Raw genomic sequence first — 121896 nt, 5'->3', positions numbered from 1 at the left:
GGGTTATCATTATTATTATTCACAAACATCTTATGGGTACATAAGTGTTGTGAAGAAACCATTTCGGGTTTCTTCAGAAAATGCAATAATACACAATTTTCAATAATGTTAGCATTATACTTGCCATATTTAAAAAAAAATAAATAAATAAAAATTTAGAATAATAATAGTAGAATAATAATAAATGGGGTCTTTGTAATTGAGAAGAATATTGAATTGAGTTTAAAGAAGGATGCATGACAGAGCGCTTTCAGCTAGGTGAGTCCATTAAAAATAGTGTGGTCAGCAACCACTGTTGAAGATTTACAGAGCTATTAACTTTGGGGATTTATTTACCGCTACACCACCCATGTTAGATCACACTTAGAGTACTGTATCCAGGCAGCTAGCCCATGTTTCATAAAGTATAATAACTCGTTTGAGCGTGTTCAGCGTGCGGGAAAGAAATTAGTGAGGGGTCTCTCTAAACGCCGTTACGATGAGCGTTTACAACGCCTAAACCTTTTCCCCTTGTCGTATCGAAGGATGCGAGGTGACCTTATACTGACACTTAGTATCTTTAAATATGATTTGGGCATTGATATATCTTACACTTTTGCTCCACGCAGCACTAATAATCTCTGAGGTCATAGCAATAAGGTTCATAAACCACGATCTAATAAACTTAAAGTGGGGTCCCGTTTTTCTCATCAAGTAGTCAATGATTAGAACGCCTTACCCGAACAAGTGGTATCAGCCCCATCAGTGAATACTTTCAAGGAGGAGCTGGACCTTCACTGGAAAGCAATGTGTCAGTATTAATACAGGTTCAATAACCTACTATCCTTATTACTGAAGACTGAAGACTGTTGCCTTGGAGGCAAATTTGTTTCCGTTCAAGGTCAAGGATGGATGGACTTCCTAGGATGCCGGTTAATAGTTTGCCTATGAAAAAGTCTGAGTTCGTGCCTGATCTACAGCCATTGAAAAGGGTATATTAAAATTTCTCTGATTCATCAATATTTTAGTACATCGAAGTGCAATATCAACAATCATCTAGTCTCTTTGAAAAGGAATTTAATAGTTTTCTTAACTTACGAAAAGTATGATGAAGTTTTCACATATTGTTTTGTTCTAGTGTGCCTGCGAACCTTCTGTCGATTACACTGGACTTTCTCAATTGAAAAGATATTATGCTCAACTGCAGCTGCTCAAAGGCAGATTTCATTTTTCCGCCGCAATGTGTACAGATGTGACGTGGAAATGGTAATTAGTTATTTAAATGCTTATTTTGCACAGGCAAGATATTTTTTCTGATTGTCTCTTGGAGTCTTCGGATATTCGTTTAGAAGAAGCATCTATAATGTATAACATCGCCGCCCTTCATTCTATTTTGGGTGTCAAAGAGAGGAGAGCGGATGCAGATGTAAGTTTCTTTTTACTGCTTGACTTCCTGGTTTCTTATGGTGTATCCAGAGACCTTAAGATCTCCTGGTAGTTTTATGTACTGGTACGTCTGGTTTTCTGTGATATTTGTGGTTAAAGATCATAAGACTTCGGTGCGTATAGACGGATTTAAAGTTTTATTTTAACTGACCCCATCTTTGAAGATGTACACAGACTAAATAAAGAGAATTTAAGTGGAAAAGTAGGCCTGCCCTCCAAATCTTTTGCAAAGCTCTGATTAACGTCTAATTGTTGTCTGTGGAAGCAGAATTTCAAGACTTAACTACCCATAAGACGAGGAGACATACCTAGAATCATATGTAGCTAGCTGACGATTATACAGAGCCAAATCTGTGCAATATTGGGCCAAGCCACTAAAACAAGACAATCAGACTTAAAAACAGGTGGGTACACAGTACTTGACTCAACTTTTTTGCAGTCTCAAACAGACGTTAGTGAAAGTTAAGGATGGGTGACCAAAGGAAGAACAACAAAATATTGTGTATGAAATCCACTGTCGTGATTGTGATCCAGCTTGTGTGGGAGAAAAATCCAGGCGATCAAATGTAACTTTAAAGGAGCACAAACAGTATTTGAGAAATGTTCCAAAATCCTCGGTTGACTTAAGGAAACTTGAGAATAAATCTGCGATAGCGGTACATGCGTTAAAAACAGGACACAAGATTAATTTTGAAGGGACCAAAATATTTCAGAAAGGTTTTAACACTCATAAAGAAAGATTGACATCAGAATCGCTGTATATATGGGCGAACAAGAACAGCCTGAACCGAAAGGATGGTATTTAACTAGCGACTACCTGGAAAATATTTGTTGACAAGTAATTTGGACCCTTTCTTTATCCAACCTGTCTTGTTTCACATGCATCGTTATTTTGACTGGAATTGATGTGAGTTATTTCAGCAATACAATTATGTATTTGATGATTCGTAAATTTGATATGCACATCGATGATTTAGAAACAATTTTTCAACCTTGAACTTGCACTTTTATTTATTTGTTCCTTCATATAAAACATTAACACCGAATATCAATAATTAATGACTTGATCTTACAAATACACACCTACATACATACATACAATTCGTTTTCAGTTATTTATTTCTTCGTCGTAAACTTTTCATATGATTACCATGTAACTGACTCATGTTATCCTATTTTACGAAACTCAACATCCAAATATGATCGGATTAACACAGTATAGATTTGATTGTTAAAAACTATGTATTTCTTTGATGATTTTGATTATTACCCTAAAGAAGTCCAGACAAGTTAGCTGGACGAAACGTTGGAATTATTTAAATTCCAATCGCTGAGATTATTTCAAATAATCTCATGCAATAATGTAATCTCAAACAGCGTTTTGGTTCGCATGACAACCTCTGACCTCGCGTATTTGTTAACTTGAATGAGTTGCATTCATTTGTTTTCATTTTGAAACCATATGGCCGGAATTATTGTAATGTATTTTAATTTAGTATAAAGTTATCTCTAATACAACACTAGTTTTAAGGCCACTGATACCACGTTCGCTTAAAGTATGCCCAACGACCGACTGCCTCAACGTGCAATGTTCAGTGGTATAGGAGTGGGTTGGAAGAAAGCTAGGGGCGGCCAGATCAAAACATAGCACAACTCAATGAAGTCACTGACAAGTGGACTGAGTCATGTTGGTAGGTGTAGACTACCTGGTTGGGGACCACGAGATGATAGCAACCGATGGTTAGAGACCTTGAATGACATGGATCAAATTCGTTTGCAATGGTGCAGGTGCATCCACTCTTTGTGTTCTCCCAAATTCTAATCTTCTGAATTCTTCATGTCCCTTTTTTCCTCTTCCCAAATTTATTTCACTGGATTATACTCTTTAAATAACATCTCCAAACCCTAATATTTCTGATTACTGCTTATACTACGTTGTTACTGACTGACTCGCTTAAAGTGGTTCTTTGTCGCTGCTGAGATCGTGAAAATAAGGGCTTTCGAATTTGGTTTCACTTAAGTCGTTTTTAATGTGAAATATATTGTCATTGTGACAGGCATCACGTTGATGAATAACATTCAACTTACAAACTAATTACTACCTGTTCAGTGTTGATGCGGATTCAGATCCGTTTGTTGAGTTACTGTATTTCCGTGATTCTCGATTCTCCACAAGATCTTTCAAGTCTGTACAATTAATTCGATGGTATACAATAGTACGAGGTTTTTCATGATTATTCTTATAGAGTTGACATCCAAAACTTTACCTTTTATATCCTACTCCTTCTTGTAGACATCTTTATTCCCATGATAGGTAGTTGGAAAGTTGGATGATTGGACCAGTGCGTTTTAATAATGTCTTTTATGTTGGTTTAATTCAGTTGTTCACGTTAAAACAAATAAGATGTAACTCAGATATTTGTTAATACATTTGAGAATAGGCTTCAACCGTTAGTTGTAAAAGCATTTTTTATTTTACTCGAAAATCATAGTCTCACGTTTTGACCTATGGTAAGTTATCTTTGTCTTTGTGTTTCAGAGTATGAAAATTGCTTGCACTCATTTTCAGTGCGCCTCGTGGGCTCTAAATACATTAGTCGAGCGTCATCTACCTGTATCAGGTGCAACGGATTTGACCAGTGAGCTCATGCTACTCTTCGGGTCTTTGATGCTAGTGAGTTGTTCTTGGACATTGTTTTTGTGCTTTTAACCTCATTAAAGTTCAGCAGTGATGAAAAAGGGTTCACTTTGCTGTTTATAAAGCTCATAGTAATCAAGCGATAGCGGTTTTAGATATAGCTAAACTTCATTGCATGAATTTCTGGAGATCAGCAATTTTTCTTAGAACTACAAATCTCTTTACTATTGAGTGTTTCTGTCATCAAGCTATGAAGACTGAGAGGCTTTTTCATCAACTAACCACGAAGTTTCATATGTACGGTTAAGATTTCATATCAAATAAGTAACGCCACTTCCCTCATGACAAAGAAAATGTGGAACTGTACATTTAAATAAATAATTTCGTTTTCACTTACTAATGAAAATGAATTGATGATTACACTGGGCCAATAATTTAAACTGTTACTGAAATTAACTGAAACACCGCTGGTATATGGTTTAAATATTGTTGCACCATAAACATATGTTCAATAGTTAAAGGGAAATTTGATATTTATCGTTACAGTGTAGGGGGAAATAAGAATGAACATATTCCACCCACTAATCTATTTCGATCAACACTACTTCATAGTTCGCAAACACTATTGTTCCGCTCTTCTATACACTTTCCCTATATAGGATTAAGGCTGATGTATTTAGACATCTGCTTTTTTAACAACCAGATAGCACACCCAAAAGCTTCACCTTCAAACATCTAAAAAATAAAAGTGATTGTGAGGTACCTGAAAACTAGTTGCCTTCATAATCTAGTAATTACACTCGTGTACGGTTGCCACGCTAAATTATTAATTTATATTTCGACCAAAATTTAGCAATTTGAAACTGGTTTTCTGGACTGTTTAATCGAACTCATAATTCAGGCTCTCACTTGTCTTTCCGAACAACATAATTTTTTTTATCGTAACTGAGTCGAAATATAATTCTTATGAACATCACATACTTGATTTCTACAAACGTGGGTATGTGACTTCGTTATTCAAGTAATTTGTTTTTGAGTTGAATAAATATTTTATTAATGACTCCGTTTCAACATAATGATTTGCAGGCACAAGCTCAAGAATGTGTTGTAGAAAAGTCTATACTGGATAACAGGCCGGCTAATGTGACTGCTAAATTATCTCAGTACATTATGGAGGTTTACGAAAATATTGGTGCCCAGCTGTTAGGGTTCGATTCCAATGACAAATTGGTCCTCCCAAAATATTCCAAAGTATGTGTACTTTTCAAGTTATTACCATGCCTTCTTTTTTTAAAGTAAATCTATAATTGAGAATATATATATACTTAAACAGACTTGTCCCAACCGTTCTTGCTACCTTGACGGGGTGGTCGGGCTTGCCTATCGTGATGAACTAATCGAGCTATACTAGCTGCATCAATCAACCCTAAAAATACACACCTCGCCTTATCCCACGGATATCCGTCTCCAGCAGTAAGGTCTCAACAAGTACGGAGCTAACACGAAAATTACTCATAAAAGGGTCGTATGTGACTGACTTTAAACAGTTGTCCCTTGGGCACTGCGGTCACGCTCTCAGGTCACTAAGACCACCTCTAATCCAATTTCCTTTCCAAGTACCTCTAGAAGAACCCTTGCACGGTGTGGGTAACCGGGAAGTGATAACTACCCTCATACCTCTAACAGCATTCAAGACTGGCTAAACAGACTTGCTATGTGAAAATAGTATAGTTTGTTGATAGTTTACTCATCATCTTCAGTGCGAATTCAAAGTAGAAAAAAATAGAATCTTTTACAGGTATTCAAATAATTCCATCCTATCCAGTTGATCCTGTTCTTTCTGGAATAATCGAACTTACCTCGTCAGGTTTTGAAATATTGGATAGGTCTATTCCAAATAGTACTGTTTATTAACATAACAACATAAACAAATGAATTGGGAAGTCTCAACTCCCCGTGCACATCCAACAGTACTGGTACGTTTTTACGAGATCTGACTATTGTGTTTGTCTCTGTCCGACTCTAGGTATCTTCTTATTTACTTTTGCTGCTATTTCAGGTGACCTCTTTCGTTAATAATTCGGCTACTGAACACGAGCACATTGAAGGACACAAAGGTAGTTAAATTTTATTAAATGAATCCACCAGCTTCCCCGTCAATTTCTGTCCAATGATCGATGGGAGATTACCAATCAATTAATCATCCTTTTAGAAATTAGAAAGCCATTAGGCAACAAACTCAAACCACTTTATTTATCTTGCTTTGAACAGTTGGTTTGTGTCACTAATATTCACACAAGTATGACTGACAATTGAGCACATCAACGTAATTTCAGCTACTGACCTGTATTACCAGCTTTTCGGTACAGTTGGCTTGCACTAATCGATCATTAGGTGGTGACATATCTTCTTTGTTTTTACTGGAGGCCTGGTCACAACATGTAGACTTCGACTACTCCTGAGGAATAAACAAACTTAACATTGGTTACCAATAAGTAACTCATGACTAGATGTCCCGGTTCTTCAGGACGTCAGTTTCAACCCGGATAGCTCACTGTTAATATCTCACTGTAAAATTAGGTGGTGTGGGTTCGAATCCTACATGGGGCACTATTTCCAATAGCATAAGATGTAGGTCCTGACTTTCTTTATGATTACTTCCAAACTCCTAATGTATGATTATATATCACTGAACTCTATTTATTTGTTGTATAAGTCTTGTGATATCTAGTAACAATATCACATAAAGTTATTTTTGCATAATAAGTAAGACAAAAATCACACTTTATCACATGGTGTTCATAGTTTAGTTTGTGGAGTGTCTATGTTGGATTTGGATTCCTTTTTTGAATTGTCTGTATACTCAGACTTATCTTCTTTTTTCTCTACAGGAATGGCGTCGTCGGTGTCAAATAAAGACTAATTTTTATTCATCGTTAACGGCTTATTATGCCGGCATAAATGAAGAAGAAAATAAAGTTTATGGCAAAGCTATAGCTTGGTTTCAACTTGCTAATAATCATATGGAAGAATGTAAGACGAATGCGAAAAACTTCAAAGACTCAGATAATTTATCTATGATGGCTTCAGGTGGCACCTATCGTGCCAGTGCCATTTATGCTGGAGAAGTGATCTCTAATAAGTAAGTATGAATTCCATGCATTCAGAATATAATCTTACTATAAATAACTCATTAGTAAACTAAGTAGATGTAGGTAAAAAGAACGGGGAATTCTGCAAGGCAATATACCTTATTGCTAGGCTCTGAAGGTGTCCAAAACAACAATAAAAGCTTTGTAATTAAACAACCTAACTCTCAATACACATCATCAAAAGCATCCACCTGAATTGAACTTATTCTCCACCCCATAAAGTACCTTCTACACAAAAATTCATCCTGAATGTTTTATATCTTCAAAGAAACCTTCGAAATATATCCTGTTATATACTAAAATGTGTAATATTAATGTTTAATTTCTCATCCTTTTTTTGTGTGTGTATGTATGTTCTTCACTTTTCTTGGAATTCTTCTTATGATTTTTATGTCAGAAGTTCCGATTTTACTATTATTTTGGGTAGTCAGATAATTTATCTTCTACAGCACAGGAAATTTATACAAATCCTTATTTGGGGTGGTGTCATGGTGTTTAGAGAATTTTAATTTTTATTAATATATTTCACGTTCGAATCCTTCATCTAACTTGATTTATACAACCTAGTGTAGAAGTGGGCGGGAAGAAAACTGACCAAACCAAGACGCCAGTCCATAAAGTTATTCGTTGTTGCTCTGAGCCATATGAGACTATATTTGGGCTTCCTGGCTTACGTCATCTAGTTAGTCGTAATCTATGACCGTGATGTTGGTAACAGTAACAGTTTTCATTCAACCGCTTGTCCGGAATTGGTTAAGTCAACTTGTACTAAGTTGCATTGATTAACCTTTATTATGAACGACGTAATTCGGATGATAGTATTCATCACGGACTACTGAAATTAAGTGGAGAGACCAATATGTTTTCGTTACAATGATAGCCTTAACAAAACTTTGACACAAGAATACAGCAGCTCAGTTCTCTTCTAGCCTAGCTAGTACTAATGATAACCTTGTTAAGATGTATTTGATAGAGACCTAACGGAGATTAATTTACACTCAAGTTTGTTCATTTATATACCGATGAAAAAACCTGGTAGCATCGGACAGCTGTTTCGTCATATATTGGAACTCCTCAATAGTAATTCGTTTATCCGCTTATGTAATTTTTATTTTATTTTCAGGTTAACAAGTTCTACAAAAGACAACGATTTTATATATCATGAGTTGATTCCAAAAATTGAGTCCCTTGAACAGACTAAAGGTATGCGTCTTTGTTGATGCTTTCAGAGATTTAATTTGGCGATTGTCATCAGTTTTTATGTTTTCAGTATTCTATTTATTAAACTTTTATTTTTTACCGAGACTACATTTCAGTAGTATAGGCTGTACTGTAAACCGACATGTCTTGGTGATTCCAAGCTTGTAACTCCCAGTCGTTTAGTAGCGGCATATTCTAACCTCGATATCGGTCTAGTCCGATGTAGATCAACCATGTAGGATGTGATGCATTTACTGACCAGTGTCAGTGGAAGATGGTTGCTCAGTATCACGAATTGACTGAAGTTAAACATATAAACTACTATATACGGACTTAGTAATTTAGAAGTTAAGGGCTTACAGCGAAACTTGAAGGTCCTGGATTCGATTCCGGGTGGAACTGTAGTTCTGAACGTTTAGGCCACCTATTCTCCAACTTTGCAATTATTCCAACAAATCTCCCTGTTTTAGATTTGTTTGGACCGAGTAATTACGCATCCTAACTGTATATACTCATGGGATATTATGAAAGACCAACCTATTTTAATACTAATTATTAAAATTTCAAACCCTTCCCAAAAAGAGAGATGAATGTATTAGAATTCATACATTCGTTATCTGATAGATAAATATATGTTTGTAGCAACTGGACTTTAGCTGTTGAATATTAGTGAGAGTTGCTGGCTGTTAACGTATAGTTTTAACACTATCACAACGTTAATGTATTTCTGAAGGGAATTCATTGCGATAATTCGCAATCAATACTGGGAATTCCTAACTGTAACAGGATCTATAGCAATGAATAAAGCTATTATTATTGTTAACTATTGATGAGTCTCATACTAGGACGAAATAACTACCCTAGGTTTCCTAGTTTTCAGCAATAGTCTAGGATAAGTTCATGATATAAAGTACAATATGGAGCTATTCTAGTTTTTATAATTAATTAATTTCGTAATGTAACTCAATAAACAAGCACATATTCTTGTAATTGGCTTTGATTTACAGTTTGTTTTGGTGAATAATGATGGTAACCTGGTGTTCTGATAAAAGAATTTGAATTGGACTTTCGAACCACGCAACTCGTCGGTTGGAAGTTGAATGCTTTAAGACAAGTAAATTAAACAACTCTACAACTCAAGTCTTATTTATTAGGTGTAGTCAGTCAGTAAGCTACAACGTAGGACCAGGCGCATATATGCATCGGTCGAAGTTGCCACACCTCATTAGCACAACAAGATGAACACCGAATTCATAGGAGTAGTTACTTCAATGGGAATGACTTATAAAAGAAAGATTGTGTATAAGGATATAATACAGGAAGAAAGAATTATTTCGTAGAAAGAAAGGTATAAAGTAATTTTAATCTCACAGCTTAAGGGATGACAGAGAGTGTATACACCTACGCCATTGTGATCGATTCTGAACCATGTCACACAGTCTCCATTCATTGGTTACGATGGTAACGCGGACCCCAACCAAGTAGTCTGGATCTACGAGTATGACTCAGACCAGAAGTTAGTGACTTTATGGACTGTTGTCACTGTCTGTCAAACAGTAAGTATACTGCGTACGCTGTACTGGATGCCAAATATGACCTCTGAAAATATTTACACACTATCAGGTTGTAAGGTTGAGGTATCGAGGGTACATATATGTAGTATGGTTAAATTGTTGTCAGAAAATAATCATAAATATCATTCTAATCGTGTATCTCTAGACCATATTCAGTCTGTCTCAGATAGTGCTGTTTTCTTGAGAGGTAGAGATTAAAGACCCTCTTTCTGGTTTTTGGTTAACATTGGACTATAACTTACAGCATGCTTATTTTCTTTCCAACTGATTTTAGGAGTATGTATTGTCAAAGGCGTCCCATTCGACCACAATGATACCGAAGTCAGAGGTCCAGATATTTTCCATCGACTTATACCAATGAATGTGTTAGAGTCAGCTTCCATATATAGGTAAGTGTTTTGGAAAAAACAATGTTTGCATTTTCTATTCTTACCATTTGATCGAACTTTTGTAGTGAAGCTTTGTTTTGAGGATTAGATTACTCTCAGTTCCAAACCCTAGTCAACCAGTTTCAGTTCGAGAAACCGGTTAACATCTGTAACCCCTCTAAAAGTGTAGCTTAACGTCGACAACTGATTCCCTGAACTTGATAATGATGATAACCCTCAAGATGAGATGGGATTCTTACATTATCACGTTCATAGTTCCTTGCTAATAAATGAACTGTTTTGATAAATTAACTTGAGCACGCTTCTTCTCAGTTTCATTTTATGCTTCGTAGAATATTGATATAGTTATCTAGTGTGTATGGATTATTTGATCAACACTTGTTTGCTTTTTTTAGTTAAGGGTATGTTTATCATTTTTGTTCGTACAACAATGTACTATCCTTTATCCCTGTAGATGTTACACTATATCAACTTGATCATCATTATTGTGTAGATAGAGTGAAAATACAATAATTCTATGTAGAAAGCTTTATTGCGAAAAGTTAACTAATAATTTTTATAATTTATGTATATTTTATGGTTCCCAGGTTGACAACAATATCTATAGGCCATAATCTTATTTAGATGAATAATTCATCGTATTCAGATAAAGTCCATCTAATCCTACTGTATGATTTTTGAAGCTCACTTATTATTCTGTCGGGCTTCACACAGTATATCTTTTTTCTCTTACAAACTGGAATCAATTTAAAAATTATTCTTGCTCCATTGCCTTGTGGATCAGACCTTTAGGTCGAAGGCTCCGACTGTGCCCCCCCCGTAAGAAAACCACCTGCTTCGGTTTGGGCATCTGGACAGTATCACAGCCCTTATACAAATCGAATGATTTATGTGTCGCATATCTATTTGATGCCTCCTTGTACCAATGTTTATGTGTTTATAGAAATAAATGAAATAGTTGCTATTTATAAATCTTCAACTATATAGGTACCTAGAACTCCCTTTACCCGAGACCGAATCTTTGAACAGTTTTTGTATTATTAGTGCACTGATTCTTAGCATATTTTCCTTTGCATAATTGTACAGTGCTTGTTTATCTGCCATAATACTAGAATTCTCCTATAAGTTATAACTATTGTTATTATTATTATTATCAGTGAAATGAAGGCATCACTTTTGCGTACTTTAACTGGTGAAGTTGATATAAAAGAAGATGAGTTAGAGTAAGTGGAATGTTATTATTTATTTGTTTAAATATGTTATTTATTTAATTGTGTACTACTGTAATTACAACGGATTGATTAAAAAAAGATAGTTTAGTGAAAGTAATACCAAACCTTCCTTTCCCCCCTAGCTCAATATGTTCTTCTGCTACTTACTATACTTCATTAAACTAATGTAGTAGAACGTATACCTCAGAGTGTAAATAATCAAGCCTTTACTAGTTCGCTAAAATTAAAGTATACTGAGTTATATCAATTCTAGCTATTCCGTTGTGCATTTGGTTACTGAAAAAAGCGCCTCATATAGTAGTTTAATAAGATTTTTGTGGAAATATGGAGCAAAGCTCCTCATAAAACTTAAGGTTGTAACTTTGCATAAATTTGAAATGTGTGCTCTGTTTTGTTCAGAAAGAGTACTGAAAATAATATCACGAAACAATCTTTATTGGATTTGACTTTAAATCATATCAGATATTGTCTTAAACCATTCAGTCACACATGATCACTCGGAAACCATTTAGAATAGTCGAAATCTATCAACAGATATGTATTGAAATCAGCTATTCTTTACACTAACACACAGTTACTCAGTTACAACGTAGGACTAGGGCACATACATGCATCGGTCCAAGTTGACACACACTAACACACAGTACCAGTTATTAAATTAATTCCTAGAGTATTGACAAAACTGATACAACAAGAAAGCTGAGAATTTCTCACAAAATTGTATCTATTCAAGTTTTCACATTACGCAATTGCAAAAATTATGAATCAGGATAATTATGAAGGAGGGAGGTTCTTCTGGACGTACCTGAAAAGGAAATCGGATTAGAAGTGGTCTTAGTGACCTGGGAGCGTGACCGCAGTGCCCAAGGGACAACTGCTTGAGGTCGGTCACACGCGACCTTTTTATGGGTAATTTTTGTGTTAGCTCCGTACTTGTTGAGACCTTACCGCCGGAGACGGATATTCGTGGGATAAGGCGAGGTGTGTATTTTTAGGGTCGACCTTTTCTAACCCCACCCCTGGTTGTGGGAAGGCAGCATTGCTGTCATGCTGGTTGTCTAAAGGAAACACCTTACTGCTATCACACCTCTGTACAGTCAGCAGTACGACTTCGCCTTCGGACCTTGGGTTTGTTGCTTTTAGTCTTACCATTCTTCAACCGACCTTCCTGACGTGGTTGGACCTTGAGGAACAGTTGTTCCAGTCAGTATAGCTCGGTTGCTTCATCACGATAGGCAAGCCCGACCACCACGCCAAGGTAGCAACAACGGTCGGGATAATTATGAAAATATTATGACGATCAAGAAGAAAGCTATGAGTTGATCATTTTATCAAAATAGGTATCCATTAATAAAAATAAAATGTTCATGTTACAAAATATAACGCACTGTAAAAGTTGATCAATCTCTTTCTTCATAGTCATCATTGAATTGTGTTATCTATAAAGTTTTAGATTGAAACTGATTTCTACTTTCATAATGACTCTATTTATAAGATTTAATAGCATTCATTTCTTATTTCACATTAGCGATCACAAATCAGTACAATTAACTTTCATAAGAACTATGTAGATTAATATCTTGTTTCCTTTGAGAGTATATATGCCATAGGCAGCGCAGAACCTGAAACGTGCATCGATTCAAGATGCCATACCACATTAACACAATGAGATTAAATTATTCAAAAATAGATCCTACAGTAACATAAATAGTGAAAAGGATTAGGCATTATAGATTAAAAAAGACATAAAGAGACTTCGATAATCAGGTTCTAAGAGAAAACAAACAAAAATGAATACATTTAAACCATTTCAGACGATTCTTAACCATGTCACACAAAGTCATCAACCTCTGACCATGGTTATCGAACGGACTCCAATTGAGTAATTTGAGCCTGCCAATATGGCTCAGTTTGAATGTCAATAACTTTATGTCTTGATGTCATGTTTTGGTTTGACTGCCCATAGCTTTCTCACAGACAACATCGCTCGTCGAGGTAGGTGATAATTTTGCATTCGCAACACTTACGTAGTTAAAATATTTCTTTTCAGTTAGTGAGTAGAAAGTCAATGCCGAGTAGATGGTGGTGAGTCAGTTTAACAAAATAGTAATAATCTCCACAACCCTTATACTAGTAAAATAGTAATCACCTAGTTGTATAACGTTTTGAAAATTAAGATGAAAACTAAGGTGAATTTTCATAATCGGTTAATTATTACACATAGGGACATAGTTAAAATTAGATGTAGATATCAATGTTTTTTTTTCCATATGTGAACGGGCGTAGTGAAAATGAGATATAATTGATAAACAGGTTACGTAAGATTTAGAATTAGAAATTAAAATGCTAATGAAATCGAAGTTCAGAAAATGTTTTAAGAGAAGGGAAAGAAAGGTTTTGAAACATGTAATGGTGGTATCTAAGTAGAAGGTTAGGGTAGATTCAAAGGTTGTATAAACTTTTTCTGTATACAAAGGTTAGGTTTTCTGATGTGTATTCCTATGGCTTCTGTTATGCGTAAGCGTTGGATTCTGTAACCATAGGGTAAATTCGGTGAGATTTTATAAGTAACTTTAAACACTGAAATTTTATCTGTAGTGACCAGTATCGACTAAATGCATCAAGATAAAGCTTTTTATTACTTGCTTTTTGTCCTTTGGTCAAGCATGAAACGTGATTTTCAGAGAAATGATGATTCATTTATCTAGTTATGTGCCCAATATAACTAGCTCCGCAGGTGCGATTGGAATTGTAAATACATGTATAATCAGAAGAACTAGGTAATTCATCCTTATTTCGTGAGGTCGCTATTGTCCAACTGAAGAAAGTAGAACATAATCTTGCCACACTGAATGTACGTTCTATGGCTCTTTGTATATATACGTAATTGTTGAAGATTAGTTACGTCATCGCCATTATTTTCTAAGATCATATGCCTAACCTGAATATATATATACATATATAATTGTCATTTAAATAAAAATCATATTTTGTCCATGTCGTTATGGTTAAATATCAATAAAAGTGTTTGCTGGTACTTCCATTTTCGCCTCCGTGTGATATTTACTTGAAGTAGAAATGCAAAGCAGTAAGAAAAACAGAATACTCCTGTATTTTGACCAACATTTTTTTCTGTTATACTTTGTTTCTCAGTAAATTTTTATCTACGCTGTATTTGGATTCAACAAAAATGTTAGCACCAGATCCACCTTTCCCTCAATCACTTTACAATCTGTTCGCTCGTATGGATGCTGTAGATAGAGATCCTAGTGGTGAATTGTCGAAACAATTAAAAAGTTAGTTTTTCTAGAAAATCAACTTGTTAATTTTGTTTCATATATATAAGGACAGTTATCACTTCTCGGTTCCCTACATCATGGAAGGATACTCTTCCTTGAGGTCTATAGAAGAAAGTGATTTGGGTGACCTACGAGCATGACCGCAATGCTATGGCGATAACTGTTTTGAAACCTTTTCGCGTATTGTTTTTAATGTATTATCTTCGTAGTCCGGCAAAAGAAATCTCGGTCAATTTGATGTACGCTATTTTTAGTGCTAATGTTTTCTAACTCTCCTTTTTGGTTGTGAGAAGGCAGCATCACTATATATACTGATTATCTTTGAAAAACACCTTACTGCCATTACACCTTTGTACAGTTGGCTGTACGACTTCATTCTCAAACCCTGAGTTCACTACTTCTAGTTTTTCTGCCCCCTAACCAACCAGCCAGGTGTGATAGGACGTAAAACATAGAATGTTCCAGCCAATGCAGTTGCATTGGGTCATCACGATAGGCAAATTCGATCACTATGTCTAGGTTCCATCTATAGTCACACTCATATTTTAATATCTTTAAAAACCAATGGTTAACACATTTGACTTTTAACTACCTGTCTGAAGCTTCTAAATCGTCTTCTCCTACTTCAGTTTATATAGGTACTGATGGATTATCGTAAACTCATCCCATCAGGCTCTGAATACGATGATGAGCGAAAGCGAATCAGATCTAGGTTAAGCAAAAGTCTAAGGAACGACCGTGAGCAGTGGTGGGCAACGAAAGCAAAAGAGATGGAAAAGACGACGTCTGTAGGTAACACCAGACAGCTTTTCAGACTCAAAAGAAACTGGAACTAAGAAGTCAAGTGTAAGTGAGACTATTTCGGAAAAAGATGACGCTCTTATCTGCTCCCAGCCCAGACGTTTAGAATGGTGGGCGGAACACTTTAAGGAGCAGTTCAGTTGGTCTTCAGCTACTCTACAACTATCCACCATTCCCAAACAGTTTGAATGGAACATTGAAGTAGGTCCCCCGACTCTTGCTGAAGTTTAGAAGGCTATAGCTAATCTGAAACGAGGTAGGGCAGCTGGTCCAGATGGATTGGCTCCAGAGGTCTTTAAGCATGGTGGTCCAATTTCAGCGATTAGGTTGACTACTATTTTAGCTAAAATCTGGGGGTTGGACGTAATCCCATCTGGCTAGTCGCAATCACTTATTGTCCCGATATATAAGAAGGGGTCAAAATCATCCTGTGATAACCATAGAGGGATTAGTTTAAGTAATATAGTATCTAAAATACTGGCCTCGATAATTATCAGACGCTTAACTAAGACTCGTGAACTGCAAACACGAGAGACTCAAGCTGGCTTCAGGCCTGGTCGTGGCTGCATCGACCACATATTCACCATTCGTCAGGTTCTAGAACACAGGCATACTTATCGGCGTCCGACAATGGTGGTCTTTCTCGACTTAAAAGCAGCATTTGACTCGGTAGACCGCGAGATTCTGTGGCAGTGTCTGTCATTAAAAGGCGTACCTCAGAAGTACATAAACCTTATAAAGGCTCTTTACTCGAACACTACTAGTCGAGTCAGGGCTTATGGAGAACTGTCATCTACTTTTGCAACCTCAAGTGGTGTCCGTCAAGGCTGTCCACTTTCTCCATTTTTGTTTAACTTCATCATAGACTTATTGATAGAAATAACATTCTCGTCGACTGAATTCTCGGGTATTGATCTCCTACCAGGAGGTCCACTTATCGACTTAGAATACGCAGATGATATAGTCCTGTTTGGTGAAGATACTGATAAAATGCAGTCTTTTGGTATCACTGAGCAACAATGCCAGGTTGTTTGGAATGCTTTTCTCTCCCTCTAAATGCAAGTTGTTGCTTCAGGACTGGTCTGCGTCAACACCTGAACTAAGGATAGGGAGTGAAGTAGTCGAACGCGTTGACAACTTCACTTATCTTGGAAGTCTGGTCAGCCCTATTGGGCTGGTATCAGACGAAATCTCAGCACAGATTCGAAGAGCTCGTTTGGCTTTTGCCAACTTACGTCACCTATGGCGAAGGCGAGATATCCGTCTATCAATTAAGGGACGAGTATACTACGCGGCAGTTCGTTCTGTCCTACTTTACGCCTGCGAAACGTGGCAGTTAAGAGTAGAAGATACTCGTAAGCTACTAATATTTGACCACAGATGTCTTAGAAATATTGCTGGAATCACCGGGTAAGTAATAGTCAAGTTAGACTCATGGTATTAGGGAATGATGGTAAATCAGTTGATGAGGTTGTGAATGTTCATCGACTGAGATGGTTGGATCACGTGTTGCGTATGCCTGAATACCGATTACTGCGACGCGCAATGCTGTCTAGTGTTGAGGATGGTTGGAAGAAAGTTAGAGGCGGCCAAACCAAAATGTGGCATCAGTGCTTGAAGTCACTAACTTCTGAGTACCTATCTGGACTCTGACCATGCTTTGGTCTGCGCCAATCTTACCTTACTTTTCAGTGGACAACGAAGTGACCGCCACTAACGGATTGATGTTAGCAAGCTGGTTGCAACTTCTGTTGCAAGTAAGTATCGAACCGAGCTAGCCTCTAGGCTAGCTACCACTCCACCGAAAAGTATAGATGAGCATTGGTTGCAATTGCATGACGCCATGAAAATGGCGGGTTCAGTCAGTTGTGGGTTCGCGAAACGTTCCGCTTATAAGCACTGGGTTTCTTCAGGTTCCTTACAACTCATTGAAGCCCGTCGGTCTACTCCGGGTGACCGTGAGTTTGACCACAAACGAAGGATGTTACGTAATGAAATCGGGCAAAGCTTACGTAAGGACCGAGAAGCCTGGTGGTCGAAGCGTGCTAATGAGCTGAAAGCAGCAGCTGCATCTGGTAATTACCGGAAGCTCTTCCAACTCATCCGAGCCACAGGCAGCAAGAAGTCTGGTGTGAGCGAAACAATCTGCGAGGATGACGGGATGCCAATCACTAACATCCATCGACGTCTTGGACGATGGGCAGAATTTTTCGAAGGGCAGTTCAACTAGCCTGCTGCTCCGGCAACATCGGTCAGACTGTCCTGCCCTCCATGGCCGGTGATGACTGATCCACCAAATGAGGCGGAAGTCCGCAAGGAACTCCAACTCTTGAAGCGTTACAAATCACCTGGCCCAGATGACTTACCTCCGGCTCTTTTTAAAGATGGTGGTGACTTTCTGACTAAGGAATTGACGACGTTGTTTACAAAGGTTTGGGAACTAGAGAGTGTACCAACGTCATGGAATGAGTCGATAGTTGTCCCTATCTTTAAAAAGGGTTCATGTCGTTCCTGTAACAACTATCGGGGGATAAGTCTACTTCCGATTGCGTCCAAGCTATTGGCTTCCGTCATACTTCGTAGGTTGTTCAAAACCCGAGAAAGATTGACTCACGAGGAGCAGGCTGGGTTTCGTTCTGGTCGAGGATGTATTGATCATATCTTCACCCTCCGCCAAATGTTAGAACACCGCCATACTTATCAAAGGCCAGCAGTCGTAGTGTTTCTTGACATCAGGGCTGCCTTCGATTCGTTGGATAGGACTGTTCTCTGGGATTGTCTATTGAAGAAGGGTGTGCCTGAGAAGTTTATTAACATCCTAAAAGCCCTATATACAAACACCTCAGGCAGAGTGAGGGCATACAACCACCTCTCTTCACTGTTCCATTCAAGCAGTGGGGTTAGGCAGGGTTGCCCAATCTCACCATTCCTCTTCAACTTTGCTATTGATGACATTCTGGAAACAGCTCTGATGGATGTAAGTAATGGTGGTGTGGATCTGTTGCCTGGAGAAAGACTTCTCGACCTTGAGTATGCGGATGATATTGTCTTACTGTGCGACAATGCCCAAGGCATGCAATCCGTACTTAATCAGTTGGCAATCAGTGTCCGTAGGTATGGTATGTGCTTTGCACCTTCGAAGTGCAAAGTACTTCTACATGACTGGCAGGACCGTAATCCTGTACTCACCCTGGATGGTGAGCAGATAGACGTAGTCGAGAAGTTCGTGTATCTGGGTAGCTGCATAAGTGCTGGTGGGGGTGTGAGTGATGAGATTAATGCACGTATAGTGAAAGCCAGAGCGGCTTATGCCAATCTGGGCCACCTTTGGCGCCTTCGTGATGTTAGTCTGGCTGTAAAAGGTCGGATCTACAACGCGTCGGTGAGAGCAGTTTTGCTCTATGCTTGTGAAACCTGGTCTCTCCGAGTTGAGGACGTTAGACGACTCTCTGTGTTCGATCATCGCTGACATTCAGTGGCAACACCATGTCAGTAATGCAGAGGTTCGGCATCGTGTGTTCGGGCACAGAGACGATAATGCAGTTGGTGTCACCATCTTGAAACACCACTTCGGTGGCTTGGACATGTTCTCCAAATGTTGTCCCAGAGAATTCCATGCCGTGCATTGTTTGCCGACTCTGGGACTGGTTGGAAAAAGTGGAGAGGTGGTCAGTGCATGACATGGTGTCGTGGCATGAAAGAAAGCTGCAAAGGACTGGCTTCTGTTGGTCCTTCACGACTCCCTGGTTGGGGTCTGAGAGATAGTGCTACACAGTGGCTAGAGACGTTATCAGATATGGCTCAGAATAGAAGCCAGTGGCGATCCTGCTGTAACCTTCTTTTACTTTCTTCATTAAAAGTGGTTGTGTCTCCCTTACCTGAAAGATTTCTTCTGATTGTACCTTTCCGTTCCCTCATTATTACTATGATTATTACTACACTACCTTACACCAACCTCTTCGTTATTGTTCTTTTTTTTCACGCTCCTTATCTTTTTTTCTTCTTTCTCTTCGAATTCTCATTGTTTTGTGTGGCGCATATATATTGGCGCTCTCTTGTACCAATATGTATGTGTTCAAATAAATAAATAATAAATAGTCTGAGCCACGTTGGTAGATGCAGATTACTTGGTTGGAGTCCGCGTGACTATCGTAACCAATGCTTGGAGATTGTGGGTGACATGGCTCAGAATCGATCACAATGGCGTAGATGTATACACTCTCTGTCTTTCCTTAAAATCAGAGATTAAAATCACTTCATATCTTTCTTTCTACCAACTAATTCTTTCTTCCTGTACTATATCCGTATAAGCAATATTTATATATTACCACCATTGAATTAACTGCATCTATGAATTTGGTGTTCATCTTGTTAATGAGGTATGACAACTTAGACCTATGCATATATGTGCCTGGTCCTTCGTTGTAACTGACTGACTCAGTTTATATAGTCGTGTGAAAGTGGTATCGCTAGTCCTCACACAAATTAGTATAGCTCAAAACAAAATGTTATATAAATGCGTACTTAGTAAATGATGTAAAATGTCCATTGTATTAAGTACTAGTTCAAGTAAGTTTCACACATTTATCTAGTGTTATTACTTCTCTGTGACTTACATCTTACAAATGATACCTTTCAAATTTACTGTCTTAGTCATTAATAAAATCACTCAACTTACATTATCTTTTCAGACCTAACTAATACTCTAATTCAGCCAATAAGTTTGCTTAGCTATATATATGGGAGTTGTAATAATCTTATGAGCTTGTTGAAGAAATACACGAACTAACTCTTCAAAGTCAACAATGGTTGTTCGTGAGTTTCTAGCTCCGAATTCATTCACCGTGTTAGGTCATCTTTCTTACGAATGTCTTCTACATCTAAAATTCACATTTTACAACCATAAAATAAAACAGAACGAACTACTCCAAAGTAGCTTCTACCTCGTTCGGTTCGGTGTTCCACATTACACGCACAATTGTAAAATATAAAAAAAATATTGAGTTTAAGATTCCCTTTTTTCACTGATTCCATCTGGATTTTTAGAAAATAATCGGTTTTTTAGACAAACTACATCCTGGTTATACTGACTTCCATACTATTGGTTCGGATTTGTAAAAAAAGGTTTTTATTTGTCTGCAGTTGTCATCCTCTTGCTTAATGTAACTAGAGCATATAGCGTCATTTCATTTTATTTGTGTGTGGGCTGTGATACTGCCCGGGTGCTCAAACCGAACCAGATGGTTTTCTTAGGGGGCAACATCTGGAGACTTCGACCTAAAGATCTGACCCACGAGGTAGTGGAGCATCGTGAGGAGATGCAGTCCCATGGTAGCCGGTGACCAACGATTGGTTCATACGCCATTTGTTCCGTCAGGATACTGGAGCCCATGTGCACCATTGGTTTGTGATCCGGTTAAAGTGCTGGACATTCGCTTTTCGTCCTCTCATTTTCGTAAACAACAGTAGTGGCACGAGAAGACAGTGAGTAGGACCTCCCTGTCAGAGACTATATACGCGTGGCCATGTGAGAGCATTTCGAGAGGGAGAGAGGGTCCAGGGCACTTGGGGGCCATGATTGAAAACCTGGAAGCATTGGATGTCCGTTTCATTCTAATATAAGACTGGTGATCAATGCGCATCCGCAACCCTGCACACGGGACACGAATCGTTAACTGAATGAGGGTTTTCCAACTCCCCTAGGTGGACTCACCGTGTCCACCAGCCCGGTTAAAGCGCCGGACATTCGCTTTTCATCCTCTCAATTCCTTAGACAACACCCGTGGTGCGAGAAGGCAGTGAGTAGGACTTCCCTGGCAGAGGCTGTATACGCGTGACCGTGTAAAAGCATTTTGAGAGGGAGGGCGGGCCCTCACCACTCTCGGCCGTACCAGGGCATTTGGGGACAGAACATATAACAAAGTATAAGAATATTTTATCTGTCGACATTTGAATGCATAAATGTGAATATTATCAATTTTATGATTATATTGAATTCATATATTTGGATATTTTTTGTACAGGCTTGGTAAACCTGAGTGTTGATGGCGATAGTGAATTTGAAAATCTATCTCTTAAAATGAAAGATGTGGAAGAATTTTTCAATATACTAGTCGTAAGTTTTTTTACCTTCTGTTAGATAAATATAAAATGGTGATATAATGTACTCTTATTCTAGTTTAGTCACTGTGAATTTATCTATCTCGAAAGATGATGTCTGGTATGGGAGTAGGCTAAGAGGAAATTACGGGCGGTCAAAGCAGAACTTGGCATCAAGACATAAAGTTATTGACATTCAAACTGAGCCATATTGGCAGGCTCAAATTACTCAATTGGAGTCCGTTCGATAACCATGGTCAGAGGTTGATGACTTTGTGTGACATGGTTAAGAATCGTCTGAAATGGTTTAAATGTATTCATTTTTGTTTGTTTTCCCTTAGAACCTGATTATCGAAGTCTCTTTATGTCTTTTTTAATCTATAATGCGTAATCCATTTTACTAATTGTGCTACTCTATGATCTATTTTTGAATAATTTAATCTCATTGTACTGATGTGGTGTGATAGTATGTTCAAAGAGCTAAGGTTGACTAAATTAAGATCTGACACCAGTAACTGAAGTTTGTTAGTAGATACATATTATCTAGCTAAGTTTCATACGATTATTGGTTCCAATTGTTGGAATTGTATGACATCGTTGTGTTTGTCACAATGTCAAAGTTGTTTTCAATCATTGTTTCTTATCAGATCCTGAATTTCAATAGTATTTTGGTATTTTCGATTCAGTGAATTAATTCATCTTTCTCGAATCATATTATTTATATTTAACTTTTTCTACTAACTTGGACAGTGTTGCTACTACTGCTTCAGTTTGGCCACCCGGGCATTATCCTAGACGTCACACAAATCGAATGATTTATATGTCGCATATCTGTTTGGTGCCTTCTTGTTCCAATGTTTATGTGTTTAAATAATAGTAGTATTAATAATTATTTATTTGTTTATTTTAACACATAGATATGTGTACAAGAAGGCACTCAATACATATGCGCCACACAAATCTCATTCGATATGTGTGAGGGCTGTGATACTGTCCGGGTGCCCAAACCGAATCAGGTGGTCTTCTTAGAGGGCTACACCCCTAGCCTTTGACCTAAAGGTCTAACCCATAAGGCAGTGGAGCATCACAAAGAGATGCAGTCCCATGGTAGCCGGTGACCAACGATTGGTTCATACGCCATTTGTTCCATCACGATCCTGAAGCCCATGTGCACCATCGGTTTGGAATCCGGTTAAAGCGCTGGAAATTCGCTTTTCGTCCTCTCAATTCCGTAGACAACACCCGTGGTGCGAGAAGGCAGTGAGTAGGACTTCCCTGGCAGAGACTATATACGCGTGGCCATGTGAGAGCATTTGGAGAGGAAGAGCGGACTCCCCTTACTCTCAGCCGTACCAGGGCATAATAATAATTATAATGCTACTGCCGCTCACTATTCTGACAATTCTCTGTATAATTTCATCTCATTGTGCTGATACAATGCGGTGTAGATTATCAGGTTCTCTCTCTCTCTCTCTGTGTGTGTGTGTGTGTGTGTGTGATTTATGACTTATCAACTAATCAAATTGAATTTAAGGACTGTTGTCCTTTGTTTTCTTTGTTTAGTTTTGTTATTACTGTCAGCAACTATTTTGGTTATCTCTTTATTATTATTTCGTCAGACAACTAAAGGAAGTGAGAAACCAAAAAATTTCAGTGTAATTGTTAAGAATTTTAAAGAACGCTTTAAAAATCTATCGGATGCTAATCAACAAGCGAAACAATCTAATAATCAATTAAAAGAACTAATTACCAATCAATTAAAGTCATTTGATGATACATTAAAAATATCATTAGAAGAATTTATAAAGAAGTTACCATCTGTAAATGATCTGATTACTGGTAAGTAATAATATTTGGTAATAATAGTTTATCATTATGGATAATTTGTTCTGATTATTTCGATGTAATTCTTCCACTATGATCTTATCTTGTCTATTATTGTTTTTGGAGCATATTTACAAATTAGTTTGTTATTATTATTATTATTATTATTATTATTATTATTATTATTATTAGTAGTAGTAGTAGTAGTAGTAGTAGTAGTGGTAGTAGTAGTAGTAGTAATAGTAGTTTTCAAATGTTGTTGCAATAAATGGTATTTTTCCTAGCTTCTTAAAGTAAAGTGGATATAGTAGAGTTCGAACATGCAATCAATTTTAGTCCTTATACGTCAACAGTGGAAAAATTCAACGAATTAAACTTTCATACGTTCCATAAATTCATTGGTTATCTGGATTCGGTACGTAAATCGATAATGTATCGAGCTTTTAAAGTGAAAAGTATTGAAGTAGAGTCTCAGTGTAAACATGAATACTGGGTCGTAGTTATATCCATCAGAAGAGTCAAAAAATAGGACGAAATGCGCGTACTAAATTCCATTGTTAATCACTATTAAATTTTGTTCAAAATATACAATCATTAGTGTTGAAAGTTGATTGTTCTAACCCCTAAATCAAATAGTGCTGATCTAATGTGTGATTAAAGCACTCATATTTCAACAAGTTGGTCACACATGTAAACTTCATTCAGTCTATTTTAGTTTAACAATTCAACTAGTATCATTGTCCATCATACAAATAATCTCTCAAAGCTGAATACTTAAACGTGTACCTGATATTCGAGTTATATTGATCTAGTTAAACAATACATTCACTGTTTATAATGGGAAATACTTCATTCTGATATCAAATTTTTATAGTTAGATAAAGTTATGCAAGTAGCTTCACCTATTTTGTTGAATAATTTCTTATAATTAATAGCGTTTGTAAAAGAATTAATCCTTGATTGACAGATCGTTCCGACTAAATGATTGATCTATCTAATATAGTTGAAACAAGTATCAGTAATAATAATAATAGTAGTAGCGTAAATAACTTTCAAAATTATTTGAGTAGTGAACAATTAATTCATTTCCAAAGATTCACCGGTAATTTCAACATGATTTAGAATTCAGCCACACAATCATAACTAACTAACTACAAGTGTTACGTATGCCTGAACACCGATTACCACGACGTACAATGCTATCCGGTATTGGAGATGGTTGGAAGAAAGTTAGGGGCGGCCAAACCAAAATGTGGCATCAGTGCTTGAAGTCACTAACTTCTAGTCTGAGCCATGTTGGTAGATACTGCAAGACTACTTGGTTGGAGTCCGCGTGACTATCGTAACCAATGGTTGGAGACTCTTGGTGACATGGCTCAGAATCGACCACAATGGCGTAGGTGTATACACTCCCTGTCTTCCCTTAAACTAAGAGATTAAAATCACTTCATATCTTTCTTTCTACGAACCAATTCTTTCTTCTTGTACTATATCTCTATATGCAATCTTTCTCTTATATATTACCACCTTTGACCTAACCACTGCTATAAATCCGGTGTTCATCTTGTTGTGCTGATGCGGTATGACAACCTGGACCGATGCACATATGTGCCTGGTCCTGCGTTGTAGCTGACTGACTGACTGACTGAATTATGAACAAAAAATAATCTATCTATGTATTAATAAAAATACCATCTAAATAATGCTATTGATATTGATAGGATTTCCTAACTTCATTGTACTATTTCCAGAAGTTAAGTAAGTCTTATGTTGATATTCTTTATAGAATTAGTCTCAGAAATCCATCATCATCATCATTATAATAATAATAAAGTTTCTATTCGATCGGTAAGTTGAATATAAAATGGTGACTGCAGAAAAATAAATTTACTGATTGCTCTGTGCAAAAGGCGCACCGAATACATAATGCGCCTTACGAATCATTCGATTTATGTGAGGTCTGGGATACTGTCCGGGTGCTTAAACCGAACCAGGTGGTTTTCTTAGGGGGCCATACCTAGAGCCTTCGACCTAAAGGTCTGATCCACAAGGCAGTGGAGCAACGTCAGGAGATGAAGTCCCATGTTAGCTGGTGACCAATAATTGATTCATACGCCATTTTTTTTCTTCAAGATCCTGAAGCCCATGTACACTATTGATTTGGAATAAGGGTTTTCCAACTCTCACAGGTGGACTCTTCGTGTCCACCAATGCGATGAAAGCGCCGGACATTTGCTTTTCGTCCTCTCAATTTGGTAAACAACACCTTCGCCACGAGAAGACAATGAGTAGGACTTCCTTGTCAGTAATTGTATGCACATGGCCATGTGAGAGCATTTTGACAGGGAGAGTTGACTCTCCTCACTGTTGGCCGTATTAAGACATTTGGGGGCATTGTTGTATTAGAATAACGGCGGTAATTTATCATAAATATTTGACTTGCCAGTTTAAACTAATAAATTTATTTCCGTTTTATTTCATCAATAATCGTGATTGACAAAACATGTCGATCAATAAGCTATTAAATCAGGACTTAATTGTTTCAGCAAATTTTTGATGCGATTTATTCTCTGTGGGTTTCAAACAAATGGTTTGAATTATTTTTTCTAGTTAGCGTTCTTTAGCAAGGTCTTCTACGGGATGGGGTCGCCAACCCCATACTTAATCCTCCTTTATCCGGGCTTAGGATCGGCAGTAGCCTCAGAGGGGCTCCAGGTAGAGATACAAGTGTTTATTAACAGTTGTCTACGCAAAATACTTCAGATCCGTTGACCAGACACTAATATCAACAACCTACTGTTGGAGAGAATAAACCAGATTCCAGCGGAGGAAGAAGTCAGGAAGAAGCGCTGCAAGTGGATAGGACACACATTGAGGAAAGCACTCAGCTATGTCACAAGGAAAGCCCTCACATGGAATCCTGAAGGCCAAAGAAGGAGGAGAGGAAGACCAAAGAACACATTACTTCGAGAAATGAAAACAGAAATGAGAAGAATGAACAAAAATTGAATAGAACTAGAAAAGAAGGCCCAGGACGGAGTGGGTTGGAAAATGCTGATCAGCGGCCTGTGGTCCATTTGGGAGCAACAGGTCTAAGTAAAAAAGTAAAAGGGTTTTAAATAAGATTTAATAAACTGATTTTCTTATATAGAGCAAGAACAAAGATTGGTGCAGAATAATATGAATTCATTTTATTTCGTTAGGTTCTCATCAGCTGCTTACAACCTAAATTATTTGAAATTCAACATTATTACAGATATTGACATATTTATATATAAGAGTGTGATTAAGGATCAATACATGTGTATGATGATGTAACAAGCAAAGATTCAGATAGAGTTAATGAGCTCATAAAATGTTTGATTCGAATAAATAAATAAAGTTAGAGAGGGAAAGTTCTGGAACATTGAAATAGTGATTAGAACTCATGAAAATAGATTAATGGTAATAAAGAAAATATGAATTGAAATCAATCAGTTATGTATGATGTAATTTATATTTCAGAAAGAGTTGCAATAATGACGTAATAAATAAATAAATAGGAGCAAATTAATAGAAAGAGTGGGGGTTATTGTTACCAGGGTAAAGAAAGATTTATTACTGTCTCTTTTTGTATACATAGGTCTGGTTTTAAACGCTTGATTGCTAACGCTTCAGCGAATTTCAAAAGGTTCGAGTTTGATTGTTTGTTAATCACCTTGAAGGACTTCAGTATATCAGCTTTATGTCCTGTATCAAGGAGATGTCTGGCTCATTAACTCTATCTGAATCTTCGCTACATCATCATACACATGTATTGATCCTTAATCACACTCTTATATATAAATATGTCAATATCTGTAATAATGTTGAATTTCAAATAATTTAGGTTGTAAGCAGCTGATGAGAACCTAACGAAATAAAATGAATTCATATTATTCTGCACCAATCTTTGTTCTTGCTCTATTTAAGATAATAAAGGGAACTATGTGTATGAGATTTTCTTATAGTTAGAGAATTTTGTCAACAATGATATATGAATAAAATACCACACTATTCACTTTTACAGATTCAACACTTAATAATATCTCTAAAGAATCTCAAAGATTATTTGATAAAGTCAATGAAATGCGTCAACAACGTATTGAATTAATTAATAAATTAAGAACTAATCTACATATAGATGATGTCGATAGTGATCTACTTATTATTTCCGATCAAGATAAACAAGATTTAAATAGTTGGTTTGAAAATCGTTTAAAAACAAAACATGATCATCTTGTTAATATTATTAAACAGAATTTAAAAGCACAAGAGAATATTCAATCAGCTTTAATTGATTTAAATGCTGAATTTGCACCAAAATGGACTGAATTATCAGAAATTCGAACAAAGTAAGCTTGATTAATGTAATTGCCTGTGTTAAATATTTGATCTTATGAAATTCCTTTTCTAAACATCTTCATTTCTCATCTGTATTGTTAGCTTGATGTATCAGTCAGTCTTGAGTGCTGTTAGAGGTATGAGGGCGGTTATCACTTCCTGGTTGCCCATACCGTGGAAGGGTTCTTCTAGAGGTACTTGAAAAGGAAATTGGATTAGGGGTGGTCTTAGTGACCTGTGAGCGTGACCGCAGTGCCCAAGGGACAACTGCTTGAGGTCGGTCACACACGACGTTTTTATGAGTAATTTTCATGTTAGCTCCGTACTTGTTTAGACCTTACAGTCGGAGACGGATATCCGTGGGATAAGGCGAGGCGTGCATTTTTAGGGTCGACGTTTTGTAACCCCACCCCTCCTTGTGGGTATGGCAGCATCATTGTTATGCTGGTTGTCTGAAGGAAACACCATACTGCCGTCATACCTCTGTACAGTCAGCAGTATGACTTCGCCTTCTTACCTTGAGTTTGTTACTTTTAGTCTAACCATTCTTCAACCGACCTGTCTAGTATGGTTGGATCTTGAGGAACGATTGATGCAGCTAGTATAGCTCGATTAGTTCATCATGATAGACAAGCCCGACCACCACGTTAAAGTAGCAACAACGGTCGGGAGCTTGATGTATACTGTAAGTTGTAAATTTTTGCCTGGTCATAGCATTGAATTATTTTATTTAAAAATCTTAAGCAAAGTCGAATACAAGTTGAATGAAAAAGTTTTTTTTTCAATTAGTTTTTTTCATCAATATTCTACACTTACGTATAAGTTTTGCAATTAATTGTCAAATTAATGACAAATGATTGATAATAAGTCATTTTAATAATATTTTCTGGTCAGTTAGTAACGATGCCCCCAAATTCCCTGGTACAGTCGAGAGTGTGGGGTGAGTTGGCTGTCCCTCTCAAAATACTCTCAAGTGGCCACGTGCATACAACCACTGACAGGGAAGTCCTACTCACTGCCTCCTCGAGGTGGGGTTGTTGTTTAACAAAATTGAGAGGACGAAAAGCGAATATCCGGCGCTTTAACCGGGTTGGTGGACATGGAGAGTCCACCTAGGGGAGTTGGAAAACCCTTATTCTAAACCAATGGTGCACATGGGCTCCAGGGTCCTGAAGGAACAAGTGGCGCATGAACCAATTATTGGTCACCAGCTACTATGGGACTGCTCCACTGCCTTGTGGATCAGACCTTTAGGTCAAAGGTTTCGGGTGTGGCCCCCTAAGAAAACCACCTGGTTCGATTTGGGCACTTGGACAGTATCCCAGCCCTCACATAAATCAAGTGATTTGTGTGGCATATATGTATTCGGTGCCTCCTTGTACCATTTTTATGTGTTTAAATAATAATAATAACAAAACGTTTGGAAACTTGTAATCGAAACAAAGATGAAATTTCATAATCGTTTAATTACCACAACTGGTTATGTTAAAAGAAGCGATGTTTTCTGGTGTAGGAATTGGTCGGAAGAAAACTAGGTGCAACCGAACCAAAACATGGAATCAGTTCATGAAGTCACTGACAATTGGACTTAGCTATGTTGATAGATATAAACTACCTGGCTGTGGTCCGCGTAATTATCGTAACCAATAGTTAGGAACTTTGACATGGCTCAAAATTGTTTTCAATGGTTCAGGTGCATCCATTCTATGTCTTTCACCAAATTTCTCATAACTTTATTCGTTTTTGTTTCATTCATTACTCAATTTTGATTCATTTAAACACAGAGATTAGTGCAAAGAGCCACTAAATATATATGCGCCAGACTTCGTCATTCGATTTATTCGAGGGCCGGAATACTTCCCGAGCGCCCAAATCGAAGCAATTGTTTTCTTAGGAGGCCACCTCCAGAGCCTCTGACCTAGAGGTCTTATCCACAAGTCAGTGGAGCAACGTAAGTAGATGCGGTTCCACGGTAGCTGGTGACCAACAATAGGTCTATACGCCATTTGTTCCGTCACGATCCTGGAGTCCATGTTCACCATTAGTTTGAAATCAGGGTTTTCCAACTCCCCTAGGTCGACCACCAACCCGGTTAAGGCGCCGGACATTCGCTTTTTCATCCTCTCAATTTCGTAAACAACACCCCCGTCGTGAGAAGGCAGTGAGTAGAACTTCTTTGTCAGTGGCTGTGTACTCGTGGCCATGTGAGAGTATTTCGAGGGAGAGCTAATTCGCCTCACCCTCGGCCGTACCAAGGCATTTGGAGACATTTTCTTTTCGAGTCGTATTTTTTATGCCTAATTTTCCCTATTACAGCTGATACTGTTACTACGTCTACTATTCTGGGATTTAGCCTGACAACTTTATCTGTTTGTGCTAATGAGGTATGAGAACGTAAACCGATGTACATACTTACAGGTTCTACGTTGCGACTGACTGACGTAAAAGTAAGAATAGCAATTGAAATGGGACAGAGATGTAAATATTTTGAATCATCTGTGAAATAAGTAATAAGTAATCAGTAATACGTATACAAAGAAAATGGAGAAATGTTATAAGCTTTAAAATTATTTTTATTGTGCAGCAACTAAGTCGTGAAGATTAGAGTAAATTAAGAGGCTGTACAATGACCTTTTGCGTATATGTGTCGCTCAATTTCGTGGATTGGTTGAAGTTAGACATTAACACCGTTGGATGCTGGTCGGCTCAGTGGTCTAGTGGTTAAGCGCTCGCTCACGAGACTGATAGGTCCAACGTGGCTCAGACTAGAAGTTAGTGACTTCAAGCACTGATGCCATGTTTTGGTTTGGCCGCCCTTAACTTTCTTCCAACCATCCGGAACACCGGTTAGCATTGCACGTCGTGGTAATCGGTGTTTGGGCATACGTAACACGTGGTCCAACCATCTCAGTCGATGAACATTCACAACTTCATCGACTGATTTACCATCATTCCCTAATACTTTGAGTCTAACCTGACTATTACTTACCCGGTGATCCCATCAGGTACGAGCAATATTTGCATGAATCTGTGGTCAAATACTAGTAGCTTACGAGTGTCTTCTACTCTTAATGACCATGTTTCGCTGCCGTAAATTAAAACAGAACGAACTGCCGCGCAGTATACTCGTCCTTTTATTGATAGACGGATATCTGGCCTTCGTCATGAGTGCATCCCTAACATCCTGGCATTGTTGCTTAGAGTGGCCAGAAGACTCTGCATTTCATCAGCGTCTTCACCAAACAGGACTATGTCATCTGCGTATTCTAGGTCGATAAGTGGACCTCCTGGTAGGGGATCAATGCCCGAAAATTCTCTTCAAAATCTAAGTTAAAAGAATTTTTCATAAGATAATCCGATTACTAATGTATATCATTTTTTATTACATTTTCATTTGTTATCGTTAGACGTTCTGAACAAATCGATAATATATTAGTAGCTGGTGAAGCCTTTGATGGTATTCTGTCTAAATCAAAACAAGGCATTGACTTCTATATTACATTAATCAATCAATTGAAAGATCTTGATAAAGAAGTTGATCACTTTATCGAAGACCTTAATAAACAGTTACGTTTATCAATGGATGAATTGTCAAAACCCATATCTAGTAAGTCATGTTAACTTTCCTCTTCTTTTTGTTGATAGTTTTATATTTTCTTAACTGAAGAATTTCAGCACTATGCTTTTATCATTTTCCCGGATGTTTGAAACTCAAATAACTGAATAGTAACGTCGGAGATTTTGAAACAATGATATGGGTTCAAACCCTGTAGGGAGCACCAGTTGCTTCAAGATTGTAGGTGTTATCCCTTAGTGACGAGTTAAATAACATGAAACTTGGGTTATGGAGCGTTTTTTCCCGATTACTTCTGACCATTAAGCATCTCTCTACATAGTGTACATGATGTCAAATTACTTAGACTATTAACTACATTGTAGCTTAATCGATAGAATTTCACCAGCACTAAAGTATTAAATAAACATAATATTAGTCACTACTCAATGAGGAATCAAATATAGATATTATCACCGTGTTTACTTTGAATTGTCTTCTCTCTTAGCTCTTAGCGTATCTGTTAAATCCAATGTGACCGTGTTGTTGTGACCCAGGAAATCTATCGTATCGTACATTACTCAGATAACCAGCTTCTAACTAACCATGTTAAAGTATCTTTCATTATTATATTGTTACAGCTGTTCTCATTTTTTCCGAACATATTTAAAATATACCATACGCTAAACATTTAAATTGATGAAGTATTTCATTGCTTAAAGCTGTCAAACAGTGGTCTAGGTACTCCCATTCTGAACCTTTGTAATATGGTTTCAGAATATACGGTATATAATTTTTATTTTGAACAGATATCTTTATATCGAAAAGCCTTATTCTTTAGATTGATTCCATGTGTTCAACTTGATTTTGTTAACTTAATAGTCTCACAGTAGTTCATATTCGCTTTATTAGTCTTTTTTTGAAATGTAATGTAAATACCGATTTTTATCCTTAGTTAAATAAACATTGAACAATATATTTTTTTCAATTTAATATACGTCTCCTTACTTTATACATAAAGATCTAACAATTGAAACTACACCTCGATTACCGACTGTGTCAACACCATCATTTCCAACTCTTGGCGACTATATGAAAGCAATGCGCCCAACCACAGTACCTACTCATCCTAATATGTATATGGGACCAATGGGATGGCCTGTGTCAACACTGACTTCAAGCCAACCAAATCAACAGTTAAATTTACCCCCAAATCCTGTTACTGCGTCTTCACAATTTCCTACAACTTCTATTTCACCGAATCATTCTGTAGTTAATTCATTTATTCCATCTGTGTCACCTGATGTTTACTATCAACAAACAAATGTTAGTCAACCTTTTCCATACTATCCTACTTCTCAGGTATGTAGAGTAATTATTTCCATGTGTCTGCTTTTTATTTAATTATAAAGTGATAGTCACAAGTTTGAAAGAAACTTTGGCAACCCGTTAGTAGTACCATTAGTCTCAACATAATTGGTTAGTTTACAATCTAATATGTAGCCGTTTGTATTTTCTTTGCTCGTTACAAATCAACCGGTCAAAAATCTGAGAAGGCCAACCATGTGCCTGAAATAATAAATCTTGATATGTAAGTGATTAGGACATTTGTGGTATTAAACTAATAATTAAGCTTAATTTCTGAGCTGTAAAAGACATAGCAGCAGTTTATTGTTTAAATAAAGCTTATGATTAAGGCAACATAGAAATACTACAAACAAACTGTATAGTAATCACGTATCGTATATATATATATATATATATATATATATATGGCTTTGAAACTCGCATTTTAAGTTGTTGTTCTCAGTTGACACAGGTTCCCAAACTTGGGAGCACTGGATAACTGTTTCGCCCTATTATTGAGCTCTTCAGCATTGCACACCCATGACTCATCCAGACATCGACTCCAGAACCTTCAGGTCTCACGACAAATCGTTAACCGTTAAAACTACTACATCTATGGAGTTCACATTTTCTTAAAGTGAAACATTAGCAACTAATAGAATTAAATGGTCATCGCATTATATCGTAAATTGATTGGAATTGGGATGATGTACCGTTTTTACACTAATCTAGTGGTCCTAAAGTTTAGGTGTCCTCTATAAAATCCGAATGTTGTCATTCGACCTCTGACTGAGTCCTGGATTTGTATCTTCTAGGGGTCCGATATTAAGGTGCGATAAGTGTGAAGTCCTTCAAGTGTTTCGTTTTATTTCGAGACTTTAATTCCTTCTATATTTCGACTTGTAATGGTTTTTCGTTTATTACTGACCATTAAGTGTATAAATTGATTTAATGTTTTTTTTTTGTATACTCCGGTAACGATTTTTCAAGAGAAACTTAGGGTTAGTAATTAAAGTAGTAAGTCACAGGGTTTGACGTCGCTCTATCTACTTCGGTTTGAGCATTTTACATTTTAAAGCTGACAGAATAAACGGTAAAACATAGATGTACTTTTATTTTGAAATTATTATAATAAAGCCGTAATTGTCATATGTATTGCTTTATTGTCTTAGCCACGTTTTAGAGGCCCTATGACATATACACCACTGTACAACTCTCAACAATTCCCAACAACTGGTGTTAACATTCAACCAACTGCTGTTCCGATGCCTGGTTCATCATATGCTGCAGGATTTCAAGTAAGTTTGGTTATATGAGACCTACTTTAAACACTATTTTTAGACAACCAATCCAATGCAAACCGCTGTTCGTCCTTCACCCACTGTAACTTATGGCGCTCCTCAAGCTGCCAATATGGTAAATACTTTGGTACCTCCATGTCAACGACCCATTACTTCGCTTCCACAAACTACGAACATGTCTCCCTCACAACCAAATAATTTACCTGGTACATTTGAATCTAGATTTCTTCCGAATAATCCTCGAATTCCTGTTCTCTCGTCCACAACAACATCGTCACTGTCACAATTTCCTATACCTGTTAACAGTCGATTCTCACAGCCTAACAACTTTATTCAAACTTCCATTCGATCAACTAATCCTTTAGTTCCACCAAATTATTCATCAGCGAATTCTAACCAGTTTCCTCCTCAGTCTGTTTGGCCAAATCAATTAATCAATAATAATCTGACTTATCAAAATCCTCCTCAAAACTATTCAAAAACATTACCTACAGGAAATTTCGGCATGGTCGGTATCCAATATCCTCAATCTAATTTATCTTTTCCAAATACATTATCATATCAGAAACCAATACCTCATATAAATAATTCCCCTGTGAATTCTGGGCAAATTTCGATTGCATCACAACAATCCTATACGACTCTGCCTAATCACAACCAGGCCATACGTCCTGTTTCACAATGTAACACTAATGTAACAACACAGTCATTATTACCAACAAATGTAACTCAGACTCATCCAACTTCACAGTATACTGATAGCAACAGTAATAATTCGACTGAACAAAAACCAAATCAAATTACGCCATTCAATTCAGTTCTGGATACCGATAATGATGCCTATTTATCATCTTCTAGGTTGAAATCAATGTCTCCTATTGAACCACAAGTTTTAACCAAAGTGAGTTTTTAATTTGTTTATTTTGATTGTGAATGGTTTATATCAATAAGTGAATAGGTTTAAACCATTACCTATTTGCTCATATTTTAAACAGTGCAGTAATTACGTACTGAGAAAACTAAGCATCAGTCATTTATACGAATATTCGCCAATATTAGAACGAATAGTTTGACATCAATCAATCAAATAGTTAGTTGATCTTCTGTTATTTTCTTTTTGTCCAGTCGTATTTTTGTTATATATCAATCTCTTTTAATTATTATATTATTATCAGAATGGGTTTTGTGGAGATTTTAGTAATTCCAATAGTTGGAATCATCAGTCAATTGACTGATAGGTCCTGGGTTCGGATCTCGCGAGGCGGGATCGTGAATGCGCACTGCTGAGGAGTCCCACAATAGGATGAAACGGCCGTCCAGTGCTTCCAGGTTTTCCATAGTGGTCTGGCTTCAATTGACCTATGATTTCAACTATTATATTATTGTTAAGGAATATACCAACTGAAAAGTATCCACTTTACTGCGAAAATACACGTAATTAATATGTCCGTTTGAATCTTGAGATTTCAGTGGTAGCGGTAGTAGCATTACGTAGTACAGATAACTAATCATTTTATGTTTTTTTAAAAGGATGATTTAGATGCGAAACTGAGAGAGGAACGTTTACGTGAGGCCTATTCAGGTAATCCGAATTCTCCGTCAATACCGTCCTCTACGTCAAATCTTATCAAATCGTTATCATCTTCATCATCATCCAATCCTACAAATGTCAATGAAAGTAAAAATCCCTCTTTAAATCCAGTCAAATCTGATTCATTTACGTCTTCAACTGTTACATCGAATCCCGTTAACTGTCAATCAGTTCTATCAAAATTTCCACCACCGGAACTATTATCTGATCCACTTGTATTAAATCGATTTATTGCATCTGCTGAATTACTTCTTACATGGCTGGAAAATCCCAATGAATTAATTTCTACCGGTGATAGCGATTGCCCGGTAACTTCTTTATCAAATCTTACTAATACTAATACTATAACTCGATTAAATAAAGCATGGCAAAAAGTACAAACACTTGCTAATGCTTTTACAACTTCTGTTTATTTCAATGGTAAACGACCAACACATGCAATTGCTCTTTGTTGTCCATCAAAAAATCGTAATCAAGATTTTGTTCCTTACGATAATAATCGTGTTGTATTAAAATCATTAAAAAATGATTATATTAATGCAAGTCATATTGATTTTCAAAATAATTTAGGTATATGGTGTCCACGGTATATTATTACACAAGCTCCAATGATTAAAACAATGATCGATTTTTGGACAATGATACTTGAACAAAGCTGTGAAATTATAGTCACATTAATACCAACTCGTGTTAATCGTACTGTTAATTCATTTTATTCTTCTATTTCATCTGGTGAAGGAGCTTTTGGTGATGAGAATGATCCATTACGTATTCCAGCATATTTACCAGTTAATAAAACTGGTGCTAGATTGTTATTGCCTGGAAGTAATTTGGAAATACGATTACAATCAATTAAACAATCTTATATTGAAGGGAATGTAATATCACAAGATAATAGTGATAATAATGATAATAATAATAATGATATTGACACGAACGATTCAAATCGTCATCTAACTTCTTCAACACAACATCATCCATGGACTGAACGAATTATTACTGTACAAGATTTAAATACAAAAATAACACGTAGTCTAGTTCATTTAACATATCATCATCAATTTCCATTGAATATTCCTTTATCAAATAATAACAATAGTTCAATTAATGATCCAAATATTGTACAATTAGTTGCATTCATTAATCACGTACATAGTTATTATAAACAACAACGTAATTTAATTCGACCTATAGCAGTTGTTTGTGAATATGGTGCTGAATTAAGTGGAATATTTGTCACTGCATCAGTTGGTATATTACATGCAGATATGTTGGGTAGAATGAGTGATGTATTCACTATAGCTGGTTATCTATGTCAACAACGTCATGGTGTATTAAATAATTCATGTCAATTATATACTGCTGCTCGATTAATTGGTTATTCTGCTATCGAGACAGTAGCTAAAAAAGATGTTGTTATTGGTCCAAGACATCGACCATCATCAACAATAACAACGACCACAACACTGACAACAACAACAACAACGAATAATTCGAAAACAAGTAACGCAATCACTAATTCAGCACAATTCAACCTGACTAATTCATTGGATAATATTTTTTCAAAACAATCTTTAAAATTAGGTGATTTAATCTCAGTAGTTGATAAATGGTCCGTGTCTACTAAATCTGAATCGATTACTTCTTCCAGTGTAGAAACTGAAGATAAGTTTGTTAGTTCTAATGTGGAAAATAATGATTCAAATCAAGCTACATTAAAGGTAAATGGTACTTAGTTATTTGTAAAAAAAAGTGTTTGATTAAGTAACTGTACAACTTCATGTCTAATTGAGCTTTCATTATAAGGTATTGTGGAGATTGTTCAATTTGGGGCTTCACATCGTTTACTGACTTTGGTTAAATAACTTTGAAAACTCAAAAAAAAAAAACTCTGTACTGCTATTTCCTTCCAGTTAGAGTTTTCAGCAGTGTGAATTTAATCATTTCGTGCGTGAGATAACTATCATGAACAACAATAGTCGGTGTTCACCTAGTATCTCAATGTGTTATGTCCCGATAAACATAATGAATGGTAACTATGGGATCCTTTTATGGACCAATACTAAACGTATATTTTTATCGTATAATTGTTAAATAACTAAACTATTCATATTTATATTCCTATTATTATAGACTTTATTTTGACCTATGAACCATTATTATACGTTTTACCATTCTTGAATTATGCCATGTCTATTAGTCGCTGCCTCCCACATTCCCAGCCACATCTAGCTAATTCTTGTGCAAATGTTATTTTCTATTTTATGCTACGTTGTGGTCTGTTTGATTGGTATATAAACTCAGTGTGTTTGAAATATAAGGATTCATATTGCAGGGGCTGAGACTGATGTTCTGGACTTAACTGACTGGGCTAGGCGGAAAGCAAGACCAATCAGGACTCTAGACTGCTTGCACGTGTTTTACGCGTCATTGGTCCGATCGATAATTCACTGCTCTCTAATTGGCGGTTTTGGGCTATAACAGAATGCCATCTTAGTGGTCTAAAGGTTAAGCGTTCGCGCGTGAGACTGAAGGCCATGGGTTCGAATCCTGTGAGCGGGATCGTGGATATGGCCGTCCAGAGCTTCCAGGTCTTCAATGGTGGTCTAACATCAATCGGTTCATAATCTCAATCAAAGAATTAATAACCTTCACAACCCTATTCTGATGGTATCTAAAATTGACTGAAGTTAGAAATGTTAACTGTTGAATTAGGTGATATGAACGGGCTAATCTCTCGCCGCGAGGATTGAAGGTCCTTGGTCTGATCCACAGTGAAATTAAGAATGTTCATGGTTTAGGTGTCCTATACTATTACATAATAGATGTTCAGTACATCTTGTTCTTCAAGTTATCTAACCAAAGTCAATCCATGTTATGAGCTATGTGTATTATATGGATTGTTGACAATGAGTAGTATATAGATATTAAGGTTGAAGTGGTTTGGTTAATTTCACAATGGTATTTCGTTTATATCACTCAGTTTTTATTATTTCATTATCTTCTATTTAATAGGATGAAATGCCTGTTAATGTTGAACAACAACAACAACAACAATCGACCAATGAGTTGAATGTAAATCCTTCAACTATTGTATCATTATCAGATAATCAGTCTAATTTATTATCACAATCCTCAGAAATCAATAAATCGACATATGAATCTAAACTACCTGAACATTTAGTAAATTTAAATAATTTAACTAAAAATTCTACAAATAATAAACGTTATACTCGTCAAGATTTTCAAGATCTTTCCAATTCTACAACAACTAATACTACTGAATTATATCATCATGAGATCGAGTTCAATTCAAATGATGATCCATTGAATAAACTAGATCCATTATGGAACTCGAAATTACTTGATCATTCAGTGAATTCTTAATACATTGATTCTTTTCTTTTCCCGAAATGAAAAAAATTTGATTTTCTTTTCTTTTTTTTGAACCTTTCTCTTTCATCTGTTTGTCTCATTTTGATTTTGTTCCATTGTATTATTATTATTATTATTATTATTATTATTATTATTATTTAAAGAGATGATTTATTTTTTAATCCATCTACATGCCTTTTTTCTATCAACTTTATAATAATATGTGAGATTATCAAGAAAATGCAGTTCTACAAAAGGGAAGTTTCATAATACAACAAGTTAACAATATTGGTCTTGAGTGCTGTTAGAGGTATGAGGGCGGTTATCCCTTCCCGGTTGCCCATACCGTGGAAGGGTTCTTCTGGAGGTCCCTGAAAAGGAAATTGGATTAGAGGTGGTCTTAGTGACCTGCGAGCGTGACCGCAGTGCCCAAGGGACAACTGTTTGAGGTCGATCACACACGACCTTTCTATGAGTAATTTTCATGTTAGCTCCGTCCTTATTGAGACCTTACAGTCGGAGACGGATATCCGTGGGATAAGGCGAGGCGTGCATTTTTAGGGTCGACGTTTTGTAACCCCACCCCTCCTTGTGGGTATGGCAGCATCACTGTTATGCTGGTTGTCTGAAGGAAACACCTTACTGCTATCACACCTCTGTACAATCAGCATTATGACTTCGCCTTCATACCTTGGGTTTTTTGCTTGTCTGGTATGGTAGGATCATGAGGAATGATTGATGCAGCTAGTATTATAGCTCGATTAGTTCATCACGATAGGCAAGCACGACCACCACGTTAAGGTAGCAACAACGAACTACAAACTAATTCTTTCTTCCTGTACTATATCCTTATATGCAATCTTTTATATATTACCACCACTGAACTAACTACTTCTATAAATCCGGCGTTCGTCTTGCTGCGCTAATGAGGCATGGCAACTTGGACTAATGTATATATGTGCCTGGTCCTACGTTGTAGCTAACAGACTGACTGAGATTCACAACATTTTGCTTACCTTCTGATAGATTTGATGAAGAATTATTTATATACAATGTGATTCGCAATCAAAAAGGTATTAATGATTAGTAGTAGTCGTAGTGTAAAAAACTTGAGAATGCTGTTCTAAAGCTAATCAAATAAAGTCAATGACATTTTAAAGAATAATATGTTGATAAGAAACACTTAGCAGTTTTATGGAAGTAATTACACATTAATTAAGTATGATTTACCTTCATTGGAGGTTCATCGTTCTCAGGTGAATCCTTGTTTCGACTTCCTTGAAATTCACCAACGTGTAATTTACCCATATTCTATCAAAAAACAAGTAAACAAATCGCATTAAATTTGATTATCACAATTGTCTACCATTTCTTATTTAAAAGTCAGATCAATTTAAAGACTTCATTTCGATTTGAGAAACAATAAACCTACCATTATATGCAAAGATGAATAATGGCTAGCAATGGAATCAAGGACGTGCTTTTCGTCCTATTCGGGTCTCATCGGTTGGATGTACCTGCACCTCAGAGTTGATGTTCATAGCTGATGAGTCCCGAATAGGACAAAACGAACGTCAAACTGGATTCTACAGTTAGCCAATATCCATCTTTGCATATAATGCTTTTGAATTAAGGCTATATCGATGCAATACACAGTATGCACATATGTCAATAAGAGATTGATCAATTACAATCCTAGACATCAATGGGAATACTCAAACAAACAATACCAAGTGAATATAAACCTATCAGTTTGATGAATATCAAAAGAGCATTCATTAGTACTCTTAATTATTGTTTAAGAAATCATAATTTATACTGTGTTTGGTATGAGTCCATTGTAGTTCCTCTCTTTGTCACCGACACTTGTAGTTTACTGTTAAAATAATATTAGAGATTTTTTTACGGATATCTAAATAATCCATCACTGTTCCATAGTTTTGTAGAGACGGTGAAACCATTCATTGAGAATTATTTATTTATTCAAACGCATAAATATTGGTATAATGAGGCACCAAATAGATATGCGCCACATAAACCATTCAGTTTATGTGAGGACTGGGATACTAGCCGGGTGCAAAAATCGAATCAGGTGGTTTTCTTAGGAGGCCACACCAGGAGTCCTTGATCTAGAAGGTTTAACCCACAAGGCAGTGGTGCAACGTCAGGAGATGAAGTCCCATGCTAGCTGGTAACCAATAATTGATTCACACGCCATTTTCTCCTTCAGTATCCTGAAGCTCATGTACGCCATTGATTTGGAATAAGGGTTTTCCAACTCCCTTAGGTGGACTGTCCATGTCCACCATCATCGAGAATATTCATGAATTAAAATGGTATCACATTGTTTTGAACATGAATTCGTCTGCAATAGTCAATCATTTTATTTCATTCACTGTTACAAATAATCATTCATTGTCAATCACCATAGTAACAATAACAGTAATAATAATATACTTTGAACTTATCACTAAATGATTACTAGATCTCGTGAAACTGAAGACTGTTCTTTTGCTCTGGTTTTATCAAACAGTTCACTACAGATTAAATTTCATTAAGTAGCTTTCAACTCACCAACAGATACATCTTCTTTCTCTAGTTTTACACTGTGAACCAACCTTGGTTAGATAACTATTGTGGTTTATCGATACTCTACAATAACTGGTGGTGTGGAATTCGAATCTAAGAACAATTGGTTAAATGATTTAATGTCAAAATCACTGCTCTGGATTCACGTGTTTCACTTCACAACAAAATATAACCATTAAGATATATATTCAGAGATTGATAAACCTACTAGTTAATTATCAACTTCCTTGATAAAGTCCATTTTCACCTCCTCCGTTACTCTCTTGAACAATTCTCACACTACACTGAGTTTATTATCTCTTATAAGGAAGTTCTACTGATCGGTTTCTGATAGAACGGTATTCACATGAAAATGTTAGCTCGAACACAGTTGTATGGCCCTTAAAGTTGTTTCATGATGGCCTCTAGCTCACCTAGCACAATTAGAAACCCACATTTTCAAAGAGCTGACCTTAGGACAGTGAAGTAGTGAATGGTGTTCGAAACTACTATGACTGACAGTTACCAATGACACAGAACCCCCTGATATTGAGCCAATACCTTATTGACTTTACATTTGACCAAAATTTAGGAGAGTGGTTACTTGAGAAACTATCTACTTCAACGTGAATGACTAAGTAGTATCTCAGCTATTATAATCATGTGCATAAGTTTAACTAGGAAATATTGTATTACAATTTTTATAAGTATTTATTCAGTTGTCATTAGCATTAACGTATCCAGTGGGAAAATTCAACCATCTACGTTGACGGTTCCATCCTCAAACCGATGAGATATTATTGTGGTTCACTTGGATTCACAATGGAATTTACTTAAAAGAATGCTAATAACTGATGGAAAATAACAAAATTGTCATGATCCATATGTCTACATCTTCGTCGATGTGAAATGCTGAACTATAGAATCTTCACAATATCAATGTAGGCAAAACCATTATGTTGTATTTCATCTACAAACATTGTCCATTTCATCTCTGTTTTCATTCACTCAATATACAAGCCATAGGACACTTTGAACATATACATATATTTCCACTTGAATTGTAATACAATGCACACCTAACATGTGTCACATTGAAGTATGTTGATGTTGGAGCTCTTAGTTTTTCCTAGGACATTTGTCGACTAATGGATTCGTGATCACTGTTAATTTCATAACCGTATTCATGAAATTCCCACTGACGACGATATTGTTAAGTTAAAGAATGCAAACAGTCAATTGTACAGTGATAAATTTCACTTCTCATGTGGACATATCTGATGAAGTGTAAACCGTTACCCATTATTCTTGTGAACTCCACAACTACAAACTTCAAATTGTTACATTAAATGATACACCAAAGATAATAATCAACTGAGCTAAATAGTGACATTATATCTGTATTGTGAAAAAGGAACTGATTTGAAATTGCACTCACTATTTAAATTCGACGGTAATAATCCTTGAAACATGGAACCTGATTCACACGCTTCAACATAAATTAATAATGTTTTATAACGGTAAACAGGCATTAGCGCGCATGACCGTAGACCATTGGGCAGGATCATGCGTGCGGGACGATTGATCCGCACTTCTGACGATTTCCACACTAAGATGAAACTGACATCCAGTGCTTCCAGGTCGTCTAGCTTAAATCAACTGATTAGTTCAACCATTAAGTTTACCACAATCTTTACAAATCCCCATTCTGAAAATTTTGTATTGATTACATTATTTCGATAATCAGATATTTACATTGATTATCACGTAAAGTTTCTAAACATGATACAGTATAATTTGGTTGATTAGTATGTGTAATGCTCGTGCAAAATCCATCAAATTCATACCATTTCACTCCTAAATCTATAGAGTTTTGAGACAACTAACTCAACTTCGTTGCATGAATCGATTTACTCAATCGAATGGTCACAATACAGAATGATAGATTGATTCATTGATTGAAAGATAGAAGCTCATAAGTTCATAATATGACAGATGAGTGTCACCTCTGAACGGATTAAATACCCATTAAATATATCGATTAATCTAACAAACAATTACAATAATGTAGTGTATGCCTGTCGACAGGTTTAATTAGTATGTTACACTAAACGGAAATGGAAAACCTGTCACCACAAATCCAGCAAGATCGGAATAAAGAGAATAGAAGGAAAATCGGAAGGAATTATTGACTGAAAGAATCATACAGAATATGAATGAAATCGATCCAATCTAACAGATTCAATTCTACACAACATGGAATCCAATTCATACGACTTACTACACAGCTGTAAATAAACCCTCAAATTAAATAGTTCTGTAAGTTTCGACATTGATTCGAACCACATTGTTTTAGCTGAACAGGCTATAGCTTCATTACAGATTTCTATATACTTACCTAACTTAACAAATTCATTAATAAAACTCTCGTCTTATGGAAAATATTGTATAATTTGAATTAATATTGACACTCACATATTTACATTTTTCAGGTACGTGTAAAACCTTATTAATATATACAACAGAAGTATTGATTATTACTAAGAGTTGGATCATTTAGAAGAAACCAACAATACATAGATCATTGTCAAAGAACAACCAGTTGAAGCATTTGGTATGATGATGATGATGATGATTGACGATTCCATTTAATGGTTTCTACTATCTGAAAACTTTGAATAAATGAATAGTGTTAGCCGTACTTATATACAACACGAAATAAAATGCGTTTGCAATTCATCAACATCTGATAGATGATCCTTTTAAATTTCATCTTTCAACATTCTGATTCAACAAATACAAAATAATTTTCTTTTATTCTTAGAAAGTCAACTCGGAAACGTTTCTGAAAGTTCTGAAAGGAGATCAAAGCGCTGGTGGAAAAGTTTTGAAAAGGTAAGTTGTTTATATTGTCACACTTTTGTATTACATAACATAAATAATGATATCAATAAGCCTAATACACATTGAATAGTGAAAGGAGATCAGTTTGGAGATCTGCTTGAACTCGATTGCATACTACTTTTCACTCATCAGTAACATGATTCTCAAATACTGAGGGGACTGGTACTCTCCATTGAATGAGAACAAACATCGCCTATTCTCGCAGTCAGAGTGGTTATCACCCACTAAACAGAGTAACCACTGAACATCATCCATACAAGAGACTGACACTGGTTTCTCTTCAATAATGATCAGTTTTATGTTTGTTTCTCCTCAGTGATCAAAGCATTCTATCGATGATGTTGAATTGTGGCCACTAGACAAATACACTCAATATCAATTCCAGTATACTTTGATGCAAGATGGTTGGGGACAGTTGACAAGAACCTCTTACTCAGTGATAAACTTTGTAATGTGTATTACAGAATGCAATGGGATTCGTCAGTATTGATTATAATCAGATGTGTGAATCTGAATTCTTGTTGTATAAACTGTAAGTCGTGATGATAGTTATTAGAGTCAGACAGAATTTGAAAGTAGTCCGAATTTACGAGTCATTTCAGAGTTGGTTGTCATGTTAATCTGGACTGCAGAAACGGTGAGATCTCTCTCGTAATCATTCACCAATTCTCATTAACTACATCCAACAATGAAATTCTTCAGTCTAATATGTTGTGTTATTTGTGTGTTGTGAGAAATTTCTCACTGGCACTGTTTGGTTATTGGATAGTAATTTTGTTACAGTTATTTACTGATCAGTGTTGATTTCCGAAGTGTGCTTACTTGAGAATCAAAACTATCAGCTTCCCATAGAGGAAACATAGAATATATATTTCCTATGGATTGGCACTCATCGTCTTATTTCCACAGTATAGCACTATCTGTATGAACATCTGTATAGTAAATGGTGTGAATTTGATTCCATGTTTTGTAGAATTGAAACTGTTAGATTGGATCGATTCCATTCAAGTTGAAACAAGCTTTGAAAATGATTATCGACTGTAGAGGAATCTGAGTGTTGACACGTTGTTCATAAGTATTAGTAGTCGAACACTAATTCTATATTTACACGGTGACTTTAACTTTGAAATGAATGACATACGGATACACAAGTATAAGGAGGTATAGTATATCAGTCTCGAGATACTACATCATTGTCTGTAACGTTTCTATGATCACTTATTTCATTCACTTACATTTAGAATTAGACATATCAAGTTTATTTTGTTCTATAATACCTCACACAATGATATTTTGCATTTTCTAAAATTTACATCCCGTCATGTTCATTTGACTGATTCGATTCAGGATACACATCAATGACTAACTTTAGATGTTATCCTGAAATTTTTGTTGGTAACAGTGTCTTTCAACGTTTAGGTATGCTAGTAGCGAGATGATCATTGACAATGATAACAAATAATCCTCACACTGTATCTAATTTGTTGAAGCCAATTATAATGATCACTCGAATAAACTCGTTTGTCTGAAGTTTGTACACTCACCATGAAGTCTGACGGCAATTGTATGTGAGAACTATTGGAATTTCCCATATAAAGATGAAATTTCTATGTAGGGTTCACTTGTTTAAAATTACATTCTATTTGTTTCTGATCTATGGTTTTTGAATCATTCTTCAGTATTTGTTCATTTTCTGCTTATAGTAGAAAAAAATGGTGATGTATTCATATACTTTGCTGACCACGATGCCTCAGATTCAACTCATTTTCGTAATAAGTAAGTATGTGTATATCAGTGTTTGTTGATATTTCCAATTTTGAAACCACACTTTTAAGGAGGAAAACAATAAAACCTTGTGATGTAATGTTGATCATGAATCATTATTTTATTGACTGAGTCGCTTTCATTTAAGTATCAGTGAGAACTATGAGAAACATTACATCGGACAAAGTGGACGCCCTCTTTATCTTTGCCTGCATAAACATCAATTAGAAGTCAAACGCCTTGACATATCCTCAATTATATTAATGCATATAGACAACTGTGGAAACACATTTGACTGAATAAATGTAGAGATTTCGGATATTGGCAATTCCAGAAGCACCAGGGAATTTTTAGAAGCTTGGCACTCAGGTCAATCAGCAATGAACAAGCACATTGAAATCGATCCAACTTAAGACATAGGAACAAAAACCAAATCAATGGGTGACACAACCAAAACAAAGGAGTAAACAATGACAAGTTTAAGGTCAACAAGAACCAATCAACATCGAGGTGTGCAGGACAAGCTGTGAACCACATATAGAGAAATTCGAACACTTGACATCTACCTGGAGTTTGTGTTGATGATGTCGTTCAAAAGAACGATGAAGGGTCCACGACCAAACCATCCAGCTCGGAGAACAAAACTCCATCAAAATAATCCACCTGAGCTACAAATCTTCTCAACCATATCAGTGTGGAACAGCATACTCATAATTTCCACCAATTCAAACTGTTATGAAATATTTCAAATCACGAGAATCACCAACTTTCTGTATATTGAAACAGACTTACCACAACTTGTATCTGACCTTTTTTACAAGTTGAAATCATGAGCCAATTGAAGCTAGACCACCATGGAAAACCTGGAAGCACTAGACGGCCGTTTCGTCCTAGTATGGGACTCCTCAGCAGTGCGCATCCACCTTTTTTAGTCAAATTATTTAAAAATATAAAATGTCTACTCAGTTTTTGTGAGTAGCATCACTATTGAGTTTTGAATTAATCTTAGGCTACTAATTATGTCTCTACCATTTACAATTAACCTTAAATCATCATGTCCTGTATTAATCGGATTCTACTGATGAAACTCCATTATGATGAGTCAACTAAATGAAACGAACTAAACAATAGAGCTGTGTCGTTTGTTATTTTAATTAATATAAATTTTTCTTGAATGATATATTCTCATGAACATCATCTATTTGTGTGTAAAATTTGTTGTTCAGTCTTATTAAATCTATTGGAATTGTCACTCCATCATGATGATACATATTCACTTGTAACCGACTTCACACAAGATGTTATATAAGTTGATACACTGATGATCTCAGTCTTGACACATTGTTTTGCTGTGAACAGTTGTTAGAACTCGTTCATCTATAGAAGGTTATGAGTTGAATGATAGTGGCCGGTTTAAAGTATTTTAAAATAGCTACTACCCAACATATTCGAACTAGTGAGACTACCTTAAGTATCAATATCATGCACGAGAGAGTTCAATGAGTGATTATTATCTAGTCTAATGGCAAAGCAAGGACGGCATTCCAACAGTTGAAGAACATATGGAACTCAAAACAACTTTCAACCAATATCAAAGTCAGAATCTTCAATACGAATGTCAAGGCAATTCTACTGTACGGAGCTGAAACTTGGAGAACTAATACAACCATCATCAAGAAGGTACAAGTATTTATAAATAATTGTCTAGACAAGATACTCAACATTCACTGGCCGGATACCGTCAGCAACACCATTCTGTGGATGAAAACAAACCAGCCTCCAACCGAAGAAGAAATTAGGAAAAGACGATGGAAATGGATAGGACATACATTACGCAAATCGTCAAACTGCATCACGAGGCAAGCTCTAACTTGGAATCCTGAAGGGAAGCGGAAAAGAGGAAGGCGAAAGAACACATTACGTCGGGAAATAGAAGAAGATATGAAAACGATGAATAACAATTGGAAGGAGCTGGAAAGGATTGCCCAGGACAGGGTTGGATGGAGAATGCTGATGGACGGCCTATGCTCCTTCATGAGGAGTAATAGGTGTAAGTAAGTAAGTAAGTAAGTAAGTAAGGAATGTTAGTATAATCTCGTTCAAGAGTCGTTTTATCGTATCATAGTAGTAATATGATGCAGAAATAGAAAAAAATTTATATTCTACCATTATGTCCGAGTTATCAAACACTATTAAATGGTTTGGTTCAATCATTCAATTATTTGCAAATTACACTTATTGTTGTTACTAATATTTGACATTGAAATAAGGCGGTTTATAAGTCAAATGGTAGAATACATTTACTCGGTTCAATCGAAAATTAAGGATTGATAAAGTTGTCATCCTGTTACAGCCGTTCTGTTTGCTTCTTCATAACTGATACTAGTCTTAATATCATATGATGCTTTACTCTTATTTAAACAGAGATTCATCAATAGTTTACTGGGAAAAATAGAACTTGATCAGCAGAGACAATAATCAGATTGTGTAATCCTGGTTGGTTGACATCTATGTTCTGATAAGAATGTATCATGAATTGAATAAAGAACTACATCAACAAACACAATGAACTGATAATCTATTATATAAAGTCAGTGAGTAAAATCAAACAACATAGGTGTGTAGACAATGAGAAGACAACTGTCGGTAAAAGATGTCAAGCAGAATTTACTGTCGACAGAATAACCTGTAAGTTAATTTTGAAGTATATGTATATCAATTACTAAGAGTCTGAAGTTTATACTAAGCAAGCATTGGAAGCATCAAGTTTCCTCACCACAAGTATTTTCATCACCCTATTTATGCCATAAATTGACACATATTTGTAATCTCATCATTATAATTTGATAAACTTATAATGAGGAACATATTCTTCTACTGTATGGAGCGGAAACTTGGAGAACTACCACAACAATCATCCAGAAGATATAAGTGTTTATTAACAGTTGTCTACTCAAAATACTTTGGATCCGTTGGTCAGACACTATCAACAACAGTCTACTATGGGAGAGAACAAATCAGATCTCAGCGGAGGAAGAAATCAGGAAGATGTGCTGCAAGTGGATAGGATACACAATGGGAAAAGCCCTGACATGGACTCCTTAGAGCCAAAGGAGGAAAGGAAGACCTATGAACACGTTACACCGAGAAATCGAGACAGACATGAGAAGAATGAACAAAATTGGACGAGTACAGAGTGGGTTGGAGAATGCTGGTCGGCAGCCTGTGCTCCATTGGGAGTAACAGGCATGTGTAAATAAGTAAGTAAGTGGGTGAAAAGAAATGAATGTGTGATCTTAAACTGTCAAAGTATACCGAATTAAAGTTGTGAAGATTAGTTAAGAAATGGCCATTTCTATGTTCCACTGGAAAATAGTTGATAATCAGAAAGAATTGGAAGGTTGTTTTATTCAAATTTGAAATTTGTTAGAAGTATGTAGTGTTGATCGAAGACAACAATGATCATAAAAGAGTTAGATCATATAGAAATAACCCAAAGATTCACCTCTATTCTATTTCTGAACAAGTGCAATCTTTATCTTATGTCATCAGATATAGAGTCTTGTTTTTAGTATGACTGACTATATGTGTCAAAGTTATTTATTAAGCAACTAAATCATCAACATATGAATGGTTTTTCTCAAGGTACTATACAGATCGCAAGATTTGAGAATTATGGAGTTGATTTCATTTTAGACCATGGATTTGTATTACTGTGAAGCACAAAACTATCATAAAATAGAAAGTTTTCGATAGTGGAAAGTTCTCATGTCAGGATCTCTGTTCTTGACCTAAGTCATCTTTAAGATATATGACTTATTATTTTGAGGATAACTAGTCATATCAACTACAGTGAGCTAATTGAGAGACATTCATTTTGAACAGTATTATCAAGGCTCACATCAAATATAAGGAATATATATTATAGTCTTCTTAGTATTTGTAACCATAAGATGATATTCTTCTATATATATCCTAATCGTTTTCAGTGGGTGTATTTCACAATTGTAAATCTCCTGGATAAGAAAAAGTCATGCAATATGGAACACGTATACTGTTCTAGTATGTTACTCTTTGGACAGTATGTACTCATTACTCAATCAGATATTTTTAAATCAAATTATTTGAATTTTGTGACAAGTCTAATAGTTTCAGCCAGCATCTATTAACTATTATTTCGCCCCCAAATGCCCTGGTACAGCCGAGAGTGGGAAGAGTCCGCTCTGCCTCTCGAAACGTTCTCACATGGCCACGAGTATATAGCCTCTGAAATAAAAGATTTCTGAATATGAAGAAAAAATTCATTAACAAGATAAATCATCCTTTTACCTACCATGGTTATACACGTATGTACAAATACACTGTTTACCAAAACCAAAGTCCTTAACACTTTTAGAGATTTCAATAAGTACCGTAATTTGTTTCAATTCAAGTGGATCAAAGTTCATTGTTAAGTTTAATGATACTTCCTTTTAATGTTTATATGTTTATAATTTCTAGTAAAGTATGATAGGCTTCAAATTCAAAATTATTAGACCAGTATAGTGAACTAACTTATTATTTTTTATTTATTAAAACATAAAAATTGGTACAGGGAGGCACCAAATAGATATGCGCCACATGAATCATACGATTTATGTGAGGTCTATAATACTGTCCGAGTGCCCAAACCGAAGTAGGTGGTTTCCTTGGGGGACGACACCCGGAGCTTTTGACCTAAAGCTCTAATCCACAAGGCAGTGGAGCAACGTCGGGAGATGCAGTTCGATGGTCTCCGGTGACCATGTCTGATCAGCCCTAATGGGCTGGTATCGGACGAAATCTCAGCACAGATTCGAAAAGCTCGTTTGGCTTTTGCCAACTTACGTCACCTTTGGCGAAGGCGAGATATCCGTCTATCAATAAAAGGACGAGTATACTACGCGGCAGTCCGTTCTGTTTTAATTTACGGCAGCGAAATATGGCCATTAAGAGTAGAAGACACTCGTAAGCTACTAGTATTTGACCACAGATGTTTTGGAAATATTGCTCGTATCTGCTGGGATCAACGGGTAAGTTATAGGGAGGTTAGATACAGGGTATCAGGGAATGATGATGGTAAATCAGTTGATACGGTTGTAAATGTTCATCGACTGAGATGGTTGGGCCACGTGTTGCGTATGCCTGAACACCGATTATTACGTCGTGCAATGTTAACCGGTGTTAGAGATGGTTGGAAGAGAATCAGGGGCGGCCAAACCAAAACGTGGCATCAGTGCTTGAAGACACTAACCTCTAGTCTGAGCCATGTTGGTAGATGCAGATTACTTGGTTGAGGTCCGCGTGACTATCGTAACCAATGCTTGGAGATTGTGGGTGACATGGCTCAGAATCGATCACAATGGCGTAGATGTATACACTCTCTGTCTTTCCTTAAAATAAGAGATTAAAATCACTTCATATCTTTCCTTCTACCAACTAATTCTTTCTTCCTGTACTATATCCTTATTGCAATCTTTCTTTTATATATTACCACCTCTGAATTAACTACTTTTAAGAATCCGGTGTTCATCTTGATGTGTTAATGAGGTATAGCAACTTGGACCGATGCACACATGTGCCTGGTCCTACGTTGTAGCTGACTGACTGACTGTGACCAACGATTGATTCATACTCCATTTTTCCCTTCAGAATCCTGGAGCTCATGTACACCATTGATTTGGAATCAGGGTTTTCCAACTCTCCTAGGTGGATTTTCCACGTCCACCAACCCGGTTAAAGCGCCGGACGTTCGCTTTTCATCCTCTCAATTCCGTAGACAACACTTGTTGCGCGAGTAGGCAGTGAGTAGCACTTTCCTAACTATTGTATTCTCCTTAACCGATCATGATATAGTGCGAAAAATGTTTTTAATTTTATCAATATAGGTTGGTGAACTTATACTGAAGTTAAATTTCTGTTGTACGAATGATCGTTGTTAATTACAATTTCATTATATCTTTTCTCGTAGCTGTATATCATTTGCATTAAATCTGTCACGGCACGATTACCTGACCAACCAATTTTCAATTGGATTACGAATAATAAATAGTGAGGTATCAGTTTACTCATGAACATCTAGTGACTGCAACTCTCTCAATATATAGTCATATAGCACCATTATTATTATTATTATTATCCTGTTGTGACTTTAGATTGTTCATCGGTGAACATCATCCAATACATTAGAGAACATAAATCGAGATAAATTACTTAACAAATGATGGTGAAGTATAAAATGTTGTATTCTTTTGATAGTAGATGGTTACTGTCAAGAAAAATTCGATTAAACACCTCAAATTGTCTGGAAACGAATCGTTTGAAAGACATTCAAATATATATTCTTCGGATTCTATAGGGATAAGCTGAAGGAGTCAAACTAGATCCTATTTCGTTGTATAATCAGATAAACTCTAAAAGTGTCTCATAAACAAGTGAGGAATATAAGTATGAATCGGTGACTTATTAACGGAGCCAAGGCTACTACTCATCCTGGAGTGGTTACAAATGTGCTACACATAATGTAAGGTTTATGGATCAAAGAAATGTTTGCAAGATTATTGCATCTTGAAGAGAGCAAAAACAAAGATTGATGCAGAATAATATGAATTCATTTGATTTCGTTAGGTTCTCATCAGCTGCTTACAATTTAAAATCAATGTTATTACACTTATTGACATACTTATACATAAGAGGGTGATTAGGGAGGAATACTTGTGTATCATGATGTAGCAAATATTGCAATCGAGTTAATGGGGTCATAAAATTTTGTTTCGAATAAGTAAATTTTGGGAGGGAAGGTTCCAGAACATTGAAATAGTGATTAGAACTCATGGAATTAACAAACATGTTAGAAGTAACTGAAAATAGATTAATGGTAATAAAGAAAGTTATGAATTGAAATCAGTCAGTTATGAATGATGTAATTTTAAAAATTCTGAAAGAGTTACATTAGTGAGTGACGTAATAAATAAAAGGGAGGAGGGTCAATGTTACCAGGGCAAAGAAAGATTTATTACTGTTTCTTTTTGTATACATAGATCTGGTTTTAGACGTTTGATTGCTATCGCTTCGGCAAATTTCAATAGGTTTGTGTTTGATTGTTTGTTAATCATATTGAACGACTTCAATGCATCAACTTCATGTCCTGTATCAAGGAGATGTCTTGTAATGGCACTTCTGAATTCTTTTAATCTATTTGATCTTAAACTCTTCGGAATATGTTCTTTGAATCAGAGGTAGGCTCTCCTTTCTTTTCCACCAATGTAAATGCTTTGACAGATACATGTAAATTTGTATACGCAGTTGGTGGTAACATGACAAGGATACCTGTCGACCTTTGATTGTGTCAAAGAACATGTTGTTTTGGATAGAACAATCAATTTAGCTGCAGGATAAGTTCTTATCATATTGATTCACCTTGTGACATTATCACCTTTGAACTTAAGTTGAATAAGAATAGATTTCTTAATGGCTGTAGTTTCTTTGGGTTTCTTATCTTCACTATTTCCATACTTCTCAATTAATTTCAGTGGGTATCCATTATTCTTTAAACACTTTTCAACATTCATAACTTCTTCTTCTAAAGTATTGACAGTAAATATTCTTTCTGTTTTGTCAAAGTGTTTTAACAAGTGCCTTTTTCTAATTGACTAAACAAAAACTATTGAAATTGAGATAAATCCCATTACATGTGTCCATCGTTTAAACTAAGCGTTGAAAGGTACACAAAATGGGATTTATCTCCATTTCAATAGTTTTTGTCTTATCAATTAGAAAAAGGCACTTGTCAAAATACTAATTCACAGAACAGAAAGTATATATACGATCTCATTAACTCTATCGGAATCTTCACTACATCATGATATACATATATTCATCCTTAATCACTCTCTTATGTATAAGTATGTCAATATCTGTAGTAAAGTTAATTTTAGATTGTAAGCAGCTGATGAGAACCTAACGAAATCAAGTGAATTCATTTATTATTCTGCATCAATCTTTATTAATTTTTTCTGGATGGAACTAGAAAAGAAGGCCGAGGACAGAGTGGATTGGAGAATGCTGGTCAAAGGCCTATGCTCCATTGGGAGTAACAGGCGTAAGTAAGTAAGTAAGTAAGTAAGTAAGTAAGTAAGTAAGTAAGTAAGTAAGTAAGTAAGTATGCCATTTGTTCTTTCGGGATGCTAGAGTCCATGTACATCAATAGTTTAGAATCAAGGTTTTTCAACTCCCCTATTTGAACTCTCCATGTCCACCAACCCTTATAAGTTCTGGACATTCACTTTCCATCCTCTCAATTTCGTAAACATTACACCCACAACGAGAAGGCATTGACTGGAACTTCCCTGTCATTGGTTGTATTCACGTAATCATATGAGATCATTTCAAGAGGAAGAGTTCACTCTCTCCACTCTCTTCTGTACCAGAACATTTATGGTCAACCAATTATGAATGAAATCATAATTATTTCTTTATTCAAATGAATTATAAAATTATCTTCAATAATAATAAAGTCTGAATGCTTAAAAAGAAAACAAAAAACAAAAAAAAAACAGTTTTACACTTTAATCTTAATAATATTCAAGTTCATTTTATGGTTTTATTGTTACCATGTAAACAAAGATAATTAAAAAAAAACTATTGTACATTGAACTTGTTATTATTCTGATAAACATTTCAAGAGAAAAAAACAACGAAAAAAATACAAAAATGATATGCATGAATGATATGACTACTTAGTTGGATTCAAAGTTCATTACGTGGGTTGAAATGTATCCATGTCATTTTACTATAAATATATAAATCATCTCTGAATAGATTCATGAAGCATCATTCAATAGAATGTTACGATTTTCTCTATTACTTATTCATTGTTTATCTATTGTATTAGTTCAATCAAGATTCAATTCAACAATTGAATATTTTGATGAAAATCTTAGTGATAAGAATAAATGGGCTATTTTAGTTGCTGGATCTAATGGTTTTTACAATTATAGACATCAAGTAAGTAAGCATTATTGATTATAATGAGTAAACAATCAATGAATATAAGTAATAAACTATATTAGAATGTATGTTACTAACCCAATTAAATTTTATGATAGTTATACTAACTTCCATTGATTGAAATCATGAGTCATTTGAAGCTAGACCACCATGAAAAACCTGGGAACATTGGACGGCCGTTTCGTCTTAGTGTGGAACTCCTCAACAGTGCACATCCACCATCCCGCACCTCGCGTGATTTGAACTCAGGAATTATCAGTCTCGCGCCAGGCGCTTAACCAACTAGACCGCTGAGCTGGCCGGGATCCGACGGTCTCAGTGTCTAACTTCAATCAATCCACTAAGTTGCACCACCGTACATCATTGCCTTCAGTGAGTTGATATCTCACAATAGGCCTGGCTGAACTCCACTGGTAACGGCTTCTCAGGAGTATCTCTTGAAGTCAGTCACTAGTGAGCAGATAATTATTATCAGAATGGGTTTTGTGGATATTTTTAGAAATTTCACTGATTAAAATCTTGAGTCAATCGAAGCTAGACCATCGAATATCATTAAGCGACTGGCTATTTTTGTAATTTTTTTTAACCCTTTAAAAAAGTTTTTTCATCCCATTTTCCAATATTTTTCTCATCCCGTTTTGTCCAATTAAATGGCTAGTTTTAAATTCGTTATAATTGGTTATTTATGTCTTAAAATTTTTTATAAAATGTCAGTATTTGTCGATAGAGCACATTTTCTACCAATTATGGACAGTAGTAACGTGCAAAGCACAAGCTCTGTCGTTTCTCACGTTGTCACAGAAACTGACAACCTATTCTTGAGTACATTGTATCTCGTAGCGTTCCAATCTTTTGAAGCGTTGAAGAGCGCCATTAGAACTTATGAAAGAGCTACGTACTGCCATTATGCGGTGCGAGATTCTCATTTCCATAGGGATCGGAAGCCATATATTAAATTCGTATGTTAGAGAAATGGCCGTAAAACACCTAGCGGTTCTTCACAGCCTAATAGACGAAGGAGGTAATTTGATTAGTGTTATTATAATTTTTCATAAAGGACTTGCGTGAACACTTAATGTTCTTCCTTCATTTTTTGTAAGTTACCGACTATCAAAATAACGTCGATATGGATGCAACGTTAAGCAATGACGAAGAGGGAATTGTTTCAATTAACTCAGAGGAGACGACAACAATGACGAAAACGTGTATGACAACAGACTTTGTGATATTTGCAATCTTGCACAACCGTCACATGAAACTGCTGATGGAAGTGCCTGGAAAGCTCTGTACTAATGAATTATTGAAAGATTTTAAACTAGGTTTTTATTTAATTGAAATGGGCACCCTATAACTCAATAAGATATTATGTAATTCATAGTACAAGAAAGATGGTAAAAATATACCACAACTAAATTTCTCCTACTTTAGTTTATATATTTTTCAACTACCTAGATAACATCAATTGAAGTGTGTTACGTTTCCAGTTCACTTAACTGTGTCATCAAACAGAATTGATTGATTATAAAGAAGGTAATCCAATCACTGAGATTCAAGAGCAGCTAAATAAATAAGTAGAACGCTTTGAAGAGCTTTTGAATAAATCAGCCTCAGTGAACCCATTGGACATCGGAGCAGCGCATACAGACCTACCTACAAATGATACAAAATCAGTAATATAAGAAACCAGCAAGTTCATTAGGCAAATCAGAAATGGCAAGGCCGGGTAACCGGACAGTGTACCATTTGAAGGACTGAAGTCAGATATAGAAGTGACTGCGAAGATGTTCAATGTGGATTTCAGAAAGATTTAGGAGGAAGAGCAAGTACTGACAGACTAGAAGTAGGGATGCTGCAGAAAAGACGTTTCAAGTGTGAGAACTACAGAGCATACCACTAATATCAGCACCAGATAACGTTTTCAAATGTGTTGCTAAACTGAATGAAAGATGCAGCAGATGTCCAACGTTGAGATCAACAGGCTGGATTTCGTGAGTACGGTCGTATACATACCAAATCGAGATACTACGGATCATTATTAAGCAATCAATTGGATCGAATTTACCACTTTACCTTAACTCCATAGACTATGAATATGCGTTTGACAATGTGGATACGATGACATTGTGAAATCTTTTTTCATACCACAGTGTACCTGAGAAGATGGACAGCTTGCATGCAACTAGACAATTTGGACTTCGTAGATGATCTAGCTTTTTTGTCTCATAAACTTCAACGAATGCAGATCAAGACAAGCAGTTTAGCAGTAGCCTTTACACCAGAAAGCCTCAGTTTACACAAGGGAAAAACCAAGATCATCAAATACAACACGAAGAACATAATCACATTTGATGGAGATACTATGGGAGAGGTGGAAAGTTTCAGATACCTGGACAGCATCATCGATGAACAAGGAGGATCTGACGCAGACGTAATAACAACGATTGCCAAATTAAGGGTGGCATTCCTACAGTTGGAGAATATATGAAACTCAAAACAACTATCAACCAATATCAAAGTCAGAATCTTCAATATGAACGTCAAGACGATTCTGTTATATGAAGCTGAAACTTGGAGAACTACAACAACCATCATCAAGAAGGTACAAGTATTTATGAACAGTTGTCTACGTAAGATACTCAATGTCTGTTTGCCGGATACCATCAGTAACAGCTTTCTGTGATACAGAACAGACCAGCTTCCATCTGAAGTGGAATTAGGAAAAGACCCCTGAGGTAGTGAGTGGGACATAAATACGTAAGTAAACAAGCAAATCAAAGTTTCTTCGGTAGTTGATACTCAATAATAAGGTATGTATATATACATAAGTTGCTTATTAAATGATATTCTTTTTACAAATTTAGGCAGATGTCTGTCATGCTTACCATGTATTACGTTCGAAGGGTATAAAACCTGAACATATTATCACAATGATGTATGATGATATCGCTCATAATAAGATGTAAGTAATAACTAAATATTTTTGTAATGTATAAATTAGTATTGTTATTGACTAATTATTGAATAATTTATATAGTATAACTTATAAGGAAGTGAACTAACTGACTAGAATCCACTTCCATTGTCAGTAATTGGTGCCTACTTACAACTGTTTGATTCCCAATGATTGGATAAATATATACTGAAACATAATGCATTGAATTCACTTACCCTTTGATACCCATATGAAGTCACTAACAACTGGACTGAGCCATGTGTAGACTACCTGAATCAGCGAGATGATAGCAACCGATGGTTAGAGACCTTGAATGATATGGCTGAAGATCGTTTGTAATGGCGCAGGTGCATCCACTATTTATATTCTCCCAAACTCTAATCATCTGAATTCTTCATGTCCCTTTTCTTTTTCTCTTTTTAAATCTATTTCACTGGATTATACTCCTTAAATAACATCTACAAACCCTAATCTTTCCGATTACTGATTATACTTTTATTACCTCTACCACTACGGGATTTGAATCCAAAATTGTATCTCTGTTCTAATGTGGTATGTCAATTCGAACTGATGTACGTACACACGAAGTTCTACGTTGTTACTGACTGACTAATACCCAAACATTATTAAAGGAAAATATTCAGGTCACATGGTGAACACGTTGAAGTGTCTATGCTTTATGGTGAACATATAGTATACTTTGGATTTGGCACAGTTAGGTGGTACTTTGTTGAAGAAAATACCTTATACATACTTTATGGATAATACCAACTTGTTCCTATTGCAAGATAATATAATGTGAAATTTATTTTTAAAAATGTATATGTGTGAAATATGAAGAATAATCTAAACATGTCACATCTAATAGTCCAAGAGTGATTCATTTTTAATCACTTGTATTTCCATCATTAGGTTACAGGTCTTAAAATCTGTTTCATATACCAAATTGTAGACAATTGAATTCTTGAAAGAGTCCATGAACGACGAAATCACACACATATTAAACTGAATAAAAAATATGCTGGTCAAAAAATCAGAAGTTTCTATCTTTGATTCCTTGTGGGATCGTGAGCGAGTGCATAAGCATTACTTAAGAGTTGTTAAATGGATTAAAACATCTGTCCATCACTTTGTGACTTTCAATCATCCTCTATCTGACGTCATTCTGTTTTGAAACTTATCACTGAGATGAAGTGTCCTTATGAAAACGAATAGATTTCAACTGAAGTGACACTCTGAATGTTTATATTCTCGAAAGTATCTAAATGCATCTCCAGTCAAATTTCTGTGCAAAATTTAAACAACTGACTTACACCTTGTAAGTAACATGGTAATAATCGACTGGAAACCGATCTAAAGCCTCAAAACAATCTTCACAATGTCAATTCATTTCAACTAGTAGTTACACTAATAACATGTCTGATATATTGAAATCAAAATTTCAAACTGTTGACAAACATAACACTGGACACTGTTCAATTATTAATCAACCATAAGCTTATTATGTTATACCAATTTGGTAATTTAAAATCAAATAAACTCAGGAAATAATTTTTGATGGAGTTTTGTTCTCTGAGCTGGATAGTTTGGTCATGGAGCATTCATCGTTCTTCTGAACGACATCATCAACACAAACTTCAGATAGAAGTGAAGTGTTCGAATTTCTCTATATGTGGTTCACAGCTAGTCCTGCACACCTCGATGTTGATTGTTTCTTATTGACCTTAAATTTATCATTGTTTACTCCTTTGTTTTGGTTGTGTCACCCATTGATTTGGTTTTTGTTCCTATGTCTTAAGTTGGATCGATTTCAGTGTGCTTGTTTATTTCTGATTGACATAAGTGCCAAGCTTCTAAAAATTCTTTGGTGTTTTTGGAATTTCCTCTGTCCAAGATTTCTACATTTTTCCAATCGAATGAGTGTCCACAGTTGTCCACGTGTATTGATATAAGTGAGGAGATATCATGGCGTTTGACTGCTAATTGATGTTCATGTAGGCGAAGGTGAAGAGGGCGTCCACTTTGTCCGATGTAGTGTTTTTCGCAGTTGGCAAAATTTATTTTGTAGGTGATGTTTGATTTGTATTCTTTTGTTATTTCATCCTTCGGTTTGCATAGGATTGATTGTAGTGATTTTGTCGGTTTGTGTGCCACACCTATCCCGAAGGTTCCTTTTATGTATGGCAGGGCGATCCTTTTGTTGATTTCTGTGCTTGACTTAAGTTCTGATGCTACGTACGGTTAATATTTTTTGATGAAGTTGATTGGGCAGCCGTTCTTTTGAAGTACGTCCTTCAGGTATTTATCTTCTTTTTTTCGTGTTGCCAGTGTGCTGTAGTGTGTCCTCGCCCTTTTGAACAAAATGTGTACGCAGTTGATTTTATGAGCTCTTGGGTTGTTGCTATTGTAGTTGAGAATTTGATCTGTATGGGTCGGTTTCCTATACACTTGAGTTTTCAGTTTTCCTGTGTCGGTTCTAGTGATTAATATATCCAAGAATGATAGTTTTTTGTTTGACTCCTGTTCTATTGTGAACTTGATGTCACCATCTAGCTCAGAGAACAAAACTCCATCAAAATCATCCACCTGAGCTACAAATCTTCACCATCACAGGAAATAATCTTAAAAGTGTTCACCTAATATCTAGGACTAAATGAAGGTTATAAATTAGTGTAAAGAATTCGAATGATGAATTACAGTTGATAGTTAGGGTTAGATATTAAATTTAGGGTTTTCACATCATGAACTGATATCAGCTTTATAATGCCAAAACTCTATTTATCTGAATGAATGAGTGAATTTCGCGCCAAAATCTGACACTAGTTATCTTAAATCTGATTGGTTTATTCATAATTGATAGTCTCACCCTTATCATTCCTGTGAATTTATTAATTTAATGAAAGTTAGTTTATCCATGAGAATTAGGAAATGTTCTCTCTTTGAGTCGAATAAATTTTTTAATGAAGGTAAAATCAATATCGATATCCATAAAAACAATTGATCTCTTTCGATAAAGTATGATGTATGTTATAGATGTCAACAGATATAAGTAGTATGTAACACCAATAGAAAGTGAAATGCCTCAAGGCAGAAGGTTATGAAGATCGAAGAAAAGAGAAAGACAACAAAAAATGATTGCACAGATTGAAATCCTCAGTCAATTGAAGGTAGGTCACCATGGAAAACCTGGAAGCACTGGACGGCCGTTTCGTCCTAGTATGGGACTCCTCAGCAATGCTCATCCTCGATCCCGCCCCCCGTGAGACTCATGATTTCAATCTGTGAAATTTCTAAAATCTTCACAAAACCCATTCTGACAAAGAATGATTGGTTTGAAAACGAAAGAATAATCAAGTTTGAGACAATTGATTGATATTTTGCAAATGAAGTGCTTACTGCGTGGTTCTCTGATTTTACTAAGTGATTCTGTAATTTTGTGTTTAAATACATTCTATTGTCCCCACTTGTGTTCTGGTTCACTACAGAAGTACTAACTCTGAATCTATTGTTGAAATCTATGATTCAGTTGTTGAAAATAATAGCATATCTTAAGTGTTGATCTTTTCTTCCAATGGCAATCAACCCCTTTCTATGAAATAGATGTCTAATAAATATCACAACTAAACCATCCACCTAGCAACTGTACCTACAACTGTGCCAATATCTGATAATCTCCATCAATATTCATTCACATTATAGTTTTAATTTGTGACTTATGTTTAAATGATTTTCATATCGTTTTGTATCAATCATTTAGGAATCCATTTCGTGGAAAAATTTTCAATGATTATAGCCATAGAGATTGGTATAAAGGAGTTGTGATCGATTATAAGGGTAAAGTAAGTAATTATGTTTACTTTATGGTTGATTTTAATTTTTGTATACATTGTTCAAATTCCATATTCCGATCAATCTGATCTAATCTAAGGGAATAATAATAATTTTATATTCTGAAAATAATACTTACAGAATTCACGCCAGTTTATAGGTATGATCAATTTGATATAAATAGTAACATTATATATGCAAAGACAGATAGTGATTATCAGTGGAATTCAGTTTGACGCACGTCTCGTCCTATTTAGGAATCGTCAGCTGGATGTACCTGCATCTTAGGGTTGACGTTCACTCCGGGACTCGAACCCAATGTCGTTCACTTCAAATGCCATCGCGTTCTCCATTCACCTACTGAGTCCTGACAGTCACTTGCATGTACAATGGGTGAATTTTAAATTCACTTGGTATTATTTACTGGAATTTTCCATTGATGTTTAGGACTGCAACTGATCAGTCTCTTATCGACATACGTGCATAGTGTACGTATTACCTCAATATTGTCTATTATGACTCAGTAGCTAAGTAGATAACGCGATGTTGTTTGAAGCGAACGGTACTGGGTTCTAGTCTCGGAGTGAACATCAACTCTGAGGCAATCCGCACAGGATGCACATATATTAACATGAGATTGATCAATTACAGTCCTAAATAACAATGTGAAGATACAAGTAAAACAATACGAAGAGAATTTATGTCAATCAGCTTTACCATAATGCATGTGTCATGTGACCCAGTGATATACTGTTCATGTTAGACATTATTCAAATTAGTTAACTATGCTACGGATAGTGTTAACGTAAATTGACAGCATGTAGGTGGTTTTACATATGGAATTCATTAATAAGAATGGCTAAACATTTAAAGTTCCTATAATTTCACTTGCGGAATATGATACACTTACAGGCGCTAGAACATTCAATGCATTTTCAGAGGAGCAGTATGCATCAATGCAGCGAACAAAAAATAAGAGTGATTTTATCGTATGGACAGATTGTGGTAGATTATTCCAGAGTCTGGAAAATTTAAAGGTGAAGTACTTCATATAGAGAAATGATTTAGAATGGGTTTGTGTGATAATCAGAAGTATTTGAATTATAGTATGAACTAAGAATTCCAGAAATAACGTAATCGGATCAAGAAGTAACAGATAAGCACGAACGAATGTACTGTATTTACAATTCGAAATCAAGCATTCAACAAGTACAAAGGAATCATTAATTCATTCAAACACCACATCCGCCACAGATTATATTAGAGTCTAATTGTCTGTAGTCGATTGTGCGTCTTCTTCTTCAGTTCATCCCGTGTCTGTCCGACATTGTATTGGATAAAAACTCTGTATGATCTAGAATGTGCTCATTAGTATTGGAATTAACAAACGAAATCGGAACAGACTCACCTGGTTCCTCGGGTGGTATACAATCGCCGTGTCGGTTGTGTACCGAAACCATTATCTAGAATTTATAGCACAGATTTCCTAACACTATCCTCCCCCACGAAATAATGTTGGATCTTTATATCCCCAATTTATGAATGATGTTGCTTCATTTAAAACATATTTCTCACATTGGTTAGAGTAAACATTAGAAGTGTTTTTGTGATAAGGATAAACAGCAGTTGATATGAAATCACCCGAATTGTAATCAAACTCGAGCTCATTTAGTACTTGTGCTTCGCACTGGACAAGTTTCCCACAAGGAACAAATGCATTATGAGGACAAATAATATTTGGTATGACATCAAGACTTGACTCTTCTGGAATAGTTTCCTCAAATTCATTAAGAATGTCATTACAGATTAAAGGATCATTAGAAAAATCAGCATCTATCAAAAATACATCAGGTTTTCGATCATGACTAGGTTCATTCAACATATTTTCCTAGGATTTGAAAGGAATTTCATCAGAAATACACGAATCATTAGGAAAAACCATATCTGGTACAATAACATTAGAAATCTGATAAGTCGATTGATTAGAAACTGTTCTCTCACAAGAATTCTGGGTTTCATTTAACTCTGAACTGCTATGTGAATCTACACTGTCTTTTGAAATCGTTGATAATGACAAATGATCATTAGGAACACTGGACTTAATGGAATCAGACTTACAAGACTTAACATTAGTTGCAATAAGATGAACATTAGTATTACAGACTGACTGAATATGTCCAATATCATCACATTTAAAGCACTTAGAATTACGAAATTTACATGAATTAAAAGAGTGGAACCTGCCACAGGACAAACATTGACCAAACTAGTACCCATCTTCGTGAACTGCATCACAACTCCTCAATGAATTATCTGCATAATCTTGAGTATGCAGTGGGTTGGGATGACGTAATGTAGTGGAATTTTTTATATCCTCATGAATCATTTTACGAAAGCTTCCTTTACCGCATTCGAAGTTTGTATACTTAACATAGTCTAGCAGTAGATCCTTGAGAGTTGTATATATGTAAGCAAATATCGACAAATCAAATCAACATTTACTTTCCTGCAATAGATTGCAAGATTTACTCCTAGTTTGTACGGTGAACGTGTATTTTGTCTTGAACAATACTTATTATAGAAAAACTGATGGAATAGCTATGGGCTCACATCTAAGCCCAATTTTAGCTGATTTCTTCTTAGCTAAATTAGAAAATGGAACGTTTAACAAAACTACCAACAAGCTAGATCTATATTGCAACCACAATGACGACACATTCATTATTGAAGTGCGGAATACCAATAATGAAGAACTCCCACGCCGTCTCAATAGTATACAACTGACAATCACTTACACTGGTGAAGATGTGTGAGGATAAACGTAAATTTCCGGATATCTGGTTAAGTAGATGGGTTGACGGATCGTTAAGTATAAGCATGTATAGAAAGAGCTCCTCTTCTGTCCAGTACACACGGTTCTACACTTGTATACCCGTTTGCCACAGAGGAAATCAGGTTAGATGTCTCACAAGCACAGCAAAAAGATTTGCTCAGATGATATCATAAAGAAGGATTTGGAGTTTATTAATAGCACACTGATGGAGATTGGCTGTTCTGAAAATCTTTTAAAAATGTACATGTATGTGGGGAAAAAATACGTCGAAGTCACTGACCACTGATAAGGAGAGTCTATTCTTAAATTTAAGATTCGATTAGGACGTGGCTAGTGATATCCTACCCAATAGATTAGGAGGGACGCTTAATTTGACATACTATGAAGCTAATTTTGCGTTGGTATTTACCAGTACACCAGTGATATCTACAGAAACAATGGAAAAGTTCCCATGGTTTGCCACTTCAGTATGCATCTACAAATTCAGCTGCTTCTGAGAGGATAGTCATAGGTATGGCGTATTGTTCTTTTTTTATCTCAACTAAATTTACTCCAGTTAGGATTGTACAAATAGATTTGTTCTTCTATCCGATAATTTTGAATAAATGAATAGTGTTAGCCGTACTTATATACAACACGAAATAAAATGCATTTGCAATTCATCAACATCTGATAGATGATCCTTTTAAATTTCATCTTTCAACATTCTGATTCAACAAATACAAAATAATTTTCTTTTATTCTTAGAAAGTCAACTCGGAAACGTTTCTGAAAGTTCTGAAAGGAGATCAAAGCGCTGGTGGAAAAGTTTTGAAAAGGTAAGTTGTTTATATTGTCACACTTTTGTATTACATAACATAAATAATGATATCAATAAGCCTAATACACATTGAATAGTGAAAGGAGATCAGTTTGGAGATCTGCTTGAACTCGATTGCATACTACTTTTCACTCATCAGTAACATGATTCTCAAATACTGAGGGGACTGGTACTCTCCATTGAATGAGAACAAACATCGCCTATTCTCGCAGTCAGAGTGGTTATCACCCACTAAACAGAGTAACCACTGAACATCATCCATACAAGAGACTGACACTGGTTTCTCTTCAATAATGATCAGTTTTATGTTTGTTTCTCCTCAGTGATCAAAGCATTCTATCGATGATGTTGAATTGTGGCCACTAGACAAATACACTCAATATCAATTCCAGTATACTTTGATGCAAGATGGTTGGGGACAGTTGACAAGAACCTCTTACTCAGTGATAAACTTTGTAATGTGTATTACAGAATGCAATGGGATTCGTCAGTATTGATTATAATCAGATGTGTGAATCTGAATTCTTGTTGTATAAACTGTAAGTCGTGATGATAGTTATTAGAGTCAGACAGAATTTGAAAGTAGTCCGAATTTACGAGTCATTTCAGAGTTGGTTGTCATGTTAATCTGGACTGCAGAAACGGTGAGATCTCTCTCGTAATCATTCACCAATTCTCATTAACTACATCCAACAATGAAATTCTTCAGTCTAATATGTTGTGTTATTTGTGTGTTGTGAGAAATTTCTCACTGGCACTGTTTGGTTATTGGATAGTAATTTTGTTACAGTTATTTACTGATCAGTGTTGATTTCCGAAGTGTGCTTACTTGAGAATCAAAACTATCAGCTTCCCATAGAGGAAACATAGAATATATATTTCCTATGGATTGGCACTCATCGTCTTATTTCCACAGTATAGCACTGTCTGTATGAACACCTGTGTAGTAAGTGGTGTGAATTTGATTCCATGTTGTGTAGAATTGAACCTGTTAGATTGGATCGATTTCATTCAGGTTGAATCTTGCCTTCATATTCTGTATGATTCTTTCAGTCAATAATTCCTTCCGATTTTCCTTCTATTCTCTTTATTCCGATCTTGCTGGATTTGTGGTGACAGGTTTTCCATTTCCGTTTAGTGTAACATACTAATTAAACCTGTCGACAGGCATACACTACATTATTGTAATTGTTTGTTAGATTAATCGATATATTTAATGGGTATTTAATCCGTTCAGAGGTGACACTCATCTGTCATATTATGAACTTATGAGCTTCTATCTTTCAATCAATGAATCAATCTATCATTCTGTATTGTGACCATTCGATTGAGTAAATCGATTCATGCAACGAAGTTGAGTTAGTTGTCTCAAAACTCCATAGATTTAGGAGTGAAATGGTATGAATTTGATGGATTTTGCACTAGCATTACACATACTGATCAACCAAATTAAAGTAAATCGTGTTAAAGGGGATTGATTCCATTCAAGTTGAAACAAGCTTTGAAAATGATTGTTGACCGTAGAGGATTCTGAGTGTTGGCTCCCAGTTGATGAGTATTAGTACTTACTTTCTTACGCTTGTTACTCCTCGTGAAGGAGCATAGGCATTCTCCATCCAACTCTGTCCTGGGTAATACTTTCCAGCTCTTTCCAGTTGTTATTCATCCTTTTCATATCTTCTTCTATTATCCTACGTAATGTGTCGTTTGGTCCTCCCCTTTTCCGTTCCCCTGCAGGATTCCAAGTTAGGGCTGGCCTCGTGATGCAGTTTGACGATATGCGTAGTGTATGTCCTATCCATTTCCATCGTCTTTTCCTAATTTCTTCTTCAACTGGAAGTTGGTTTGTTCTCTCCCACAGAAGGCTATTGCTGATGGTATCCTGCCAATGGATGTTGATTATCTTGCGAAGACAGCTATTTGTAAATACTTGTAATTTCTTGATGGTGGTTGTTGTAGTTCTCCAAGTTTTAGCTCCATACAGTAGAACTGCCTTGACGTTCGTATTGAAGATTCTCACTTTGATATTAGATGACAGTTGTTTTGAGTTCCATATGTTCTTCAACTGAAGGAATGTGGCCCTTGCTTTGCCAATTCTCGCCTTTACGTCTGCATCTGATCCTCCTTGTTCATCGATGATGCTTCCCAGGTATGTGAAGGATTCTACATCTTCCAGAGTTACGCCATCAAGTGTGATTGTATTGCTGTCCTTCGTCTTGGATTTGAGGACCTCGGTTTTCCCCTTGTGTATGCTGAGGCCTAGTGATGCAGAGACTGCTGATACACTGGCTGTCTTCATCTGCATCTGTTCGTGTGTACGTGATAGGAGGGCTAGGTCATCTGCGAAGTCCGAATCATCTAATTGGTTCTGAGCTGTCCATTGTATGCCGTGTTTTCCATCAGATGTCGAGTTCTTCATAATCCAGTCAACCACCAGGAGAAAGAGGAAGGAAGAGAGTAGACAGCCTTGTCTGACTCCGGTCCTTACTTGGAATACATTTGTCGGCTATCCTCCATGCACGACCGTGCACTGTAGTCCGTCGTATGAGTTCCGGATAATGTTGGGAATTTTCTAAGGAACTCTGTAGAGTCGAAGAAGTTTCCATAACCTTCTCCTGTCTACACTGTCAAATGTTTGTTCATAATCAATGAAGTTGATGTATAGTGATGAGTTCCACTCAACTGATTGTTCGACGATGATCCGTAGTGTTGCAATTTGGTCTGTGCACGACCGATCCTTACGCAATCCAGCTTGAGGCCCACAACCTCTTGACACTTTGAAGTTAATGCTTCTTTGATACCTTTACAGTTGTCCTCCATAGTAGTTTCTTCTTCCTTCAGTAGATTTTGCAGGGCTTGGAACCTGTTGTTGAGAGCTATCTTAAATTCATTGAGTTTGTCAGTGTCTCGAAGGAAGGCTGTATTGAACCTTTGTAGTGCTGTTTGTCCAGTTGTCCAGTTCTCCTTTAGCTTTAGTTTTAAATTGGCAATAACTAGGTGTTGATCTGAAGCTATGTCAGTTCCTCTCCCTCATGGTTCTCACACCTTCCATTGTCCTTCGGAATTTTTTATTTATGCAAATATGATCTATTTAGTTCTCTGTGGTGTGGTCCGGTGAGATCCATGTACTTTTGTGTATACGTTTGTGTGGAAATATTGTGCCTCCTATGACAAAGTTTTTGAATGTACATAGATTTGCAAATCTTTCCCCACTTTCGTTTCTCTCTCCCAGTCAATCCATTTCGTCCCATGATATCTTCATATCCGGTGTTGCCTATTCCGACTTTGGCATTTAGATCTCCCATCAGAATAGTGAGGTCCTTTCTTGAGCGCTTCTCTATGATTGACTGCAGCCGCCCGTAAAATTAATCTTTAATGTCGTCGTTGCTATTATTGGTAGCATTAGAGCAACTCCCTGAGTGCGTGGAGCATTTTCCTCTTCGTGGCCAGAGTATAACAGCATCTCTCCCGTATTTAGCCTTTGTTGTCCAGGATGGTTCCAATGGGTTTCGCTGATTCCCAGTACTACCAAATTGTATCTCCTCATTTCCGTTGCTATTTGTCTGGTCTCCCATATTGTCCGGACGTTCCATCTACCTATAAAAATTGTTGCTCTGGTTGTTAGAAGGGGAATCGGCCTCGCGACTTCCGAAGGAACTCGGCTTTCACCACGAGGAGTCATAACTCTTCTAAATGAAGACCTTCTAACTCCCAGGACAGAGTTTAAATGGTTTGAATAATTTTTCTGGTTAGCGTGTTTTCAGTGAGTTAGACTTCTACGAGATGGGGTCGCTAACCCCATGCCCAAGCCTCCTCCTTTACCCGGGCTTGGGACCGGCAATAACTCTAGAAGAGCTACAGGCGAAGTTAATGAGTATTAGTAGTCGAACACGAATTCTATGTTTACACGATGACATGCAACTTTGAAATGTATGAGGTACATATACTCTAGTATGAGTGGTGTCTCGAGATACTACATCCTTCTGTGTAACGTTTCTACGACCACTTATTTGAAAATTATTTGTTGTCTTATCATGTATGTTATGCATAGTCTAACTAAATTTGTACACTGAAATCACTATCGATTTGCGAAGAATGTCAGTAGAGTGACGTGAGTAATGTGATTTAGTAGTATAAATCATTCATTTTTCATTCGAAATAAATTTATCAAGTTTGTTTCCATGTCGTCATGTTGATGTAAATCACTTGTTCAGTAGTCAGTGATTTGAAACGACATTCTAGCTGTTGTCAATCAAAGTGGTCTTTATCGATTAACTAATCAGATTATTTGTTTATATTCTCTTCACAGTGGGAAAAATGATGATGTATTCATATACTTTACTGATCATGGTGCACCGGGTCTAATTGCTTTTCCTGATGATGAAGTAAGTGTATATCAGTGTTCGTTAGCATCTATAATTCGGTAATTATATCTTTCATCACGTGATTTTCGGACAACTTTGTGATGTAGATTAGATTATGTCTCCTTGTTTAATTGACTGATAAGGCTTAGCCTGTGGAGTAGTCTGTAACGATTTACTCACAGATGATACTGATTCCAACTGCCATAAATCATATTTCAAGTCACTAGATCCACCAACCTTTTGAACTAGTGTTTTACCAAATTCGTTGATAGTGTTCTAATGTATGTAAAAGAGAGTAAATGCTCAGTCACTCACTACAGTGGATTATTTTTGACGGATGATAGTGACTCGACAACCAGAATCACGGTTTGTTCCATCTTGGTTAGCGATCAGATGCACATAATCTGAAAGCTCTGTTTGTCAATGCAGATTGTGAAAAAAATGAACAAAGAAACGGAAAACAACTAATGATTGCAGTAATCAACAAATCGATCCAATTTATCAATCATTCAGAAAAATTATGCACAAACATATGAACAAAAATCAGACCAATGGAATACACAACCAAAACAAAGGAGTAAACAATGACAAATTCAAGGTCAACAAGAACAATTCAACATTGAGGTGTACAGGACAAGCTGTGAACCACATATGAAGAAATTCAAACACTTCACTTGTATCTGAAGTTTGTGCTGATGATGTCGTTCAGAAGAACGATGAAATCTCCACTGCCAAACCATCCAGCTCAGAGAACAAAACTCCATCAACATGAATTCTAAAATGTTCCGAATACTGATGTGTGGATAAGAATGATCATGATTGGTTGTCTGATTAGTCAGACATGTAGATAGTCTGATAGATGTCAAATAAGTTATATATTCCCTTATCCTTATTATTGTGAAACACTTGTTATTGATTGTTCATTGTTGTGGATTGTGTCGGTTTTTAGCGTGGAAATATATTCACGTTGTGGTCAGGCTAATTACGTGTTCTTGATCTGAGTTGTGTTGACGTCCTGTAGAATAGACACTGGGAGGGATCCAGTGTAAATAATCGTTTAAGGTAAATTAACGTCCCATACGTGTAAACGTGGAACCCAACCGTTATAACATTAGACGAAGTAAAACCAAGCGTTATAACAAATACATAATCAGTGACTTATGTATTCAGTCCCAACGAGATTGAAACTGTTATCTACCAGTAACATTGGATGGTAATGATAGTTGTATATGTAGGAAAATGTAGATCATTACCGCACTGATCCAGTGGTTGTCGAGACAATGAAATTCTCCACATCCAATATTATGCTGTCATAAACGGGTAGGACGAACCATAGGTTTCTTCATACTGCCACATATACACTGTTATTAGTTGGTGTATTCGTTCTTCTAATTTTACAGAATATGACTATCATTCCTATTCATTAAAATTGTGGGAAAACGAATGGATGCAATCACTATTGTTTGGATCTTCATAACCGTTAATTAGGTTTGATATGTGTTGATTTTGGAAACTTAAGATCTTTGTCAACTTAGTCAAATGCTCTCACAGTATGTGCATGATATTCACTTTGGAGTTATCAAGGATAATAATATATGTGTAAGAATGATTGAAAAGCGATTTATATAGGTCCTACTTAATTAATTCAAACTGAACTTCTGTTTATTTTGACTTAATGTTGCATAGTTTGTTGTTTAATATAACCATCATAATGTCACGTATATTGGGGAAGAAATCTATTTACTGTTTGTTTATTTATTTAAACACATAAACATAGGCACAAGAAAGCACCAAATAGATATGCGCCACATAAATCATTCGATTTATGTGAGAGCTGGGATACTGTCTGGGTTCCGAAACCGAAACAGCTGGTTTTCTTAGGGGGCCACACTCTGAGTTTTCGACCTAAACGTCTCATCCACAAGGCAGTGGAGCAACGTCGGGAGATGCAATCCCTTGGTAATCGGTCACCAACGATTGGTTCATACGCTATTTGTTCAATCAGGATCTCGGAGCCCATGTACACCGTTGATTTGGAATCAGGGTTTTCTAACTCCCCTAGGTGAACTCTTCGTGTCCATAAAACCCGGATATTCGCTTTTCGTCCTCTCGATTCCGTAGACAATACTCGTGGTGCGAGAAGGTAGTGAGTAGGACTTCTCTGGCAGTGGTTATATGCACGTGGCCATGTGTGAGCATTTCGAGAGTGAGAACTTACTCTCCCTACTCTCCATCGTACCAACGCATTTATATTGACTCTAAGTAACATATTCATTTTCCCATTAGTAGTTGATTGGAAAATCCCTGGTCATCTGATTATTATGATTACTTGAAATGACGTTAGATAACTCTATAAAACATACACAATCATAGTCATCATCATATTGATACACTAGATTCACCTTTATTAGTTTCAATTTTAGATACATAGATAATTTAAAAGGATACCTACTCAAATGGAGATGTTTAACTGTATTTACGTTTCGATTAATAAAGTTTTAACTAAAGATATGATCAATGACTTCTCATACAACGGAACCATAATTGCTGTCTCCTAATGAGACTTCAATTTCATCCAGTTAGTCGAGAATGACATGAAAATATACCCTGACTTGAGATCTGGAGGAAGATGAAGAGTGAATGTATTTACTCCACTTTAAATGAGTCTGAGTCATGTCACTCATAATGCAAGTCGGCTATGTGTCATACATTTATAACAGAATAATCAATTCATCTTATTTCCTATGTCTGTATATTTCCTTCAAGTTATATGCCAAACGATTTATGGCAACGCTGAAATACCTTCATAGACACAAACGTTATTCAAGACTAGTGATTTATATCGAAGCGTGTGAATCAGGATCCATGTTTCAAGGATTATTACCGTCGAATTTAAATAGTGAGTGAAATTTCAAATCAGTTCCTTTTTAACAACACAGATATAATGTCACTATTTAGCTCAGTTGATTATTATCTTTGGTGTATCATTTAATGTAACAATTTGAAGTTTGTAGTTGTGGAGTTCACAAGAATAACGGGTAACGGTTTACACTTCATCAGATATGTCCACATGAGAAGTGAAATTTATCACTGTACAATTGACTGTTTGCATTCTTTAACTTAACAATATCGTCGTCAGTGGGAATTTCATGAATACGGTTATGAAATTAACAGTGATCACGAATCCATTAGTCGACAAATGTCCTAGGAAAAACTAAGAGCTCCAACATCAACATACTTCAATGTGACACATGTTAGGTGTGCATTGTATTACAATTCAAGTGGAAATATATGTATATGTTCAAAGTGTCCTATGGCTTGTATATTGAGTGAATGAAAACAGAGATGAAATGGACAATGTTTGTAGATGAAATACAACATAATGGTTTTGCCTACATTGATATTGTGAAGATTCTATAGTTCAGCATTTCACATCGACGAAGATGTAGACATATGGATCATGACAATTTTGTTATTTTCCATCAGTTATTAGCATTCTTTTAAGTAAATTCCATTGTGAATTCAAGTCAACGCTCAGTAGACACCTGAAGAGGCATCGCGAACAGCTATATTATTGTGGATGAAATATGTGTGAACTGAAAGACTTCATTGGACATGTGAGTGGGATATGAATACTACAAGAATATCTCATCGCTTTGAGGATGGAACCATCAACGTAGATGGTTGAATTTTCCCACTGGATACTTTAATGTGGATGGTATTATGGTGTGTCTAGATGTCGTTTGTAGAAAGTTCTCGACAGTTTTGTTCTATATTCTGTTGTGTCGATTATGAATTGTTCACTCCGTTTGATGCTATGCAAACCGTTTTGTAAGAACATATTTTAAGCACTCAGTTCTGTGAAATATGGTTAGTCGTTTATGATTCTCTAAGAAAGTCATAAAAGAAGGGTTGATCGTTGGGATGAAAAGAATTTTCAGAAGTGATGAATAAACTTGATCATGAACAATAGGATCTCTAGTGTTGTTAGGAGCAACAAGTGAGGTTAAACGTAGGGTACTAGTTAAGTATAGCAAATCGACTTATGACGTAATGAATATTTCTCATTTGTGATGTTTAGTATACGTATTACGTGTGTCCGTCCAACGACTACCTAGTGCGCGATGCTGCATGTTGTAGGAGTAGGTTGGAAGAATGATAGGGACAGTCAAATTAAGACATGACATAAGTCCATGAAAAAACTGACCACTGAAATAAATTGAATAGGTGCGGATCTCTCGGTTAGGATTTGTGGTATTAGTGTGACCAATTGTTGGAGACTGTGTTACATGGCTCTTAATTGCTCGCGACCACACAACCTTACTCATATTTTTTCATCGCTTAGAATTTGAATGTGTAACTTTACATTTGGAAGAATTGTTCATCCAATATTTCCTCGACATTTTCCCTTTTACTTTACAGTTTACGCGACTACAGCTGCTAGTCCAACTGAATCTAGTTATGCTACATTTTGTGATGATCCAAAGATAGTTGCTTGCCTGGCTGATTTATACTCATACGATTGGATTGTTGACTCACAAACAGTATGTTCTATACAAATTTGTATTTATATATACTTAACATACCTAATACAATATCAAATCACTCTAGACATATAATCAAATATAAGAAAGCTTTGGATGTTTACCATTTTGGAATAGTCCTAAGTGATGTCAATCACGACTGAACTGCTCTCAGAACTATATCGCATACACTAATTAATAAATGGAAGTTCACTAATGTAATCCTATTTAATGGTCGGTTTGAACAGATTACTTTTAAAGAAGCTCAATTTAATACAGGATACAAGCATGTGTAGTGACTCGTTTGTTGCACATATTAAAATAAAACACACTACAAGTCAGAATTTCTTTAGATTAAATGACTAGTTTCGACTTTCAAAGCTCATGCTTTGATTTTTATGCACACTTAGTCCTGTGTCTATTGGATACCACAGTCTAAACAATCACTTTTTGTTGTGTGATGACGGTGTTCGTAGAAAACACCTATTCAACTGTTTAGTTGATCCATGTATTTTTATGATGGATGGTATATGGTAGTGTGATGTCGAACAACAGTTGTTATTAACCACATTGTAGACTCGACATCAAAATAATGCCGGTTATGAGAGCGAAAAACAGCAGGCTTATATCCTAAGCATAGAAGTTTACTTAATTTTGGACAGACAATAAACTATGAATCTCGGTAGCTAGAACTGAGTTCGAACCCATACAGGCGGTGATGGAAGACAAGGAGACAAACTACCAATAAACAACTTTACAATAACCCATATTCACTAAATTCTTTCACTTACTTATACATTAATCACTTTATTGAATATATTTAATGTTTTTAATATTTCTCTCCATTTTGAAGCACCAATTGACACGACGAACACTCGACCAACAGTATAGAGAGGTTAAGCGTGAAACGAATCTTAGTCATGTTCAGAGATATGGTGATACGGTAAGAACTTATAAAATTCATCATATATGACACTCTCAATTTGGTAATGACAGGCAATGTTACACTGCTAACTTGACAATCGAACAAGTACTGATAAAAACTGTAATACATTGTCATGCACATACATGGGCGCCAGGATCCTGAAGGAAAAATGGAGTATGAACCAATTATTGGTCACCAGCTAACATGGGACTGCATCTCCTGACGTTGCTCCACTGCCTTGTGGACCAGACATTTGGGGCGTGGCCCCATAAGAAAATCACCTGTTTCGGTTTGGGCACCTGGGTACTATCTCAGCCCAAAAGTCGAATGATGTATGTGACGCATATCTGTTTGATGCCTCCTCGTACTAATACTTATTTTTAAATAAATAAAAAAATAAAAAATTCTGAATATTATTTTAACATTAAACAACAAGTGTCGGTGACAAAGAGAGGAACTACAATGGACTCATACCAAACACAGTATAAACGATGATTTCTTAAACAATAATTAAGAGTACTAATGAATGCTCTTTTGATATTCATCAAACTGATAGGTTTATATTCACTTGGTATTGTTTGTTTGAGTATTCCCATTGATGTCTAGGATTGTAATTGATCAATCTCTTATTGACATATGTGCATACTGTGTATTGCATCGATATAGCCTTAATTCAAAAGCATTATATGCAAAGATGGATATTGGCTAACTGTAGAATCCAGTTTGACGTTCGTTTTGTCCTATTCGGGACTCATCAGCTATGAACATCAACTCTGAGGTGCAGGTACATCCAACCGATGAGACCCGAATAGGACGAAAAGCACGTCCTTGATTCCATTGCTAGTCATTATATATCTTTGCATATAATGGTAGGTTTATTGTTTCTCAAATCGAAATGAAGTCTTTAAATTGATCTGACTTTTAAATAAGAAATGGTAGACAATTGTGATAATCAAATTTAATGCGATTTGTTTACTTGTTTTTTGATAGAATATGGGTAAATTACACGTTGGTGAATTTCAAGGAAGTCGAAACAAGGATTCACCTGAGAACGATGAACCTCCAATGAAGGTAAATCATACTTAATTAATGTGTAATTACTTCCATAAAACTGCTAAGTGTTTATGATCAACTTATTGTAGTTTAGCGGCTAACAGATTGCTCACAAACTTCATGTTACACATGGATATCATTTACAGCTGAATAATGTCTTGATTATCAAATAGTGAAATTAATAGGGTTTTCCACTGAAAATTTCCATCCGATTTCTTTCAAATACTACTTGAGACACTCAACTGTTTGGAAGAAAATACGCTGATGATGAACTGAGGGTAAGATCAATTGAATGCTTGTTTGAGTGAATGATGACGACACTAGAAACTGATTTTCACAAACAAGTTATTAATTGAAAACAAATCTGTCTGTTAACCACAATACCATATGTTTCAGTTAGGTGTTAGAATACAGAAAGACGATATTTGACCGACGGTTACGATTAATTAATATCTTATGGTGGCCCTTAATCTGACTTCAGGTTGGCTGTGTAAATGTTTGTTATTGAAGTATACATATCGTCAATTCTCTTATATAATCGACTTAAATCGCGTTAGTGAATAAGGGAATTAAAATAAGTCGAATATGAGGAAGGATTTCAAATACGTATATTTCATACAATCGTTGATCCAGACGAAAGATCGGAGGAGCGAAGAAAAGAAAGTGAAGCGAAATGGTGCACAGTGGAGGCGTGTGAGCCAACTCCATTTAATCAAGTGTTGATCAATATTTATTGTCACACAAAAATAAGTTACAGATATGTAATCAATAGGATATGAAGTGAACACATATACCCTAATCCAAAAACGAACAATTGACAAGGTCAAAATACGATTCAAGAAGAATGAATAAATAAGTCTGTCCAGAAGCTATAATAATCCATGTGGGCCTAATATATTAACCGACACTACAATCTAGCAAAAACGCAGCACCATTGAAACATCGCTGATCAACATAATATGATCATGGAAAAATGAGTGAATGAATAATGTTCCTTTATCCAAATGTCGAATGCACAGTCCGATAAAGTCACCTAGACTATTCGTCAGTTTGGAACAATGTTTCAAGTAGGAAAAGTTTCGACTACATTGATCAGCAGACTAGGTTGTATTTAATACAGTCATTTCCTATCAACAAAATTGATGCCTCAAAATGTTAGTGTTTTGTCAATCGAATTGAAGTTCCATAATTTAAGCAAACACTAGATACACATCTCTATGTTTTTGTTGTCATTTAGCCGAAAGATTTTGTCGCTTCACGTGATATTCCATTGCATACTCTACGTCGTCAGATAATGATGACCAATAATGGAGAAGACAAAAACTTACTAATAGAAATTCTTGGTTTGAAATTGAAGGTGAGGCGTTTTTTCCCCTGAGTTTTACTTATTTAACTCTGTTAATGTATCCAATTTTTTTCCACTTATTGTTACATGATTTTCGAGACTGGTTTTCAATATCTGCAAAACCTATCACTATTACACATTTTATAGAATTTCTCTCCTAGAATTATCACAATAGTCTGGACATAAATATTCAACTGTATAGACATTTCTGATCCTACTTTTACATATATTGCCTTTCCCACAAATCGACCTCACTGAAAACTTTTGTGGTAATGGTACTATTTTTAAGTGATAGTGTCTTCCCGAAGTTGATGTTATTATTCAGTCTCTCATGACAAAATTGAATGCTCTACACACTGTCTCAATAATGCCATTTTATCACAAGTCTTAATTAAGTTTGGAAGGACGATTAACAATGGTATCCAGGATGCACATGTTTTTTTATTTTAGACTTCTCGGGTGCATTTACCCGCATTTCAGTGTTATTGCTTGTGTGCAAACGCGAACCAGGTATACTACGATGAACATACCCATCGTATTATCCATGATGTACCAAGTCTAGATTTCTACTATCTGGGGTAATGGGTACGAATTCAGTTTTTAAGTGCTTGTGTCTTACCATTGTTAATAATATTGTTTCTCAGCTGTAAATGAATGAATTCATACCATTGTGTTAAATACAGTGTTCCTATCTGACTCAAATAATTTTTCCTTGTAGAAAGCGTAAACTATATCTTGATAAGTTTAACACAATGTTCAGTATTTCATTACGTAATCATGTGATTTCAAAAGTTGATTCATCGAATGTCTTGTAGCGGTATATAAATCCCCAAAATAAATAGCTCTGTAAGTTTTCGACATTGGATGCTGACCACATTAGTTTTAATGGACTCACTTATCTGAAAGCGCTAGGTCATGCATCCGCACCAGATCACGAGTGAGAACGCCGTGCTCAACTTCTCCTGCAACCGCTAGCCAATTAGATCATTCGTTTCTCGATATATTGATGGCCTATCAAATATATTTTCTAACCTCCTCCCTTCTGACTTTTGATTTCACTGTATGGGTACGATTCATTTATAGAAAGTGTTACCGGTTAAAGTGATGTCGAATTACAAATATCTGTGGCATCTTCAGTTTCTTCAAAACTTTGATTATTACCATCAAATTTCACAGTAGTATGAGATATACAAAGTGAATCAACCTAATGCAAGTACAAAAAATAGCTTGATACATTCCATAATACTATTCTAACATCTGATCAGTTCACCAGATTCAAGGTGCTTTTATGAATTCGCAAACAATACTTGATTGATGTTAATTACTCTTATGTGAATGGCTTCACAGATATGTTACTGTTTTATTTATAAATGTGTAAAGCATAACATAACTAGGCGTTTTTCAACATCCACTTATCTAAAAATGAAACCAGAGATCTATACAGTAAAAAATCTCGTCGTAAATGATTATCATTCTCTTCTCACCAATAAGATCAGCATAAAAAGCCATTTAGGGTTGTTTAACTTCTCTTCATTTATTTTGTAGTATTTTTTGATCGCTGACGGACATTTCTATTCTAGGTCCTCTTTAGAGATTGTTGAACTTCATTGTTTACATCATGGACTGATCCTAATAAGACATGAAAACTATTATATGAAAAATCAGTGGTTTCAAGGTGAAGAGCTCACACAGGGATGTGATGATCACGGGTTCGACTCTCGATGGGGTCATCTTTCCACACTGTCGAGAAGTTCACATTAGAATGAAACAACTTTCCATTGCTTCTTTCTTTATAAAACAGCTATGTAAGAGAGATCAACCAGTGATGTGAATTAAAACACTGAACATTCTGCCTTCACCTGTTTGACTTTTACAAGATGCTAATATTGATACGTTTGTTTCAAGTTAAAAGATTTTTAGGACAACTCATTCGTACCATTCACAAACTCTGCTCGTATATTATGTATACTTATCTATCTACCTTTTAACAGTGTTTTAATTTGATTTTTGACAGAGAAGAGATTTCATTGAAGATACTATGAAATTAGTAGTGAAAGTAATGAATAATGAAAATAAACCTATTGCCAAGGCAACTATCGATCAAACGTTGGATTGTACAGAATCCGTCTATGAACAGTTCAAAAGTAAATGTTTCACACTGCAACAGGTAAATACTTTCATCTGAGTGGACCAATCTTCTAAACACATTCCTCCTAATTTATTTCACAAACTCACTTCCATATGTTGATGGACCCTTTATATTTTATTGAGAAGCGTACACTTTTCTAAGTCGGTTGACATAGTCATGAGTGCGTCACTTGTGGTCTGCTATTTTGAATTTCACTCGAATTTTACCAGATGAGAGATCTTAAATGTTTAAACAATGTTGACAGAGAAACCTAGAACGTCAGTCATTCTGTTAGTAATAAGTGTATAAAGAGAAGTAGCATGAAAATTTAATTCTGATTCAAAATGATGTCAGCTTTACTCTATCATAAACACTCAATGATTCCAGGTCGGTTTGTTTGGAACGATGAGTTACTGAATATAGATTCTAAAGTGAAAACACAGCTGACAGAAATAATTTACAGAGGAGGAAGGAATTGGAGTTACATGTACGACAAAATGTTTGTTATTATCTACTTCATTTAGGTTGACAGCAGAAGTGATAAGATAATGAATTTTACTTGAGATCCCTCAAATACAGTTCTCTTGATCTGAGACCTGTTTGATTCAGAGTACATAGATAACATATTTATGTTAGGCACTGAATGTGACAGGCTTCAGAGCTTGCAAAACATATAGCTGAAGACTTCTGTGTCTGTAAAATGTAGTATTGGTCTTGGTTAGACGACAAATAATCGACTGAATAAATAGATTGCAGATTCCGCTCACATAATAAACCATATCAACAGCGGTTTTCAATACGACTTATTTGAATTAATAGTACAGCCAAGAAAACAATGAAACAATTGTTGTTTTCGGATTACACAACAAAATGAATATTAGCCCCATACATTTCCAACAATCTGATAACACATTGTTAAAGGATTTATATATATGAAAAATAGACACCAAGAGAATAATATGAAATATGGACGTAAAATAGAGACAAAAAGAAAACTGATGTGAATGAAACAACTGTGAATAATAAATGAATACTTCCCGGATAGGTTTAGCAAAGTACCAATTGTTTCTGAACATACAGGAAAATATTGAACATCCGTAGGGCCAAAGTTCAAAACAACCTACTTATTCACCTTTGTACCACCAGGAATTCCTTGTTAAGATCAATCTCATGACCATCATCAACTTTACGTTAAGCAACGAATGGAGATGAATATTTGTTATTTGCTCTTAATGGATTGTTTAGCTTTACTTGTTTTGGCGTTCATTTTGACACATGTTTTGGACAAGCCGCATTGGTGTACTTCATAACAACTGTGAATTTCATCATCTAACTTTAGTGATAATATACTCATTAAACTATAAAATACTCATTATTTCCTGTTAGGATATTCAGACTAAACACAACATATCTGATTAGAATTTAAAGGATCTTTTCTATTTGAAATGACTTCAGGCTCCAGAAGTTGGAGGACACTTGTCCACTCTTTACAACTATTGTGCAGAAGGTTATACAGCTGAAACGATCAATGAAGCAATCATAAAAATTTGCAATTAAATCAAGATTAATTTGTCAGTGTGATAAATTTTATCAATGTAAATTTTCAAATAAATGAGTCTTTTCTCAAAAACCAGCCTTCAATCTCTTTAACTAACTATAAGGATGTTTAGCTCATTGAACTGGATCACATGATTGTTAGCCATCCGGTCAGTTTTCAGATATTTACGTTCAACTCGAATTCATAAGAGACGACCTCGTGGTGATAGTTAACCTAGATTGACCAAAACTAATTCTTCAATCTAACCAATAGTCTTGTACAAAATGTGCAACTCAGTTGAACAACACATATAAGCGAACAATATTGTTTTCAATTAGATCGTCATCAGGCTTTACTCTAATATACATGAATATTTATACGAAAATTTTAAACCAATCAAGGCAATATGGGTCAATAATCACAATGAAATAGAATAAGTCTCTACACATAATAGGTAATAGTACAAGTTGATAGTAGTAGGAAGACAGGTGAACTGATAATAGTGAGAATAATAAAATATGATCACAAAACTCTTATCAATAGTTAATCGTTGGAAATGGAAGGTCAAACAAACATGGGTAAATAGACTAGGAATAGTAATCACAAAACATTAAAATCATTACGTAATAAGATGTGTGTAAATAATTAGATAGTGAAGAATACAAAGAGGCGCAAAATTACAAACAAATAGTGGATGTGGCAATAAGGTTATTGATAACAAAATGGAATAAAATAAATAATGATAATAATAAAATTTAAAAAAATATCGTTAGTTAAATTATAACTGGCCATGGGAGGGATAGGGGGTTATGTATTTCTTCTGTTCACATAAATTGGGGTTATATATACGAATTCCAATGGCTTCAGCTATATGTAGGAGGCGGGAATGAACTCCGTCGGGAAATGATGGAGGTATACGATGGATAACTCGAAATGATTTCAACTTATCTACAGCATGACCTCTATCAATGAGATGTGCCAATATAGAACTGCGAATAGATTTTATCTGGCCCTTTATGTATCAAGTTGGTAGATGTTTACTCATTCGTTGGTTAAGTTGCCTGGTAGTACGCCCTATATAGCTACCTCCACAGGAGCAGCTGAATTTGTAAATGCATATGGAATAGGCCAACTCAGGTAACTTATCCTTTGTTTGAGTAGACATCGCTGGTCGACAAAAGGAGTTCAACGCAAGATTGGCTGCGTAGAATGTCCTGGTGAATAATTTAGTTAACCTATATTTCAGAGTGTCACTAGCCACATCCCAGTTGAATTGCACTTTCATTTATAAACCTTTCTTACGAACAGTCGAAATCTCCGACTTCTTTATTAGGTCATACATACAACTCAGTTGAATTAAGGATCGATGAGAGTTATCTGCTCATCAATACCAACTGACTACATAAACTCGTTAAAGCAGTTAAAATGTCATTGTATGAAGGGTGTTTCATGTTCGATTCTATGGGCACATTTTAAAATAATCTTTGGTTCAACGGAGTACAGACATATTACCCGGTTTTGCCACTTATATGCAAGCCTATGAATTCAGCTGATCCTGTGGAGAAAGCTATATTTGGCGCACTACTAGACAACTGAGCCAAAGAGTTGGTGAACATCTCCATAGGAAAAGGTACTGTCAAGAAAATATGCAGCTCGGTTCTGTCACACTTGATCGGTAGCGGTCATGAAGTAGACAGAAATAGGTCATTTAAGGTTAAGTCTCGAGTTAGCAATGAAACGAGGAGTTGCCCAACGATAGAGTATTGCGACTCCCCGTTTGTAAGTGTAAAGCAATCACACAAAACAAAATAGGTCCATACGACTTGGAATCGCCATCATAAGAAGTTCTGTGGCGCCCTAACCAAAACACTCACTAGTGCCTGTGAATTTCAGTTCCCATCAAGGTATTCAGTGAAAAACGTAGTCAATGTTCTAAAGAATTATGAAACACGTTTTTATGTTAAATTTTGATTTCCATACCGAGCACAACTTACTTTGAAATCCTATTTATCATTTCATTCTTTATTATTTACCCTAGTGTCTTTATGGCGGTTTAGCCATATTCTGACGATCCAGTCAAAGTGGCTAATTAGGATTATTTTGACAAAGCCAGTAGCCGGGACTAAGAAGAAAGATAGGATATAGATGACAATATTAATGAGATTTTAATTTAATATCTAAATATGATAAGAGTTAATTCAAACGAGGACGACTGACGTGAAGTTGAAGAATAAACGCCACTTTTTCCTTGAGTCAAAGATATCGTTGAATAAGGTTAGTTGAGAAAATAGTCCTACAAAATCTTGTAAAAGCCTGAACTTTCTTCTCACCAGACAAATCCATACAATCTTGTTGTGAGCGATTTAAGTTCATAAGTAATAGTGAATTGGGAACAACCAGCATAAACGTTAGTATTAGTCCATATTGCTATCGACTTGTAGATAACGCGATCTGTGATTAGTCAATTTCAAAGTGTACATCAAGTTTGTCACCAGTGTGGGTTGTGATTTTACTTCAGAAAATTGCTTGGGTATTCTCTGAGATACGAACTAGAAGGACAAACTCATACAGCCTTCGATTGTTAGATTCGTTAGCTATTAATTCGGTTAAAACAATCCTGTTTAAGTATGTAGGCACGAATAAATGTGACTGTAAAGCTAATTATTCCATGATGACAGATTTTGTGACGGAACATTACACGTTTTTAAGTGAACTCATCCAGTGTACGACGTTAAGCTAATCCAAAACTCTAAAGGACATTGGGTTGCTATACTGTCACTAGATACGTTTAAAACATTAAATACCAAGCCCTTTTTTACCATAGGTCCTCAATGGCAGGTTTGGTGACGAGTTTTTTAGTTAGGTAAAGCAACTTGTAACGGTGAATGTGATAACTTGAACCGAGCAGAATAAATGTTCCCAAAACTACTTTGTCAACCATTTCCTATTGTTTCCTAGTGTGAAAGAGTCATTTATCCTAATAATTGCTTGTCAGACCTAAGTAGAGAGAATCTAAAGTATATTGAAGCCAGATTACAGGTTTATTCTGATTTTGCACTGTGAAATCATTTCGTTGAGACTAATGCATTCTTACTGAATCTCAACATGTGGAGGTTAAAAAATTCCTGAAGCAAATGCTTCTGTAAGTCCCCAATATTTGATGCTGACATCATTAATTTTAATGAACACGTCTAGCTGAAGGCGACCGGTCACACATCCTCACAATATTACGAGTGCTACACGTTTCCTTCAACCGTCAGCCAGCTTAGATTAAACGCCTGCCGACATATCGATAGTCTTTAAATGTATTTTTGGACCTATTCATTTTTGACTCTTGATGTGACTAGGTTGGCACACTTCGATTATAAAGGTGCAGCTGGTAAAGGCGATGTCAAACTTCGAATAACTGTGGCGTCTTTAATAATTTCGAATCTTTGCTATTCCATCTCAAAGTAACAATCATATAACCATCATCCGTTTTTCCTTTCTTAGGTTGATCACCTTAAGATTAAGAACAAGTCGCTTGGATATACTGTTTTATTTTTTATTGTTCTGTAGTTAGCATATTCTCATAAAAACAATTATCGATTCCTTCGCACGTTTATAGACAGAGATTTCGTTTTCTTGATACTGTTGGTAGGATTGCTGTAGTCCGCTGAATCCTTTCTGGATAACGCCGAATAACGGCTAAGGATGCTAAGTTTTGAATAGTGATATATGTATTACTTCGAAACTCAGACAATGCTATGAAAATAATGTGGATTTTTCCTTGAAAATAACTCACTGTCACCAATCAAAATGGAAACATTTGTATCTCAAGACGGATTTGTGGATCGGAACAAATATTTCAAACATTTAGATCACTTATATATTCTCTGCTAGAACTGGATCGATGCAAAATGGCTTGAACAATCATTAATATCCTCTATTCGTGCTTCGTGAAATTTTGTTTTATTATCAAGAAGGCTATCACAACACGCACGCTTAATCCTAAGGGACAAGTATTTCTTCTATTCTATAAAGTTAAGTTTGGCATATTGGACATACTGCGCTTTTGACCTTGACAATATTAACAGGGTGGCAATACAAAAATTTATTTATACAATGTCTGTTTATGCGCGCCGTTGCACTGCTTGTCTTTGTAGAGTCAAAAGCTCATGTTGTGATAGACGAAATGGCGTATCATTTATAGTCCATAGAAATGGAGATACATTCAACCCGGGGAGACGCGTTTTTATCAATCAGAGACTAGCTCTAACATGGAGCTCATTCATGGAACAGGTGAGGAAGCAGTTGGGACAGTATGTTCCTGCTATCCGTTGTATCGTATCACCGAATACGGGAACTAAGATAGAAAGCGTTGGCGACATAATGGAGAATCACAGGTACGTAGCAGTACCAAGGGGCGAACCTCTAAAACTGTTAGAGTAAGTCACAACTTTCACTAAAACATGCTTCATGATATCGATAAATGGATATTATTAGTCATGTCAACTCGGCAGCATGTGGTTGAATGCCACCTTTGAGTTCCATTATTTACGTTGTTTTAAACACTTTAGCGAACTTCGTCTTAGGAATCTTAAGTTTTAAATCGAGAAAGCTATATAGTGAGTAATAATTTTGGCAAATTTAAGAGAAATTGTCTTTACTGAAGTTTCATTATTTAATGCTAATACGTTCGTCAAGGTAAGACTACCAGCTTAATAACGCCACCAGTACTAAGTAATGAAACATCAGTAAAAATGATTTGTTTAATTTTTTCAACTCAATAGGAAGTGCCAATTTTCAATAATAAGTAATGTCAATTTCCAGTGTTTCGATTTTTAAAAGCGTTTACTTTGCAAATTACTGTAATTTTAACATTCAGTCTTTAAATCTTTACTAGAGATGATCGGAGGTAATCTGACCAATATTAACCCATGCAGTTTGTAGCATCATAAAGGTCTAACCCCTCTTTGAACGTATTCAAATAAGGTGTTGATATTATGTGTTCTGTGGAAGAATCCCAGTAATTCACCATTCAGTGTGAAAGAACGAACCCTAGATGTAAATGATTTGATCCCTCTTTTTGAACTTTTTTAGAATGTCCTTTCAGATGGGCAGTTCTGAATGGAAGGAAAAGATAAGACATATCAAGGTCATCATTCAGAATACGGTAAGCTAGTACTAGATTGCTTCATAACCCGCAGTAAGATAATGAAAATATGTTGAGGCATCTAAGTGTGTCTTCGTAAGATAGACTAGAGTGGCCTTTTACAGTTTTAAACCCTCGCCGTTCAGCATTTTCTAGAACATCCACCTCACACTTGAGACGAGGATTTTCTGCTTGAATCCTATTCTCCCGAAGAAATCTCACAAAATTCGGGTACAATACTTCGAACGTTTCTTCATCTAAGTAGTGACATAACTTACGAATAGCCGGTAAGACCCTTAAGCCTTTGCAGTACCAGCCTTGCAGTTACTCGTTACTTATAATAACTCCGCGATCTTTGTAGTCCGTTGCTTTAGGTAACACAACTCTACACATTATGTAGTGATATAAACCGTTGCATTTATTCGTCCGAATCACCACATTATTGCCAGAGTTAACTTTTAGTGACTTATTTGAGATTATTACCAAATCACTGCTGGCTTCGATTATGTAACGTGAAACCAACTGAATTTCTATTCTTATATTTGTTAATATTCGATCAGCCAGACCCATTTTGATTCACATTTTCTACTCTAAAATAGTATTTTTGCTTTGAGTTCACCATAACATACCTTAAGTACAGTTTGACTGAATCCGGAACTGCAGTTTAAAACATGCAGTTATTGTGGATTTTGCGCTCTTATAAAGATTCTGAAACCTACGGGTTTTGCTCATAGATTACTATATGTTTCGGATTAATTTATAATAACACTAGAGGAGGGTGATTTTAACATAATCGAAAAGTGTTAGTAGTCAGAACTTAACGACTTTTCAGCACTTTTCCACCTCATACATTCAATAAGTACGTACTAAACTATAAATTCAAAATGCCTAAATTATTCCATAATAGAACATCCTCATTATTATTGTGACCAAAACATGCAGTCATCTAAACATACTAAAAAATAATATTTTCTTTAATGGGCTAAACTGGTCAAGAATATTTCTGGAAAATATTTACGGCTTTTTTAAAGAAACTCGTTATCAAAAGATTTGCTATCACCATTTTGCCACTGATGTGTTAGTAATTCACTACTTAACCATTCTATCTACTTCAAGAATTCCTAACTTTATCAGTGGTCACATACTTCGTTGTATATGTGACTGGAGCCCTTACAAACCACAATAGCTCGTGTAACCTTTTATCTATTTACAATCCAGTCACTTTCAGTGACGTTTCCTGTGCTGGAGCAAATATTTTATGTACCAGCCTCATTTGGCTACGATGACACTTTTATCTTGTTTATGAATTATGTGGTCTGCTGAGCGACGCTTTGATATGCTATCGCATCAACCACATTCCATCACTACAAAAATCATTATAGATTATACTAAACCAAATAATAATATACTCCCGTTTCGTAGATAAAAGAATGTTATTAAACAAATCATCTGCGACCAATATTAAACAGGCCATACTGTTTGCAAAAATAATAGTAGTAACAAACAAAGCATTTCTGCAAGACGATGTAAATAAAAGTAATATTAGATCAAGAATGAAGCAAACTATAAAAATACTCTTCGAATCCAGCCTTCATTGCCAACATCCTAGGAGGAATGAAAATATGAGCTTTATGAAATAGCAAAAATAACCCGAGAATATATCAGCCTTAAAATGTAACAGAACGTAACGGAATATTAGGTGATAAAGTATTGCGTTCATGTAAAGAAAACGATGAGTTATATGAAAACCAATTGGTTGTTGGATACACACAAGATGTTTACGATTTTTGATCAGATTTAAAATCATAACATACAGTTAAGCATCCCTGAACCACAGGATGATTTGCTCGGTATAATTGTACCGATAGACGGTCTAAAGTATCTTTTGCCTAAAATACGTGAAATTCTGACTCACTAATATGCTAAATTTCAACCTTTAGTTCAGTTCTAATTGAGGTGAATCCAAATTTCATATATTTTTTTGAAGTTAAATCAATTTCATTATTTAATTTAGTAGAATGCCAAAAAATGGTGCTCAGTACAGTAGAAATGAAGTTATTTTCGTCTAGTGGGGGTTGAATATTTGAGTAAAGTTAAGAAAACTGCGTAACCATGCAATTTTATCTTTGAGCCTCATTTATTCAGGTAACATTTTTAGGCGTTTATAACTGGGATACAGTTTCTGCATATAGCAAAATGTATTACCTAGTTAAAGTGCTGATAAACTTTACAGGTTGTTATAAAAACATGGCTGATATATCACACGATAAACCTCCATGAGATCCTTATTCGTAGCAACCAAGGCTCTGATAATGACGCAAACGATATAAAGTAATTTTACGATCCAATGATTTACTTTCAATCAGAAGGCTAACTAGTCAAGTAGAATTTTATAAAAACGTCCTAATCATTGTCGTTGTGTTCCGGGAGAACTCCGCCAGTGACTTTTCTAGGGTTGGGCATAAGGTCAGCACCTCCATCTCATGGAATAACGTTTTCTGAGAATATACTAACCAGAATAAATAAGTTGAACCTCTTAAACTCTGTCCTCCGAGTTAAAGGATCTTCACCTAGAAGAATTGTGATACCCTGTGGTGAAAACCAATATTCTTCAAAAGTCACGAGGCCAACCCCGTTATCACAACCAGAGCAACAATTAATATATGTACATAGAATATCCGGAAAATATGGGAGATCGGAAGAATCAGTGAAATAGTTACCAAAATGAAGGCTTACAATTTGGCGGTACTCGGAATCGTGTAACCCATTGGATCCAAGCTGGACAGAAAATGATAGGTTCGGGGGAGATGCTGCTGTACTCTGATTACGAAGAAGAAAGTGCTCCGTACACTCAGGGAGTTTCTCTGATGTCGACCAAATCAGCACGTAAAGTACCTGTAGGAAAGGGATCTCATGGATCCACGATCATCAATGCATCCTTTAAAACAAAGAACGGGGGAATCACAATGAATGTTATGCACCCATCAATGATATTTATTTATTATTTATTTATTTAGACACATAAACATTGGCACAGGGAGGCGCCAAATAGATATGCGCCGTATAAGTCATTCGGTTTGTGTGAGGACTGGGATACTACCCAGGTGCCAAAACCGAAGCAGGTAGTTTTCGTAGGGGGACACACAAGGCGGTGCAGCAACGTTAGGAGATGCAGTTCCATGGCAGGTGGTGACCAACGATTGGTTCATACGCCATTTGTTCCTTTAGGATTCTGGAGCCCGTATGTACCATTGGTTTGGAATCAGAGTTTTCCAACTTTCCTATGTGGACCCTCTGTGTTCACCGACCCAGTTAAAGCATTGGACATTCGATCTTCGTCCTCTTAATTTCGTAGACAACACCCATGGTGTGAGAAGGTAGTGAAAAGGACTTCTCTGACAGTTGTTGTATATACGTGGCCATGTGAGAGCATTTCGAGATAGAGGGGGCTGACTCTCCCGACTCTCAGACGTACCACAGCATTTAGGGGCACCAATAACAGCAATGACGACGACAAAGAACAGTTTTGCCAGAGGCTAAAATCAATCATATCGAAGTGACCAGGAAACGACCTGAACATCCTCATGGGAGATCTAAACGCCCAAGTTGGAATGGACAACACCAGATATCAAGGTATCATGGGACGATATAGACTAACTGGGAGAAAGGAATAAGAATGGTGACAGATTTGTAGATTTATGTTCACTCAATATGATCATAAGGAATGGATCTCTATAGAAACCCTGGACAATGTTCAAGAAAGGAAGAACAAAAAGACAACAATTAACAACAGTCGGACAAGAACAGAGAAAGTCAAGGCACAATTTGAATAAACAGGAGTAAACAGTCAAGTGAACAGGAGCATTAGAGCCGACAAGTAAAAATGCGTGAAAGACCTAGCAACGACAGTAGGATATGCTGCGAGAGGAGTAACCACTAAACAACTATATGACACAACGAAAAAACTGGAAGAGAAATATAGAAAACTAGAGAGACCAGTCAGCGACAAACAATGCAAGACATTCATTGAATTTCAAGATCAGTGGACCAGATGTGTAGAACACTCTGAGGAACTCTTGAATAGACCAGCGTCATTGAATCCACCGGGTACCGAAGCAGCACACACAGACTTTCCAATAGCTGTCACTCCACCAACGATCGAAGAAATCAGAATAGCCGTCAGAAAAATCAAGAGCGGGAAAGCAGCAGGACCTGACAACATACCAGCTGAAGCACTGAAGTCAGACATAGAAGTAACTGCAAAGATGCTCCATGTCCTGTTTAAGAAGATTTGGGAGGAAGGAAAAGCGCCACCGACAGACTGAAAGGAAGGACACCTCTTCAAGATACCAAAGAAAGGAGATCTGAGCAAGTGTGAGAACTACAGAGGCATCACACTATTGTCAGCTCCATGAATGGTTTTCAAAACACTGCTGCTGAACCGGATAAATGACTCAGTAGACACCAAAAATCGAGGTCAAAAAACCGGAATCCGTGTTGATCGGTGTTGCACGGATCAAATTGCGGCACTACGAATCATCAACATCATCCAGGATCCATACGACGGACTACAGTGTAAAGTCGTGCATGGAGCACAGCTGATAGATGTATTCCAAGTGAGGACTGGAGTCAGACAAAGATGCTTACTGTCCTAATTCCTCTTTCGTGTGGTGGTCGAGTGAATTATGAAGACCTCGGCATCTGAGGGAAAGCAGAGAATACAATGGACAGCTCAGAACCAATTAGAATGTTTGGACTTCGTGGACGACCCAGCTTTCCTATCCAATACACACGAACAAATGAAGATGAAGACAACTAGTGTAGCAGCAGCCTCTGCATCGGTAGGACTCAACATACAAAAGAGAAAAATCGAGATCCTCAAATACAACACAGCGAACGCCAAATAAAAAAATCACACTTGATGGTGAATCTATGGAATGTGTGGGTAGCATAATCGATTGCCTCGATATAGCCTTAAGTCACAAGCATCAAAAGCAATGATGAATAGTGGCTAGCAGTGGAATCTAGGACACGCGTTACGTCCTATTTAGAACTCTACTGTTAGTCGCTATCCATCTTTGCCTATAATGCTTGTGATTTATGGCCATATCGAGTTCATATGTACAGTATGCGCGTATGCCAATAAGAGACTGATCAGTTACAGTCCTAAATATCAATGGGAAGATTTAAGTAAACAATATCAAGTGAATTTAAAGCTTCACCCCATTGCACAAGCAAGTGAATATCAGGACTCAGTAGGTAAGTGGATAACGCGATGGTGTTTGAAGCGAACGGCACTACGTTCGAGTCCCAGAGTGAACATCAACACTGAGATGCAAGTACATCCATCTGACAAGTCCCAAATAGGATGAAACGTATGTCGTGGATTCCACTGTTAGCAACTATCTATGTTTACAATGATTTGATTTAGAAAATTTATTTACATTTAGCTTCATATGATTTTTTTCTCTAAAACTTGTTTTTTTTTTACAGTTATCAGAAAACTGATGAAAGGTCACGATATGCATCAAATCATCATACATCATCGGAATTATTCGAAAAGGTATAATCAATAAATTAGAATAATTCTTTCCTCAGAATGTGTTTTGTGGAGAGTTTTAGAAATTTCACAGGTTGAAATCATGAGTCGATTGAAGCTAGACCACCATGGAAAACCTGGAAGCACTGGACGGCCGTTTCGTCCTAGTAAGTGCTCGCGCGCGGAACCAGTAGGTCCTGGGTTCGAGCCCCGCGTGGTGCGGGGTCGTGGACACGCGCTGCTGAGGAGTCCCATACTAGGACGAAACGGCCGTCCAGTGCTTCCAGGTTTTCCATGGTGATCTAGCTTCAATCGACTCTTGATTTCAACCTGTGATAATTCTTTTCTCCCTTTTTTAAATGATTTTTCTACATGTCATTTTTTCATTAGCAACTAACTAACTACAAAACAAATCATATTACCATATGTCTTTGTTGCAGATTATTTACCATAAACTAATGCGAACTGAATACTTAAAATTACATCATAGTTAGATATGAATGTGTGACTTAGTGGCTAGAGAATTTGACATCCGACGAATTAAAGATCAATTCATATACTTTTCTATTCATTGTGATCTAGAAAGCTGGATCACATCACTTGTGACCCATAACCGTTCACTTCAATGTTTTCACATATTGACTATCTTGTACTTATGTGAAAGTACCTATGAACAGATACTTTTGTCTTGGTCAAAACAAAACATTACAAACTAGACTCATCGAATGTAAAATGTAATAAGTATGAGTGGTACTTTATCATGATATGTAATGCTTTATACAAGCAGCAACGGTAATTCTCCCCTATAAGTAAACTGCTTTTCATCTTAGTATCGAAGTAGAAAAAAACGCCGACAATATAAAAGCTAGTAATTTTTAATATGAATGCAATTAAGTTATTGTCAAACATAATAAATGTTCTGCTACATAATCAATTGCTAGTCACTAAGATGTTACAGTAAATCCAATTGGTGGTTAGAGGTAGTTAAGTGGAAACTCTCCATAACTTAGGTTTCTTGTTAGTTGATATATGTCAAAAACGTGTACTTATAATGCTGAAGGAAATTATTCTCTTCTTAGGATTCGGACTCTTCTCGCGTAACTTTACAGTTTAAAATGTTAATATTGAGAAATTCAGGTTTTGATTGACTTCCTGTAGGACTAAAATAGTTACAAGTGATGTTCCAGGAATTAGTGGTCAATGTCACATTCATCTAGTCCGTTAGTGCTAACCAAAATCTCTTGATCATAGTTAGTGAGAGATATTTGTTAATAAACACCTCAAAAGTCTTTGCGTCAACACTCACCTAATATGCCGTGTCAAAATATCATAAACTCCTGCTAAACTTGACAGAAAGAAATTATACCTAACGGTCCACCATATAAGTTAGTATTTAAGGTAAAGCTAAATAGATTCACTTTCTAATATCTTATATCTAATAATTATGAGACGTTTCATCTCAAGAATAGTTTTAACTTTCGTACAGCTAGGGTTTCAAAAAACCGTTGTTAATCCTAGACAACCTGTATATAAAACCAAAAGGGTGCGAGTTAATATCAATCTCACAATTTATCATACCGGTCTATAGTTTTCTACACACACACACACATGTACGCTGGTCAGTATAATGGAATACAATATAGTCATTTACACGGATTTCTTTACTATATTACACACCTTACTAATAATCGATTTAAGCTTTTACTTCAACACAAGGCTATTTGATTCACTTCTAAATGTTAGGGTTATGTAAACAGGCGTTCAAAGATGCTTTTAGTAATTAAAGTCTCTTATTGAGAATAACTTCACCAAATAATCGATAATGTTAACTTATAATACTTCATACTTATTATTCCTTAATTATCAGTTTTTTAGGGGTTGTGGAGATTGTTAAATTTTTTATTGAGATCATGAACCAATTGTTGTTAGACCACCATTGAATACCCGGAAGCACTGGACAACCATTTCTTCTTATTGTCAGACTTCTCAGCAGTGCACATACACAATCCCGCTCACGGGATTCGAACCCAAGGCCTTCAGTCTCGAGCTCGAACGCTTGACCTACTGGACCATTGAGCCAGCCTTTATCCAATAGTGTTAATGTCTAACATCAACCAATCCACGAAATTGCTCGACCATCTTCCTTTTGTACTGAGATAGATACCTGTCTCTTCCCGACACGGATTAGCTTCACTGGTCATTATCTGGAATTTAATTTCTTATTTACAAAATCGAATTGTCTCAATTAAATTATCTGGTGACAACTTGAAATCACTAGATAAATATTTACTATCAATAATGCACCAACACAAACTCGTTAGATACAATACACGGAACATTTAATTCCCATGGCTAATTTGTTGTTTTTAAATCATTGAGTTAAGCTTCCATTTCTTCTTTATGATAAGTCTTGCGGACTGAACGCTATATTCGTCTCCTAAGCTATTCGGTAACCCCTAAGCTAGAACTATACAGCGACCTGAACACGAGAGAGAAAACTCAAAGTATGCGAGATTTAGTTTACTTCAAGGTTCATTTTAATACAGAAAATACAGGATTTTTATAATATTTTAAATGTCCTTGAGTTGCTAGATGATTCTGGAAATGCTACTTAACATAGTAGCCGTGTAGCAGCCAACTAATCAGAGCCTCTGCATGAGACGATTCGCTTCCTTGATATTTTTGGCCAAAACTTCGAGTGAACGCCGATTGGAGGAAACGCTTCTTAGTGTTTCCTGATGCTTGCTTGTCTTTTGCAAGCAATTTTCTGGATCACCCCAACACTATTTCAATATCAGTCAACTTAATTTATAAATAAAACTAGTTTTATAGTTAAACAAGGTTGAATTATATCACAATCAAAACATTAAAATTTAATTTTTTTTATGGTTAGCGTTTTTTTTGGCGAGTTAGTTTTCTACTGAATGGGATAACTAACCCAATACCCAACCCTCCTCATTTATTCGGGCTTGGAATCAGACATTAGCCCTAGAGGGGCTCCAGGTGGAGTTTGAAACAATTACTGAATAATTATTGAGGCCAAAGACAGTTTTAATTTATAGCCATGGTTTCAATATATGCCAAATTATCGATCAAATAATTAGATCGCATTATTTTCTTAGTAAAATAGAGTTTTAAAACAATGTTGACTTAAAGAACTATCAATGATACTGACTAATTGGATTTAACTGATGAGAAATATAAGGTATTGAATAACTATTTTATTTTAATCTGAGATTTCCTATCGATACACACTTAAGGTTTCAATAAGAATTAAATGTGGGACATCTAGGCTCAGTGATTCACAATAATAATCCTTTCTTACACTAGTAATAGTTTATTTCTATTGGCAATACTAAGTATATTCTAGATATAATGATATTTCATCAGTCATTAGCTTTCACTTGAATTCAAGAGATTTACTTCGAACTTAATCATTAATGAATTTATCATTATCATTTATTGGATTGTGTACAAAAATCGATTTAGTTTTAGTGAATTCTTTCTTTGTCATGTATAAGAATTATCTAATGTTTCAATTGGAACGATGATTTAATAGTTGAATTTATGAGTCGATTAAAGCTAGATCACCATGGAAACCTGAAAGTACTAGACGGTCGTTTTTTGTCCTATTGTGAGACTCCTCAGCAATGCGTATCCATGATCCCGCCTTGTGTGATTCAAACTCAGGATCTATCGGATTATATTTATCATCTTTTATTTATTTAAAATCATCTAACAATTACAATTACAATATAATAATTCAATTCAATCATTTGTAGATCTCTTTCTTAAAATTAGCACACACACACAAAAAAAAAAGAAACTTGATTGTACTTTTCTATTCGTTAAATTATATCATAATTATCACCTGTGTTGAAAGAGAAACTGATCAGTTATTAATTAGTTAACATTAGTTTAATTAGTTGGTATATAGGAGTTAGGGTTGTTTTGGTTGTGTTTTTTTTGTTGTTGGTTTTTTTCGAAATATCCATTTGAGTTGGTTCTTTTTTTTGCATTTTGACCTTATGAATTATTTTACAAAAGTGCATAAAAGCATAGATAATCTATACTTAGATTAATTTAGTACTCCGTAAGTAGATATTCAATTACGTCCTAACTAAAAAAAACAAAAAGAAGAATCAGTATAGGGTTGTGGAGATTATTAAGTTATTGATTAAGATCTTGAACTAATTGATGTTAGACCACCATTGAATACCCGGAAGCACTGGACAACCATTTCTTCTTATTGTCAGACTTCTCAGCAGTGCACATACACAATCCCGCTCACGGGATTCGAACCCAAGGCCTTCAGTCTCGAGCTCGAACGCTTGACCTACTGGACCATTGAGCCAGCCTTTATCCAATAGTGTTAATGTCTAACATCAACCAATCCACGAAATTGCTCGACCATCTTCCTTTTGTACTGAGATAGATACCTGTCTCTTCCCGACACGGATTAGCTCCACTAGAACTCCGAGAATTCCCTCACGAAGCCAGTCACTAGTGAACACATGATAGTTATCAGTATAGGGGTTGTATAAATTGACTTTAGATGAATTTTCATTTATTGTAATCTTATATTAGAATAAAAGCTACTCAGTTGATAAAGTTTCTGTATATTTGGATAAATTTTTCTCACGAGCTCTTAACAGATAAGTAAATCAATGTATACAATATTCAAGATTAGATTTACATAATCAAACTGTTTACATAACATTTAAATACATATAACAATGATTGGTATAAAGAAAGACATTAGCTATAACTTAATTCTCATTATTTTCGTTAACTTCAATCAGTTTGATATATTTTTTTATTTGAATTTCTCTTCTTTTTTTGCGTTTAGTATTGGAGAAAGCGTCATATACGATTAAAAAGCCAAGTTGGAAGATTATCCGATGGATTTCGTCGTAATGTCAAGGTTATATTGTAAGTTAGTAAGGATGATATACATATACATGTATGTATGTTTATATGTTATTGTGTAATATATCTTACAACTTTTTTTAATATCTGCTTTCGTTTCCCGACCTAGTGTGTTCTTCTCTTGACTGAACCACACATTCGTGTAGATACATCCATAATTACCCTTGTGTACGTTTAACAAAACATTATATGCATACATAAATACATTTTTCCTTTATTTTTCCAGTGTTTATCGTAATGGTGATACATTTACACCAGCTATATGTGCCTTAAGTCAAAACCTATTCAAGCAAAGATGAATAGTGGCTAGTGGTGAAATCCAGGACACGCGTTTCGTCATATTTGGGACTTGTCAGCTGGATGTATCTGCATCTTAGAGTTGACGGTCACTTCAGGACTCGAACGCAATGTCGTTCGCTTCAAACACCATCGCATTATCCACTTACCTACTTAGTCCTGATATTCACTTGCTTGTGCAATGGGGTGAAGTTATAAATTCACTTGATATTGTTTACTTAAATCTTCCTATTGATATTTAGGACTGCAATTGATCAGTCTCATGTTGGCATACGTGCATACTGTGCATATGGACTCGATATGGCCTTGAATCACAAACATTCTAAGCAAAGATGCAAGAATAGTGACCCAGTCACCTAACAATTTAAAATTAAAAAACCACAAAGTTCACTTATTTTGTAAAAGTTCCAATATCAGAAAATTATAATATGAGTAATAAAATTGACAATATGTAGTTAACCTTAATGAAGGTTTAACGTGTATTTATTTGTTAATTATAATAAGAATACTTACTTACTTATGCTTGTTATCCCTCGTCGAGGAGCATAGGTCACCCACCAGCACTCTCCATCTAACCTTGTCTTGAATAGTCTTTTCAAGTTGTTTCCAGTTGCTAATCATTTTTTTAATATCTGCTTTCGTTTCCCGACCTAGTGTGTTCTTCTCTTGACTGAACCACACATTCGTGTAGATACATCCATAATTACCCTTGTGTACGTTTAACAAAACATTATATGCATACATAAATACATTTTTCCTTTATTTTTCCAGTGTTTATCGTAATGGTGATACATTTACACCAGCTATACGTGTACATTTAAGACCTATACAAGCAATGGATTTCGAATTAATTATGCGTGCAATTGAAGATTGCGTTATTTTACCATATGGGAAAGCTGTTCGAAGGTAAATAAAAAAGGGGACTTTGTTTGATTATTCATATCAAACTCTATTTTATTTCTTATTTGATTTTAATATTAAACACTTTGTATAGATAAGTTTGTGAAGAAAGAGGATGAGGCACAAAGAAAGAGGGAGAGGAGAGGAACAAACAATTAATTCATTTTATTCTCTCACTTAAATCCAGGTTGCTCCTTGTTTCTAATCGTAGATGGGATTCAGTTCATGACATTCAATCTGAAAATGTTTGAAACTAGCATAGATCATTGATACAGCTTTTCTAGGTTTCCAGAAGTTATCATTATTTCTAATATCAGTGTATTTATGTAGAAAGCACAGATCTCCTCCCATCTGAATAAGACATTCATATGTATGTATATTTTCAGTATATTACTTACTTACTCACTCCAGTTATCCCTAGTAGACCATTGACCACCGACTAGGATTCTCCAACCAACTCTGTCCTATGTTCTTCTTTCCAGTTGTTTCCAAGGATTATTCATTCCTATGATGTCTGCCTCCCATTACTGACCCAGTATGTTCATTAGTCTTCCTCTTTTACTTTGAGTGTATACTTACCGAATAAATCAATTTATTTTGCAAAACTAATAACTGAAACTATTAACAATTATAGCTTTATTCAACCATGTAAATCTTATTACTGTAAGGAATGCCCAGTACTTATTATGGAATGTTACCATAAACGTTCCTTTAGAATTCACTAAAAATGTGATTATTCAGGAAGTATATTTAATTTTCTTTGAATAGTTTATATCTATTAATTAACTTCAGTATCCAACATTTCAGTTGCTATGGCAACTTTTCACATCTACCATATATTGAATGTCATACACATAGTTCCCTTTATCATTTTGAAAAGAGCAAGAACAAAGATTCTAGCAGAATAACATGAATTCATTTTATTTCGTAGGTTCTCGTCAGCTGCTTACAACCTGTGGTATTTAAAAAGATAATAATTACATAATGGGTTTAAATTGCTTACATGAGAGGGTTTATATTGAAGAAATATTCGTAAAGTATGACATCGGTGTAAATGAAATTAATAGGCTGAATATTGTAAATATTTACCTAATGTGAAAGAATATTCTAGAGCATTAATCGTGACAACAGTTCAAAAATGGGTTAGAAACAATTGATTACATAATGAATAAACATTGATAGGAATATAATGAGTAGAGTTCAGTTGAAAGATTATTCATTTGAAAGATAGTTGAATAAAATAAAATAGAGTCAATGATGTAATAAATACAAAAGAAAAAAAGAAAAAAAATTTAAGGTGCAGCGAAAGAATATTTGTCACCAAGGCAAGGAAAGATTAACAACCGTCTCCTTTTGAATACATAGGTCATGTTTTTGACTCCTGATGGCAACGACTTCAGCAAACTTCAAAAGACTGGAGTTTGGCTGCTTACTAATCACCTTGAATGATTGTATATCGAATGCATGAATTTCAGTTAGACTCCAACTGAAAACACTATACATCCGTCCCATCCTAGTATGAAAGTCCTCAACATTTCATTATTGTTTAATAGTTATACACACTAGTATGTAGTTTCTAAATGATGGTAAGAACATGTATCTGTGTATATATCAGTAAGTTACCTACATGAGACCATTATAGTCTATATTCACCCGAAGCAAACAGTAATAGAGTAAAATAGGTATGTACCAAATCCCATGTTTCATTATAGTCAAGAATGCTAAACAAAGATTAATACCTCCATATTGTAAAAATGATAACTTAACAAATTCCCAAATAACATCAGTCTAATGAAGGTTTATAGATAATAGTCAGTTATAACAAAGCTAACTAAACTTTCAATACTTAGGGATAAACCAAGTCCCAAACTTTTTTCAAAAAATTTAGAGGTATCATATACTGTGATTTAATCAGATGACAGTTTTCCCTTAATTATGTCACATAATATTCAGTAAACGGAATAAACCCATTTAGACATTACATTCTTATTTATTTAAACACATAAACATTGGTACAAGGAGGCACCAAACAGATATGCGTTACATAAATCGAGTGATTTATGTGAGAGCTGGGATACTGCCGAGTGCCCAAACCGAAATAGGTAGTTTTCTTAGGGGGCCACATCACAAGTCTTTGACCTAAAGCTCTAATCCACAAGGCAGTGGAGCAACGTCGGGAGATGCAGTCCCATGGTAGTCGGTAACTAACGATTGCTTTATACGCCATTTGTTCCATCAGGGTACTGGACCCCATGTGCACCAATGGTTTGAAATGAGGGTTTCCCAACTCCCCTAGGTGAACTCTCCGTGTCCACCAACCTAGTTAAAGCGTTGGACATTCACTTTTCTTCCTCTTAATTTCGCAAGCAACTCCCCTGGCACGAGAACACAGTGAGTAGGGCTTCTCTTGTAGTGGTTGTAAGAATGTGGTCATGTGAGAGCATTCCGAGAGGAAGATCTGCCTATCCCCACTCTCGTCGGTACTATGGCATTTGGGGGCAAGACATTAAATAAAAAAGATTGGTCCAGCAAAAAGTTCTCTTTTCCGCGAATTCACTTTCAAAGCTATAAAATCGCAAATATATATACTTGTTTTTCAAGATGATAAGGACTATAATAATTACAATAATAATGATAATAAACTTCTGTTAGACATGGTGACAGTGAGGTAGCATAAACAAAGGTATTTAAAACTGTTTTAATCATACGCTTCTTCCTTTACAGTTGTCTGCTCCTCCCCCACCTTATCTTTAAACCTTCTGCTCCCAAATGGCTTGTTTCTGTTTCTATGATCCTCCTGAATACATTTAATCTCAATTTCAACATTTTATCTTATCATGCTGAGCCATCCTTTCCGAATGATAATTTCCTTATCTATCTTTTGATAAATATTTAAGCCATTAACAACTAAACAATTATTATTGTAATTATTAACATCTTGAAATGATAAGCCTATATATTTGAGATTGTACAGCTCTGAAAAGAGAATTCTTTGCTGAACCAATCTTTCATATATAATATTCAACTGAAAAATTAAATAAATACAGTGATCATCTTTTAACTGATACACATCGAACATATTACATCCTCATAGTGTTTTTTAGTGGTGTACGGACAAAAGCAATAGATTGAACTTTTAAAATGTAAGTGGGAAAGATTCAAACATCCAATACAAATGAATTACAACTTCACACCATTTCACAAGCTTGTGGCTATCTGGACTCAGTAGCTAAGCGAATAACGCGATGGTGTTTGGAGTGAAAAATACTAAATTCGAGTCCCTGGTTGAAAACCAACTCTGAGATACAGGTACATCTGGCTGATGTGTTCCAAATAAGACGGAACGTCCGTTCTGGATTCCACTGCCAGCCACCATCCGTCTCTGCTTGCGATGTGAACTTTTGTCAATATATTTATGCTACTTATAAGTAGCTAAGCGATTAGTTTGCAATAAATCGCCTAAACCACATAAAAGTTTGCTAGTCTATCGGCAAACATGGAATCAAGTTTGTTTTGCTTACATATATGTTCAAGAGTTTCAGTAGACAAAAATATATGCAAGATATTAAGTATAAGATTACTCCTAATATAAGTTTATAGTGTATGTTTTAAATCGATTTGTAAAAGGATTTCATGGAATTAAAATAGAGCTTAATAAACATGTAATATTTCTGTCATTCATACAACTTGAAAGTTTAAACTAGCTTCCAAATGCAACCAGTGAAAAAATTTAAGACAGAATCATATACTTGATTTTTTAAATAAACATATTACTATTAATGTTGAATAGCGGCTGACAGTAGAATTCAAGACTATCGTTTCCGGCCATTTGGTACTCATCAGCTGAATGTGCTTGTATCTCAGTGTCAGTAATCAACTACAACTTAAAATCAGTGTCTTTTGCTTCGAGCGCTTTAACCACTATCCACTTAACTGCTGAATACAGATAATCACTTGCCTGTCCAACACATTATTGACTATCGTTGTAGAAAAAATACATATACTTTGCCATTATATAGCTTTGAGAATGGATTCTCTGAAGAGAGAACTCTGATGAATCAATTTTCCTTATTTTTATGCCCAAATGAATATGAACCGTCTTCTAAATAAATTTAACATTCTGAAACTTTATTGATAATGGTTTACTTTTTCTCAGTTTTGGTATGCAGAACTGTATGTAATTCTGAGCGGATCACCCTGGCATAATCATTAAGTTACATTTTAATATAATTAGATCATAGGTAATGGTGGAGCTTAGAGTAAATATTCTGTTCTACTTAAGGTTTCCTAATAACGAAATATATTATTAATAAAACTGTGTGTTAATCGAAAACCAGAGTTATGTTAATGTGATATGACTGACAGTTAAATAAGTCATAAGAACATCATTAACACAGAGATCTAGACAATATTTGCTCTCGTTTGTTTATTCTCTAATCAATTCATGTTTGTTTCTAGAAGTTTAATTTGATTTCATTAAGAAAGGAGAAAATGGTAAATATTTAATATCTCACCTGTGTTTTTACGGACATTTGATTATTGATTATAAATATGTTAAAAGAATTACATTCGCAATTGATTGATCACTGGATGGTGATCAATGTCATGTGTGTCAAGTCCTTCTTAGTGCAGATCGAATGCTATTGGCCAAGTTGCAATATGACCACTAGTCTGAAGGACTCGACATTGCGTGCACTATGTTGAGATAAAATAGTGGTTGGAGGTAGTCAACAGGTAGCCCTGAACCCGGGTTTCGTGCTACTTGGCACTCGTCAGCAAGGTGTACCTGTAATCTTGAGGGAACTAGTGCTTCCTAATGGATTCAATCCCGTGTCACTCAGCTTCACAGTCAGAGACGTTACCACTGGGCTATTTGTTGACTTTCTGTACTGCAATAATTCTATTAGAAACATGAATACCATTCATAAGGTGTACTTTTTTAATGATTCACTGAATTGTATACTATCCACATTTTGAAAGATTCAGCAAGTTAAGGAAAATTTCATTACAACATTGTGAAATCAATGTATCAAACAGAATTATTTCAATGAAACTTTAAATTTTCACCTCTGTCAAATCCTATTTCATTTGAATTCTATCTAGACAGATGGGTAATTTCACAACACTTCATTTAAAGTAGCTAATGAGTGAATATTAAGTAAATATTATCTGTACTTGGTAACTAGATAATGAAAAGAATATCTTAACCAAAACATACTAAAGGTGGGTAGTGACTAGCAGTGGAATCCATCACGAGCAATTCATACTACTTAGGGAGTCGTCAACTGGATGTACCTGCATCTCAGAATCGATGCTCACCCTGAGACTCGAACCCAGTATCGTTCACTTCAAACACCATCGCGTTATTCACTTAGCTACTCAGTCCCTACTGTCATTTGCCTGCCCAATGAGTTGAAGTTTAAATTCACATGGTATTGTTTACTTAAATCTTCCCATTGTTATTCAGGACTGAAATTGATCAGTCTTATTTTGGCATATGTGCATCCTCTATGAATTGCCTCAATATTGCCTTGATTTACAAGCATGATAATTAAAGATGGATAGTGGCCAACAATGGAATCCATGAAGTGCATTTCGTCCTATTTGGGACTCATCAGCTGGATGTACCTGAATCTAAGAGTTGACGCCCACTTTGGGACTCGAACCCAGTACCGTTCGCTTCAAACTCCATCGCGTTATCCACTTATCCACAATATGCACATATGCCAATAAGAGACTGATCGATCGCAGTCCTAAACATCGATAGGAACATTCAATGATATTCAGTCAGTGGATAAATTCATTATTCAATTGATAGCTAAATCGATTTTTTCTTAAATTTATAAATTTATACCTATTCTATTGAAAAGAACTATGAAATTAAAAGAAAAAAGAAAAATATCTTCTTTCATTCAAATGACTAACCATTGTCTTAGTTATTATTTTTCTTGTTACAAAATTCCATAAATGAATAGAATCATTTTCTCAACTTTCAGTAATAAAAAGAAAAAGAAATAGACAATGTCTATTATATTGTAAGAATGTTGCCATGTGAAAGTTGTGTTTTCCTTTTTCTTCCTCCCCCCCTCTCCCCCTCTTTCTCTCTACTTTACTCGTTTCCTATTTTATGTCTATTTCATGGAGAACGAGTCGTCATTTGAAAGTTTTATGTATGTACATATGTTTGTTTGTCAATTTATGACTAAATGTTATCGATAATCATATGATTTTGTGCTTTCTTTATCAATAAAACAATTGAAATATTTTTGGTCTAATGTTCAATGGAAGCATTAATTTGTTTATATTTTTTAGTTCTAGTTCAAACACTGGTATATTGAAGTTTCCATTGGTAAAGATCATGTTAGTTTAGAATTGTAAACTCTCTGCTAGTTACTAATTGTTGTACTGGAAATAATGGCACAGGATGCACATATGCCAACATGAAACTGATCAATTGCAGTCCCAAAATAACAATGGAAAGATACAAGTAAAACAACATCAAGTGAATTTATAACTTCACCCCATTGTACAAGCAGGTGGCTATTAAGACTCAGTAGATAAGTGGATAACGCGATGGCGCTTGAAGTGAATGGTACTGGATTCGAGTGCCAGAGTGAACATCATCTCTGACATGTAGGTAAATCCATCTGACGAGTCCCAAACTGTAAGAAACGCCTGTCATAGATTCCACCACTAGCCACTATTCATCTTTGCTTGAATAGGTTTTGACTTAAAGCAATGTCGAGGCAATACGCACAGGATGTACATACGCCAACATGAGACTAATCAATCGCAGTTCTTAATAACAATAGGAAGATACAATAAAACAACACCAAGTGAATTGAAATTATTGGAATTTTATAATCTCTATATTATTGAAATTCATTAAAAGTTATCCATTCTCATTTGGTCAAGGTTTTATTTTGACAGATAAATACGTCTACATTAATTGTTTGGGGATGAGGTAGTATATACCGGCGGGAAATCCCTCAGTGATTTATATTTCACGCTTGTTAGCGCCCATCAGTAAGCTATACGTGAAATCCTAAAAGAACTCACTCAGTTTCCCTAAGCTATTCGAAGCAAGATTGACTTATGTAGAAACGATATATACATTGATTTTTTAAAGAGTAATTTCCAATGTCATGTTTATCTAGTCCTTAATGCTGACTGAATTCTATCTATATAGTTCCAATGTAGCCATTAGTTCATGTAAGATAATATCTCTTGACCGTATGTTAATGTTAGGTGACTGAGGATATTCGATAACAAATAGATTGTTGATAATGTCTCATATTGTGTTGTAGAGTGAGTAGGGCTCAAATCACGAATGATAGTATCAGTTTACTCAATATTTTAGTTCAACCTATATGACGAATATCAGATAGAATAAGGATTGGTTATTCCAGTATTTCTAACCGACTGACTACTTAATATCAAAATATAACCTATATTAAAATTTAATCAATAGAATTCGGTAGGTAGCAAAAAAGAAAACACATGATACTAATCACTACCCAATGATTAATTAAGATTGATTTTGATATTTTTTTAGAAGAGACCCTCTGGGGCTACTGCTAGTACCAAGCCCGAATAAAGGAGGAGGGTTGGGCATGGGGTTAGTGACCACATCCCGTAGGAAACTAACTTGCTAAAAAAACGCTAACCAGAAAAAATTATTCGAACCATTTAAACTCTGCTTTGGGAGTTAGAAGGTCTTCATTTAGAAGAGTTATGACGCCTCATGGTGAAAGCCGGGTTCCTTCGGAAGTCACGAGGCTGATTCTCCTTTTGACAACCAAAGCAACCATTTATTTAGACACATGGAATGCTCGTACAATGTGGGGGACCGGGAGAGTTATCCAAATTGCTGCAGAAATGAGGAGATACAACCTAGAGGTGCTTGAGATCAGTGAGACACATTGGACGCAGGTTGGACAACAACGACTAGCTTCAGGAGAGCTTCTGTTATACTCCAGTTGATGTGAATTATAGGAAATTATAAACATACAAACAAAATATTAATGGCTAATGAAATAAATTTTAATGAAGACTTCAGTATTAAACACAATAACCTTTGAATGTCATTTAAGGCAACCAGTTTGCATGAATAAATGTTTCAATGATTAAAAATGAACATTCATTCTATGGTTATTCCTTTTGAATAAATGATCCAGGAGCAGTAAATAACTATGATAGATTCTATGCCTTTTTTTCCAAACTACTTCTATTCGCTAAGACTAATATTCACCGCCGCCACACACCCCTACCCCCCTCGTGTTCAAAAATAATAAACTAACAACTTCACATAATAAACATTATTAGAATTAAAGTGTTTTTAGATTTCAGCCAATCATGTTTAAGGTTATTTAATCTTTAATTAATGTAAAATGTATTACATAGTTACTATGTAACGTGATTTAATCAAATGATGTTTCCCGGGTTAATTTATACCAGACAGTAGTTCACTTAAGTAATCAACTTTTAATATATTAAATGTATATACTGATAACTTATATTACCTTTTTTTATTATTCTTATTTTCTAAAGCTGTACAAATTATGATATTAAGGTGTAATAATTAGCTTTTAGTGCACAATACTGCATTGCTTTCTGTTTGTCATTACATTTATACTACTCACAAGTAATCTTAATGATTTCACTTGAATCGTTTTTCTTCCTTGAAATGAAGTTTACAAAATATCTGATAATTGTGTTTCGTTTAAGTTAAGCTATTAAGAATATAGTTCATCTTTTGTAAGATATATACATATATCAATAGATGAGATCATGAATCAATTGAAGCTAGACCACCATGGAAAACCTGGAAGTACTGGATGATCTTTTCATCTTATTGTGGAATTTCTCAGTAGTGAGATTCTACGATCCCGCGTCACGAGACTCGAACCCAGGAGCTATCAGTCTCGTGCGCAAACGTTTAGCCACCAGACCACTGAGTCGGCCGGTATCGAAGGGACAGTGTTAATTTCTAACTTCAACTCATCCACGAAACTGAGCGATACAGTGGTCTAGAGATTAAACGTTCGCGCGCGAGACTGGCACATCCTGGTTTAGAATCTCGCGAACCGGGATAGTGGATTTGCACTGCTGAGGGGTTCCGCGATAAGATCAAACGGCCGTCTAGTACTTGCAGGTTTTCCATGATGGTCTAGCTTCAATTGACTCATGATCTCAACTATTGAAAATACTATAATCTCCACAAAAACCCCGTCTGATATACATATTTCACCTAAGTTGATTCTCAACACATTTTTTAAAAATTACTTATGCCAATTAAAATCATTTAGCTGGATTCCGTTTGAATTCTTATCAATGTTTTTTTTACTATAAATGTTCAATGGTATAAATGAGTTTTTGAAGGAAATATTAGTCATTATTAATTTGAGGTGATTCAGTATACACAATACTAGACATAAATCGTCCCCATGTTCCATACAAAGTTGACTTGGTTTAGTTTTGATTGAATGATGTTTTATAAGGGAAACATTTACAAAGACCTTACGTCACTCGTATAATAATCTATTTGTGTTTAAGTCCTCGTTTTGTCTAAACTGATATATTATCTTGATATTTTATTATAAAGATGAATAAATGACAATAATTGTTAATAGTATAAGAAATATTGATTCAATAATAAGTTCCCTTTTTGACATTTCCAGATAAATGGCAAGCGTTTTTGCAATGCTAAAAGTCAGAAGCTTACTACATTCATCTGGCTTCAGTTTACCTAATAGATGAGTTTGGAAACTAAGTCTTTTTTTATTGAGATCATGAACCGATTGATGTTAGACCACCACCTCTGGAAGCACTAGACGGCCGTTTCATCCTATTTCGGGACCCCTCAGCAGTGCGCATCCACGACCTTGCTCGCGGGATCCGAACCCAGGGCCTTCGGTCTCACGCGCGAACGCTCAACCAACTGGACCACTGAGTCAGCAGGTATCCAATGGTGTTAATGTCTAACACCAACCAATCCACGAAATTGCGCGACCAACTTCCGTTGTACTGAGGTAGATACCTGTCTCTACCTGACATGGATTAGCTCCACTGGTCACGGCTTCTCACTAGAACTCCAAGAATTCCCTCACGAAGCTAGTCACTAGTGAGCACTTGTTGATTACTAGTATAGGGGTTGTGGAGATTATTAAGTTTTTGATCGAGATCACGAACCGATTGATGTTAGACCACCACCTTTGAAAACCTGGAATTTTGATGGAATGACTCATGTTCACATGGTTCTAAGTAAATGAATTTCTTTGAGATTTATTTACTCTTCTTTTTAATCATTAGGAACAATGTTTATGAGTTTTCTTAGATAGAAATTGTTCTGCATTAGCAGACCAATTTATTAGCACACGTGAAAGTGGTCATTTCCGAGGGCTAATTCTTCTTCAGCACTGTTGAATATTAGTTAACTGGAGAACACTAACCTTAAGGTTTCCGGAAAAAGCGTTCTTCTGAAGGATATGATTCTATCATCTCAACAAAATAAAGACTTTAATAGTTTAATCAGTTAATAAAAGCTTGAAAAATGTAGAATATTCAATTATGACTGATTATTAATTTCTATCCAGTTCACAAAAAACAGCTGAAAATTCAAAAATCAATCCGATATGAAGTTTAGAGTGCTCTTTAATTAATTTACAATATTGGGAAAAAATAACAAGCCAAACAATTTCATTTATTAACATAATCGATAGAAAACAAACAAAATTTTATATAAATAAAAAATTGGATGAATATCAGTGTAATTCATCAATGTAATTTAGCCTCCAAATTCCCTGGTATAGCCGAGGGTGGGGAGAGTTATCTCTCCCTCTCGAAATGCTCTCACATTGTCACGTGCATACAATCACTGACAGGGAAGTCCTACTCACTGTCTTCTCGTGGCATTACTGTTGTTTACGAAATTGAGAGGACGAAAATGAATATCCAGCGCTTTAACTAGGTTCGTGGACACGGAGTGTTCACCTAGGGGAGTTGTAAAACCCTCATTCCAAAGCAATAGTGCACATGGACTCCAGGATGCTAAGGAAACAAGTGGCGTATGAACGAATTATTGGTCATCTCCCAACGTGAATTAGACTTTTAGGTCAAACACTCGGAGTATGAGCCCCCCCCCAAAGAAAAAACCACATTCTTTCTTCTGAACACCCGGGCAGTATCACAGCCCACACACAGATCAAGTGACATATGTGACTCATATATATATTCGATACCCCTTTGTACCAATATTTATGTGTTCATATAAATAATAATAAGTGTAATTCATAATCGTGAATATAAACAATGGGATAATGAAAACGATTACAAACCATCCCCAATTATTCAAAATAACAGAATGTCTATGTAATATTTATCATTTCAAATCTTTATGTCAATCATTTTATAAAGTTTCATTAAATGATCTTCATATGAGATATAATTATCAAGTTCCTATCAAAACTTATATTAGTTAATTACCATTTGATCTTTTACACTTTTATATAATAAACAATTTAATACATCAATCAATATATCAATCAATAAAATACAATCTGGTTAGATCCTTTCAGTAGTCTAACCACCACCACCACCACCACCAACTACAACAAAGTTAGTTAATATTTCATTGAAATGATTGCCAAGATAGAACTGTGTATTGTTTTTATCTGGCATTTCATAAAACTATGGTGGTAGATATTCACTCATTCGTTAGTTAAGTTGCCTGGTAATACTCCATAGGAGCAGCTGAATTTGTAAACGCATATAGAGGAGGCCAACTTATCCTTCGTTTGAGTAGACATTGCTGATCGACTTGAGAAAGTCAATGCAAAATTGGCTGAGTAGGATGTCTTGCTAATTATTTTTGTTAATCTATCTTTCAGGGTATCGGTAACCACATCCCTGTTGAATTGTAGTTTTATGTATAAAGGCTTCTTTCGAACAGTTAAAATCTCAGACTTCTTTTTTATATTATACATGTATTTCTTAATGAACACACTGGAGTAGCTGATCTCGGTCAGTGAGTTGTTATTAAATTCCAGTTCCTGACTTAAAGTATTTACTGAACAGATCTTTTTTTGCTCTGCTAGTGAGACATCTAACCAAATTTCTCTTGTAACAGATAGGTGTAAAACTATAGAAGTGAATATATTGGCAGGCAGAGTAACTTTTTCTGTACAAGCTTCTACTCAATGAGCCATCACTTTGCTTGCTTAATGTCTGTCAGTTAGTCAGTCAGCTACAATGTAAGACCAGGTACATATATGCATCAGTCCAAGTTGCTATACCTCATTAGCACAACAAGATAAACACCAAGTTCATAGTAGTTAATTCAGGGGTGGTAATATATAAAAGACAGATTGCATATAAAAATATAGTACAGGAAGAAAGAATTAGTTCGTAGAAAGAAAAAAAGATATGAAGCTATTTTAATCTCACTGTTTAAGGGAAGACAGATAGTGTATACACCTGCGCCATTGTGATCGATTCTGAGCCATGCCACACAGTCTCCAAGCACATTGGTTACGATAGTCACGCGGATCCCAACCAAGTAGTGTGCATCTACCAAGATGGCTAAGACCAGAAGTTAGTGACTTCTATAACTGATGTCACGTTTTGGTTTGGCCACCCCTAACTTTCTCCCAGCCGTCTCCAACACTAGTCAGCATTGTGCGTCGTGATAATCAGTGGTCATACCTTTAACGGCACTCAAGACCACTGTTGTTTAGTGTGACGTCAAGGGAATTCAGCTTTTTGTCACACTCACCTTCACCAGTGAAACTGATCGTTGGATGTACACTGTTGAGTTGTTCTAGGAGTTTTTCGCTGCAATTCAGTAATATATTTATTTTTCAAAACTACTTTTGTAGTTTAATGTCACAGACTGAATTTAGTCCATTAATTAGTGTAAACTAGGGATGTGTAGGCAAGAATGATAATGATTGGTTGTCTGGTTAGTCTAACATGTAGATAATCTGACAGGTGTCGGATGAATTATATATTCCCCTATCCTTATAATAATAATTATTATTGACTGTTCATTGTTGTTGGATTGTGTTTGGTTTTGGTATGGAAATAAATTTACGTTCTAGTCAGGCTAATCACATGTTCTTGATCTGAGTTGTGTTGACGTCTTGTAGAATAGACACTGGGAGGGAATCTAGTGTAGATAATCGTTTAAGGTAAATTAACGTCCCATACGTGTAAACGTAGAAAACCAACCGTTATAACAATTAGGAAACACTAGAAAACTAGATGTTTTCAACTAAGATAAGTTTGTTTAACAATATGTATGAACTAGGAATCGAATCTACAACCTGAAATCTTGTCTATAAAATCTACTTTGTTTAAAATAAATGATTGTTAAGAGAAATATAATTAATTGAATTATTCTCATTAAATCATAAAGCGACCTTATTTAGCCATGAAGTTCTTTTCAACGGATTCATATATAATAATCAATTATAGATTAATGAATAGTTGAATAGATAAATAATTAAGATGGTAGATAGATAGATAACTTACTTACTTACTTACGCCTGTTACTCTCAATGGAGCATAGGCCGCTGACCGGCATTCTCTAACCCACTCTGTCCTGGGCCTTCTTTTCTAGTTCCATCCAATTCTTGTTCATTTTTCTCATGTCTATCTCCATTTCCCGGCGTAATGTGTTTTTTGCTCTTCCTCTTTTCCTTTGGCCTTGAGGATTTCATGTGAGGGCTTGTCTTGTGACGCAGTTGGGTGCTTTCCTCAATGTGTGTCATATCCACTTCCAGCGCTTCTTACTGATTTCTTCCTCCGCTGTGGTTTGTTTTGTTCTCTCCCACAGTAGGTTGCTGCTGATAGTGTCTGTCCAACGGATCCGAAGTATTTTGCATAGACAACTGTTAATAAACACCTGTATTTTCTGGATGATGGCTTTCGTAGTTCTCCAGGTTTCTGCCCCATATAGTAGAACTGTCTTGACATTTGTATTGAAAATCCTGACCTTGGTGTTGGATTGTGTACAGTTGTTTTGAGTTCCAGATGTTCCTCAGTTGTAAATATGCTGCTCTTGCTTTGCCGATCCGCGCTTTCACATCTGCATCAGATCCACCCTGTTCGTCAATGATGCTGCCCAAATAGATAGATAAACAAACAAATAAATCAATCGATTGAGGTTTACTATTACAGATTATTTGTCCACCCGTAGGATCGAAAGTTTTGGATTAGATTTTTGAGTGCAAGATGGTGAATACACACATTTTAAAAGTTCGATAACTAAGATGAAACAACTGTTCACTACTTCCTAATTTTCAATAAAGGTCTAGCTAAGATACGTTTATGATTTCGACTGTGATAATACTGTCATCTCCACAGATGAATATTTTATGTATAACACATCTAAATATTTATCTACTTTTTATCTATTCTCTGAAGAAGTGGCTTTAACTAAGTGACAAAATATCAGAAATTTTTAGTTTTTCTACTCATCAAGATATTACATATATATTATTTTTGATAATATCTAGTATCATGTTTCGATTTTTGTCTATTTTAATTCTCTTTTCCAACTAATTACTTATTTCACTGGTTGGAATCATGTGTCAATTGAAGCGAGACCACCATGGAAAACCTGGAAGCACTGAACAGCCGTTTCGTCCTAGTATGGGACTCGTCAGTACTAAACAGTGCGCATCCACGATCCCGCCCCCCGCTCACTAGTGACTGAATTCAAGAGATACTCCTGGAGTTCTGGTGAGAAGCCGTTACTAGTGGAGTTCAACCAGGTTGGTTGTGAGATATCAACTCACTGAAGAAAATGGTATACGGTGGTGCAACTTCATGGATTGTTTGAAGTTGGACATTAACACCATTGGATACCGGCTCAATGTTCTGCTTGGTTAAGCGCCTAGAGCGAGACTGATATGTCCTAGATGTGAATGTGGGATCGTGTATGCGCACTGCTGGGGAGTCCCATACTAGGACGAAATGGCGGTCCAGCGCTTCCAGATTTTCCATGTGGGTCTAGCTTCAATTGACTCATAATTTCAACCAGTGAAATATATTTTTTAATTGGTTTGTTGGCATACTTCATTTTCTTCTCAGTATTCAATAACAAACGATAGACAGTAATGTAAATAGTTCAATCATAAAAAGAAAAAAAGACAAATGAATGAATAAATACATACATCCATAGTTTAAATCACGAATTAATCTTAGCTAGATAACTATTGAGAACAAGGAAGCACTGGATATCTATTTTAGTTCTGGTATGGGATTCTTAAATATGGTATATCCAAACTCTCATTACACTGAGGTTGAACTCAGAACCTTCTATCCAGTATAGGGAAGCTTAACCACTGGAACAGTGAAACAGTATCCAAAAATTTACATGTTTGACTCCAACCAAGTCGTGATATCATGGATAACTGTTTCACACAGTCTGTTGAAAAGTCTTTCACTTAGACGAAACGGTTATTCAGTGCTTTCTTATTTTCAATGGTTTCACATTTAAGATCAGTTCGTGATGTGAAATATGAAATTTCTGCAAACTCCACAAACCCTCTCCTTCTATAGTGAGAAAAATAAATATAAGATATCTCATTTAATCTAAGAAATATTAAATAAAACAATAGGGAGCCATATATTTAACTGTATTTACTATTACTTACTTACTTACTTACTTACGCATGTTACTCCCATTGAAGCATAGACCGCTGACCAGTATTCTCCAACCCACTCTGTCCTGGGCCTTCTTTTGTAATTCTATCCAATTCTTGTTCATTTTTCTCATGTCTATCTTCATTTCTCGGCAGAATATGTTCTTTGATCTTCCACCTCTCCTTTGGCCTTCAGGATTCCATGTGAGGGTTTACCTTGTGAAACTGTTAGGTGATTTCCTCAATATATGTCCTATCCACTACCAGCACTTCTTCCTGATTTCTTACTCCACAGCAATCTGGTTTGTTCTTTCATAGTAGGCTGTTACTGATATTGTCTGGCCAACGTATCTGAAATATTTTGAGTAGACAACTCTTAATAAACACTTCTATCTTCTGGATGATGGTTGTGGTAGTTCTCCAAGTTTCCACCCCATACAGTAGAACCATCTTGACATTCGTATTGAAAATTTTGACCTTGGTGTTGGATTGTGTACAGTTGTTTTCAGTTGCAGATGTTCTTGAGTTGTAAATATCTTGTTCTTGCTTTTCCGATCCGCGCCTTTACATCTGCATCAGATCCACCCTGTTCATCAATGATGCTACCCAAATATGTAAAGGTTTTTACATCTTCTGAAGCTTCTCCGTCAATTGTGATTGGAGTGGTGCATGTTGTGCTGTATCGGAGAATCCTGCTTTCCCTTTGTGTATGTTGAGACCTACTGCTGCTGAGACTGCTGTTACACTGGTCGTCTTCTGCATTTTTTGTTGCAATTGCGATAGGAGAGCCAGATCATCTGCGAAGTCTAGATCGTCCAGCTTCATTCTAGCTGTTCACTGTATCCCGAGTCTCCCTTCAGATGTCAACGTCTTCATGATCCAGTCGATCGTAGAGCTTTCATTATTCTTCTGAACGACATCATCAGCACAAACGTTTACCTGATAAAATCTCCACGACCAAACCATCTAGTTTAGAGAACAAAACTCCATCAAAATCATCCACTTGAGCTACAAATCTCAATTCATCTCGAAAATATACCAACCTAAGAAACAAATCATCTCTAGGTTTAAACTCATTCAAACTTGAATCTAAACTAGTGATAATCTGATTATTCGAGTTTATTTTTAATAAAGTGATAATCACTTCATAAATTAATGGATTTTATATCCATCTTATCATGGCAACAGTAATAACTGATAATTCTATTTTTAAAATGATTAATATGATTAAGTCACAGGTTATAGGAGTGCAGTTGTGGTGGGGGGGGAGTAGTGGAAAAAAGTTGTTTATTAATACGTGGGCGGATGTATATAATAAATTTAGATCATAGTTGTTTGAATGTTATATAGAAATGATATAAATGTAATGGAATTAACGTCAAAGACAAGTCTAGACATGTACAATGTAGTCATATGCTCTAATAATTAGATACAAAATATACTTTGAAAGGGGTAAATAAACGTTTTTAAAAAAAAGTAACAACTGTTTATCATGTAAAAAAAAACTTTGTATTTTTTTCCCCATATTGATATTCAGGATTATATATAGGGTCAGTCTCTATTACCATGTTTTTTTGTTGCATTTTAAGTGAATATGTTGATACTGCAATGAATAGAATGTTTTAGAATAACTTCTAGACTTTTGGCTATCATTAAAATCTAAGAGGTTTGTCTCACCCTACGTATACTTACTTACTTATGCCTGTAACTCCTCGTGGAGGAGCATAGACCGCTTACCAGCATTCTCCATCCAACCCTGTCATCGGTAATTCTTTCCAGCTCTTTCCAATTGTTGTTTATCCTTTTTCATATCTGCTTCTATTTCTCGACGTAATGTGTTCTTTGAACTTCCTCTTTTCCGCTTCCCTTCAGGACTCCAAGTTAGGACCTGCCTCGTGATGCAGTTTGACGATTTGCGTAATGTATTTCCTATCCATTTCCATTGTCTTTTCCTAATTTCCTTTACAGCTGGAAGCTGGTTTGTTCTCATCCACAGAATGGTGTTGCTGATGTTATCCGGCTAATGGATGTTGAGTATCTTGCTTAAACAACCATTTATAAATACTTGTACCTTCTTGATGATGGTTGTAGTAGTTCTCCAACTTTTTTGCTCCGTACAGTAGAGCTGTGTTGACTTTCGTATTGAAGATTGTGACTTTGATATTGATTGACAGATAGTTATTTTGAGTTCCATATATTCTTCATTTGTAGAACACCTTACGTATGGTTGCATGTATATCTCGATGTTGATTATCAGAATTATACAACACCTTGAAAAATGATTCATCTCTATGGATTACCACTATTATTTTGCTAATTAAAGTTAATTCTAAATGAAATATATCATCAAACTAAATCATTTCCATACATCTTCAATCCATATTGATCTTATCTCTAACTTCTAAATAGGATCATAATTTTCTGATAATTAACAAATGTTGTCAATGATCAAAATGTAGTTTTTCATGCTAATGAAGAAGAACAATATTAGTTTAATAAGTATTTATTCTTTATATTTATGCAAATTTGAGTTATATCACTCTTTTTTTTTCTCTTTATCATCTTCGATAACGTATTGAATATGAAATAGAATAAAGAAAATGTATATTCGATTTTTCCTAGGTTACATATCTGCTTGCACACTGATTATAACCATTTTTTTATATCAGGGTATTTGATGAATAAACAGATAGATAGATTTCATTTTAATTTACTTATATCTATTACCCTTCATGGAGGAACATAGATTGCTCAGCATCATTCTCTAGCCAACTATGTCCTAGACAATCCTTTCATTTTCATATCTACTTCCAATTCTCGATACAGTGTATTATTTAATCTTCCTCTTTGCCGTTTCTCTTCAGGATTCCGAATCAGCGCTTAATTCATGATGTAGTTTGATGATTTTCGTAATGTATATTCTATACACCCGACCTGTAGTTCTTCTAGGGTCATAACCAGTCTCAAGCCCACACAATGGAGGAGAGTAAAGCATAGGGTCAGCAACCTCATCCATTAGAAAGCAACTTTGCGAAAAATAAAACACTAATCAGAATGAATAAAATTCATTTTAACATTGTTCTTTATTTATTTTATTTTATTTCTGATGATAAATACTTGGTTTTACTATCCTTTGGTTTATTATTCTGAGAGGTAGATTTAAGATTATTACTTACTTACATACTTCCGCCTGTTATTTCCAATGAAGCATAAGCCACCGACCAGCATTCTCCAACCTACTTTGTCTTTGGCCTTCCTTTCTAGTTCCATGTGAGGCCTTGCCTTGTGACACAGTCGGGTGCTTTCCTCAATGTGTGTCCTATCCACTTCCAGCACTTCTTCCTGATTTCTTCCTCCTCTGAGATCTGGTTTGTTCTCTCCCATAGTAGACTGTTGTTGATAGTGTCTGACCAACGGATCCAAAGTATTTTGAGTAGACAACTGTCAATAAACACTTGTATCTTCTGGATGATGTTTGTGGTAGTTCTCCAAGTTTCCACCCCATACAGTAGAACCATCTTGACATTTGTATTGAAAGTTCTGACCTTGGTGTTGGATTGTGTACAGTTGTTTTCAGTTGCAGATGTTCTTGAGTTGTAAATATCTTGTTCTTGCTTTTCCGATCCGCGCCTTTACATCTGCATCAGATCCACCCTGTTCATCAATGATGCTGCCCATATATATAAAGGTTTTTACATCTTCCAAATCTTCTCCGTCAATTGTGACTTGATTGTTGCATGTTGTGCTGTATCGGAGAATCCTGCTTTTCCCTTTGTGTTTGTTGTGACCTACTGCTGCTGAGGCTGCTGCTACTGAGACATTTAACCAAATTTATTTTCTATTAAAGAGATGTGAAGCTTTGGAAATATGTATACTGACCCAGATATGTAAAGGTTTTTACATCTTCCAGAGCTTCTCCATCATTTAACATTATAACGAAATATTATTCTGTTTGGTAATACCTTAATATGTTAAAATGGAGTACATTCATCATTTGGATAATGTAATTTAACAATCTTAACCAACTACTTTGAACATTATTTAGACAGTTTGTGTGTGTGTGGGTGTGCTTTGTTTTATAATTACAACTCTCATTCTTACACTTTCATGAAATTCATCTTTCAACAATGTTATTGCAAAACAATTAGGACGCATATTTAACATACTAAATAATTCAACATATATAATGTCAACAAAGATTTGTGAAATATTCTCTCTACTACTACTACTACTACTACTACTACTACTACTACTACTACTACTACTACTACTACTACTACTACTACTACTACTACTACTACTACTACTACTACTACTACTACTACTACTACTACTACTACTACTACTACTACTACTACTACTACTACTACTACTACTACTACTACTACTACTACTACTACTACTACTACTACTACTACTACTACTACTACTACTACTACTACTACTACTGCTACTACTACTACTACTACTACTACTACTACTACTACTACTACTGCTGCTGCTCTACTACTACTCTACTACTACTACTACTACTACTACTACTACTACTACTACTACTACTACTACTACTACTACTACTACTACTACTACTGCTACTACTACTACTACTACTACTACTACTACTACTGCTGCTACTACTACTACTACTACTACTACTACTACTACTACTACTACTACTACTACTACTACTACTACTACTGCTACTACTGCTGCTACTACTACTACTACTACTACTACTACTACTACTACTGCTGCTACTGCTACTACTACTACTACTACTACTACTACTACTACTACTACTACTACTACTACTACTACTACTAACTACTACTACTACTACTACTACTACTACTACTACTACTACTACTACTACTACTACTACTACTACTACTACTACTACTACTACTACTACTACTACTACTACTACTACTACTACTACTACTACTACTACTACTACTACTACTACTACTACTACTACTACTACTACTACTACTACTACTACTACTACTACTACTACTACTACTACTACTACTACTACTACTCTACTACTACTACTACTACTACTACTACTACTACTACTACTACTACTACTACTACTACTACTACTACTACTACTACTACTACTACTACTACTACTACTACTACTACTACTACTACTACTACTACTACTACTACTACTACTACTACTACTACTACTACTACTACTACTACTACTACTACTACTACTACTACTACTACTACTACTACTACTACTACTACTACTACTACTACTACTACTACTACTACTACTACTACTACTACTACTACTACTACTACTACTACTACTACTACTACTACTACTACTACTACTACTACTACTACTACTACTACTACTACTACTACTACTACTACTACTACTACTACTACTACTACTACTACTACTACTACTACTACTACTACTACTACTACTACTACTACTACTACTACTACTACTACTACTACTACTACTACTACTACTACTACTACTACTACTACTACTACTACTACTACTACTACTACTACTACTACTACTACTACTACTACTACTACTACTACTACTACTACTACTACTACTACTACTACTACTACTACTACTACTACTACTACTACTACTACTACTACTACTACTACTACTACTACTACTACTACTACTACTACTACTACTACTACTACTACTACTACTACTACTACTACTACTACTACTACTACTACTACTACTACTACTACTACTACTACTACTACTACTACTACTACTACTACTACTACTACTACTACTACTACTACTACTACTACTACTACTACTACTACTACTACTACTACTACTACTACTACTACTACTACTACTACTACTACTACTACTACTACTACTACTACTACTACTACTACTACTACTACTACTACTACTACTACTACTACTACTACTACTACTACTACTACTACTACTACTACTACTACTACTACTACTACTACTACTACTACTACTACTACTACTACTACTACTACTACTACTACTACTACTACTACTACTACTACTACTACTACTACTACTACTACTACTACTACTACTACTACTACTACTACTACTACTACTACTACTACTACTACTACTACTACTACTACTACTACTACTACTACTACTACTACTACTACTACTACTACTACTACTACTACTACTACTACTACTACTACTACTACTACTACTACTACTACTACTACTACTACTACTACTACTACTACTACTACTACTACTACTACTACTACTACTACTACTACTACTACTACTACTACTACTACTACTACTACTACTACTACTACTACTACTACTACTACTACTACTACTACTACTACTACTACTACTACTACTACTACTACTACTACTACTACTACTACTACTACTACTACTACTACTACTACTACTACTACTACTACTACTACTACTACTACTACTACTACTACTACTACTACTACTACTACTACTACTACTACTACTACTACTACTACTACTACTACTACTACTACTACTACTACTACTACTACTACTACTACTACTACTACTACTACTACTACTACTACTACTACTACTACTACTACTACTACTACTACTACTACTACTACTACTACTACTACTACTACTACTACTACTACTACTACTACTACTACTACTACTACTACTACTACTACTACTACTACTACTACTACTACTACTACTACTACTACTACTACTACTACTACTACTACTACTACTACTACTACTACTACTACTACTACTACTACTACTACTACTACTACTACTACTACTACTACTACTACTACTACTACTACTACTACTACTACTACTACTACTACTACTACTACTACTACTACTACTACTACTACTACTACTACTACTACTACTACTACTACTACTACTACTACTACTACTACTACTACTACTACTACTACTACTACTACTACTACTACTACTACTACTACTACTACTACTACTACTACTACTACTACTACTACTACTACTACTACTACTACTACTACTACTACTACTACTACTACTACTACTACTACTACTACTACTACTACTACTACTACTACTACTACTACTACTACTACTACTACTACTACTACTACTACTACTACTACTACTACTACTACTACTACTACTACTACTACTACTACTACTACTACTACTACTACTACTACTACTACTACTACTACTACTACTACTACTACTACTACTACTACTACTACTACTACTACTACTACTACTACTACTACTACTACTACTACTACTACTACTACTACTACTACTACTACTACTACTACTACTACTACTACTACTACTACTACTACTACTACTACTACTACTACTACTACTACTACTACTACTACTACTACTACTACTACTACTACTACTACTACTACTACTACTACTACTACTACTACTACTACTACTACTACTACTACTACTACTACTACTACTACTACTACTACTACTACTACTACTACTACTACTACTACTACTACTACTACTACTACTACTACTACTACTACTACTACTACTACTACTACTACTACTACTACTACTACTACTACTACTACTACTACTACTACTACTACTACTACTACTACTACTACTACTACTACTACTACTACTACTACTACTACTACTACTACTACTACTACTACTACTACTACTACTACTAC

At 35.6% G+C, this 121896-nt stretch overlaps 3 protein-coding genes across 12 annotated transcripts; all 3 read left to right on the top strand.

Moving 5' to 3' along the window:
• Positions 1-849: 849 nt before the first annotated feature.
• Positions 850-39174, top strand: PTPN23 (Tyrosine-protein phosphatase non-receptor type 23; the record flags this gene model as incomplete). Its single annotated transcript, XM_012945030.3, has 20 exons — positions 850-971; positions 1008-1082; positions 1118-1245; positions 1279-1405; positions 3965-4099; positions 5150-5314; positions 6955-7205; positions 8339-8418; positions 10264-10378; positions 11536-11601; positions 14764-14906; positions 21734-21825; positions 23429-23648; positions 27682-28006; positions 31403-31602; positions 32570-32910; positions 34068-34193; positions 34237-35097; positions 35727-37508; positions 38803-39174. Exons 3-20 carry the CDS (start codon positions 1220-1222, stop codon positions 39172-39174), a joined length of 5427 nt encoding a protein of 1808 aa, XP_012800484.3. The 5' UTR covers positions 850-971; positions 1008-1082; positions 1118-1219.
• A 16061-nt stretch (positions 39175-55235) lies between these two features.
• On the top strand, positions 55236-81832 carry MS3_00002437 (uncharacterized protein; the record flags this gene model as incomplete). Of its 10 annotated transcripts, none has more annotated exons than XM_051210033.1 (12): positions 55236-55422; positions 58287-58384; positions 62136-62217; positions 65787-65857; positions 70169-70244; positions 72990-73122; positions 74646-74767; positions 75600-75689; positions 76662-76742; positions 77962-78081; positions 80084-80236; positions 81584-81827. In XM_051210033.1, coding segments are annotated over 12 exons (1245 nt in total), but the record flags the coding sequence as incomplete, so codon positions are not given. The 10 variants fall into 10 exon arrangements, with proteins under 10 accessions (XP_051075519.1, XP_051075520.1, XP_051075514.1 ...); XM_051210034.1 differs by having other exon boundaries at positions 80061-80236; positions 81653-81827; XM_051210026.1 differs by having other exon boundaries at positions 55237-55422; positions 81653-81828.
• A 4273-nt stretch (positions 81833-86105) lies between these two features.
• MS3_00010248 (uncharacterized protein) lies at positions 86106-98784 on the top strand (the record flags this gene model as incomplete). Its single annotated transcript, XM_051218607.1, has 5 exons — positions 86106-86161; positions 92362-92431; positions 97257-97339; positions 98405-98539; positions 98721-98784. The coding sequence occupies 5 exons, from the start codon at positions 86106-86108 to the stop codon at positions 98782-98784; spliced, it is 408 nt and encodes a 135-aa protein (XP_051075510.1).
• Positions 98785-121896: the final 23112 nt, after the last annotated feature.

The sequence above is a fragment of the Schistosoma haematobium genome, chromosome 1 (assembly GCF_000699445.3).
Source record: "Schistosoma haematobium chromosome 1, whole genome shotgun sequence".
NCBI classification, from domain to species: Eukaryota; Metazoa; Platyhelminthes; class Trematoda; order Strigeidida; family Schistosomatidae; genus Schistosoma; species Schistosoma haematobium.
The sequence above is the reverse complement of the archived record's forward strand: the minus strand, read 5'-3'. Positions and strand labels throughout refer to the sequence as shown.